General features: G+C 43.2%; 2 protein-coding genes across 3 annotated transcripts in view; one reads left to right on the top strand and one right to left on the bottom strand.

Annotated features, from left to right (window-relative positions):
- Positions 1-20,709, top strand: part of LOC111150513 (phosphate cytidylyltransferase 1, choline, beta) — a 93,731-nt gene extending 73,022 nt beyond the window's left edge. Inside the window, exon 8 of the mRNA XM_022508001.1 lies at positions 19,718-20,709. Within this exon, the coding sequence (XP_022363709.1) occupies positions 19,718-19,930 (213 nt within the window). The 3' untranslated portion in view covers positions 19,931-20,709. The remainder of the gene's footprint in view (positions 1-19,717) is intronic.
- Positions 20,710-40,413: 19,704 nt separating this feature from the next.
- Positions 40,414-108,228, bottom strand: LOC111150441 (pyruvate dehydrogenase kinase 3). Of its 2 annotated transcripts, XM_022507908.1 has the most exons (13): positions 107,953-108,003; positions 105,587-105,722; positions 85,161-85,302; positions 80,908-80,979; positions 76,497-76,681; positions 74,102-74,191; positions 60,907-60,984; positions 52,636-52,712; positions 51,235-51,336; positions 50,736-50,846; positions 47,523-47,636; positions 46,121-46,260; positions 40,414-41,111 (listed from the first exon to the last, which is right to left on the bottom strand). In XM_022507908.1, exons 2-13 carry the CDS (start codon positions 105,612-105,614, stop codon positions 41,081-41,083), a joined length of 1,170 nt encoding a protein of 389 aa, XP_022363616.1. In that variant the 5' UTR covers positions 105,615-105,722; positions 107,953-108,003; the 3' UTR covers positions 40,414-41,080. The 2 variants fall into 2 exon arrangements, with proteins under 2 accessions (XP_022363616.1, XP_022363615.1); XM_022507907.1 differs by lacking the exon at positions 105,587-105,722 and having other exon boundaries at positions 107,953-108,228.
- Positions 108,229-130,970: the final 22,742 nt, after the last annotated feature.

Below are 130,970 nucleotides of genomic sequence, written 5' to 3'. Positions count from 1 at the left end.
ATGGAAGCAGGCTCCCTGCTGAGCAGAGAGCCCGATGTGGGGCTCGATCCCAGGACCCTGAGACCATGACCTGAGCTGAAGGCAGAGGCTTTAACCCACTGAGCCACCCAGGTGCCCCACAACAAAGTATTTTTAAATTAAGATTTCTATATTGTTTTTTTAGACAGCACGTAATTTTAAATTTAATAAACTACGGTATAGTGTAAACATAACTTTTTTATATGTACGAGGAAACCAAAAAATTATTTTGGCTTGCTTCATTGTTCACTTTAGTATGGTGATCTGGAACCAAACCCACAGTATCGCTGAAATACGCCTATATTTGCATATTTTAAATGCTGTGCCTGAGGGTCTGGCTTCCAATCAGCTGAGGCGCTCACTGAGATCCTCCCTTTGGGGACACTGATAGACCTTGCTACACCCTCCAGTACTGGGATCCACTAAAAATAGCATACACTGCTTGGACAATCACAAAGGTTTGAGAGACAACCCAAGAGCTGTGAGAGGGTTGAATGGTAAGTTTCATCTCTGCCGTGAGGTTATTCCTTCTGCACGGGAGGAGGTGGCTGTTGTATCTAATACACAGAAAGCAACACAGAGTATCAAGGAAAATCGGCGAATATGCTCAAAACTGGAAAAGAAAAGAAAACTTTAGAGAAAGTCCTTAATGAGAAAGATATAACTGATTTACTTAATAAAGATACTCACTGAACTTGGGAGAAGAATGGATGAACACAGTAAGAACTTGAACAAAGAGAAAATAAAATCTAGTATCAAATGTCCTGGACAAACTGGACAGCTACATGCAAAAGAATGAAACGGGAGCACCTTGTAATACACCATACATAAAAATGAACGCAAAATGGATGAAAGACTTCAGTGTGAGACTTGAAACCATACAAATCCTTGAAGAGAACATAAGCTGTCATTTCTTTGACATCAGCCATAACATCATGAGACAATATCAAAATTAAAAGCTTTTGCATGGAAAAGGAGACCATCAACAAAACAAAAGGGCAACTTACTGAATTAGATATTTGGAAAGGATATGTAAAAAATGTATACAACTTACTACCAAAACAACCCAATCTAATAAAAAAAAATGAGCAGAGGACCTGAACAGACATTTTTCCAAAGAAAAATACACGTGGCCAACAGACACGTGAAAAAATATTCAACCTCACTCATCATCAAGAAACTGCAAATCAGAGCTACAATGACCTATCATCACCTCACAGCCAGAATGGCAGTTATCAAAACCACAAAAAATAACAAATGTTGACTAGGATGTGGAGAAAAGGAAACACTCGTACACTGTTGCTGGGAATGTAAATGGTAGAGCTACTATGGAAAACAGTGTGGAGGTTCCTCAAAAAATTAAAAACAGCAGTACTACTATACAACCCAATAACTGCACATCTGAGTATTTAACCAAAGAAAACAAATACATTCATGTAATATGTTATGCACTCCTATGTTTATCGCAGCATTATTTATAGTCAAGAAATGGATCCAACCTAAGTGCCCATTGATACACGAATGGATAACTATATGGTGTGTGTAAAGTACACACACACACACACACACACACACACACACACACACACAATGGAATATTACTCAGCCATAAAGAATGGAATTTTGCCTTTTACATCAACATGGATGGACCTAGAGGGTATTACATTAAGTGAAATAAGTCAGACAAATAAAGACAAATACCATATGATTTCCCTTTTATATGGAATCAAAAAATCAAAATTAAAAAAAAAAAACTTGTAAATACAGAGAAGAAACTGGTGGTTCCTGGGAGTGGAGTGGATGAATTATGTGAAGGAGATAAAGAGGTATAAACTTCCAGTTATGAATTAGGTGACAGGGATAAAAAGTACAGTATAGAGAATATAGTCAATAATATTGGAATAACTTTGCATGGTGACAGATGGTGACTATACTTATGATGGTGAGCATTTCCTAATGTATGTAACTGGTGAATCACTGGGTTGTCATGTCAACTAAAGATATTAAGTATAAATATTGTATGTCAACTATATTTAAGAAACTGAAGACAAATAAATGGAAATACTTCTTGCTCATGGATCAGAGGAATATTGCTAAAATGTCCATACTTCCCAAAGCAATCTATAGATTCAGTACAATCCTTATCAAAATTCAATGGCATTTTTTTTTTACAGAAAGAGAACCAATAATCCTAAAACTTGTTTTGAACCACAAAAGAACCCAAATGACCAAAACGATCTTGAGAAAGAAGAACAAGGCAGAAGGCATCATTCTCCCTGACTTCAACTGTATTACGAAGCTATAGTAACCAAAAGAGTATGGCATTGTTATTTAATACAGAAAAAATCAATGGAACAGAGTAAAGAGTCCAGAAATAAACCCACACATACATGGTTAATTCAATTACTACAAAGGAGCCAAGAATATACAATGGGCAATGGGGAAAGTACAGTCTGTTTAATAAATGGTGCTGGGAAAACTGGGTAGCCACATGCAGAAGGAATGAAACTGGACCACTACCTTACTTGAATATAAGACTCAAAACCATAAAACTCTTAGGAGAAAACAAAACTCCAAGGAGCTCCTATAAGTTCCTTGACATCTGTCTTACAGGTTGGATTTTTTAGTTTGACACCTAAAGAAAGGCATCAAATGCAAAAATAAGTGGGACCACATCAAACTACAAAGCTTCCACACATAGGAAACCATTAAGAAAATGAAAAGATATGCTACTGAATGGGAGCAAATATTTGTAAAGCATATGTGATAAGGGGTTAATAAATCAAAATAAGAAGATGTCATACAAAAAAAAAGATGTCATACAACTCAATAGTACAAAAAATACCAATCTGATTTAAAAATGGGCACAGGCTCTGAATAAACATATTTCCAAAGACGACATATAGATGGCTAGCAGGACCTGAAAATCTGTTCAACATCACTAATTATAGGGAAATGCTAATTAAGACCATAAGCAGCTAGCACCTCACACCTGTTAGAATGGCTATCATCAAAGCAACAAATTAGCAAGTGTTGATCAGGATATGGAGAAAAGGGAACACTTGTACATTGCTGGTGGGAATGTAAATTGGTACAGCCACTATGAAGACTCCTCTGAAAGTTAAAAATAGAACTACCATATGGTCCAGCAATTCTACTTCTGGATATTTATCTGAAGGATATGAAAATAATAGTTTGAAAAGATCTATATACCACCATATTTACTGCATTATTTACAATATCCAAACTATGGAGGCAACCTAACTATCCATCAATGTATAAATGTACATATACACCATGGAATATTATTCAGAAAAGAAGGAAATCTTGCCATTTGCAACAAATTTTTGGACCATGAGGGCATTATGCTAATTAGTTACAGAAAGACAAATACTGTGTGATCTCATTTATTTGTGGAATCTAAAACAAGCAAAAAAAAAAATCTTTGCTTGTCAGTACAGAGAACAGATTGGTGGTTGTCAGAGGCAGGGGTTGGGTGCAGGCAAAATGGGTGAAGAGGGTCAAAAGGTACAAACTTGGGTAACCATCTTGGGTCCCCTCTCTGTTTGGGAGCTTTGTATTATCACTCAACAAACCTTTCTTTGCTGCCCACCAAAAAAAAAAAAAAAAAAAGGTACAAACTTATAATTACACAATACAGCATGGGGATGTAATGTGCAGCATGGTGACTATGGTTAATAATCCTCTACTGAGTACTGGAAAGTTGCTAAGGGAGTAGCTCTTAAAAGTTCTCATCACAAGAAAAAAAATGTAACTCTATATGGTGATGGATGCTAACTAGACAAATTGTGGTGATCATCTCACAATATGTACAAATAGTGAATAATCCTGTTGTACCCCTGAAACTAATGTTATATGTCTGTTATACCTCAATAAAAAAATAACTATGAGCATAGACACTCCCTCCCCCCTTATTTACTGCTATATCCTCAGGGCTTAGATTTATGCCTGAACCATAAATAGTGTGCTGTCAGTAAATGTTGAAGGAATGAGTGGTTAACTTTCAGATTCTTCATGCCAAGAAAACCCTCCATAATATTTTTTGATACACAAAGTGGTTTTTTTTTAAACATCCATCTTGGAAATACTCCATCTAAGTTGAAAAAAATCTACATATTGTGTGTATACATAAACATATACATATATACATGTATACACACATATGTGTGTATATATAATTGGATATTATTTATATATACCACATTTTATTGATTCATGCATTAATGAACATTTGGATTGTTCCCATCTTTTTGCTGTTATGAGTAATGCTGCTATGAACATCACTATACAAATATGCTTAATTTCCTGCTTTCATTTCTTTTGGTTATATACCCAGAAGTAGAATTTTTAAATAATATGGTAATTCTTTATTTTTATTAATATATAATGTATTATTTGCCCCACGTCTGTGAATCATCAGTCTTACACATTTCACAGCACTCACCATAGCACATAGCCTCCCCAGTGTCCATAACCCAGCCATCCCATCCCTCCTCCCCACCCCCCAGCAACCCTCAGTTTGTTTCCTGAGATTAAGAGTCTCTTATGGTTTGTCTCCCTCCCGGTCCCATCTTGTTTCATTCCCCCTCCCCAACCCCCATGACCCCCGCCCTGCCTCTCAAATTTTTCATATCAGAGAGATCATATGATAATTGTCTTTCTCTGATTGACTTATTTCACTTAGCATAATATTTTAAATGTTTTTAGAGACTTGCATACTGTTTTCCACACCGACTACACCATTTTATATTCCAGCGCAGTGCACAAGGCTCAAGACTTCTCTACATTCTCCCCAGCGCTTATTACACCATGCATATGTGTGTGTGTAAAGAGAATATTTATATATTATATATATAATCATTCTAATAGCATGCTGATGTTTAAGATTGTTTTGATTTTATAAAACATAAAATTCAGTTTGTGGATCTGAATTTCCTACTTGCAGCTTTTTAACAGTTGGTTCCAAAAATTTGTCTTCCAACAAATGCACAAGTAAATGGGTCAACAGAAAAGCTTCTTACTATTAAAGCAGCTAATTACAGAGAGATGGTCAGGAACAGGGCTCATCTTCTAGCTGGGTGTCTTGGCCAAGTTCCTCTGCCTCAGCTAGCTTGTAGGGTTGTTAGATGGATGAAATTGTCACACTCTAAAGCCCTTTAACAGTACCTGGGCATATGTCGGGCATTGTTTGTTAAGGGTTAGTTTTTGTTGTTTATTGATTTGGCTGAACCACATGCTCTCTTTGAATTCCACAGTGCTTACCAGAAGTCCAAACCAGATATAACTAGGATATTTTTCATTTCTTTTTGTGGCAGTTAAGCTGGAATCTCTCTGAAATCCTGAAGCCTTGGAAAGCATTTGTCAGGACATTTACTGTCTCAGTAGATGTGAAGAACTTCTTAAAAAGGAGAAGTTTGTAGGAAGAGAAATAGAAAATTAGTTTTACTGGGACAAGAGTAAATGGGATTATTTTCTTGGGAGAAAACTTTATAAATGGAAGTATCTTAATACAGTTACAGGTATAATTTAAATACCTTTTCTATATGAAAATGCCATGCCATGGTCTTATTTTTGTATTCCTAAAGTGCTTTTCTTACCAGGAAGCTCATTACAAACTGTCTGCTGACCTGATCCAATTTAACTCCTTTGCAGAAGAATCATGCTTCATAATGCAGCAGAAACAGATCACAGAGCTTCCAAGTTGAGACCTAGAGTTGTTTTGCAGGGATATCACACTATATGAAGTGTGACACCATTGTTTATCATTAAGGATTCAAGTTATTGCATTATCTTAGGCATAATATTCTCAGTTATGAGCTTGAGTCAAACTATGGGAGACAAGCTATAGATTACTTGCAAAGTGAGCTTCTAATGGAAATGCTGACAATCCATTAACAGCAAGAGAACTAGTGGCTGCTACTATAAATATACTTAAAGATTATAGTAATAAAAATACTTATTTTCAAATGACTTCTAGAAGTTCAAGGATTCTTTTATGTTGCTATTAATAATAGGCTACCCTATCCTTTTGGCATTTGATTTTGTCTCGTAAATGGGCTTCCTCTAAGGTAATGATGTTGTATTACTGCACTTTTTTTTCCGTTTGATTTTGAGGGGGTTGGATGTCTTTTGGCAGAATTATCAATGCCTTTAATGGAAGGTGAATAATTGGTAGGTTCTTAGAATTATGGAGTTTTAAATCTACAAATGTTCTTAGTGATCAGCAAGTCATCTCAATTATATTTGCTAGAGAAAATTTGAGATCCTAAAAAGTACTGGGCTAGAGCTTATAAAAGTGGGGGGAGGGACTGATGAAGTGCCTGAGGCTCTACCATTTTGTGTTATTAACTCAGCGCCCCATGGCCTCCTCTCCTTGCCTCAGTCATTGGTCTTCCTTATGGTGATAAAAGTAATGTGTGTTCATTACAGAATTGTTCCGAAGTAAGGAAAACAGGATACCTGGGTGGCTCCGTCAGTTAAGCACTTTGGCTCAAGTCATGATCCCGGGGTCCTGGGACTGAGCCCCATATCAGGCTCCTTGCTCTGCGGGGAGCCTGCTTCTCCCTCTGCCTGCCATTCCCCCCTGCTTGTGCATGCGCTCTCCCTTTCTCTGACAAATAAATAAATCTTTTTTTTAAGATTTTATTTATTTATCTGACATAGATCACAAGTAGGCAGAGAGGCAGGCAGAGAGAGGAGGAAGCAGGCTCCCTGCTGAGCAGAGAGCCCGATGTGGGGCTTGATCCCAGGACCCTGGGATCATGACCTGAGCTGAAGGCAGAGGCCCCAACCCACTGAGCCACCCAGGCGCCCCAATAAATAAATCTTTTAAGGAAAGAAAGAAAAGAAAAAACAACGAGAAGAGACTAAAAATCACCTGCAGTCCAGCTGCGTAGACAGCTGGGATCTGGCCCCATCTTTTCTCCATCTGCATGTGTACGTTTCCTTTTACAAAATGGGATCATGCAGAACATATGGCTCCCAAATCATTTTTACTGTGCAGTAGCTCATGAACATTCTCATGCTAGTAAGTATTCTTTAAGGACTGGATTTTCATCAGCCACCTTCCACTTCAGAGTTGTGCAACATTTCTCTCCCCTATTTCAGGGGTTTGCAGTTTTGTCTGTGATGACCCTGCAATGACCATCCATGTACCCAATAAGTGTTTAATTGCAGCTCAGGTTATCTCCTCAGGAAACAAAAGTTTTTACACCTATTGCCCAGTTACTCCTCAGAAAGACACCAGCAGTAACAGGAGTGTGGTCTTTTTCCTGAGCCCTCACCAGCACTGGCCATTACAAATAAAAAAAAGTCTTGGGAGATTAAGCTTATAAAGATGGTGACATAAGTCATTGCTGACTTTGCTCCCTCTCACAAGAAGAAGGAACAACTATTAGTAGACAAGACACCGCTGAGAGAATCCTAGAACATGGGGGTGAGGCTGTGTGCCGCCCATATTGCCTCTAACCCAGGCCAGCCCAGTGTTACACAAAGTGGTCTCTGCTGAGCCTCCAGTGTTTATAGTGGGAAAAGAGTCCAGTGTGGACATCCAGTTCCTCCAGATCACTGCTTGAGAGCCCCCATTCTGGTCTCATCCTATACGAATTGCAAGGCAATCTGTGGGCATCGGCCACTGAGAATCTGAGGGGGGTGGCTTCCAACAACCAGTGTGGATACTGGCAGACTGAGTTCCTAACTGCAGCGACCTAAGCGGTGGTCGTCCAGGCTAGTGGTTTTGTTTATCTGCAGAGCCAAGACAGTAGCACAATTGGCCCAGGGAACTCAGCAGGGCACAAGTGTACCCGATTCTGGCGCTCAGACAGAGAGTCTTCTGACCCTGGAGCCCGGTCTGCCTCTGTGCAGGAAGGGGCGCTGAGTCGTAGCCCTCCGTCCCCTGCTGCTGAGTGAAGCTGCCAACGCTGCCTGACCGGAGAGGCCGGCAGGAACGCGTGGGAAGCGGCATAGTCCAGCAGCACTTGAGCCAAGAGTATGGCAGGAAGAGCTGACTGCCTCAAAGCCACAGCTAGGCTGTGAGAGTTCACTGACTACCCAGACACTGGTGAGGGTTCACTGACTACCCAGACACCGGAACTAATTGACAGCCTACCCACTACTGAGTGCAGCTTCTGACCCCACCACCCCCAACCCGACCGGAAGGCCTGATCTGGAAAAACTGGGAGCCTATTTGGAGCTGGCCCTCCTGTCCCACCCAGGCAAGGGAGCTGAGTCACAGCCCCATCCACTGCTGAGTGAAGCTCCCAGCACCACCCAGACAGAAAGCTTGCCTGTAAGCCAGGAAAGCTGCAAAGCCCACCAACAGTCAAGCACAGAGTCCAACAGAGAGTCCGCAGAGCAAAGCCAGTGGCTCCATTTGGGCAGGGAACTTATGACCTAGGTCAGCTTGAGTCAACACCATAAAATGAAAGCCTTTCTGGCCTTGGAGCTACTTCTCTTGCTATGCCTGGATACATAAACTAATTCATAGCCCTGCCTACTGAATCCAATTCTCGGCCTGCCTGACCAGGGAACCTAACTAGAACACACAGGAAACTATGTATCCCAACCAACAGACCTACTTAAAGTGTCCCTTGGACAGAGATCACTGCCCATGATGCTCTTTATCTGCAGAACAAAATAAGTTGACCCATTCTAGCCAGGGAATTCAGTACAAGCTTCGCCTGATTTAGGTCCTGAAATGATGAGCCTTGTAGGCTCATTGTCCTGCCCCAAGAAGGCAGAGAAGCTAATTCATAGCTCTACCTGCTGCTAAGTATAGTATAGAGTCCCGCCAGTCCAGTAAGCCTGAACACAAAACCCAGGCAACTTGTTAAGGAACCAAACCAGGAGTCTTACCCAACCATTCTTAGAAAGTGACAACCCTAACCCCAACCTCAGAGTTCAATGAGGGGCCTCACCCAGAAATTGACCCTGATAGCAAAACTCCACCTGCCCAAGGGCATTACCAACTGAAACATCCAGAAACCCTCACTGAGAGGACCAGCAAAGAGCTATCTCTGCCAAAGCAAACCCATAAATTCTGAAAAAGGAGACTGCTTACTCAAATGTACAGAGACCAATGTAAAGAATCAAGGATCATGAAAAAAAATCTAGTAAACATGACACCAAAAAAGGAAACTACCAAAGCTTTAATAACTGACCTTAAAGAAATGGCTATCTATGAACAGTCAGATTTCAGAATAATCCTTTTAAAATTTAGACAACTGCAATAACACATAGAAAACTAAAAATTAGGAAAATGATGTATAAACAAAACAAGAAGTTCAACAGAGATATATAGAAACCATCAAAAAATTTACAGAGCTGAAAAATACAATAATTGAACTAAAAAATTCTACAGAGCTTCAAAATGAGACTCAAGGCTCCTGGCTGGCTTGTCAGTAGAGGGTGCAACTTTTGATCATGGGGTTGTGAGTCTGAGCCCCATGTTGGGTATAGAAATTACTTAGAAATATCTTAAAAGACTCAGCTATGCAGAAAAAAACAGTGACCTAGACAAGAGGACATTTGAAATAATCCAGTTAGAGGAACAAAAAAAAAAAAAGAATTAAAAAAGTGAACAAAAAATACAGGATGTAAAGACACAATAAAGACAAACAATATTTGCATTAAGGAAATTCCAGAAGGAAGAGAGAAGGAGAAGAGAATGGGTACAGAAAGTAAATTTAAAGCAGTAAGGGCTTAAAATATCCCAATCCATGAGGTACAAAGGATCTGAAATAAGGTGAACCCCAAAACGGCTACACTGATACAGACTATAATTGTCAAAAGTCAAAGAAAAAAAATCTGGAAAACAAGAGAGGTAAATTACATATGAGGGAAAAATCATGAGACTATCAGTGAACTTCTCAACAAATCTGGTTTGGGCCAAGAGAGAATGGGATGGCATGTCCAAAATATATAAAGGAAAAAAATGTCAACCAAGAATTCTGTACCTGGAAAAGCTGTCTTTCAGAAATGTAGAAATAAAGACTTCCCCAAAAAACAAAGCTGAATTCACCACCACCGACCTGCCTTCTAAGAAATGCTAAAGGGAGGTCTTTGAGTAAAAGGACACTAATGAACATCATAAAACATAAGGTACCAGTGAAACTTACTGGTAATGTTAAATATATAGTCAAAATTAGAATCTGTAATGTGGTAATGGTGGTGGGTAATTCACTTACAACTCTATTTTAGAAGTTAGAAAACATTGGGGCACTGGGGTGCCTGTCAGTTGAGTGTCTGCCTTCAGCTTAGGTCATGATCCCAGGGTCCTGGGATCAAGCCCCATGTTGGGTTCCCTGTTCTGTGGGGAGACTACTTCTCCCTCTCCCTCTGCAGTTCCCCCTGCTTGTGCTCTGTAAAATAAAATCTTTTAAAAATGTTAGAAAATATTGTAAAAATAACTACAACAACAATAATCTGTTACTGGTTATGCAATATAAAAAGTATGTTAACTGGGGGCACCTGGGTGGCTCAGTGGGTTGAGCCTCTGCCTTAGGCTCAGGTCACGATCTCAGGGTCCTGGGATCAAGCCCCGTATCGGGCTCTCTGCTCAGCAGGGAGCCTGCTTCCTCCTCTCTCTGCCTGCTTCTCTGCCTACTTGTGATCTCTGTCTGCCAAATAAATAAATAGAATCTTAAAAAAAATATGTTAACTATAATATCAATAACCTAAAATGTGAGTGGGGAGGGGGAGATGAAAGCATAAAGTTTAGAAGTTCTGTTGAAGTTGTTACCAGTTTAAAATAAGGCATTGTAATTTTAAAATATTTTATGTAAACCTTGTAACCACAAGGATAAAACCTGTAGCAATTACACAAAAGTACATGATAAAGAAGTCAAACTATATAGATATCGGAAGACATTGAAACACAAAAAAAAGAAAGCAGGACACAGAAGAATAATGGTTCTATTAAAATAGTAATAAAAACAGTTAATACAATTACTAAGTCCTTACCTATTAATGATTACTTTAAATCATATTTAATTGGATTAAATTCTCCAATCAATACACCTAGAATGGCTGAGTGGATAACACTTGAAAAACATCTAATGATATGTGCCCATAGAGACTCACTTTAGTCTTAAAGACACACACAGACTGACAGTGACAGGATGGAAAAAGTTGTTGTAAGCAAATGTATTCCAAAAACCAAACAACCCAAAAAGTGGGGGTAGCTATACTTGTATCATACTACAGAGACTTAAATATAAAAACGGTAAAATGAGGGGAGCCTGGGTGGCTCAGTGGGTTAAGCCGCTGCCTTCGGCTCAGGTCATGATCTCAGGGTCCTGGGATCGAGTCCCACATCGGGCTCTCTGCTCAGCAAGAAGCCTGCTTCCTCCTCTCTCTCTCTCTCTCCGTCTACTTGTGATCTCTCTCTGTCAAATAAATAAATAAAAAAAATCTTAAAAACGGTAAAATGAGTTAAAGAAGGTCTTTTATGATTATGTTGCAGTGGTAAAGAGTTCAACCCACAGAACAAGTCTTAGCAAATTCAAGGAGACTGGAATCATACCAAGTACCTTTTCTGGCCATGATGATCTCAAAGTAGAAATCATTAAAAGAAGGAAAACTGAAAAATTCATGAATACGTGGAAACTAAACAATAGTCTGAGGGCGCCTGGGCGGCTCAGTTGGTTAAGCATCTGCCTTTGTCTCAGGTCATGATCCCAGGGTCATGGGATGGAGCCTTGCATCAGGGTCTCTGCTCAATGGGGAGCCTGCTTCTCCTTCTCCCTCTGCCTACCACTCCCCATTTGTGCTCTCTGTTAAAATAAATAAGTAAAATCTTTAAAAAAATAGTCTCAATAGCCAAGAGTCAAAGAAGAAATTAAAGGGGAAATAAAAATGTATCTTGACACAAACAAAAATGGAAACACAATATACCAAAACTTATGGTATGCCGACAGAACAGTTCTAAAAGGGAAGTTCATAGCAATAAATGCCTGTCTCAGGTAACAAGAAAGATCTCAAACAACTTAATGCTATGCTTTAGGAACTTAAAAAAAAGTGAACCCAAAGTTAGCAGAAGAAAGGAAATAATAGAAATTGGGTCAGAAACAAATAAAATGGAGACGAAGAATAGAAAAGACTAGCTAACATGGTTTACTTGCACAAAACTGATCAGTTTTGAGAGATCTTTAATGCACTTGAAGTGGTTTTGTGGGTGTGAAACAAATGGTGAGAATTTGAATTGGTCCCTCTTATTATAGTATTGAAATTAAGTCTACTTAATTTATCAAGTCATGTTCATGCCCTGATTTTATATACTTGTATCTATCAATAAACATTGTGATACTTGAAAAAAAAAAAAGAAAAGACTAGCTAAACTAAGATGGTTTTTTGAAAAGATAAAATTGACAGATGTTTAGCTAAACCAAGAAAAAAAAATAGAGAGGACCCAAATCAACAAAATCACAAATGAAAATGCAGAAGTAAATATTACAACTGATAGCACAGAGAATCTTAAGAAGCTACTATGAACAGCTATATGCCAACAAACTGGAGAACCTAAAAGAAATGGAAAATTCTTAGAAACATACAGTCTACCAAGAATGAATCAGAATAAAGTAGAAAATGTGGCAGACCAATTATTAGTAAGGAGATTGAATTAGTGATCAAAAATATCCCAAAGAAGAAAGGCCCAGGAACAGATGGTTTCACTGGTGAATTTTACTAAACATTTAAAGAAGAATTAATGTAAATCCTTCTCAGACTCCTCAATGTTTGGGAGAAGGGAACACTCCCAAATGTATTTTGTAAGGCCAGCATTACCAAAGCCAGAAAAGAACACTAAAAGAAAATTACAGGCCACTATCTCTGATGAATATAGAGGAAAAAATTCTCAATAAAATACTAGTAAACAGCGGGTGTCTGGGTGGCTTAGTCTGCTGAGTGTCCAACTCTTGGTTTTGGCTGGGGTCATGATCTCAGGGCTGTGGAATCAAGCCCCACGCAGGGCTTTGTGCTCAGCAGAGTCTGCTTCCCTTCTTCCTCTGCCCCTCCCCCGTCTCTAGAATAAATAAATCTTTTTTTAAAATGCTAGTAAACAGAATTCAGCAGCACATTAAAAAGATCTTTCACCATATCAAATGGTATTTATTTTTGAGATACAAGCATGGTTAAACAGATGTAAATCTATCACTATAATACATCACGTTGATAGAAGAAAAAAATCTTCTGATCATCTCAGTGGACACAGAAAAGTCATTGGGCAAAATGCAATAACCATTCATGATAAAACCTTTTAACAAATTAGGTATAGAACAAACATACCTCACCATAATAAAAGCTGTAGATGACAAACCCACAGCTAACACGGTACTTAATGACAAAAGGTTGAAAGCCTTTCCTTTAAAATCGGGAATAAGACAAGGGTGCCCATTCTCACTCCTCCCATTTAAGATATTACTGAAATCCTAGCCAGAGCAATCAGATAAGAAAATATGAAAGCGTATCAGAATTGGAAAGAAGAAGTAAGATCGTCTATTTGCCGATAACATGATTTTATATACAGGAAATCTGACAGACTCCCACCAAAGACCTGTTATATCTAATCTACAAATTCAGAGAAGTTGCAGGATACAAAATTAACATACCAAATAAGTAGCATCTTTATATACTAACAATGAATTATCTGAAGGAGAAATAAACTGATCCCATGTATAATAGGATTGAAAGCAATAAAATACTTATGAATAAATTTAACCAAGGAGGTGAGAAATCTGTACACTGAAAAGTATAAAATAGTGATGAAAAAAATTTTAGACAGAAATAAATGGAAATAAAAAATCCTAAAATTTATATGGAACCTTAAAAGACCCCAAATACCCAAAGCAATCCTGAGAAAGAACAAAGTGGGAGGCATCACACTTCTGATTTCAAGCTATATTAGAAAAGTATAGTAATCCAAACAGTATAGTACTGGCATTAAAAAAGACATATAGACCAATGGGACAGAACTGAGAGCTCAGAAATAAACCCATGCAAGGGAGCCAGGAATACTCAGTGGAGTAAGGACTGTCTCTTCAACTCATGGTGCTGGGAAAAACTGTATATCCACACATAAAAGAATAAAACTAGATCCCTACATTACACCATTCACCAAAGTTACCTTGAAGAGGATTAAAGATGTCCATGTAAGACCATAAACCATAAAAATCCCAGAAGAAAACATAAGAAAAAAGCTCCTTTACGTAGGTCGTGCCAGAGATTTTTTTGGGTAGGACACCGAAAGCACAAGTCACAAAATCAAAAACAAGTGGGACTACATTAAACTAAAAACGTCTGCACAGCCAAAGGAACCATCAGCAAAAGACAGTCTACAGAATGGGAAATACATGTGCTAACCGTGTATCAGTTAAGTGAATATTCAAAATATATAAAGAACTCCCACAACTCAGTAGCAAAAACCTCAAAATAACCCAATCAAAAAATGGGTGATTACCTGAACAGACATTTTTCCATGGAAGATATACAAAGGACCAACAGGTATATGAGAAGATGTTCAACATCACTAATCAGGAGAAAAATGCAAATCAAAACCACAAGGACTCTCAATTCTATGGTCAACTAATCTTCGACAAAGCAGGAAAGAATGTCCAATGGAAAAAAGACAGCCTCTTCAACAAATGGTGTTGGGAAAATTGGACAGCCACATGCAGAAAAATGAAATTGGACCATTTCCTTACACATGAAAATAGACTCAAAATGGATGAAGGACCTCAATGTGAGAAAGGAACACAGGCAGCAACCTCTTCGACTTCAGCCGCAGCAGCTTCTTCCTAGAAACATCACCAAAGGCAAGGGAAGCAAGGGCAAAAATGAACTATTGGGATTTCATCAAGATCAAAAGCTTTTGCACAGCAAAGGAAACAGTTAACAAAACCAAAAGACAACAGACAGAATGGGAGAAGATATTTGCAAACGACATATCAGATAAAGGGCTAGTATCCAAAATCTATAAGAGCTTAGCAAACTCAACACCCAAAGAACAAATAATCCAATCAAGAGACGGGCAGAGGACATGAACAGACTTTTCTGCAAAGAAGACATCCACATGGCCAACAGGCACATGAAAAAATGCTCCACATCACTCGGCATCAGGGAAATACAAATCAAAACCACAATGAGATACCACCTCACACCAGTCAGAATGGCTAAAATTAACAAGTCAGGAAATGACAGATGCTGGCGAGGATGGGGAGAAAGGGGAACCCTCCTACACTGTTGGTGGGAATGTAAGGTGGTGCAGCCACTCTGGAAAACAGCATGGAGGTTCCTCAAAAAGTTGAAAATAGAGCTACCCTATGACCCAGCAATTGCACTACTGGGTATTTACCCTAAAGATAAAAACGTAGTGATCCGAAGGGGCACGTGCACCTGAATGTTTAGAGCAGCAATATCCACAATAGCCAAACTATGGAAAGAACCTAGATGTCCATCAACAGATGAATGGATAAAGAAGATGTGGTGTATATATACAATGGAATACTATGCAGCCATCAAAAGAAATGAAATCCTGCCATTTGTGATGACGTGGATGGAACTAGAGGGTATCATGCTTAGCAGAATAAGTCAGTCGGAGAACGACAACTATCATATGATCTCCCTGATATGAGGAAGTGGAGATGCAACGTGGGGGGTTTGGGGGTAGGTAAAGAATAAATGAAACAAGATGGGATCAGGAGGGAGACAAAGCATAAGAGACTCTTAATCTCACAAAACAAACTGAGGGCTGCTGGGGGGAGGGGGGGAGGGAGAGGGTGGTGGGGTTATAGACATTGGGGAGGGTATGCGCTATGGTGAGTGCTGTGAAGTGTGTAAACCTGGCGATTCACAGACCTGTACCCCTGGGGCTAATAATACATTATATGTTTATAAAAAAATAAAAAATTTTTTAAAAAAACCACAAGGACTTTTCATCTCACGCCAGTTAGACTGGCTGCCATCAAAAAGACCAGAAATAACAAATCCTGATGAGGACATGGATTAAAAGGAACACTTGTGTGTTGGTGTGACCAAGGTGGAAAACAGTATGGAGGTTCCTCAAAAAAATTTGAAACTGAAACCACCATATATATGATCCAGCAATTTCACTTCAGGGAATACGTCCAAAGGAAACAAAAACACTAGGTCAAAATGCTATCTGCATCTCCACATTCACAGCAGCATTATTTGCAATGGTGAAGACATGGAAGCAACCTAAGTGTCTATCAGAGGATGAATGGATGTGTCAACAACGGAATATTAGTCAACCATTAAAAGGAGGAAATCCTGTCATTTGTGATAACATAGTTGGACCTTGAGGACATTATGCTAAGTGAAACAAGTAAGAGAAAAACAAATACATGAACTCACAGGTCCTTGGGGGCGGGGGGGGGGGGGGGGTCAACAACTCAGGGAAAAAGCAATCAGATTTGTGGTTACCAGGGCAGAGAAAGGAGTGAAAGAGGGAAAATCAGATGCAGGTGGTCAAAAAGTACAAACTTCCATTTATAATATAAATAAGTACCAGGGATATAATGCACAGCATGAAGACATTGTTAACAATGTTAACATTGCTATGTGGTATACATGAAAGTTAAGAGAGTAGATCGCAAGAGTTCTCATCACAAGGGAAAATATAAATTTATTTATGACAGATGTTAATTTACTGTGGTTAATGTCTAAGTAAAATCATTACGCTCTACACCTTCAACTCCGCTGTGTGTCAATTACATCTCAATAAAACTGGAAATCTTTTTTTTTTTAACATGCTGGGAAGATCAAACAAACAAACACAGCCTGTAACAATCTGATATATCAAAAAGGTGTCTCACTTCAGTCATTTTGCGTTTGTTTACTAGTGATGCTGAACATTTTTATAGGTCCTTATTCAGTCTTTTGTGCTTTGTCTTAACAAGTCATATGCTCATTTTTCTATAGAACATTTTTACATTCTTCTTAATTTGTAGGCTCTGTTTATATACTAAGATCCATTATTTATAGTTAAATATTGCAAGAATTTCCCCCTTGTGTTTCCTTTGCCTTTTACCTTATCTCATGGTGGGTTTTTTGGCAGGGGGATACATAAGTTTTGGTTTTTTTTTTAAAGATTTTATTTATTTTTTTGACAGAGAACACAAGCAGGAGGAGCAGCAAGCAGAGGGAGAGAGAGAAGTAGGCTCCCCGCTGAGCAGGGAGCACAATGTGGGGCTCGATCCCAGGATTCTGGGATCATGACCTGAGCCGAAGGCAGCCACTTAACTGACTGAGCCACCCAGGTGCCCCGGGATACCTAAGTTTTACACTTTTGTATAGTTGAACACCAAACTTCTCCTTTATGGTTTCTCTCTTTGCTTTTATGCTCCTACCCAAAGGTAGTTCTAAAACACAAATCTGATCATAGCCCTCCCTTAATTAAAATCTTCCAGGGGCTCTTGGGGAAAAAACAATCCAGCTCCTCCTGGTGCTCCAGCCCCAGCCTATGGGCAGCCCCATAGGCACTCAGCTTACAGTCACGCCAAGAATTGTACGCAGAACTCTCTCCTTAGCGCCCTCTGCTTGGAAAGTCACCCCTCCACTAGCTGCACATGCTCCTTCCCTCCTCACCCCCTCTTCCTGATGCATCACTGAAGCCCCAGCTGGAGTATGAGCATTTCCTGTGTAGCACCTGGTCTTCAGGGGGCTCTGTGTTGCTTTGTAAAGTGAGTAACTCAAATGACACGAAAAGTCTAAAATGGCCAACAAATGGAGAAGTGGTCCCCAGGGCCAGTTTAGGATCACAAGATTGGACTGAGGTGCTGAGGGCGGAGGTTCTGTAACAAGCAAGGGAGAGAACTGAGGGCACAGAGCCCAGGCAGCAGGGGCAGGGTAGGTGAGTAGAACGGGACATGGGCACTGGTAGGGGCTGAGCTGCCGCAGAGAGCAGAAGGGCAGATCAGCGGGCACCACTGCTAGGCCAGGATGGATGTCCCCATAAAGCTGAAGGACGGTGCCAAGGAAGAGCTCAGTTCTGAAAACACAGGGCAGGAGTCACTGGAGATCTCCAGTGGGAAAGCGTGTCTGACAACTGTAATCCCTTTTACCCCCCGAGTCTCCCACCCCAGCACATGACACTGCTGTCTTTCCAGCTTCATAGGCCAGAAACTGGAGTCACTTGTCTCCTCTTCCCCCCACAACCCACATCCCATCTGTCAGCTGTTCCTGTGGGCTCCACCTTCCACATGTAGCCGGACCATGACGTTGCACGATTCCATTTAGAGGACATTCTGGAAAAGGCAAAACTGGAGGGACAGAAAAAGATCTGTTCCCAGAGGCTAGGGGAGGGAGTGACAAAAGATCTCATGGAACTCTCCTAATACTCTGACCATGGTGGCAGTCACACAGCTGCAGGCATTTGTCAAAACTCATGGAACCCAGACTAAAAAGGCTGACTTTCACTTTAAGACCATCACACCTTACTAAAACTATGGGAAAAAACATTGACCAGGCCTCCAGCCATTTTTTTTAATTTATTTATTTGACAGAGAGAGATCACAAGTAGATGGAGAGGCAGGCAGAGAGAGAGAGAGAGAGAGGGAAGCAGGCTCCCTGCTGAGCAGAGAGCCCAATGCGGGACTCGATCCCAGGACCCTGAGATCATGACCTGAGCCGAAGGCAGCGGCTTAACCCACTGAGCCACCCAGGCACCCCCTCCAGCCATTTCGCACCTCATCTCATCCTCATGACAATGGGTGTGGTCCAGGCCAGCACGATTCTAATTACTTGGGTTCTCACTACAGTGGGCTCTTCACCATTACCCCAGCTCCTGCTCTGGCTTCCCTGTGGCCGGGGTGGGTCCTTTTAAAACCAAAGTCAGAATTCCTCAGTCTGGGACCCAGAACTTCAGAGGTAAAGGAACTCTCCCAAGGTTTCTCTTCTCACAGTAAAGCCTGAAGTTCTCACATGGCCACCAAGACCCTATGTGACAGTTTTCTGTCAACCCTCTGGTGACTTCCTCTTAACCCCTTCCCCCATCCCCTCCCCCGCCTGTGACTCCACTCCCGCCACCATGGATGGCCTTCTTGCTCCTCCTCGGACATGCACTGCCTGCTCTCTTTTTGAGGTGCTCTGTCTGGAATGTGTTTGCCCCCGATTTCCATTCACACAGGCCCCTCCCTCATCTTTCAGGTCTTCTTGAGGCCTTCCCTGAGCAGCCACGTTACAACCGCTGTCCAGGTGCCCAGCCACCTCACAGCCCCATTTGCTATTGTTTTGTGTTTATTTTTGCTCACAGATTGTACTTCCTTCTGACATCCACATATTTTGTTCATTTTGTTTGTGTGATTCGTCCTCATGTCGAGGAGGACAGGGATTTCTGTTTTATCTCCCACTGCCCTTCTGTACCTTGCACATGACCGTTTGCCTGAGAGAGAATGGACACTTAAATTTTGTAGCTGTGGGAAAGGCAGGCAAGAAGGCAAGAGTCCTAAGAACCAGCAGAGATGGTCCTCTCCATGGCCACATCTCACTGCCCCCGAATTTCCCTCAGCTGTTCCCCATATATAGTCCTGGACGACATCAACTGTAGGACCAGTCTGTGGGGACCGGTGTTGTGGGGTGGTGGCTCTCCTTCCTGCTTTTCCTTTTTGTTCCCCTGCCACATCAGGTGACTAACTTAACAGATGCCTTCTCTCAAATTTCTCTCTAGAAGCAGATGTTCCAGGAAAGGAGTAGCCGGATGCTGCAGGCCTTGTCCCCGAAGCAGAGCCCTGTGAGCAGCCCTACCAGGAGCCGGTCCCCCTCCCGCTCCCCGTCGCCCACCTTCTCGTGGCTCCCGAACAAAACCTCACCCCCCTCCTCACCCAAAGCAGCCTCAGCCTCCATCAGCAGCATGAGCGAGGGGGATGAGGATGAGAAGTAAAGGCTTCCAGCAGACAGCAAGGGCCGCACCGCACAGGCTGGGGCGAGGTGGGGTCACCAGGTGTGCCTGGGTGGGGTTGGAAGGGTGACGGTTGCAGGAGCTGCAGCTCAGCTAAGCGAAGGCCTGGGGACCAGCTTTCCCTCAGGCTCCACTCAGCATAAGACTTGGGCTCTGCATGGAGGTTTCAAGCCGGACGACCTTTACAAACCTTCTTAGCAGCATCTAGAATCACTACTTCAACCTTGCTACAGAAAGATGCAGAGCACCCCCAGGAGACTTGCACTGAGTCAGGTGTCTTCTGCTTTGGTCCTTACACCCACCCCTAACAAGTCCACCACCCATGGAAGCGGCTGTTCCCTCAATCTGCTACTTCCAGCTCATAAGGGCCCTGCACGTTGCCTCCTACCACCCAAGCTCTGCCAGAATAAAGTTGTTTCCGATAGAGGTGGCAAAGTGCTTCTGAAATAGTCAAGTGAAAGACCAATTCCAGTCTTCTCAGATTAGCTACTGAGATCTAATGTTGCAACACATCGATTCTTTGCAGTTCTGGGAATGTGGTGCATAGACAAAGACATGCTTTAGATCAGATATATAGAAGGTCATCTAGCATGAACCTTAACTTCTTATTCAATGGACAGTTCTGTTGAGGAGAACGCCACAGAAGGCCTAATATGGTCCTGGTTCTACTTTTCATCATTGGTTTGACTTCATGGTTTCCAGAAATTACCTTAACCTGTGGAAAATGCAACAAAGAAAAACACTGTGTGTGTGTGTGTGTGTATGAATGAAGAGGAGCTGCTTTGCTTTGGCTCCAAGTTTAGCAGATGGTAAATGTCTCCTGGAGCTTCTCCTTAAAGGATGCTAACTCTGGAATGGCTTTTCCCATTTCTGACCAGTTAACAATTTCATAGGCCTCAAGTAACAGTTTGATGTACCAAACCACATAGTATACCAATAGGGGGTGCTACCTGCACGTATCTGTTCTCTGTATGCTCCACATATGCTATCCGGGGTGTATACCATATGCAATATGAATGTATGGTGGTAGCCTTCTACCATATATGCTCCTGCTCTCACCTGAATCCCCCGCTGAAATCCTTGGTCTAAAGGACTACCTGGTTCCCTTGTGACTTGGGCACTTTGTCAAAAAATCAACCTGGATTCCTGTAGAAATGTCTTGTCCCAACCAGGAAACGAGTATGTTGTTCTCATGGCCTCCCATTATGTTTTTGGCTGGAGGGAGGCTCTGAAGAGCTTCCCAGAGCACTACGGGAACCTCGGTGTGATCTCAGCATTGAAACGGACTACGTGGTTATACGGTTATCCCCAGCCCTATGTTTGCCAAATGGGACGAAGAGCCTAAGCATTGCTGAGTCGTTTGAAGTTACTGTCCGCTAATGACAGGGAGGAAAGGAGCCGGCAGAGTCAGGGGGTAGAATCGCGCCCCTAGGTAGACGAAACATTGCCTGTCTGTGCCAGCAAAGCCAAAGGGAGAGCTGGGGCCTAACTGAGCAGAGGCCCAAACCAGCAACTTGTGGGCAGAGCTCAGCATCTCCTGTGACAGAAACTTCCCTTTTCAGAGGCCTTGGGAACCAGCCTTTCTGGGAGACATATGGGGCAACCAATGAAGGAAGGTGGCATGTCTTTCCCCTTTTGTCGGGGTTGAACTACCTCCCTGCCCACCTAGAGATAAGTGGTGTTTGCTGGGAAGCAAAACCATGCAGCTGAGCTGGCTTGGAACCCCCTTGTCCTGGTTCGCTCCCCAGGGTTCTGTTGAGCACTCACGTGGGACAAAGAGCTGGCGGGAACGTGGCATGTAAGAAGGAAGCTCTCTGTAGCCAGGACCTAGAGCACTGATCTGCAGAAGGAGTGAGGCCCCGGTTTTCCACCGTGCCTCTCTGCTCATTCCAGCTGGTTGACACGTGGGATAGTGCAAGGATGAGCACAGCCAGGCAGGGCGAGGTGGGGAGAACAAGGGCAGAAAAAGGGAGCAAAGAGGGACCTGGAGAGAGGGAAGGGAATTATAGAAAATCTGTGATCTCAACCCATTTCTGGACCTCACTATGTGGGGGCAACTGTTTTGGGAAGGCCTTTTATGTGCTTATTCTATCACCCAGGGCAGACAGACCCACTCTTACTTGAATTGTGCTCTGAAGCAAATCATGTGGGGCTCCACCAGGCCAACGCGGTGTTTGCAGGCCTTCCACACCATGCTGACAGGTGCCCCTTATGTGACTCAGACTCAGTGCCGTCACAGCTGCCAACGATGGGACATCAGCAACACCTGGCTTATTCCAGAGATGGGCTGAAACCACCCACAAACCTTTCTAAATCTCACCTCATGTCTCCATGCTGTCCTCTAGTAATCCCTCCCCACTGTCCTCAGGCCATGAGGCTGAGAAGGAATGGGGGCGGGGATTCTACAACCCAACCCGTAACACTCCCGGCCGTTCTTCCCAGGAGAAGATGCGGGTGCCGTTCTTTTGGGTCAACGGTCATGGGCCGCAAGTGAGTCAGGGCTGGAGTGAGAGATGTACAAATCATGTGCAGGCTTGAAGAGGCAAGCGGAAATGACAGAAAGCAAGGAAATGTCCCTTCTGCCCTAGAAAGGGAAGGAAGCTTTAGACTGAGGACTGCAGAACTGTACAGAGTGTTGTAGAAGGAGGGAGCAGGTTAGAAGAAGGGTGGGCAAAATCCGGCTGGAAGCGGGGGAGTGGAGGAGCAGGGGCTTTCTGCTCCCTTTCAAAGTGTCACTCACCCCTTAACAGGTGAAGAAGGGAGGCTTCCTTTCACAGACACCCAAGGTTAGTGACTATCCATGCAGGGTGGGGTGCCATGTCCCCGAGATCCCCCGTCCCACCACTTCTCCATTTGCTGCCACATCCTCTTCCCAGGGCCCTGAAATCAAACGTTCACCCTTCCACCAGCTAAAACACACAGGGGAAACTCTAATAGCCTAGCCACACTGAATGGCCCGTTTCTGGCAAGCCAGCTCCCGTGTGCCAGGACCTCAGAAAAGTAAAGGAAACCAACCTCAAGAGGAGCAACCCTGAGACCCAAGACTGCCTTCTGACCTGCTCTGTGGGCTTGCAGTCTTGCTCCAGGCCTCGGGCTGTAGTCACTGTGAGTCCATCCCTTGAGGGGGGACAGGAAGACTGTGCATTTGTTTTCTTTCCATCTTCAGGACTTATTTTAGCACCCAAGCATACCCCAGAGAGAGAGACGGGATGGCGTAACAGACACAGCTGAATCAGATGAGCCGGTTTTGGAGCAGAGATGTTCCTGCTCCTCAGGCATCCATTCAGCACTAGTCTAGGCCACCAGACCTAACCCCCCCCCCACCCCTTTTTAAAGAATCAGCTCATGTGGCATTTGCAGACTTTTTTGTTTTGTCACTGCGATGTGTCCTGGGACAAAGCCATAAGAAGAGCATACATAAGACTCTGCTGTACATACAAGAAGACGAAGACTCGTCTGGGTGCAAGTACGACCTTATGCCCAAGCATTTGCTCTGGTGCTGAATTACGCGAACTACTGGAATCAGGCCTCCACCCCCAGCCCCTCGTCCCTCCCCCACCGCTCCCGCTCCCCAACAGAACACAGCATTCCCACCTTGTTTATAAATAAAGGGACGCATCATTGCACTTGGGCTTGGCGTGCTTCTTAAGCGTGCTACGGTGTTCCCGCTCCCGTACTGTAGCTCGCTGGGAACAGACCCACCGGGAAGGGAGGTCGCACTGGGGAGCCCAGGCGGGACCTGGAGCTGGAGGTTCCACGGCTGACTGGCTCCCTGACCCCGGCCAAACCACTTCACTTCCGTGGCCTCAGGCTCGGCTTTTGTCAAGTGAGGGGGTTCATGGAAATGACCGCCGAGGTCTTTGCCTGGAAAGGCCTCTGAACTTCGGACGCGGCCTGCGCCATCCCTACGCTTCTCCCGCTAGACCGCGCCGCTACGCGACCGTGAGAACGGGCTTACCTCTCACGCGGCGGAAAACTGGGGACGCAGCCCCCCAGGCGCCTGGGACCTCCGCGGCTGCTGGCATCCGCGTCCCCGCCTCAGCCTCCACGGGCGCGTGGGCTCCGCCCCCTCCCTGATGGGTCCACCTGCAGGCAGCTTCGCAGCTGTACCTGAGCGGTGGGGCGGGGCCGTTTCCACCACGTGCCGGTCTTCAAAAGCGCCTTTGATTAGAGGGAAGCAGAGAGATGGGGGTAGAGGCGCTTAATCAGGATCCCAAATGCGGGCAATGAGGGCCGATGTTACGGTGCCAGGAACTGGGAGCGGCCCTCCGCCGGCCGGACTGGGGGGATTTCTATGAACTCCAGCTGGTGAGCTCGAGCCGTGACGCGGCCACAGTTCTAACATCAGCTGGGACCCTAGAAGAAACAGCCAGGCCTGTATCCAGCTAGGGAATCCATTTAAAAAACACAATACCTATTATTCATAGACCATATTAGTCGGCTTTGCCACCCAGATCAGACACGTTCTTGACAGGTCGTAATTACAGTAACAGCCACAGGTTTCTTCTTCACTTCGTGATACCTCAGAAAGGTTCTCAAGGGAAAAATCCGTTCTAAAGCATAATAAAATTCATACTGAAGAACTCTAACAAGTGCCCAGAAAAGAATTAGCTTTTGTTAATAAACAGAACCCCTGGGATAAAAAGGTACACTACCAAAAATGTTTACATACAAACCACACACACACACACACACACACACACACACACACACACACACACACACACTCCTCTGGTACGGAGCCTCATTGGTTACTGGTGGTGAATGTTTAAGTAACTTCCTCAGGTATTCAGCAGGAGCGGTTAGACAGACTCCCACGGAGGTGCCATTCGGATAAAGCATGACGGGTCATCAGCCCCGAAATACATACCCAGTGACGGAATCCTTTAAGAAATCCTCAAGTAAAAACCAATATACCACCAGTAAAATCTGAAAAAACCATTAAGAGCCTAAATACGTGTCAGCGCTAATTATCTTTGTTAGGCCCAGCTGCACTGCCGTGACTTATATTTAAAAAAATACCTTATTAGCTGAATCTCAGCAGCTGCTGACCAAATGTGGGAAACTTGAGAGAGCTTTAGTGCAGGGTCAGCTTGTCTCCTACAAGCAATTCTTGCTCTCCTTACCTTCACGTCTCTCTTGGGGGGCAGGGAAAGGAACTGATGTGCCAGGTTACTGTACTGTATTCACAAAAGCGGAGTTCTGATGGAGGGATTAGACTTAACTAAAATATTTGATATGTAACCTTCCATTTTAAAAGAATTAATGAATCTATACCTGAAAGAGTTGGGATACTTTACCCTTTCCACAGGGACCTTTTCAGCTAATTATACTTGCAAATGAACTTGTCACTCGAAAATTTCCAAGTTGGAAGAAAACCTGTCATCTTCTGCCATGCATGTGGCAGGACATGACTGATTACATAGCTTGAGGAGGGAACCTGTCTTTCTCGCCTGGTCGTCACGTTCCACTGGACAGATGTCGATAAGACGCCATTCACTAGTCTGTCCACAAATCAACACGAACACACCTGAGTCAGTGATTCTTTTTTTTTTTTTCATAACTGGTACCCAGGAATTAACATGAGTAGAAAGAAGTTGGAGAGGTTTATATGAGTTTCCTACTTCTGTCACCAACTCGGTGGCTTAAAACAACACAGGTTTACTATTTTTCAGCTCTGGAGGTCAGAAGTCCAAAGTGGGTCTTACCAGGTTAAATTAAGGTGTCGGCAGGGCTGGATGCTCTAGAGGAGAATGTTTCTTACATTTTCCAACTTCTAGAAGCTGCCTGCTTTCCTCGGCTCATGGCCCCCTTCCATCTTCAAAGCCAACAATGGCCAGTGCCATCTTTCTCACAAAACACGACTTCAACACGACTTCCGCCTTTCTCTTCTACTTAGAAGGGCTCTTGTGTTTATATTTGTCCAATGGGGATAACGCAAGAAAATCTCTCTACCTTAAGTTCATCAACAACTTTAATTCTTCTTGCCATGTAATATAACATATTCCCAAATTCTGGGGATTATGACGTGGACAGCTTTGGGGAGCCATTATGCTCTCTACCACAAGGTGACTGAAGATAATCATCAGAAACCCTTGAACGTTTTCCCAGTTCCTGAGTTGAGAAACTGTAACCCTCATGCAGATATTCTTTTTAACATTCCTGTGTCTACTCATGATGAACCTGCTTAAAATATTTCTCCCAAGTCTTGACGTCTATAAGAGAAGCACAGAATAAGTATAATGGAAGATGTCTGACTCAAATGCACATGCTAATTGGTCCACGAGGAGAGAAGTGTTGGATCCTCAACTCACAAACACAGAGCCATGGCTGGTAGAGAAGGAAGTTTAAGAGTCCCCCTGCTCTGTTCTCTGTACCTATCCTCCAATTTCTACTTGGCTATCTCAAGAAGACAAGAAGCAAAAGGGCAGCTAACCAAAGCCTTTGATCATCAGATACATTCCTGCTGAAACAAGCCCAGGAATACAGTTTTTGACTATCAGGCAGAATCTGTTTCCTGTCTATGCTCTGCCTGGTTTTTGGTTGTTCTGGTCCTTGGATGTTGACCTCAGCCCCTTGAATCTAGAGCTCACTTCCAGCCATCCAGTATCACAGTACCCCATGCTCCTTTCTAGAGTCACTTGTTTTCCTCTTGTAGCCTTTTGTTTTCCTCTTGTACCCTACATTCCTGTCTGGAGCATTCAGTACACGGTCCCGGGAATGCAGGGATTAAAGAGGACACAATCCTGTCCCCCACCGCAATTTCAGCACAGTAGCTTGATTCTCAACCCTGGCCTCTCCTGACTGGCCCTACTTCTGACTTCTCCGAGCTCTTGATAAACAGTCCAAGTTTCGGATTCTGCCAAATAGAGTTCTACATTGATTTTACTAACAAGTGATTTCGCATTATTTTACTCATCTCTTTGGGTGCGGGTGCTCAAACTTTCGCCAAGAGCAAGGACTACCAACTCTTACTCAGAGTAGGGGAAAATAAGGAGATTTTAAGTAGATTTCCAGCTTCTTAGAAACCAGTCTTGGAGGATGCTGAATGAAGGAGGCTGATGACGTCCATCCCTTAGCTAGACCCATCAACAGTAAGGCTCTAGGTGAGCTGCCAAAGTCCCAAGGCATCAGCACACACTTTCCTTCAAGGCCTTCACAACATGTGTGGAGCCTGGGCCAGAACTCTATGTGGGCAGAGCTGTTTGATGAATGACACGACCATCCGAGGTCTCACCCTAAATTCCTTGATTGCTGCGTGATTGACGGGCCTCTCTCACCTGGATAATGGGGCAATATCTGCCCTCATAAACTTGCTATTTTGTTACCAGTCGAAGACCTAGGAAAAGAGCAGCTTTCATATAGGAAGTTCTGTTCCAATTACTGTGCAAGGTGACAATAATTATCTCTAACTTTAGAAATAATTACACTATTATATGAAGCTGTTACTAAGGAACTGTGGAAGCTTCTGCATCCATCACTGTTATTAAAAATCATTAACATGTTTATTTTGTTTGAGGACTGACAAATTCTGTTTGGACAAGAATATCAGAGGACAGTAAGAGTACCATTAGCTTAGAGTTTCTTGTACAGTAAAAAAAAACAGCAAGGCTGTTAAGCTGCCCCAAATTCAAATCAACAAGGCTGATCTCTTCTAAGTATTTTTCAGTTACCTGTGAAACAGGACATCAGTAAAGCTGCAAGGACCCTGGGCCCCACTCTGTGTGAGGGAGACAGGATTTGCTGCTGCCAGCATTCTACTGATCTCAAAGGTGAGTCTGTAGTTAGGACCTCATCGGCGGTTTTCAACCCGATCACATGTTGGAATCTCCTAGGGACTCCCGAGGGAACTCTTAAAAAAGTATTTCCCAGGGGCGCCTGGGTGGCTCAGTGGTTAAAGCCTCTGCCTTCAGCTCAGGTCATGATCTCAGGGTCCTGGGATCGAGTCCCGCATCGGGCTCTCTGCTCAGCGGGGAGCCTGCCTCCTCCTCTCTCTCTGCCTGCCTCTCTGCCTACTCGTCATCTATCTGTCAAATAAATTTAAAAAAAAAAGTATTTCCCAGAGACCATCTGATGGAACGGCTCTGAAGTAGGGTCCAGAACTTACAGATTCCAGTAAGACCAAGTTGAGATCCTCTGGGCTGTACTTAATACTTCAACTCGGGGAACAAAGGGAGTCTCAGAGAGTAACTGGATTTAGAGGTTGATGATCAATGGCTTGTACGACAAAGACGCGAACTGATCCACCATACAGAAATGACAGGAAAAGGTCTAAGTATCATTTGCTTATCCGAAGAGAGACTACTAAGGTGATAAAAGTGTCAGAAATGGGCAATGGGCAAAGGATTCATTTTAAGACCAACATTTAGAAATGCCAAAGGTACTGTTAAGCACCCAGCCCAATGACTGGTGAAAATGGGTGCCCAATGTTAACCCCAAAATTCAACAGCATGTAATGGCTATTTATAGCTGCACTGTCCAACACAGTAGCCACTAGCTACATGTGGCTTTTTAAATTTAGGTTAATACAGGGCGCCTGGGTGGCTCAGTCGGTTGAGCATCTAACACTTGATTTCAGCTCAGGTTCTGATCTCAGGATCCTGGGATCCAGCCCTACCTCGGGCTCTGTGCTCAACGCTGAGTCGGTTAGTTATTCTCTCTCTCCCTCTTCCTCTGCCCCTCCCCCCACTCACACACATGCTCTCTCTGAATAAATAAAATCTTAAAAAAATAAAAATTTAGAACACAATTTAACTTGAAAGTTCAGTTCCTCAGTGGAACCAACCACATTTTTAGTGCTCAGGTGGCTAGTGGCAACCGTATCGAACAGCACAGATAAAGAACAGTCCCATTATCGCAGCGTTCTCATGGTAGACAGTGGTCTACAGGAAACCTTCCCAGAGGCAACCCCTCCTACATGATGCCTTATGATTTATTCATGTTATCAAGAGTCCATTGATGTGTTAGCATGAAGGGAACATCTGAAAATAGCAGATAATCATTTGCAAACATGCATTAAGTCATTGGAAAACCTCAAAGAGAGTGAGAAGGAAGTCAAAACATCCACTGGGGGCAGTGCACTGTAGTGGCTTCCCAGAACCACAGCTATTTCAGTTGGAGAGTCTCTTGGTAAGTCTAATCCATACGGGCCATATGATTTCAAAACAGGGCCAGAGTGGCTATGACAAGAACGCTATTTCCTAGTTGTGAAGGATGTGTTAGTACAGTGGCTGACTTTTGGTAAAATTCAGAGAGATTCTTGAAAAATACAAAAGCTATGGTTACTTTCAAGAGCCACAGCTGTTGTGTGCTTTGGGCAAAATAGATCACAACATGAAAGCCGGTGACCAGTACCTGCTTCCTATTTTAGGTTTTTTGTTTTTTTTTTTTTTAATTTATTTGACAGAGATCACAGAGAGAGAGAGAGGAGGAAGCAGGCTCCCCGCCGAGCAGAGAGCCCGATGCGGGGCTCGATCCCAGGACCCTGGGATCATGACCCGAGCCGAAGGCAGAGGCTCAACCCACTGAGCCACCCAGGTGCCCCCTATTTTAGGTTTTAAAGAGTGCCATAAAACAGCAGACCTGGAAGGAGCTTTGGAACCATAGGGTCCAACTCCCTAATTTTATAGACACAGAAACCAAGCCACAGCAGAGTCAGGGCTGATGTGCTGATTTCCTGAAATTGGCATGCCCCAGGAACCATTCAAACCCAAGCTTCTTTCATCGAATTTTCTAGGTCTGTTTTTTAGCAATAAATACACAAGATAGCAGGTATGTTGCTCTCAAATTTTAAAAAGACCATTCACCATTGAATGTTGCTTAAGAGAATGACGCGCTGGTAAATAACACAAACACCACGCCTCTTAGTTCTTCAGCAAGTCCAGAAGTGCAGTCACGTGTCTTTGTGGAGGCCCTGGGTCCTGGTGTCCGTGCTCCCCCAGTTCCTCAAAAGACACCATGGAACCAACAGCCCTTTAGTTGCAAATTTCAAGTTGTTTATCTTCTGTGTATTCCATATGGCAACCGTTCCCAACTTAGACTTCTTGAAGAATTCTCCCATGGCATTTGTTGAAATATAGATTCTGAAGCCCCCAGCCCAAAGGATCTGAATGGAGTGGAGGGAGAGCCCAGGAATCTGCATTTAACCAGCACTGGTCATTCTGGTGTAGGCAGTCAATGGCTAGTGAGACTCCATTTGCCCAGCACAGCCCTGGTTTACACCTGTTTCCATGCTTCGCAGTATAATTAGTAACAATCCTCTTTTCATGTCAAAACTTCCCGGCGTGGACAATATATGGTCCCCTTCCTCTGATCCATGGATCATATTTTGAAAAATATCATTAAAACTATTTACTGTTAAACGGCGCCTTTGTTTTGCCAACTGGATGTTCCCGGCTACCGAGAATCCAAATAACCTACAACTCCAATGGATCGTAAGATCTTAAGTAATATCCTTGTCCATGCCCAGCAACTTAGAAAGGTGCCTGGTGCTGCTCACTTAATAAATTTCAGGAAGTGAGTAGAAGACGAGGCTCAGAGCGCAGGAAAGGACCACGCGGACACACAGTGAATTGCAACTACCGTTTTATTGTTCGATGATGTTGGTACAGAATTGTCCACGTGCTCCGGAACTAGCGTGGCTATGACACACACCATGCATGGCTCTGCAATTCACGGGGAACATTTGCCGAGCCATATGCTTCTCTGGCTGTGTTTTTCCAACAACCGCAACAACAGAACACGTTTCTCCACAGAATGTGAGGCTGCAAATGACCTCAAACCAAAGGCATCCCTCATTCACAGCAGGGTGTACTAGCCAGGCCACAGAACAGCATAGAACACGAGGGGGCTGGATTTCACTTTATGAATCACAAGGCAGCTCGTGAACACTGGACACACGTGTACATTTACCACTGTGACGAAGGGGGACAGATGCACAAAGTGAACCAGGTCAGATTTGGACTTACAAGTACAAAAACTGTAATGAACTTTTATTTCATTTAATATTCTTCTTTTGTCACATCAGCTATGATTCCCAGCGTAGACACCACTTTTGTGCGTCAAAGAGTTACGATGAAAAACCGGCCAAGCGAGTAACTTTACATTTAAATGCAGCATTAGGTATGTTCATGATGCTATACTGGACCCTGCAATGACTTCTTTTATTTGGTTCAAGCGTATCTTAAGTAGTTGCAACTTGGGTGCTAAATCTGGAAATATTTAGGTTACAAGCACCTGTGTACTTCTGTGCGGACGTGAACTTAGAGCGACAGATGAAGCAGCCGTTACCACCTCAAATGACTTGACCTCCAGGGAACCCAGCAGAGACACCGATGCCGGTTGGCCAGAATGCTCAAGCCGGGGGCTCCGCTCTGTTAAGCGCAGGTCGCGCTGCCAGGGACAGGCTGAAGCGCAAGGCCGGGTCTGGCTCCAAGGGTGGCTTTCGCCTCTAGCGCACGGCAGTATAACAGTATAAGAGACTGATCGCTCTAACGAGGAGCATCACGGAAGCCGAGGGGGCACTAGAAAGCGACGCCCCCAACCCTGAAGTCCACTTCAATTTTTAAAATACTCACTACTTTCTATTTTCTAGGTCGACCTTGCCCTGGCTGTCTACTCAGAGTCAAGACACATTTAGGTTTGGTTTAGGAATCATCTGAAGCATATGCACAATTACTGGGTCACAGTCACATGGTAGCACTAGGAGGAACTTTGAAAAGTGAAAGGCAAGATACCAAGGGACTTGAGGCGATGCTCTCCCCGATAACAGTTCTAGAGATGGCGAGGTAAGAGGGAGCAAATACGCAATCTTGGCCCAGCCCCTTCTATTTTCCGTTGTGTCGTGGCTACGCCAGCCGGGCCAACTCTGGGTCCTGACAGCGCTCAGCGAGCAAGCGGTGAGGCCCCCCCCTTCAGCCCGATCCCTCTTCAGCAGCAGGCTGTCTCCAGCGTTTTCAGATCCCCACGGTTACAGGCTTTAGCTGTAATTATTCTCAAGCATTTCTTCTAATGAAACACATCGGACAGTAACCTCAACAATTTTTGAGATAAAGGCATATACACCAGTTCTTCATATAAATATAGTGCCCTTTAAAATACTGATTGAGGTTTCCCATGGTTTTAACAGTTCAAAGGACAGTAATAAAATGGAATTTAGAAGAAAGGGGGTACCAGGATGTTACTATAAACAATAGTATGAAATCTTCTACTCATCCTACTTGTTTTCACAAACGCTTCTGGGGACACTACGTTAGCACGGCTAAATGGTGAATGCCTTTGACTTCCAATCAGGCTGAACGTTCGTAATTGTCTTTTTAACGTCTGGCATATAGGAAGAGCCAAAAGAGAGTCAGAATTGAATGTTAGGATTCTTTTTCCTTTCTCTCCAAAAGAAACTCAAGGTAAGAGTATCTTAAAACATTAAGTAGTTCTGTCAGTAATAGGCATTCCATGCTCAGCTTGCTATTTTTGACCTGATTGGAAGGCAAAGAGGAACTGGAGAGCTGGGGAAACAGCCCCAAGCAGGAGCTGGATGTTCCTTAATACTTTGCTAACCGTGGGGCAACACACTGCTTGCAGTATATATGCTCCGTGACATTTGTGCGATTTTGGCCCATTCGGAAAAGGTATGCACAGAATTCACATTGGCAGGCCACTTTTAAGCTGGCGAAAGTTAGAAATAGTTAATGGAATGTTCTTTTAAATAATACTTTATTATCTCCAAAGGATTTGATGCCAATAGAAAACAGAATCCAGTAGAAAACTGGAAAGCCAAGAAGCAAACTTAGCAAGCAAAATCAAATTGCAGGGGTTTTCTATGAACACCTCAGATAAGTAGAATGGACACCTCTGTATAGCCACGAACCAAAGGACATTTAGGTGTCATTTACTCTGAAAAGGCCTAAAGCACATAGAATCTGAGAGGTGATAAGGGTGAGGTTCCAGTTTCTAGGGTAATCTTGTGTTCCTGAGATGACAATACTTTTGAAATTCTATTTCTAGAAATTTAGACGAGAACTATCAAATCAGAATACATCGTGATACAGTTTCAGAGATTTGCACGGGGATTCTTATGAAAGGCTATTCCCTGAGACATGCAAGCATAGTGAAAATGTAATTCTCAGAGTACAAAAAAATATAACATTTAAAGTCATTTTGGTTTCTCTACTTCTTCCCTTTAAAGAAATTATTAAAATAAAAAGATTTATCTTAATAGTCTAAGCTCTTTATGTTTTACCTTTCTAAAAAAATTCCTTTTCATTTATTGAAAGGCCAGACACAGCAGGGTGCTTTCACAACCATTCTGTCCCCTCAGACTTCCCTTCAAATATCACTTCTTTAAAGGTACAGAGATAAAAACCACAGTTCTTGCGGCTGAAACAAACTTCGTGGAATACTGAAATCATTAACTGCATTTTAAAGAATGTGGTTCCAATTCTTCCCTTTTGGAAACTCTAACACGAAAAAGTTAGGCAAACATAATGGAAACCTAAAGTGATTAGAACTTTTAAAGAATGCAACTGCAATTCTGTACTTTTGGAAAGTATGAAAAACAAATCCAAAATACCTCTCTATGTAAATTAAAGCTCAAGCCACGGTATTCAAAATCAAAATGATTTACATAATCTACTATACTTTCTGTTTTTGTAGTAATTAACCTTCCTGAGACTGATTTTGTTCTCCTTAGTGTTTGCTTAACTAAAGTACTTAATAAAATTTCTACAGAATATATTACCCTCTCCATAGATGAGTATTATTTTGAACTACAATCTGACAAAAATCTAACTACATTTAATTATGCTTGATTAATCCAAATGTCACTGAGAGATTTATAGAACAGAGAAATATTTTGCAGGTCAAGTTCAAACTCTTCTCACTGTGAGCTTCCTGGACCCAGTGTCACCGCCAATCTACTCCTCGGTTCTCTAACATTTCCCAACACCCCACAAAAACCATGCCCAAGAGTCTAAACTAGGCTACGGGACTCCAGGCACGAAGCTCTGGTGCTCTGGAGAGCTACGCAGGCTCCAGCAAGGGCAGGTGTCACTTGCGGCTGGGAGGCGGGAGGCGCACTGCCCCTTAGAGGTGACAGGAGAGCCAGGGAGTCGCCGCGTGGCATGGGCTTCTGGCTTATAGAGCTGCGAGGACACCCATGCTGCCGTGCGGGCCAGAAATCACAGCAGACATTTGTTGGGTGCTTTTGGCAGTGAGGCCCTAAGCTGCTTTTATTTACATGTAAATAAGACAGTTTAGAGGGTGACAAATTGGCCCTGCCCAGGGGAACAATGAAGTGCACCTCAGTTCCTGCTCCTGTCCCGGTCCCTCGGCTCTACACTCCCTCCACCGTGGGGCCACAGGCCACAGTGGATGCCAACAACTGAAAGTACCCGGTGCGGCTCTGCTGTTCCCTCTCAAACCACAGAGGGCCACTGTGTCATGACACAAAGAGCAGCCCTTGTCCGGGCCACACGGATGCCACACGGACCCCATCATCGGCATCGGGCAATTCGGGTCCCTGTTTTAGAGACCAATGAGAAAGTGGAATAGGTTTCTAAGGTGTCCGTGACCACGATACTGCTGTCATTTTTCTTCTCTGCATTTTTGGGGGTGACCACGGCTAATGCTAACCTGAGGGCTTGAGAGGGAAGCCTTCTTGGGCAATCCCTTCCTCCTCCTCTAAAACCAGTGTCCAAGTGCTAAAGAGGGTCTCTCCTCTTGACAAGTTGCTATTTTAACTCCAGCAGCCTCATCCCCCTGTTGTAAGTGTATCTAAGTAATTATTTCTTAGGTCCTAAAAAGACCCCTGGAACCTGCTGTCCCTGCACTTTGGTTATGAGGCACAGCAGCGCCCACCATTACATGAAAGTGGACAGTGAGATCGGGCTCCTTTCACCTGACCAGGGTCCCCCCCATGAGAGGCAACAGGCCCTGGGGCTCCGCGTACCTAGAGGCGCGCTCGCCCCCCGACCCCCGGCAGGGTCCCCTGCAGAGCCGCGCACAGAGCCAAGTGCACGAGAGGGACTCTCCGATGCCCAGGGGTAAATACAAAAATGGAAAGAACTCCAGAATCGCCAACACTTCCTCATCTAAGAAACACATCTATCCACAACGAAAACAACACTTATGGCCTGGGGCCCCCCAGCTCGCCCCATGTATCCCCTTCCTGGCTTTATTTTCTCCATTGTACTGATCTGCTTCACTTTACTTCTCTCTCCACTGCACCGGAAACATTCGTCTTTTCGTGTCTTGTCAGTTTCCCCTACAAGAACGGGTCGAGAGGCAGGGATTTCCGTTTGCTTGATCCCTGCCACATGCCCAGCATTCCACACAGTTGCTAGTGCACCACAGACACTTGTTATTTAAACGGAGGAACGAGCACAGCTTCCTATTCCATGACTCCTCCGTCTACCGCTTTCATTTCATTCATCCCTGACACGTGGACACGCATGCAGTTCTCCATTTCACACCCTGACTTCTGGGGAAGGAAGGCGCTGCGAGGTGGAGTGTGGTACCTAGAGTGAGGCTGTCACTCATGCTCCCTGATCGTTACGCTGGCCTCTGAAGGTGAGGAAAGTCCGCCTGGTGGAATATGCTGGCTGCTGAGGAAAGGACACTTCAACCCTACAAACGGCCCCACGAAACCCCCACCCCAACGTCCACCTGTAAATGCACTTCGGGAATATTAATTCATGTGCCTCTAGAGTAGGCCCCAGACCTATGCACCATCTCACAGTATATTCGGGAATAACGAAAATAATCCTGATGAGGACTGCATTCCTCTCTTTCTCAATGAACCAAATTTTCAAATGGGCTGAAATGAAAAGACTGGTAAGAAAACCTGCGTCACAGCCAAGTTCTCACCAGGGTCAATGCCCTCCGTAAGACAGCTGGACTAGCAACCTGTTAATTGAAAATAGCTTCTACTTCTGTTGATAACTCTGATTAGGTGCTAGTTTGAAATACTCTATCATATTTAATTAACTAATTAATAATTGTCAGTGGCTGATAACTTCTTAAGTTCATTACCACGTCCTCTATTTTCAAAGCAGAAGGTACTGATACCGCTAATCAATGGAACAGGAACCTGAGTTAAAAGTTATCTTTCCACACAGAACAACAAACAAAAATCCTGTATTGATTAAGTTATTAATGGTTTTTTCCTGCTAGCGACACTGGTTTCTTCTGTTTACTTTCATACAGATTATGACCATGAAGGACATTATCTTCAAAATCAATGTTTATGCACCTGGACCCCGGGGAAAGATGGCAGAATAAATGCATGTTTATATAAGTGCTCCTGCCCCTCAACACACACATCCAAAAACTGAAAAAGAAGCTGTCCATTATGAAACTAATAAAAGCCACCACCCCATACCAAGGACTCCAGGGGGAGTGTCTGACAGATACAACGAAGTGGGAGACTAATCAGAGGAGCATTCTCGCATTTGACCACAGTTGCTGGGCAGTTCAGGAGAGGTTGCCAAAGAACTGGACCAATCATCTGTTAACCTGGAGAAACGAGGACCGGCGGCAGTCCGGAGAAGCCCTGTGCACGCTGTGCGGGCTCATTTCCACAACCACACCTGGGAGGGGAGGGTGAGACATTGGGTGCTGCATCTGTGCGTGCAGGAGATAAAGAGAACCTGGGGGGTGGGGTGGGGGGCAACCACACAAATCCAGATACAAAGCCTCCAGACTCCTGCTAGGGCGACCCCTAGTGGAAGTGGGGGAAAGTCAAGCAGGATATCCACACACACACCCGCCCCCCCCCCCCCCCCCCCCCCGCAGGTAGACCCGGCCTGCCGCCCCAGGGCAGAGAACCCGGCAGCACCCACAGAAGGCACTCGGAAGACAAAATACCCCAAGGAGGCTTTGTTTCACTCCTCATGCCCCTATACCCAGGTACCCAACTGAAACACAACAGCCTTCACCCTTACAACCCAGCAATACCGTTTAAGTCCTAAGGCGACCATTCAAATGCTTCTCACTTGAGAAAAGAGGAGTCGAGGAGTTTCCCTGCACTCTTCTTGGGCAGCTAGGACTGGTTCCATGCAAAGACAAATAATAAGCAGAAAAACCCATCATGATACTTGTACAACAATAGAAGAGCAAAACCACCAAGAGGAAAGGAAGGAAGGAAGCCTAAGACAAACTAAGTAGGCCCTAGAAACAATGATTTCAGAAACCGGAAAAATTGTAGACAACACAGTTCAGCCTTCCAAGAAATGAAACAAAGAGTCAGACAGGACAACATAATGAAAGAAAAAAGCTGGCAGAGCTAAGAAAAGAAAGAGATCAAAAACAAAACTGTAACAGAAGTGAAACTCACACTATGAACAGCTAGGCCTACCATTCACACTTCGGAGCCCTGAGTGAGTGACACGGGAGTGTCAGACCCGATGGAAAAAAATTCACAGCAACAAGAAAGACAAGGGGATGAAAGCAACCAAAGGGAAGAGAATGTGAAGGCCAGGCTGACACAGAACCAAGACAGGGACAAAGTTCTGAAGAAGAGAACAAACTTATAGGACCCGCAGTGAGGCCCGAACGCAATGCGCACCACTCATCGTGGACCAGAAAAAGCCAACAGACAACTGTCAGTCCTGACACAGACTTGAACAAAGTCATGAACTTTGAGGATAAACAAGAGGCCCCAAGTATGCAGTACAAATAAGCAGGTCATCTACGAACGGTGAAGAACAACCTGTCCGGACTGAGGCTTCTCAGGACCACCAGACGCTAGAAGATAATAAAGTGAGGCGTCCACGGGATCGAGGGGAAAAGGATGTGAGACAAGAACCTTGAGAAGCAGCCCAGTTACTGTTCATAAGGAATGGCAAGAGTAGCGTGTTTGTAAATATGGAAGAAAATCCAACCAGAGCTGTAATCCAGGCCACTGAAGGATAAAAGCAAAGACTGAAAGTGGAGTCTTTGTAGGAAAGGGCTGGCAGTGAACATGGAGTTAAATGAAACATAGAATTAAGTCTAAATAACTCTAGTAATTACCTACAGCTATACCCCTCTAAGTTGCCTGTCTTTCTAGGTAAAAGCTGCCAAATCCATTTGATTATCTCCTCTAACTATGCCAAAATGAAAACACACAAAAGAAAACCTCTCCTGAATGCAGTTCTCTTGCCCTATAGACACATTTTGGCTTATATCTTACCCTTGAGGGTTAATATACCCAAGAAATTCCTCAAAAGCAATGATGCTGGTTACCCGCTGCACCACTGAGAGCACAGGTCTAGGAACAAGACGACCCAACTATTCACTTGGGTCCTTCCATTCACCCCAGCAAAGCGAAGAACTGCTTTGGAACGCATGTGAGGGTCAGAGGCCACACTCGCATGGCCCACCTCACAGCACACTGAGGATCAGACAGGAGGCTTTCTGTGAACGCTCTTTGGAACTTCTAAGCGAGGCTGTAAAATCATCTCACTTGACTGGATGGAAAGAACCCAGTGTACTAAAGAACCAAAATCAGATACTCAGAGACCCAAAAGACAAAAACAAAAACAAAACAAAAAAAAAACCAGACGGTTCCTGTGGGTCCATCCTTACTTCTTTCCTTCCCCTTCTCTACATCTTGAAGTCATTTTTCAGCCCTGTTAACAGGAGATTCAGTATTTCCACAGCTCCTGACTTGAAATGTTTCTACTTTGGAAAGAAAAATACTTGAAGAATGTGGAAACATGGCCCCCCGCCCAAGGTAAATGGCAGTTTTCATTTCTTGATTCAACTACTATTTATTAAGCCTCTACTATGTGCCAGGAACTAGTTCAAACAGTTGCTGCAGTCCCCTAATACTAAAAATTGAGTAAATGAGAGGGAAACACAGAGGAAATGGGAGAACTGATTGAATTTAGCTGAAAAAGGGTCGATGTCTATTTACTTTACCAACTCTACGTAGTAATTTGACCATTTGTTTCCACAACCCGAGTAAACAGCCAGAGGGACGCACCTGGGTTCAGAGAAGCACATACAGGCAACAAGAGAAGAAACAAATGCGTGGGCCACTAAGCTGTGAGAACACAAGATGTTCCCGCAACTCTTCTTACGGTTGCTCTGGGAGCAGAGTTCAACTCTTAATGCAGAAAGCAGACAGGAACGCCAAGACTACTGGGGCCAGCTGGGTAGGAGTGAGCCGCAGAGTCCACTAGTGAAAGGACTACTAATGAAGTCATGAAAACACTGAAAGAAGCCTTTACTTTTGAAAAAGACCTGTGAAGGGAAGAATGTGATAGGATTTTCCCACCCCTTCCTTCCTTTCTTCAAGCCTTACACGGAGCTTGGGGTGCGGGGGGTGGCTAACAGGTGCGGGGGGGGGGGCGTAGCAGGAGGGAGCAGGCCTGAATTTGTGACCTCCCTCCCGCTACGCTGTTTCCTACTGAAAGTATAAAGGTGTGTGTTTAGGAATGGAAGCCTAGTAAGATAATGACATACTATCCAACGTTGGTAAGAAAGCCAGCGACTTCAAATGGAAAGGGTCATTACTTTCACATCATTTACACAAGGAATCAATCCTATGAGACAGCCCCATCCCCAAGACACTGACTCAGTCCTCCAGCCCGCAGGCTTCCATGTGGACATCCCGTCCCCTCTCTCTGAGTCCATCTGTCTTTCTCTTCTTTGATGGATTAGATGAGTTCTCTGACGGGATCCTTCTGAGGATGGAAGAGATGGGACCTTTCTAAAGATGAAGGGAATGACCACGAGCTCAGGTAACATAATGAAATGAAACAAAATCAGACTCAGGGGAATGAGGAGAAACAGCTGCCGCTGGCCCATGTGCTGCTGGTCAGAGCACAACTCCTCCCGGGAAGGCCCCCCGCGGGGACCCCAGGTGGGGCGACCGCCCCGACCCGCCAGGCACTGAAGGAGGGGAATACTTTACAAAGCACAACTTTCCCAACAGCGTGCTCCACACTTAAAAAATTGGATGGATGCATTTATATGGGCGTCAAGAGAAGGCAGAAACCAAAGTCGATGATATGAAAAATGACAGTGAAGGGAAACACATCCTGTGGAGCAGTATAAATTGTGCCTTTAATCCAGAGTCTTGGACGGCTTCCGTTGCTGAGGGGTCAACACAACCTCGCTTCTCTTTCCTCACCCCAAGGCCTCTGCCCAGCCTGACTTTCAGCAAAAAAGCAAAGGAGTATGAAAATCAGATCGACAGTTCTAAAACTGGCCAAGAACTCACAAAAATGAAAATTATTTTTCAAAATCGACAAGGAAGACCTTTTCCCTTCAATAGCCGATTTTACGATGACTAACGTGCATCACACAGAGACTTGCAATTCCTCAGAAAACGACAAAGGAACAGAATAAAATAAGTAGACTGGCAACATTTTTACATAGCATAAAAACTCCACGTCCCACTTTCACAAACTCAATAATGACTGGAAGGTAGTTTTTCACTTAAGATCTCTGAAACCAAGTGGTTAAGTGAAAAATCCCAAGACAACTTTTGGAACGCTTTAATTGACAGAATGGAAGTACACAAATGAATTTTAAAATAAAATCAATGTATCAGAGAGTAAGAGCTATGGTGAAAGGAGCCGCACCTCACTCAGATCGGATGGAAGAAGGCAAAAGCTGAAATCACAGAGTGAGAAAGGACGCATATGGGAGAGGAAGGGCCCCAGGACGGAATTACCAAGACACACTCCGCTGGCGTCTTCAGCTTCCAGATCACCCAGGCCTTAGTTGGTGTTTTGGAAAACCATGGTGTTTGGTCACAAAGAGCAACAGCAGAAACTGGCTGTATCTGGAATGAGGAAGAAGCTTAGAATCCTGGGGAGAGTGTAGACATTCGACTCTATGACAAGGAGGAGGAAGGTATGAGGGCACCAGAGCGCTAACGAGGCCCTGAGCTCTCTTACGACAGGCGCCAACCAAACCACAACAATGCACTAGGAAAAATTGTTCAGGTTACTACTTTAGTGCGGATCTGGAGCAGCTACAGGAAGGTTTTTGTGGAAAAGGTCCAGATCATATAGAGAAATTACACATTCAAGCACTGGAGTAACTATAGTGCCTTGCTCAGAGTTGGTGGAGGAAAGGAGTTCTCTCTGGTTGACTTGCAGAAGGTAATCTTTCTTCTCAGAGAGGATATGAGCATTCAGTTCTCTAGAAAGTTCTATTAGTCTTGATCTTGTCCCTAAAAAGAAAACAACAGGAATAGCCAGTGAGTTGGAGTACAACCTTCTCTATTTAACCAAGATTTACTCAGAGCATTTAGTTATAGTGATAGTTCAAAAAGCTTTGCCTTGGGTGCCTGGGTGGCTCAGTGGGTTGAGTCTCTGCCTTTGGCTCAGGTCATGATCCCAGGGTCCTGGGATTGAGCTCCACATTGGGCTCTCTGCTCAGCAGGGAGCTGCTTTCCCCTCTCTCTACCTACTTGTGATCTCTCTCTCTGTCAAATAAATAAATAAAATCTTAAAAAAAAAGCTTTGTCTTCTCAGAATTATTCTCTGTGGTTATTACAGAAAAAGAAATACCATTTATTACTTATATGTACTTTTAAAAAAATTTTTATTTATTTAAGAGAGAGAGACAGCAAGAGAGAGCACAAGTAGGGGGGAGGAGCAGGGGGAGAGGGATGCGGGGCTCGATCCCAGGACACTGGGATCATGATCTGAGCAGAAGGCAGACACTTCACGCTTCACTGACTGAGCCACCCAGGCGCCCCCCTATACATACCTCAAAACAGTTCTTTACTCTCAGTTAAAAACCTGATTAGAAATGAGGAATGAGTGCTAATGGGTACAAGATTTCTTTCTGAGATGGTACAAACGTTCTAAAATTAGACAGTGGTGAGGGTCCCACACTCTGTGAAGACACTAGAAGTGTACATTTTAAGGGGGTGAATTTATGGGGTATGTGAATTATATCTCAATAAAGCTGTTATTAAAAATATCATTAGATTATGATGAGTACCAGGCGATGTGTGGAAGTGCTGAATCACTATGTTGTACTCTTGAAACTAATATCACACAGCACATTAACTAAATGGAATTAAAATAAAAACTTAGGGCGCCTGGGTGGCTCAGTGGGTTAAGCCGCTGCCTTTGGCTCAGGTCATGATCTCAGGGTCCTGGGATCGAGCCCCGCATCGGGCTCTCTGCTCAGCAGGGAGCCTGCTTCCCTTCCTCTCTCTCTGCCTGCCTCTCTGCCTACTTGTGATCTCTGTCTGTCAAATAAATAAATAAAATCTTTAAAAAAAAATAATAAAGTAAAATAAAAACTTAAAAAGCCCCCCAAAAAAGAAAAAGAAAAATCTGATTAGAAAATACATTTTTGTAGCATTTCTCATTCACCTCGTGAGTTTACCATAGCTACACTAAATATTTGCCCAAGATCACCACCAATTACCCTATTTGTATAATTTAACAATTTTAATCATCAGGCTAACCGTTTTCCAATTTTAAATATTGCTTTCTGCTAAAACTTGTCTACCTAATACTATATTAGAAATCAAGACTCGTAATTAGTATACAACCCGCTAAACTATTTAGAGTTTTAAAATGGCATTTAAAACAAGACTCAAGGGCGCCTGGGTGGCTCAGTGTGTTAAGCCTCTGCCTTCGGCTCAGGTCATGATCTCAGGGTCCTGGGATCGAGTCCCGCATCGGGCTCTCTGCTCGGCAGGGAGCCTGCTTCCTCCTCTCTCTCTCTCTCTCTCTGCCTGCCTCTCTGCCTACTTGTGATCTCTGTCAAATGAATAAATAAATTCTTAAAAAAAAATTTTTTTAAATAAAAATAAAAATAAAACAAGACTCAATTAAAGCCAGCTTTTTACAGTCCAAATGAACCATATTATTTATAAAGACTGCTTCTGTACTACCCAAACAACTCCCTCTAGCAGAGCAATAGCCTGCATTCGTCAGTCACAGTGATGCCCAACGTGTCACCTGCCGGATACAGAGACTGAAAATGAAATCAAGGGAAATGGATCCAATTGTTTCAAGCTGGTTTAGCTCAATCTTGGCCAGAGATGGTGTGTGTATGTCTGCATGCACAGCCACGTGTCCGCTTGCACTCACGTGCACAAGCCAAACTCCTCTATGTTTCATGTTTGAGATGAATGACTGCTCCAGCAATACTGTACAGAGGTCCATCCCAATACTTCCATAGAGACAAAAATCAGTAGGGATACCCTTTATGGCATTCATCAGAAAAGACCAATGCTACTATAATGGGGCAAAATCGAAAGCTGTATCAACTGCATTTGCATACAAAACCTTTCTGTTGCGTTATGTTAAGAATCAAGATTAAGAAGAGGTGTGCTCAATTATAATACATTGGGCTGGGATATTGCAATGTTAAAGTCAAATTGAAAATATCAACACAAACTTATGGTTTAAAAATATGCATTGTACAGTTCTGTCCAGAAAAGCGGACTAGACAAGGCATAATGTTCACCGCCAACTTCCAGATTAAGGTCTCTAACACCTGTTAAAGGCAAACAGGACTCCTTGAGGGAAATGGTGGATTCTAGGATGGAGGCAGGGAAGGTAGAAGATGAGACTGTAATATCATCTTGGGCCAGAAAAAGCTTTCAAAGTTTTAGCAAAGGAACACCGAGGATCTGACTCAAAATAGTCACCAGTGGCCAAAGGTGTGCTAATTTAATCATCAGAAAGATAACTGCTACATGCAGTAACACGGATGGACCTCACAGAGATCTGGACACAAAAACGAGTACATGCCACATGTTCCTTTTAAGTTTAACAAGTGATAGAGTCAGTTATAAGAATGGGTGACCGAGTCAGAATAATGGCTACATGGTGGGGATGGTAAAGGGGGAAGTGTCTGATTACAAAGGTGCTAGAAATATAGATGTAAAAATGTGTCAGGCTATAAACTTAAGACTTGAGCACTTTATGTGTGTGTGTGTGTAGTTCTAATTGAAACGTATTGAAGGAAATTCTACACTATCCATAATAATGCTCGAAAAAGTGAAAGCCAAAAACTCATTTGTTACCATTTAAGATGGATTTTACCTCTACTTCTTACCTTCAAAATTGCTAGTTAAAGGGAAAGATTTAAACTCTTATCCTGCTTTGTCAGGGGGAGCTGTACTTCAAAAGGGACCTAAATGGGGGTGCCTGGGTGGCTCAGTCAGTTGAGCATCCAACTCCTGGTTTTGGCTCAGGTCACGATCTCAGGGTCCTGGGATTGAGCCCTACGTTGGGCTCTCCACTCAGCGTGGAGTCGGCCTGGGATTCTGTCTCTCCCTCTGCCCCTCCCTCTGCTTGTACTCTCTCTCTCTCTCTCTCTCTAAAACAAATAAATAAAATCTAAAAAAAAAAAAAAAGGTACTTAAATGGCCTGTGTTGATGAGGAAGAACTTCATGGGAGAATGTCAGCTAATAAACATCAAAGGAATGGTATTAAAAGTAACTCACAAAAATAACTCATAAACATTAATAAAATTATTGATTCAGGCCATAATTACATTTTCCTTTTTAAAAAAAGATTTATTTATTTGAAAGGGAGAGTGTATATGCATGAGCTGGGGGGAGGGGTAGAGGGAGAGGGCGAATCCTCAAGCAGACTGTCCACTGAGTAGGGAGCCCACCGTGGGGTTCAATCCCAGAACCCTGAGACCACGACCTGAACCAAAATCAAGAGTTGGCCGCTTAACTGACTGAGCCACCCAGGAGTCCCCAGATGACTTTCTGGTTGAGAAAGGAAAAAACAACTATACTATGGAGGGATCAGTCAGATATCATGGGTCTCACAGTATAATTCTGAAATAGTGCTTATGAGGTACTCTGAACAACAACAACAAAAAATGCTCCCTTGAATCTTTAGATGAACTTGCAGTTTATAGGAAATACAAAAAATAGGGGAAAGGCTAAATGACACGTCGAAGAAGAAGCCAAAAATATCCAGGTTGGATACTTTTGCAGGACAACTAGGATGGTCTCTCGTCACCAACAAAAATATTGTTCTAGATTTAAAACAACTTGAAATCTACTCAGATTGTTATACAATCTAAGAACTGATCCAGGTTTGGGCAATTCAGGGAAATTCTCAAGATGAAAATTTACTGACCTGGAAAGGTGAAAATGGTTAAATGAAATAAAGCCAGGTTGTAGAAGATTATAAATAATTAGATCTCATTTGGGAGAAAATATATACATATACAATATATATATATATAAATATATATATATATATATATAGCAAAGTATGTGTACATAGCAAATACAGAAAGTCATAAGAGTGGTAATCTCTGGGTTGTGGGAATACGGTGCTTTCTCTTTCCTTTTTTTGCTTACTTACATTTTCTAATTTTTTACAACGCATGTATAGCGCTGTTCTGTTAACAAAAGGTTATTTTAAATAAACAGAGCTGTTACTGTTGCCAGCAGAGCTGGAGCCTAATAACAGTCAGGAGAAAAAAATAATTGGAAATTGAAGGTGGGATTGTTGCCCTTACTACCATAAAGCAGTGAAACCTGTTGTTCTGTGATTAGTTTTCTTTTTTCTGTTTTCCTTTATTTACTGTGGGAAACCACACATAACATTTGCTATCTGGTAAGAGGGTAAAGAATGGCTGTTTTTAAGCGAACAGTTCAGTAGCATTAAGTACATTCAGTGTTGGGCAACCCCCGCCCCCCACCTCCAGAACCTTGTCATCTTCCCAACGGAAACTCTGCACCCATTAAACACTAACGCCTCATTCTCCCTGCTCTCGGCAACCATTCTACCTTCTGTCCCTAAGCATCTAACTTTGCCAGGTACCTCACGTAAGTGGAATCATAGAGTATGTGTCCTTTTCCGTTGCATGGATAAACCACACCTTGTTTATCTGGACTGATCATTTTCACTTCTTTATTTTCAGATTCAACCCACCCACAGACCTTCCCTAAATGCCCTCCTGTCAAATGTCCTTCTGTCATCATAGGTGATGACAAATCCCAAAACTTACTTTGAAAATCCAATCTACAGCAGGATAAACTTGCTCCCTGCTGTTCATACCTCCAGTGGAAGGGCTACTCTGGCTACCCGGTTCTCGCCGTCCTTCCTTCCTTTAGAGATCACTTTGCTCTTCCAGTGAAAAAGCCACAGAGAAGATCTGGCTAAAGGGATCATCTGGCTGGTACATTCTAGGGAATCATCAGATACTTTATAATAGAAAGCAAAGTGGGAAATTACTGTTTCGCCTTGTATTTTGAGGCGTCCCTCGGTTCTCTGCTGGGATTGCTCCAGTCATCAGCTTCGGGAGTGGTCTTGTAATGACGCCACGCGGACTTATTGAAAACAGGAAGTCTCTCAAATGATTCACTGGAAAGTGCCTAAGAGACAAAAACATACACCAGAGGACCACATGTCACTTTTCTCACGTGAAATACTAACCCAAATTTTACTATTAAAACACGAGAAACCTTAATGTAGATTTTTGGAATTATATTGAAATTACATTTTCATAGTTTACTTAGACTGGCTGGGATGAAATTAAAGCTCCTTTAAAGGAATAAAAACTCTCACTCATTCAAAACCAGTAGTAAAGTACACAAAGCAACCAGAAGAAAAAGCATCTTAATTCAGTTAATAATGCTTTGAGATACTCAATCATCTTGACTCTATGGTCTTAGGCCAAGCACTAGTCACTGACCAATCGCTTTCCCTGAGGGCCCATACGGAAGGCCCCTACGTATATAAAGTTTCATACATATGAAGTTTATAAACATACGCCCATAAGGTGGTATCAAATAGCACATCATTTAGATGTACTAAGTAATGGTATAACACGTTACATACAACATGTATCACACTACACGGCTGTTAAAGAGAATGAGCAGCTCTGTATGAATGGATATAGCAAGATTTCCAAGCTATACAGGAAAGCTAAAAAAAAAAAAAGGGAAAAATGCTGAAATAATCATTATATGGGAAAAAAATTATTTTTCCCCATCTGTGTATCAATGCAGAATCAACTCCAAGACGCTCCATGAGAAACTGGTACTGTGGTAGCCTCAGGGAAAGAGAAGCAAGTGGCTTAGAGACAGAGGAGGGAAAGCCTTAAGTTCTCCCCTTTGTAGCTTCTCAATTCTGTACTACGTGCCTGTATTAACTACTTAAAAAATCTTCCAAATATTCCAGAGTTTAGAAATAAACAAAAGTCTGATGCCACCAATGCATGAGAAAACTTGTGTTACAGAAGCTTTCTTATTACATCAGCCTATTTATATCACCATACTATGATTACTGAATTCTAGGAAAGCCAGTGAGTTCTAAAGTAAGACTAAAACACTTCAGTTTATGAAAATCTGTCTCCTTTTAGATTAGCCCTTTCAATGCTTATGCAATTTAAAAGAAATCGCAAGTAAGAATCATGGCTTTAAAAATCAGTATTTTAGCTTTTCCTTCTCCATGTTCCATATTTTACTATATCTGTGCATAAAATCAAGGGCAGGACACACCCCGGTTTTCCCATAAAACTGAAGTATATCTGAAATGAATGTAAGAGATGATGTAGTGTTATTTTCCATTGGTTATTAGAACCTAAAGCTTTCAAAAGTAAAGATGCCTTCATATTACTAATAAAGTGCAGTACCTTTAAATAAATGACAGCGTCAGTGCCAACTCCTTCCATTGAATAGAGTTTTAGATCTCCTTGGAAATATCTAGCATACAGACGAGAAATTGGCAAGCCATAACCAAATCCAGCCTATAGAGAAAAGAAAAATAATACAGTGAGACGTGCACAAATGCTAACATACTTGGTATGAGGACTACTCAGAAGAGTAAAAGAAATTCTCTTTAAAGAATTTATTTATTGGGGCGCCTGGGTGGCTCAGTGGGTTAAAGCCTCTGCCTTCGGCTCAGGTCATGATCCCAGGGTCCTGGGATCGAGCCCCACATCGGGCTCTCTGCTCAGCAGGGAGCCTACTTCCTCCTCTCTCTCTCTGCCTGCCTCTGCCTACTTGTGACCTCTGTCAAATAAATAAATAAAATCTTTAAAAAATATATTTAAAAAAAATTATTTATTTAGGGAATGAGAGCAAGAGAGAGCATGAACAGGAGAGGGGGAGAGAGAATCCTTCAGCAGACTCCCCTGAGTGGGGAGCCTGATACAGGGCCTGATCCCAGGACCCTGAGATCATGACCTGAGCCAAAAATCAAGAGTTGGATGCCCAACTGCCTAAGCCACCCAGGCGCCCCGATTAAAAGAAATTCTTAAGTCAGGTTTAAAGCAAGGAAATTACTGATCCAACCTTTACAATGATGTGTATACTCATTTTATGGCAAACAGTCATTTTCAACCTGCAAAAACACTTCTCTTATGTTTGGAAAATATTAGAAATACTCCAAGTTTTGACTACTTTTTTTTAGCATTTTTAAGTGAACTGTTAGCATTTTGAAAGCAAATTCCAAATCAAGTGGAATTTGAACTGTTAACAAAACTAAACCACATCATCGCAAAGATCCATTATCAGATTTTCTTGTTCTCTGAAGTGAAAATTAAATGAGTAGCACAAGAGTTCCAATCTACTGGTACCCAGGCTAATACACTAAAAAGACAATTTCCTGAGACTCTACTTCCTAAAGTTCTGGGAATGCTGAAATATTTTGCTATACGGTAGGTCCCATGTATCTCGTTTTGAGAAAACAATTCCAGTGCCCTCTTACATTTTCATGTCATAGAACCCTGAATGTAACAGGTTGTTGCAAACAGAAAAGTCTCAGACATTGACAGGAACAATAAGAACAAAGGATACTATCTCAGCAAGTCTAGACTGGAGGGGCAGGTTCAACGCCACAAGCTTTGGCCCTTCTGATGAAATCCCCCGACAAGGAGGCAGTGGGGTAATGCGCTTGTTAGAGCAGAGGTTACATGGGCTTTAGGCTCAGAGAGACATAAGGAGAAATCCACTCTGAGCAGTTTACCTAACCTCTCTGAGATTGCTCTGTCATCTGAAGATGTAATGAAAAGCTTCCCTCGGAGCTGCTCTGAGGATTACATAACCTAACAACTGTCAAGTCTTGACACAGTGCCTGAGACCTAGTAAAAGTAAATAAACGGAAGCTGCCATTATGGCTACCGCAGAGCCACGATTTTACCAGCTTACATGGATTTCTACTGTTTGCGAACATCTTTCCTACATTCCTCCCTCAGGGCAGGGCCTAACTCAAAGGGTTGGGTATGACGGCGCGCACTGTCATTCCAGGGCTTCTGCACTGACAGGATAAGGCTGGTGGTGAGGACAAGATATCCATGACGATGAATGTGGTCACCATAGCAAAGAAACCAGAATATTCCAGGAAGAGGCCAAGGAAATCTGTCTCCTACATTGCAGCAAGGCCCAGAACCTGCCCTCAGGTCTACCAGGGAACAGCCGAGAATGCCTGATTCCAATCCTGTCGTGGGTGTGAGGAGCAGGTAAGCCATGAGAACACAGAAGAGGAGTCTCTAACCTAGACTGAGTGAGGTTCATCCAGGTTTTCTCTGGGTGTCAAAGAATCTGACAGGATTTGGGGATGTATACAGTTGATAACTGGGACAGAAGCTAGTGGAAACCTTTCTTCAAAAGGAGAGGCTGTATGGGACACGGGAAAGAATGCTGACGCAACCAGTGCCAGCTGTGCCCTAATGAGTACAACGACCTTGGGCAAGGCACTAGCCTTATTTTCTCGTCTATAAAATGGGAGGTTGGATACATAATATTTTAAGGTCTCTTACGTCAATTCAGTTCCATTTTTTAAAAAAGATGACAGAACAGCTGTCCTCAAGCTGCTCTCTTGAGACCTGGAATAGAGGATCCATATTCCTTATAAACAATTGGGGATTTGCTTGTAGTGCTTTTTCTTTTGACATTTACTTAAGTAGGTACCTGGTAAAGGCAACCCCTTTCAAAATTGATCTTTCGAGAATTTTCTTGACTCCTGTAAGCATGACTTCCTCTCTGTTTTCAACATGCCAAGTTAACAAACTCTGTCTCGAATAAATGATGCAAAGTGTTGGATTTTATTCATACAATAAAATATAATCTCACATGCTTATCAGTCAGGTAGAACTTGAAAAATGAAACTTAATTTGTACCCTCAACTGTTCTGCAGACTGATAGCTATGTTGCTGTGTTTAATGACAAAGGGTTCAATTGTTGTTTGTCAATTAGAAACACTCAGCAGGGGAACAAAGTGTGGCCCTAGCAGGATCTAAATGCTGCCATGGTAACCTGAGGCTTTTCTCACTGCCTCATAAAGCCTAGACAGAAAGGGCTCCGAAAATGCATACGCCACCTATATGTTTCCTACTTATGCTGTTTACTATACAAAATTTATTGTATTCATACTTGAACATTCTAATTATATAAACAGATTTGGTGGGGGAAGTTAAAGGCCCCGGGTGATTTGGGGCTCCCACAGCACGTGGTGCCCAAGTGAGGTGCCCAGGACCACGCAGCAGCCCTGTGAGGCTCCTTTGCTCCGGGCGGGCGGCTCTTAACCTTCCATTCCCTCTGATAGAGCACCCGGCGGGGAGTGGTGCCCCCGCAGCAGTCCTTAACCAAAGGGAGGTGCCTTTTCTCTACAATAGGAAGTGAGGTACTCAGCTCTGAGTGTTTCTTAGACAAAATTAGAAAAGAAGTCTAAGTCCAAAGGATTGACAAAGAAAGTAGCAGTGGGATAAAATCTCCCTTCCTCCAAATCATGCCGGAAACATTCAGATTCAGAGAGGCTAGGGTAAGGAGCCAGGAGAAAGGCCGCTCTGCTGGAGTCCCTTCTCAGGTTAATGGTCTTCCCCTAAGCAGCACTTTAAGATGCTTACCAGAGGGGCAGCTCTCGTAGGCTCCAGGCTGGGTCTAGGAGCAGTTGAATACATGTAGTTAAAAAGGCGGTCTATTTTTCGAAGTGGGACACCACCACCTAGGTCACTTATCTGTAATGTACAAAATGGTTTTTTAAAAACAGTCAATCTATACTTAGTACGAGGAAGAAGTTCATTACAGTACATACCAGGTAACTAACTCTAAAAGATACGAGGGCTTTGAATCCCCAGGGAAATACAGCTCCACTGCGAACAAACTAGAACAAAGGAGGCAGGGACGGCCGCTAGGATCCCACAGACTTGGGCCGGGGGGGGGTCTGGTACAGCTCCCTGAAAAATGGGCTTCTGCTAAGTTTAAATGAGGCAACAAGCTAAAGATCTAACGTGGTACATAAAAATAAGACATTCAGGGTCCATCTTCTTCTCTTCCCTCAGATTCCTCAGGGTCTGGGTACTATTAAATCAACTGATAACGTGTGCAAACAAAGCAGGTAGTTACCTTAATGGACAAGTCTTCTTTACCCAGAGTAACGAGGGTTTTAACAGAGGGGTAGGCTTCTTTTCTGTCTTCATATAGTTCAACTGTCGCTCTCATTGAGTTCTGAAATAATAAGGCTTTTTTTGTAGCATACCGCTGACTCACAAACCACAATTTAAAAAAAGAAACTAGCACAGGATTACTTATTACACAATAACGCTTTTGTGGAGCAAATATTAGTTGGGTTTATACACCCTTTATTTCCCCCTCTAAAGAACTTAACTAAATGTGTGTTTGGAGCAAGGAAAAATTGCCCGATGCTTTATTTTGATTTCATCGAGTTTTATTTCCATCCATCATACTAAGTATTTTTTTTCTTTCTTTTCTCTTTTTGTTTTTGCCTTAGCGTATTTAAGTCATTCAACTCTTAACCAAGAGGAATGTTTTTTTCACACGTAACGAGGCTGCATTTACTTATCAGTCTGCATTTACAGAGCACCTTTCCTCTAAATAAGGCGGAAAACCTGAAAGTATTCATGCTTCCCACAAAAATTAATCATTTGGCTGAAAAAAAAAAAAAAAGTAGAAGCAACGTCAGTTAAAAAGAAATTCTCAAAAAGCCACAGCTGTTGAAGAGAAAGTTCACAATTGAATGCCCATCTCAACCTTAAAGTGTTACATCAGTAACATTATAATTTTGGGAAGCAAATCAGCATAACTGATTTTTCAGGTGTTCAATTTAGGGTTTTACACATTGGAAGAAATGAAATTTTAGCTTAAATGCCTTGTGCCTATAATACTGCTCTTATAAATGCCATGAGCTGGTGATTAACAAAAGCAACGTAAGCTGTGGAGTCGAAAGAGATTTTTATTCTTTTTCTTCATGGAGCGGCTAAGGGGGGGGCGGCTCCTCTTTTTGGTCCAGCCCCTCCCTATCTTTCCTCTCTGCTTCCGTCAGATCTTCTCAATGGACTCAAATACGTCAAAGAGTTACGGGATCTCTCAGAACTAAAATAACTGCTGAGGCACCAAAGTGCTTAACGTTCAGAAACCTAAACACGCAAAAACATGTATTTATTTTGATCTGGCTACCACCAGTAAAGCCTTCGCCAGGTTGGGAAAGTAAAAAGCATCTCTAATCTCAAAACTGAAGAAAAAACAGTATGGATTTTTACATAAAATCACTGAAGTACAATTAAGCTCCCAAATCAATATGTACTAATATTCACGAAAACTGTACTGTACACAGCAATTTTTCATCTCACAGTGTACAAATTATAAAACCCACAGGGTATCAGAAATAGAATTTTTAAAATGGTTATGCAAAACCTTTTTCTTATGCTAATCTAAAGAATCCATTATGCTCTGAATCAAAGTAATTTAAAATGAAGACTTCTTTCCGTGTTTTTAAATTCCACTTACCTTGAACAACTCAAATAGCATGTGAAACAGGTGTGAGGGCACATAAACTACCTGAATAGGTTTGTCTGGAGCTTTGGCTGAAAAAAGACACAAAAACCATCAATGAATAAGGACAAAAACTATAAGAAAGTCAAGAATGTGGCTGGCGTTCTACCTCCCAAGTACATAAAAAAGAACTCTACACGAAAGGCTAATTTAGGTTTCCACCTTTAAAGTCAGGGCTGAGCAAAAGCATGTGCTTGGAAGTCCAACAAACCCGGGGAGAAATCCGGCTCCTTCACTTACAAGCCATGTGACCTTGGGCGGGTTACTCAATCTCTGTAAACCTTAGCTGAGCAAAACTGGAATATTATTATGTATGTCATAATATTCTAAGCATTACATAAGTCATCTAAATATCGCTCAGTGTTTTTCAAATTCTGGGACACCACCCCCAGTGGTGACCCCAGCGGTCATCATGGGGAATGTGAAGCCACAGAGGAAAAGCGGCACATCTTCTTGCAGATTAGACTAAGGAGCAATGTTAATCTCTGTTCAATTTCCACAAACAAGGCATATTAGAGTAGAATTTAAGGTTCACATAACTTTTCTACTAGTAGCAGGCAGACAACCCCTCCCCCACCCCCAGAGACCCATAGTCCTTTCTCCTTATATCAGGGATCTCCGGAGGAAAACACAAGAAACACTGAATCCCATGTCAGGCACTAAGAACAACGTGGGCTATAGAGAGTAGACCAAGTGGAAAACTTGGTCCTTCCTCCTCGTGGCCCATAATCATGTAAAAGACTGAAAATACGTGAACATTCTCAAGTAGAACACAGATATAGTCACCCATGTTATAATTTCGACTTAACTACTTCCTCTAATATAAGTAACAGGGATATAAAGTAGAGCAAACATTTGTTAGGTTCTTAGAAGGTGATAAGAAGCTTGAGCGTGCACAATCCAAGTGAGCCCTCATGACACTACAGTGGGGTTCACAGGGACGGTGGCATTATTATGGGCGAGGACACGGGCTCTGCGGAGGCTATGTGACTCGCCTACTGAAACAGAAGAGGCCTGAAATTGGACAAATGAACCAAGAGCTTCTGAGTCTGAATCCCGAACTCTCTGATGATCAGTTACTTTTGAAATTATTCAATAAAATAAAATAAATGAAATTTCTAAAAACAAAAAGAAGAAAAGCAAAAATCCTTCTACCGTCTCCCCCCAGTCTGCACCCAGAGGTAGCCACTTGCTACTACTTCTGCTTTAGTCTTTCGGTTGATAATATTTCCATTCTGGTCTGTAATCCTAATGAACTCTTCTGTATTTTGTCTATAGGTTCCTTTTTTAAAAGCTGAAAATTGGAGCACCTGGGTGGCTCGTGGGTTAAAGCCTCTGCCTTCGGCTCTGCTCATGGTCCCAGGATCCTGGGATCCAGTCCCACATCGGGCTCTCTGCTCAGCGGGGAGCCTGCTTCCCCGCCCCCCCGCCTGCCTCTCTGCCCAATTGTGATCTCTCTCTCTCTCTCTCTCTGTCAAATAAATAAATAAATAATCTTAAAAAAAAATAAAAGCTGAAAATTGAGGGGCGCCTGGATGGCTCAGTCGGTTAAGTGTCTGCCTTTGGCTCAGGTCCTGATCTCAGGGTCCTGGGATTGAGTATCAGGATCTGTGCTTAGTGGGGAGTTGGCTTCTCCCTCTGCCATCTCTTCCCCCACTCAAGCTCTTTCTCTCTCAAATAAATATATAAAATCTTTTTTAAAAAAGCTGAAAATTGACAGTGTTGGGAACATCAAACTAGGTAAATACGGATCACTGCAGAGCAGCCACAAGAGTGTAGAAGAACAATATTTCCTTCTCCGTGATTCCAATGACATGTTTCACTGGTCACACGAAGAAGAATGTTCTCAGCCTTAAGGTGAAATGATTGCCTTAATCCTCCACCAATTCCTTAAAATCCCGCTACCCTTTTTTTAGATTACTGAGTACCTGGACTGTGTCCTTCTTACACAGTTTTGTTTCCTGGAGCTTCTGATTACCCTTCTTCTTGGGTAACTGGACAAGAAACATGCTTTCCTCACCACATCACCAAGATCCTCTAGCTTCCTATTCTAGTGCATGGTATCCATTTCATTCTTTAAGATTTTTCAAATTAGAATTGATTGCCTTCCGGGGCGCCTGGGTGGCTCAGTGGGTTGGGCCTCTGCCTTCAGCTCGGGTTGTGATCTCAGGGTCCTGGGATCGAGTTCCGCATCGGGCTCTCTGCTCAGCGGAGAGCCTGCTTCCTCCTCTATCTCTCTCTCTGCCTGCCTCTCTGCCTACTTGTGCCTTCTCTCTGTGAAATAAATAAATAAAATCTTAAAAAAAAAAAGAATTGATTGCCTTCCAAACATGCCGTATAACCATCATCTTCAAAATGTTTTTGATTAAAGTTCTAGTATGTTCTTCACTATTTCTTATGTCCATATGACATAAAGCATCAAGTCAGTCAAGTAGCCTACCTCAGAAAGGTGCCCTTAGGAAATACATTTCTCAGTCTTTACACCTCTGACTCACTGGAAGGTCTGGCTTAGTACAAAATTCTGCATTCAAAATCATTTTCTCTCAGAATTTAGAAGGAGGGGGTAGTCTCCTGGCCATGGTAATGCAGCTGGTAAGTTTAATGCTAGTCAGATTTTCCTCACGCTCCTGGGTGTCGCCTGAGGTGTGATAAACCTTGGCAGTAATATTCTTGTTGAATGAGGAATTAGACAAATCATTTGAGGAAGCTGGTGTTCATTTCCCCTCAACTAAACAAGAAGGCTGACTTGGAGCCCCACGGATCTGGTCAAGACTTCTCAAGTGACTTTAGGGTAGGCAGACAGTAAGCTGGCTTCTGACCGGAGGGTGCCCCAAATTCTCAGTGAAGAGAGCTTTATTTTGGGCCAACAACAGGTACATGAACAGCCCCACTTTTTCCAAGGTTATTCTTGAAAAAAGTACTCTGATTTTAATTTCTGCCCTAGGAAGAATGCTTGTGACTGACTGTAGGCAGAGCACAGCCCAAGACCAGTGTTCCCTATCACCCCTCCGTGCTCTGCCTTAGACCAGCTTTCAACTGACCCCTCCTTTTGACTTCACTTTCCAATGCTTTGCCCCTACTGGCTCTGCTCCCAGGGTCCCTCCATCTTTGCTGTAACCTCTTCTTTGTGACTGGTCCCACTGATGACGGGCCCCCTGATTTCTTTGCTGTTTTTCTTTGTATTCCTTTATTGTCGTTTTAATGGATCCCCAGGAACAAGCTGAACACTCAGGCTATCTTGTACCAAAAGGCATGATTAGTCATATAAACAGCCTTCTGAATTCAACCTTTTCACTCCAGATCTTTTTCCAAATCTAATCTCTGATATATTTTTTTCTTTTCACTTGAACAAACATTCTCTAGGAGTCATCTGTAGGCTTGCTCAATTACTTATATTTTCTTGCAGAACATTATAGGTTAGATGTCTTTCCTTCCTTTTTTAAAATCAAGTCCAATGCTTTTGTCCATAACTTTTAACCTAATCCTGGGTCCAATGGCTTTTATGTAGTAGGCCCTTAATAGATATTTATTAACTTTCTAAAACAGAACATAAATGCAATATGAATTTTCCATCTAAAGTATATTTTTTAAAGTAAATGGAAAAAAATGGCCCAGATTTCTCATGCTCAAGACTCAAGAAATAATCAAGTCTCTCTTTTACAGAGTCATTGCTCCAAAAACCATTAGTTGAAACAACATGTAATAAATACCAACAGAACTCCACATGGGATACAGAGAATTTTATTTTCAGACAGCTCTCCTATAAGAATGAAAAAAGTAGAGGCTAAGCAGAAAAGAAATGCATTTAAGAGAAAAGGGCACTTAGAGATGATTGATTAAGTCCCAAAGTCAATGGACGAGACTATTAGAAACAGTGTAGTTCAAAGTTATCCTGGGATTAATCCTGATTCTGGAATTTAACAGTCACATTAATAGGTATTTAAAACATCTGGGCCTCAGTGTGCCATATCTGAAATGGGCACAGTACGTACCTCACTGGGTTACTATAAGGATTAAATGGGTTAACAGGGATAAACTAGCTTACAAAGAGCCTGCCGCAATGTAAAGAGTCAATAAATGCTGGCTAGTATCACTACTAAAAAGTTAACTTTATGGTCTTAACAGGGCTACCAGCAATGGCTTTTCAACTATTGTATAGAACCCCCTGACCAAAAATAACCACGAAAGTATCCAATATAGGGAAGCTGGAAATCAAAGATCCCAGGATAGATACACACCTTTTTCCTGGGAACCTTCTTTTTCAAAAAAGATTTTATATATTTATTTATTTGAGAGAGAGACAGAAAGAGAGTGCAAGTGGGGGCGAGAGTAGACGGAGGGAGACAAGCAGACTCTTCGCTGAGCACGGACCTGGACAAAGGACACAGTGGACCCAGGTCGATCCCAGGACCCTGAGATCATGACCTGAGCTGAAATCCGGTGTCAGCCACTTAACTGACTCAGCCACCCCGGCACCCCTTGGGAACCCTCTTATAACAACGTATATATAGTATGACTTGAAATTTTCTTTTTAACTTTTAAAGATTTTATTTACTCATTTGACACAGAGAGAGAGAGAGAGAGAGCACGAGCAAGGGGAATGGCAGGCAGAGGGAGAGAGAGAAGCAGCCTCCTGCTGAGCAGGGAACCCAATGTGGGGCTCGATCCCAGGACCCCAGGATGATAACCTGAGCTGAAGGCAGACACTTAACCGACTGAGCCACCCAGGCGCCCCTGACTTGAAGTTTTCATGTTGCCCATGAAACGCAGAGGTATGAACGAACCTCTCGACAGGAAAGACTACTCTAGAAATGGTGAAGAAATGCAAGTAGTAACCATAAGTTTTATCTTTCCCAAGTCAACTCTGACTTCCAGTAGCCACCCTTTTATTAAAAAAAAAAAAAAAAAAACCCAGTTTGTGTCTGGTGCTGTATTTAAGGCCCTAGAAACAGTATCCTTTTATCACCAGGCAAGGTGATCTTACAGACAAGGAAGTTGTTCCATGTGTCCCCTCCCACCACCTGGAGAGCTACAAAGCTCACGTCATTCCTCTGAGCCGTGCTGCCTCACCACAAGGATCCAAAACAGGTAAGAAAAGAGGTGTGTTTGCTTAACGTTTTGGCAAGTGATTTCTCAGGAGAATAAGAAAGCTAAAATGAGAACACGTGTGACAAAATGGATGCTTGTCTGGAGAAACCAACATGGGTTGCCACCGGGGGCAAGTCAGAAAAATCTGAAACCTGATAGAAGATAAACATCTGTTATTTTTTTAAGATTTTATTTATTTATTCGACAGAGACAGAGAGAGCACAAGCAAGGGGAGCAGCAGGCTTGCCCGGAGTAGAGAGCCCGATGTAGGGCTGGATCCCAGGACCCAGGGATCATGACCTGAGCCAAAGGCAGACACTTAACAACTGAGCCACCCAGGCACTCCAACACATCTGTTATTTTTAATGCTCCTGTTAAGTGTTATCAGATGGAGAAAAAAGAAAGTTTATTTTAGCTGGCTCCCAATATCCAGAATTCTAGGGATGACTGGTAAATAGTGACAGTGTTCACAAAGTATGTTCTCCGTAGTCCTATTCACTACTTCCCTCAGGGGTCTACGATGGCAAAGAAAAAAAGCCCAGAGATTCAGAACAAAAGATGATATGTCAAACTAATGGAACGATTCTCGGGAAGCAACAGAGGTTCCTTCGGGTCAGCAGTGGCCACACTGCTGTCAAGCACACAGCGGAGGGCAGTGCTATTTCTCACTACTGTTCGAGGCGCCTGTGGGGTAATGGAAGCAACGAGAAAGAAGCAGACTCTGAAACTGAATCTGTGGGAATCTGGATCTGATGGATTTTTCCTTTCAGGAAAACTGAGATAGGCAACATGCTGTGGGAAACATCCACTCTTTACAAAGTGACGCCTACTTAAGGTGTTCAGGACTGACCTCTGACCTGCATCTCTACCACAGAACTTGTTAGCGCGAAGGCACCGCCCTGAGCCACATCCACAAAGAGCTCTGACATTCAGAAAATCGTAAAGAGAAATCATAAACACATTACCCAGAGCCACAGGGAACTAGAGGTCGCCTATAACCAGCAGCACTCATTTATCTTAGTGATGGGAAAGGGGACTTGAAAAATCATGCACGAGACAGTGCCAAATATAGTTGTTAATCTCTTCTCCTGGTGAGGCGCGCTGCCCAGCGTGACAGTTTCACTGAGAAGAAATGTGTGACACAGCTGGCTCCTGGGACTCAGCAAGAGCGGGCTAGCTGCTCTGGCCTTTACAGTGAGTCAGACTGCCACTCATGCAAAAGAGCAATCGGTTATCAACTGCGATTTTAAGTTCTGCGTTTGACAAAGAGAAACGTGCACAGTGAGGTCAGGCCTCACCTCGCCGGTATGAAAAAGTAGAGAGAAGACTTAGATGTTTCTACTTGGGAATACTCAAGTGAAGTCCTTTTGGTTCTGGCAGTGTATTGATCCAAAATATGGGCACAACTCTTCTCAGAGAACCCAACAGACTTGGAAAGCAGCTTGGATACCTTCTGGCAGAATGTAGGGGCAACTATCCTACAACAACGGCCTAACATCTTTTCACATGTTGATCTCATTATAAGCAAAATACATTTTTAACATATTTTTGAGAGGGAATTTGGTTTAACTGTAAACATCCACACCCTAAGATTCAGTCATTCCACTTCTAGGGATCCAACCTACAGAAATGCTTCCACGTGTTCACAAATTTTCCCACCCTGCAGACACAGACACACCCTTCACTGTTCGTTATAAAGAAATATGGGAAAATTAGAAATCCTAAATGTCCACTGAATGGTAAATGACTCCATAATGGCAATCTACACTGTGGATAATCTCTAAATGACATTAATACATGCAAAGATCTTCAAGGCAAAGTGAAGAATGCCGGTTATAGAACATGCATAGTTTCAACCCCATTTATGTCAAAAACAAAGCTCTGCCCGGTCCTCAGAGAACAAGGGAACTTTCAGTTCTTACTCTACATTCTGTATTGTTTCTATTTTCCCAACAAGCATGTCTCTCTTGTAACTTACAAATAAAGGTAACATGCAAATACATATAGAATCATATGACTAAGGTAACAATCAGCTACACACCTATAGCCCAGAAAGCTGTTGTTTTGGTGCTATAAATCCTTCAAAATATTTCCCATTGAACTCGTGACACTAATGAACTTTTATAGCCTGTGTTTAAAAAACTCAACTTTTTCAATACATTCAGTATTCTTTTAAAGCGTTATTTTGTTTTTTTGTTTTTTTAAAGATTTTATTTATTTATTTGACAGACAGACATCACAAGTAGGCAGAGAGGCAGGCAGAGAGAGAGGAGGAAGCAGGCTCCCCGCTGAGCAGAGAGCCCGACATGGGGCTTGATCCCAGGACCCTGGGATCATGACCTGAGCCGAAGGCAGAGGCTTTAACCCACTGAGCCACCCAGGCACCCCTTAAAGCGTTATTTTGAATGGCTGCTTAGTATTCTATCTTATGGATGTACCACAACTTAATTAAATATCTTCTATCGTGGACAACTGGGGTTGTTTTCTAATTTTTCTGTTTAAGAAAACCACTGTGGTTGTTATTCTTGTACATACATCTGTGCACACCTTTACGTTCACATAATAAACTTTCTGAAGTTTAATTTACGGGACCAAAGAATATGACCATTACTGAATTTTAATTTCCTGGGCCAACAAGAAAGACATTGCTAGCATTTTTTGAGAAAGGCTGTACTAATTTAAACTTATACCAGAAATGTGTAAGTGTTGTCAAGAGTATTTTTCTGGGCACCAATTCAAAGTATTACAACATTATAATCACTGCCATTTTAAAAGACAAAAATGGCATTTCTCCATTTTTGTTTGTACTTCTCTGATTAGTCTAGTAACACATATTTCCATATGTTTACTGACTGCCTAGCATTTGTTGTTTTGAGAACTGCCTATTCATCTGTTTGTGCAATTTCTACCTTGATGACTTCTGTTCCAAGAACTCTGAGTTCGAGAAGATTACAAACTCGTACGAAAACTCCTTACCATAATATGCCTAGGAGACCGAAGAGATAGAAAAGCTTGAAAAAGAAAAGAAAGATGAGAAAGCAGTGTAATGTGAGGAAATCTCACTGAAATATAGCTCAGGTATCATCAGATTTTTAGTCACCTTCCTTGTATGTACAGTAAAAATGATTTTTCTTTTACCATTGAATTCTTCCACTTCCAGCTCTGGAGCGACCAGGTAATACTGCTCACACAGCATCTTGGCGGTTTCATAGGCATCTGCAAAGCAATAAAGAAGTTTAGCTTTAGATAAAAGCATATGGGCAGACAGGCATATAGACAGATAAAATAAACAAAACTAGGACAGCTACTAAACTGATGGATTCAGAATTAATTACTGCTTTTGAAAAACAAGTCTTTTTTGGCTATAATAGAATTATTGGGACTGAACCAGAATTTCTCCTCCTTTAAAATTGTAATGATGACAACAATATCAAAATGTCGCACTAACAACAACATGGCTAGTTCTATACTAGGCGTACATTTGTTTAGCTTTTACATGTTCCTAAAAGGCATTTTCCATGAAAATCTATGAACTCAAGACTACTTTTGAACACCACGGAAGCTGACTAAATTGCAGCAAAAGGTATCTGTTGTTACAATATTATTGACTATATTCTGTATGCTGTACCTCTCTGACTTAATTATCTTATAAATGGAAAGCTGTATCTTATAATCCCTTTCACCAAGTTCAGCTCTCCCCCACCCGCCCCTCTAGCAGCCACCAGTTTGTTCCCTATATTTATGAGTCTGTTTGTTTTTCACATTTCATATGTAAGTGAAATCATATAGTATTTGTCTTTCTCTGACTTATCTCACTTAGTATAACACCCTCTAGGACCATCCATGTTGCCATCAATGGCAAAACTTCATTCTTTTTTATGGCTGAGTAATATTCCATTGTATGTATACACCGCTCCTTTATCCCTTCATCTATGGATGGATGCTTAGGCTGCCTCTACATCTTGACTAATGCAAATAATGCTGCAGTAAAAGCAGGGGTGCATATATCTGCAAATCAGTGTCTTTGTTTTCCTGGGGTAAATACCCAGAAGTGGAATTACTGGATCATATGGTATTTCTATTTTTAGTTTTTTGAGGACCTTCCATACTCTTTTCCATAGTATCTGGACCAAATACACTCCCCCAAAGAGTGCACGAGGGTTCCCTTTTCTCCACATCTGCACCAACCTTTGTTATTTCTTGTCATTTGATATTAGCTGTTCTGACTGCTGTCAAGTGCTATTTCTTTACGGTTATGATTTGCATGGCGACAGATGGTGACTACCCTTATTATGGTGAACACAGAGTAATGTACAGAACTGTTGAATTACTATGTTGTACAACTGACAGTAACATTGTAGGCCAACTATATACTTCAATAATAAAAAAAACTTTTTAAGTTAAAAACTATAGGACATTCTAGAAAAGGCAAAACCATAAAGACAGTAAAATGATCAGGGGTTCAGGGGGAGGTAGGAGGGGCAGGGGTGAATAGGTAGAGCATGGGGCATTCTGAGGGCAGTGAACCCACTCTGTAGGGTGCTGCGACGGTGGGTACACATCATTATGCACTTGTTAAAGCAAGGAGAACTGGACAACGCAAAGAGTGAACCTTGATGTAATCCAGAGATTTTAGTTAATAAAATATACCAATGTTGGGGTGCCAAGGCAGCACAGTTGGTTAACTCTTGGTTTCAGCTCGGGTCATGATCTCAGGGTCATGAGACCAAGCTCTGAGTCGGGCTCTGCACTCAGCAAGGAATCTGCTTCCAATTCTCTCTCCCTCTCCCTCTGTACCTCCTGCTTGTGCTCTCTCGCTAAAACAAACAAATAAATCTTTTTTAAAAAGGTAACATATCAATGTTTGTTCATCAGTTGAAATAAAAAGAATTTAAAAATCTTCTTAGGGACGCCTGGGTGGCTCAGTTGGTTAAGCGGCTGCCTTCGGCTCAGGTCATGATCCCAGTGTCCTGGGATCGAGTCCCGCATCGGGCTCCTTGCTCTGTGGGAAGTCTGCTTCTCCCTCTGCCTCTGCCTGCCGCTCTGTCTGCCTGTGCTCGCGCGCACTCTCTCTCTCGCTCGCTAACAAATAAATAAATAAAATCTTTAAAAAAATCTTTTTTAAAAATAATAATGCCAAAAGTTTTAAGATTTGCCAATTACTTGTAATGAAATATCAGTATTTGCTGAACGAATGGGTTTCCGTGAACCACACACTCTAAGTTACTGGGAACACTGCCGTAGCTTAAAAATGTCCTTTAAGTTAGCTAAAGCTCATAGGATTGGGCTGATATTTATCAAAGTCTGAGTAGCAACAGTTTGCTTTTGAAAGGAAAAAAAAAAAAAGACATAGGGTAAGAAGATCAGGGCTATTAAAGAAACAGCTGGAAGAGAATTCAGGCGATTACGTCCAGAAAGACAGGAAACATTCAGAAAGCAAAAGTGCATTCTTATAGACTGCACGGGTGCCTCTTTTGAACTGGAAGCAGTTTGTCTTACTGGGTTTGTCTTACACTGAGTTTGTAACTCCTACAGAACTTAGTATATACCAATTAGATGGTCAGTACATAGTCCTTCCTGGGATAAATGTTAAGCCTCTTGATAGTTTATTTTTAAACCAGGCTTACTGAGATTGAATTCTCATATCCCTGCAAGTCACCCATTTAAAGTGTACACACAACTCAGTGGTCTTTAGCACAGGTGCACAGCCATGCCCCCATCACCACCATCAACGTCACGTCATCCCCGGGAAAGAGACTCCGTGACCACTGCCGTGGCTTCCCCCCACCCAGCCCTAGGCAACCATGGGTCTCCTTTCTCTCTCTAGGTTTGCTTTCTAGACACAGTGGAATCACACAATATGTGGCCTTTTGTGTCTGGCTGCGTTCACTTAGCAGAGTGTCTCCAAGGGTCACCCGTGTCTCAACGTGGGTCAGTACTTCATTCCTCCTCATGGCTGAATGGTACCATGCTGCACACGTGCCATGTTTTGTTTATCCGTTCATCTGGTGAGGGCCAAATGGGTTGTTTCCACTTTGTGGCTATTATGAATAATGCTGCTATGAACATTCTTGTCCCAGGTTTTTTGGTGAACATATGTTTTCATTTCCCTTGAATGTATACCTAGGAGAGGAAAATTGCTGGATCATAAGGTATCACAGTGTTTAAACATTTGAGGAACAGCCAGAATCTTTTCCAAAGTGAGATTGTTTTTTAAAGTTCCACCTTCACAGTTTCTAAAGATCAGATATTCAGATTACTTTAAAATCCTCTGTAGGTGTGTTTGCAATGTTCTCAACTGGACACCAGCTCTTCGGAAACAGGTTTGTACTTTTTTAAAATCCCCCACATCAATAGTGTGCATAGACACTTAAGATTCAAGAGGAACAGAAGAAAGAAAGAGGGAAAAAGTGACCCCTACTGAATTTAAATATATAAAAATTAGGCCCTGGCAGCCTAAACTAATATAAAAATAAGATTCAGGTATGTTCAGACTACAAATTTTGGTTCATTTACCTCATACTGCTGCCAAATTAAAATTTTATATAATATTTGACCCCAGAATAAAAATTCTAGTTATATTACTAGACTTTTAGAATTAAACCACTATAAACAGTCACAGGGACATTAGAATAACGATGACAAGATGAAACAACGAGGGATAGACAAAGGACACGTTATTAAGAGGAAACAATATTTTTTAAAACAGAGCTGATCGGTGTGAAAACAGACATTAAAGCAGGATTGATTTTAAACTCTAATAAAAAAAAAATTCAGAATCATACCAAATTTACAAGTTTTTCCCTAGAGTAGAAGAAACCTCATCAAATATGTGCAAAGCAGTCTTGTAAAGAGACAAGAACTCAAGCCTCACTCTTCGCTTTGGCTACACCACTGAACAGCGCTACATCTCCACCTAGTGACACGATAGCACAAAGCCGACTGAGAACCTCCAAGGCCACTTTCCTTCAACAAATACTGAAATCTGAACATGATGCTTCGTTAACCACATACAAAGCCAGCACACCTCCACAAAACAACGCCCCCAAGTATGTGACACCTTTAAGGACGTTTAAACATCATTCTTCCATTCACTATAAAAGGAAAAGAACCTAGTCCCGCTAAATGTACTGGTTCCTCATGGCACTGGCTTGGCCAGGAGCACGAGATTTTAACAGCATCGTGCAGGAAAAAGTGTTACATAAATATAACATGGGCAAGATGACCGAGTCCAGAAAGCAGGCAACTTGAAACACAAAGACACAGTACGGTTCCTAAAACCACATGTGAATAAGAATTTTTAAACCATACTCCTAATTATAGTGTATCAATGCTGTAATTAAGAACTGCATTATGGGGGCACCTGGCTGCTCAGTCGGTAGAGCCTGGCTGGCTGGAGCCCATGCTAGAGCGCTGTCACATGGAACAATCCTTCTTTTTCTTAATTTTTTTTTAGCTTTATTTTTTCAGTGTTCCAAGATTCATTGTTTATGCACCACATCCAGTGCTCTATGCAGTCTGTGCCCTCCATAATACCCACGACCAGGCTCACTCAGCCCCTCACCCGCCTCCCCTCCAAAACCCTCGGTTTCTCAAAGTCCGCAGTCTCTCATGGTTCACCTCCACTTCCAATTTCCCCCAACTCCCTTCTCCTCTCTAACTCCCCCTGTCCTCCATGTTATTTGTTATGCTCCACAAATAAGTGAAACCATATGATAATTGACTCTTTCCGCTTGACTTATTTCACTCAGCATAATCTCCTCCAGTCCCATCCACGTCGATACAAAAGTTGGGTATTCATCCTTTCTGATGGAGAGGTAATATGGAACAATCCTGCTATCCATGATAAGGTTATCAAGGTGCAGTCAGTTATACGGATGACAGATACTCTTTTTGGTCAGACTGGGAACTAAGGCCTAGAGTGATTTCCAAAACTGGCTGTATGTAAAATTCATTACCAAGTTAAAAAAAAAAACCTGGACAGATTCTTAAATGAACTCCTGGAGAGTATGATGTGGTCAGTCTATATTGAGGCCTAGGAATCCATATTTTAAAGAACTAAGGGGCACCTGGGTGGCTCCGTTGGTTAGGCGTCCAACTCCTGCTTTTGGCTCAGGTTTTGATCTCAGGGCTGTGAGACTGAGCCCTGCGTTCCATGCTCAGTGCAGACTCTGCTTAACATACTCTCCCTCCCTCTCTCCCTCTGCCCTTCCCTTTGCTTGCACACTCTCTCTCTAAAATGAATAAATAAATCTTAAAAAAAAAAAACACTTAGGGACGCCTGGGTGGCTCAGTTGGTTGAGCGGCTGCCTTCGGCTCGGGTCATGATCCCAGCGTCCTGGGATCGAGTCCCACATCGGGCTCCTTGCTTGGCAGGGAGCCTGCTTCTCCCTCTGCCTCTGCCTGCCACTCTGTCTGCCTGTGCTCGCTCTTGCTTCTCTCTCTATGTCAAATAAATAAATAAAATATTAAAAAAAAAAAAAAAACACTTAGCAAGTAATTCTGAAGAGAAGCTAGATTTGGGGCCCACTTGCCTAGAAAGCCAAGGCCAGGTCATGCTAATTCTGTCACTGTCTCTCCCAGGACATGAATGGTCATGGGGCACCAGGGTGTACGACATACACATGAAAAACTTTAAAACAATATACCCAAAATTCAACTACTGGCTTATTAATTCATTTCCTTTATTCTAGAGTAAAATGCAAGTTCTACTTACAATAAACATTCTAATAACACTTCTACTTTTTAATTAGAAGCCAAAATTGTAAAATATGATAATTTACTGAGTTATTTTTGTCTGCAATATATTTGGGCCAGTATTTACCACCAACCTTTAAAAGCAAGTATCAGGAAAGGACTATTATTGTCACTGAATATAAATGCTATTATTTTAAAAATCTGTTTTCAAGGAAAATAATGATCATAAAGTAACAAAACTGTGGGTATGGCACATATGTACTTCCCCAGGCTACTCAAACTGTAAACACACAAGACAAAATATATTTTATTTAAGGGTAGGGTGAAGGTTCACACAGCAAGTAGCCCAAAAGATTCAACTTAGCCAGGAATTAGGGGTTTTAAGATTTATTTTTTATTTATTTACCTGAGAGACAGAGAGAGAAAAAGAGCGAGGTGGGGAGGGGCAGAGGGAGAGGGAGAGAATCTCAAGCAGGCTCCCCACTGAGCACGGAGCCCAACGCAGGACTCAATCCTGGGACCCTGAGATCATGACCTGAGCTGAAATCAAGAGTCAGCCGCTCAATCGACTGAGCCACTCAGGTGCCCCAGGAATTGTTTTTTTTTTTTTTTAAGTGCATAGGAATGTTTACTAGATTATGGAAATTATTTTATTAGACTTTTCTATTAGAAGATCTTCCTGGGGCGCCTGGGTGGCTCAGTGGGTTAAGCCTCTGCCTTCAGCTCAGGTCATGGTCCCAGGGTCCTGGGATCAAGCCTCGCATAGGGCTCTCTGCTCAGCACGGAGCCTGCTTCCCCCCCCTCTCTGCCTGCCTCTCTGCCTACTTGTGATCTCTTTCTCTGTCAAATAAATAAATAAAATCTTAAAAAAAAGATCTTCCTATTCAAAACTCACCACAGAATTCTGCTATCAAATATTAGCCCCTAGCATGAAGACACGTAATCATTTGTTTACAAATGTCTTATAAGAGGCTAGGCAAGGATAAATTTGAGTATTGAAAAAACAAACATGAAGGTGCCAAGGTCCCTAACTTGTATCTAACAGGATATAAAAAACTGTCAAGCTCAAGTTTTAAAAGCCACTGTCAGAAGAGGTGACATGAACAACCATAAAGCATCACAAAGTCAGAGATACGCTGCTTTAGAACCCTTTTAAGCTACAAAGCAATTCTGGTAAGGTATGTTTATCATCCTACCCAGAACCCATTCCGAGTAGGAACCAGAGTTTTTTTTTAGGCACTGGACCTTCTCCTACTCTCCAAACCCCAGCCAACCAGATGAGTGAGGGTAGAACGTCTAATGCAGGTAAACCAATCTACAGTTTGACCAGAATCCTAAAACCTGGGGTCGGGGCAAAAAGACGGGCTGAGCCAACCAAATTCATTTGTTGAGAATTTAGGTTCGAGACACTCAGCCAGGGCAGAAGAGAAAAAGGACCCACTGGGAGTTATAATCTAGAGGGCATGGAGTGCCCACCATTGCCCTAAACAAGTCCGTCAGCCTACAAGAGAAAGATGGAGGGACTGCGACTCAGCAACCCCAGTTGCAAAGAAACACAGAAAACCACCTTGTTCTCTGTTTCCCAGTTCCAATATCTATAGCTCCAACAGTGAGGTGCTTCTTGCCTTTGGATTACCATGGAACCTACTAGATTCTTTAATAAGTTTATTTCTTGGGCTAACACAAGTTGATCTCTGTACCTTACAACCTGAAGAGCCCTAAGTAAGAGCAGAAGACATTATTTCTGAGCCAGAGTAACGACAGGCTCTCAGGATAGCATTTGGATGCTGTCATGTAACAGCATGGAGGAACAACACGGCCAAGCTAGCATCACTGTGAGAGCTGACTCCTGGGCCAAGCATCTAAGTCTGTACCTTTAAAACGATCTTACCACAGGATTTTCCATTTCCCGGTTTCTTACAAAGACAGGAGGGAAAAGGGTCACAATGGAAGGATATCTCAAAGGATAATAGGAACAGCTTTACAACACTAATTCTAGCATTCGCTACTGTGAGTCTATAATTTGCAGATGTATAAAGGTAGATATTATGTGCTAAGTAAGCAGCAAGAGGGCACGCTTCAGTGTTCTGCACATTTAATTAGTGTTATGCAAGATGCACCCCATTTTTACACGTTTATACAACTGTCTAGTCCAAAATAAAAATATTGTCCCTACCCTTCCACATAAAAGTGTTCTGTAGTCTGTCTCAAGAGATCTAAGTATGGCATCGTTGTGCGTTCGAGAAGGTTCTGTATGGCTGCAAGACACATAGATGTGCATACGTAGGCATGTGTGCGTGACGCAGGGCGTGTGGGCTGGAGATGTGACTGTGCTTAACGCACGCAGGATCGCCACAGCTGCGAAAATCAACAGTAGAGCTGTCAGCGAAAGCCGGAACCCCTACTCCCTCCACATCAAGCTTCTGAAAATCAAATGAAAGGAAAACAGTGTCTAAGATAGAGATACACCAAGAAAATAATGGGGAAATCTAGTAGGATATGAGAAGACAAAAAGTCAACAAAAAAAAAATACCAACTGCTTGAAAAACAGGAAGGGAGCAGTAAGCCTTCACCAAGAGTCAAAAGACACCAACACGCATTTCTTCCTCTTCTTGCCAGCACTTGGGAATACTGGGGATAACTGTGAGGTATGGGCCCTTTGAGACCTTTGGATTGTTGCTCCTGGGGCCTCTGGGGGTAATAGACTCAGTGTCTTTTTGCTCTGAGACAGGGATGAATTTGCAGGCCTTTTGACCACTGGTGCTCTCCGCTTTGTTCCTTCTCTCGGTCTTATCTTGAAACAGAAACAGCATCTGCGCAGGTATCCTGACACGCAGAGAATTAGGAGTGGGCCCAGAGGCAATGAAACAGAGAGGACTGTTAAAATGTGCTTTAGTCTACAGGGAGAAGAGATCTTCTGGTTTCCTGCTAGGTTGCCCGGCCCATTTTGCCAGGGTAGGAAAGGGACCTGATTTAAGGCCAGTACTCTGCTGAAGAATAAAGATTATACACACGCAGCTGGAAAACCTATTCACATACAGAGATTATGAGTATAGCAGATGAGACACAGGAAGGACTCCAACTATAATGATAGAGAGGACGGAAAATGGGCCACACTGTCAGGTGCTGAATTCATCCAGGAAGGTCATGTGTGATGGGCATCAGTGCTGGAGAAGGGGAAACAAATACTATGGATTTTGTAGAGACAAGGATTACTCACATTATTTGCTGTTGCATAATCATCCGTCGATATGGTATGAACTCAAATGTATAAAACAACATTCTCACTTAGTTATGAAAACAGGTGTTTTTATTCTTTTCTTTTTCTCTGCATTTTCTAAACTTTCTTCAGTGAGCATTTTTTAGTGTTTTGGTGCTATGGCATTAGTCCTCTCAATGGACCCAACTGGGGACAGGGTTGGGTGACTGACAAAAATGCTGGATAAAGTAGGAAGCCCCAAAGTATGACTATTATTGTAAACACTAACTTCAAAATGCACATTTGAATACACAATTATCTTCTGTCAACCTTTTCTGATATGGCCAAAGCCTTTTCCTTCAATACAGATTGGTTTGGAGTTCTAGGTCATCTTTCTTAGATTAACAATGCTACATGTATCTGTGAATTCTGATCCTTATTCCTTTCAAGAGTAATAAACTTCAAGACACTTGTGAAGCAACGTGAGCTCAGGTTCATTCTGAGAGTTTTACTCAGTGCTGCCCCTGTTCACTGTCATTTCTTACATTTTTAAGAGACTGTTCTTTATCAAGTCTTTCCAAAGCATTCAACTTGATTTTAATGGAGGTAAGTCTCTTTTCCGTACTCGCATTTCTTCAGTTTACATAATACTGAAATAAATCATGGAGTCACAACAGGTGGAAAACTTATACCAATGGTTTGAGGACAAGTAAGTGGCCCTTAGTAAGCATCCACCTCACCAGGTGGAAGAAGCAAAAGAGCATTCTAGAAAGTATCCACAAGCATACTGAGTGTGCTGTGCGTTATCAGTAGGGACGATTTGTGAAGGGGGTGAAGGGTGGCCGAAGAGCTGATTGTGTGAACGTGGCTTAATGTGTTTATGCACTTTCCGAAACTGAAACCACCCTCCGCTGCTCAGCTCCTTATGGGAACGGGATGTCGAGAAATGAACAACCTGGTTTGAAAAACGCGGTGAGGAACAGGGAACATACAAGCCCCTCCTCTTTACCAGAGGACCGTGGGGCAAGAGTGTGTGTGTGCAAGAGTGGATGTCAGGGGAAGTGGTGATCTAAGTGGCCAAAGAGCACAGGGGGTGACTGTCACAGGCCCCGGCATCGCCAGAAATCCAGGCTCTACGTTATATGCCACAAGTGGCAGGAATGATTACATGAGGACACACCCGAAGCTTCATTCATAGTTACAACTGTAGTACCCCTGGGTAGAAAGCTGAAACTGGCTGGAGAAAGAGTGGAGTCAGAGCTGTAAGTACAGGAGGAGGGAGGGGGGTAAGGGCACGAATCAAACCGCTTTACCCATCACCTTCAGCTAGTTTTCACCACAAAACTGGCGTCCCGAGGAAAGATGCAGAAGTGGTAAGAGCAATTCCGGCCCTTGAGAAATCTACAGCGCAGGCACAGAGACCACCGGAAGTACAAGTAAGGCCACGACCGGAAGTGCAGAACAAAGCCCGGAAGAGCAGCACAGACAGGAAGTGCCACAAAACGGCAGATTCTTTGCACCTGAAGAGTCAAGGGCAGCTGGCTCCTCCTCCTTGTCTCCCCCCGACCTGACTTCCTGACTCCCCACCTGACTTCCTGACCCACGTGAGCGCCTCTTCATCTCTCTGAGCCACGGAAGTGCTACCAGGTGCTTAGAACTCTCTTATTTATCTAGCTGCAGATTCATGGTTTAAATCTCTCTGAAAAGGAATGAAAGACTGTGAAGAAACGATGAGATGATAAACACGGGTCTGTTTTTACAGAGTGATTACGAGTAATTGCAAGCATATGCAAAGGTACAGAGTGCAGTGTAAGGACGCCTCACGTACCCATTACCAACCTCAACAGTTTTCAACACAAGCCCACTCTTTTCTGTTATGTGTCATTTTGAGGCAAAACCCACATGTCATTCTATATCATGCCTAACATTAAAAAAATAGCTTTCTAGAAGCTAGGACTCCTTCAAAAAAACCTAATCACAATATCGGTATCACATCTAAAAAATTAACATTTCTTAAATGTCAAACATCCAATTGTCTTATAAATGTCCTGAATGACTTTTAAAAATATTTCATAGTTTACGCCAGAAACAAAGCAATGTCATAAATGAGAAGCCAAATGACTTCTGTGACGCCCAAGGACCACAGCTAGTAAACCTGCCTGCAGTCCTTACTGGGTGCGAGCCCTGCTTCAGGAGCTCTATTAACTCATTTAACCCTATGATAAAGATGACTTACCAAAAGCACCATTTTACAGGTGAAGAAACTGAGGCCCAAAGAAGTTAACATAACATGTTCAAGGTTGCCCAGCTAACCCAATGTCCACCGGCTGATGAATCAACAAAATGCAATATATCCATACAAAGGAATGTTACTCAGTGGTGGGGAATGAAGTACTAACCCACATTGCAATGCAGATGACCTTGAAGACACTCTGGTAAGTGAAAGCCAGACACAGAAGGCCACGTATTGTGTGATTCCACTTACAGTAAAGTGTCCAGAATAGCAAATCTAGAGAAAGGAAGGAGACCTGCGGTTGCCTAGGGCTGGGTGGGGGGAAAACATGGCGAGTGGTCAGAGTCTCTTTCCCTGGGGATGACGGTGTGACACTGACGGTGGTGATGAGGGCACGGCTGTGCACCTGTGCTAAAAACCACTGAGTTGTGTGTACGCTTGTGTGTGACTTGCAGGGATATGAGAATTTGATCTCAGTAAGGCTGATTTAAAAAATTATCAAAAGGCATGGGGCGCCTGGGTGGCTCAGTGGGTTAAAGCCTCTGCCTTCGGCTCAGGTCATGATCCTAGGGTCTTGGGATTGAGCCCCACGTCGGGCTCTCTGCTCAGCAGGGACCCTGCTTCTCTCCCTCTCACTCTCTGCCTACTTGTGATCTCTGTCAAATAAATAAATAAAATCTTTAAAAAAATTATCAAAAGGCTTAACATTTATCAAACCAAGGAACATTTACTGACCATCTTAAAGGCATATACTACATTTTATATGCATTATAAAAACAAATGTAAAACATAAAAGCTGACCTCAAATTGCTTATAGTTCAAAAGAAAAGGCATAAAGGCAGGACATAATAATGCCCTTTTGCTTTCTGAATTTGTGCCTTTTTCTCTAAGGGCAGTCAACTACCTGAACCAGGCTTTCTGATTCATAAAATCTACTGGGCTAGGGTCTGATGAACACACGCTAGGACAAGACTGATCCTACTCCCCTTTACCCTGGGGCCTGCAGAGGTCATAATCAACCACTGGGTTACCTTGTGAGTGAGCAACCTATAGGATTCTTAGGGAGCTGAGGCTAGGCCTAGTCACCTTAAAATTGAGATAATTTGAGTAGATGTATCCTACCTAAACCGAGGCCGAACAGCTCAACGATCCTTGGGTGAGCTAAGGCCACCATGCCTGGGTCCTTCTCCCTGGGTTTAGCAATGCCCAGAGTAAACAAACAGTACAGGTTTTCTTTACCAATAGCCGCTGAAGGTCTGGTCTATTCCTCCTCTGGGGAGGCTGCATCTAACTAGGCCACCTCCCTTGGCCCTCTGAGTTCAAACAGCAAAGGTCACTCTGCTTGAACTGAGCTTGAGAGATTCACCAAGAAGACAAGGCCCTCGTCTGCTTCCTACTGAACTTCCTACTGAGTTCAGAAAAAGTAGGAACAACTAAGATCTGTGATGAAAACCAGGATAGCTGTGGTCATGAAAACTTGTGTGTGTTCAGAGGAGAGAGGGGAGGGCCATAGTAGGAGAGCCAATCTTGGGAAGGGGTAGTTTGGGAATCTGAAGCTGCACAGAGTAACTAGCACCAGGAAAAAAGTAAAAACCTGAAAAGGTCCAGGCACCTGGTAGGTCACTTATAATTAGGGAGGCTTTCTGGAGGTGACACTTACCTTAAATGAATAATGAGGAAACTGCTGTTCAAATTCGAAGTGCCTGGGTACCAGGGACGTATGGCTGTGGGGCTCTGTTCTACCCTAAGGTTACTAGAACAGTGTCCATCCAGCCCGATGGCCAGTGAACTGGTAAAGCTCACTTACCACATAGATCCCCAGACCTGGGGTGCACAGCAGAAAAATGCTGGGATTTTACAACCATGTGAATTTTAGCCAAACTTTAGAACCTGGACTTACATTTTCTGGAAGTTTCAGATCATGGGAGCAATCAAAACTTAGAATGTTCCTGAAGCTAACAACCAGTTAGTGTTCAAGACAAAACTAGCCAATGAGGTAGAAACTCCCATGTCGAATGCTGCTAATTATGCATCTTTTCCTGAACTGCCTTGAAAGAACATCTATTTGGCACAAGTGGCTTGGGCCCAGAGAGACCTGATGAATCAGCAAAGAAGTCAGCGTCATAACCCTATGGCCAAGTTGCCTCGATTAAACCACAGTCCTATCTGGACTACGATCACTAACACTGTAGTGGCCTCCTTACCTTTCACGACATCAGCCACATTGCAGGTGGGGTCAATACTTCCGATGTGTTTAGGATGAGCCGGGTTAGTGTCACCACCAAACAGAAGTGCTAAACAAACACAAAAGGGAAGCAAGAGATTAAAAACAAAGCAGGCAATGTAGCCTACCAGGTTTTGAAATGACTGTCTTATTTGTAAGAATCATTTTAGCATCCAGAGGGACTTAAAGCTAGAGAACACATACACTGAGGGGTGATCAGCTCTACTGGATAGCAAAGGAGGAAGGACATGTTCTAAGGTCTTCTGGTTGCGTTAGCAGGTCAGAAAGCAATAACCAATGCCAGGGGTCTAGCCCTTTTCTCTCTGACCCCATGTGACTTGGATGAAAAAGTTATTCTCATCCTCAGCCAAGTTTACTCACCTTCTCAGTATTACTCCAGACATTGATTCCAACATTCACCACTTACTTAGAAAATGCAGTCTGTACTGTTAGTGCAGGCTTGTGAAGTGAATTTACCATGAACATTTCAAATGCCTCCATCACGGGGAGTACTTTTCAATGTAGTATACACAAATAATATGTGTTCAGATATTTCTTTTTGTTCAAGTATCTTTAAAACTACATTCAAATACTTCCACGCTATACAAGATTTACAAAATATTACTTCTGAATAAAAGCCAAAAGGAGCCTCAAAGAAAAAAGTAATCTGAATCCCAATTTTTATAGATGTGCTTATTTTCAAATCAAACAAAAATTGGGGAGAGCTTAGATTCCACAAAAGGAGAATTTAAGTTAGGGGATAAAATAGGGAAGATCTGGGCGCCTGGGTGGCTCAGTGGGTTAAAGCCTCTGCCTTCGGCTCAGGTCATGATCCCAGGGTCCTGGGATCGAGCCTCACATCGGGCTCTCTGCTCAGCAGGGAGCCTGCTTCCTCCTCTCTCTGCCTGCCTCTCTGCCTACTTGTGATCTCTGTCTGTCCAATAAATAAATAAAATCTTTAAAAAAAAAATAGGGAAGATCTGAGGGGCTCCTGGGTGGCTCAGTGGGTTAAAGCCTCTGCCTTCGGCTCAGGTCATGATCCCAGGGTCCTGGGATCAAGCCCCACATCAGGCTCTGTGCTCAGCAGGGAGCCTGCTTCCCCCTCTCTCTCTGCCTGCCTCTCTGCCTACTTGTGATCTCCATCAAATAAATAAATAAAATCTTAAAAAAAAATAGGGAAGATCTGTCACGCTGCGGTGGCTCAGTTGGTTGGGTGTCTGCCTTCGCCTCAGGTCATGAGCCTAGGTCCTGGGATCGAGTTCCCTGTCGGGCTCCTTGCTCCAACAGGGAGCCTGCTTTTCCCTCTGCCTACCACTCCTCATGCTTGTGCGCACTCTCTCTCCCTCTCTCTCTCTCTGTCTTTCTGACAAATAAATAAATAAGATCTTTGAAAAACAATAGGGGATATTTTAAATTATGAAAAATGACAAATAAGGGCATTAGGCCAATACATACACTTCCAAATGATTAAGTGGAAGAAAAACAGAGGTGTACAAGCTTAATCAGTGATCTAAAAACATGTACATATATATGTAGACAGACACATTTAGGTCAAAAAAAAAAACCCTGTAGTTATGTAAGTAGTTTAATTGAATAGTAATTAGGTTCTTTTTTCATTTAAATTTCCTATAAACTGTCAGACACTTCTATTTTTAAGATATACATTTGGGACCAACCCACATGTAATAATCATATGACACTCACTAATCCAAATAAATCAAGTTAGCAGAGATGCTCTGCCCATTTTTTGCTTCAGCAAAGAGGACGATTTAGGCTATAGACATGTAGGTGCTTTTTCTTAAGAATTATGAAATCAGGCAAAGAGACAATACTGAAAATGAGCCAAAAAGTTTTTTTGTGGCCAGAATTTTAGTTGTTTTTTCCTATCTGCTTATCATCCTGGTGAGTGGTCTAAAACTCTCCAAAGGAGACTACGGTTTGACAGTTTGCTTAATCTGATTTCCGTGATCACGGTGAAATTAAAGATCAATCGCTCGGATTGTCAAAACGCCAATTCAATATTCCCAGTATTGATGTTTTTAAAACCAAAAAGGAAAACACATAACCCCTGAATAAAGACTAGACCACACTCTCAGAGACACATCAAAGTACTATCACGCCCTCACCAGGAACGTAAAGGTAGAGGCTTAAAAGGCAGGCAGAGTTCCTACCTCTAATGTGAACATCAACATTTCAAGGATTTCCATTAAGAATACTAATGAAGAGCTTTTTAATGGATAGGATTTACTTAGGAAAAATTAAACTAGAAATGAAATTTCTACAGACCAAACTTCAGATCAGTGAAGCAACAGGAAAACATCTGGAAGAAATCACTCTGGGTGCCCTTTCACAAGTGGACCAAAACCCCAACTTACTGTGCTGGTTGATAAGCATGCGGAAAGAGATGCGGTTGGTATAGAACCGATCCAGAAAATATTGGATGTTACTGCTAATGAATGGATCAAACCCAAATTTCTCCTTGTATTCAATCACTCCTTGTGCCATTGTAGGAACCACGTCATTGTGTCTGTTTCGCACTTTGATCAGAACTTGCAGAAAGCTGTGTGGGAAGGAAACAAAAAGTGGTCAGTCTTTTGATCTCACGCACTGATGCATAAACTTCCCAGCTCTATCTCTGGACTATTTACGTGCTGGTATTTTTATTTTTTAAGGTTATTTATCTATTTATTTATTTTGACAGATCACAAGTAGGCAGAGAGGCAGGAAGAGAGAAAGAAAGGGAAGCGGGCTCCCCACTGAGCAGAGAGCCCGATGTGGGGCTCGATCCCAGGACCCTGGGATCATGACCTGAGCCTAAGGCAGAGGCTTTAACCCACTGAGCCACCCAGGCGCCCCGTAAGCAGAGATATCATCATTATGGGCTACAAGGAGAAACTGAAGTATTACCCAAGGTTTTGCTTGAAACTTTCTATCGAAATTCTTTCAGAGACACAAAAAGTAAAAGGTTCTAGTAAAGAAAAAATGCTTAAACACCTTAGGAATCCATGGACTTTATGGAAAAGTGATCACATAGAATACTGGTTCCATAAATGTTTGCTGAATAATTGCAGAACACACTAATATTTCTTCTGACAACACGAGGGCACTCCCCCCCCCAAATCTCCAGGGATTTATTAGAAAGTCTCAAAGCAACAGCTTTCATGAATAAATAATGTGAAACTTTTTAAGAGTCAAATTTTGAAATGAATTTCACATAGCAGTAAAATAGAGTGATGAAATGTAGACAGAGCAAAGGCAATTAAAACAAACCAAGTTAAGAATTATGGTATGTTATAACAATGCATCATAAAACTTTTAGAAGGAAAGGAGGATGTCTTGTGGACCACCTGTGTGTGTGTGTGTGTGTGTGTGTGTGTGTGGCAGTTTTAAGTTGTTAGTTTTTAAAATCAGTACTTTTTTTTAAAAGATTTTATTTATTTATTTGACAGAGATCACAAGTGGGCAGAGAGGCAGGCAGAGAGAGAGGGGGAAGCAGGCTCCCTGCTGAGCAGAGAGCCCAATGCGGGGCTTGATCCCAGGACCCTGGGATCATGACCTGAGCTGAAGGCAGAGGCTTTAACCCACTGAGCCACCCAGGCGCCCCTAAAATCAGTACTTTTTAATGGAAACAACTTGACCAAAAATCTGTCACAGAATTTTAAGACCCATTAAAACAAAAGCTTAATCAGAAAAAAAAAAAGAATTATGGTATATTACTATAAAGATACAGAGGAAAAAATATACTAAGAATGGCAACTAAGAACAGAGAGCCTCGTCAATGGAACCAAATAAAAAGCCTGGAAGAAGGACCAAGGGCAAGTTAAGTAAGCATAAAAATTTAGCACATTGATAAAGTGGCATTCCGAGTCAGTAGGGAAACGACCAAATTAGTTGGGACAGGTGGCTACCAGTTAAAGTCACATCCCAGTTTCAAGCCTTAAGCCAATAACTTAGTTAAAAGATTTAAACGTAAAAGAATGAAATCACAGAAAAAAATAAAAGAAAATCAGGTAAATAAGGATGTAGTATAGTATGCCTTGGGGTAAGGAAGGCTGTTCTAAGCTTAATACTACAGGTAGAAGCCTGAAGAAACCAACAAAAGGACTATGCAGAATTTGGGCAATTCTATAGGGATACAGGTTATAAAGTAAAAAAAAAAAACAAAGTGGAAACTGGGAAAAAGATGTTTGCCAGAGCTACTATCTTTTATAAAGGAAAAGATGAGCACCCTAACAGAAAATGAGGCAAGGGATTTGGCATGAATAGGAAATTTACCAGAGAGGCAATGCAAATACCAATAACTTAACCTTCAAAAATAGTAACAGAAAAGTAAAACAACGCAGTACCATTCTCCACTCATCACACTGGTAAAGAAAAAACCAGTGTCCTCTAGAGTGTGGAAGCAAGACTGATCCATTTCTAGGGGCAATTTAGCAACATGTATCAAAAGACCACAGAGTCTCATTCCACTCCCAGGAATTGATCCTAAGAAAATAACAAGACGGAGCTATTCTTAAGAGCCCTGTTTAGAGTAGCAAGAAAAATACAAACCATTCTACAACTCAATGACAGGAGGTCAAATCACATGACTTACCTGTAGATGGACCATTTGGAAACCATTAGTAATGGTATAGAGATCTATAATGTCCACAGTTATTTTTGTAAAACATATTGTGTACAAAAACATATGGATGCCTAGGAAAAAGTATGGAATGGAAGGAAAATGTTAACAGTAGTTGTCCCCTGGTAATGGAAATTTGGAGTGACTTTCTTTTCACTTATCTGAACAGTCTTAATATTTCTCAGTGATGACAATCTCCTGGAACACATACACACACATAAAGACAGCAGAATTGAATAAATCAACTCCGAAACTGGAAGGTCATAATTATTCACGAGAAATTTGATAATGGACAATCTGTCCTCTACATAATGTTCTTTCTAATGTACTTATAAATCCACTATCACTAAAATGAAAGATTTCATTACAGTAGAGAAGCACCTCAACTTATCAGAAGCAAGGAGACTTGCCTCAAGGGCTCAATTCTCAGAAAGCTTCCCCAGTCTTCTGGGGTCTTCTTAATTTTATCATCAAGAGAAACAAGCCTGTTCTCTAAGCTGCTTTCTCACTTAAATGATCTCCCTGCCCAGGACTCCTGTACAGCCTCTCCCGGACTGGAAAAAGCTACTACTACGAGTACAGCGATTAGCTCACGTTCCTTTCCTTCCTTCGCCAGGGGCAGTGGGCTTCTGAAACCCCAGCTATACTATACCAACTAGCTGTGTGAACCTGGGCAAGTCACCAAAACTCACTGAGGGGGAGCAATTATCATTATGATCTCATATGCACTGGATCCAGCACTTGGCAGTTTCCAAAGTGGGCTCCCGTCCATAAATTGCATCTGACCAATAACCTGTTCCAGAAACTGAGACGGGATTCTGGGAAACATACAGTAGCAATTTAATATTATTTACTTCCACAAAACTATACCCTAAAATTTGAAGCTAGAGACATCAGTCCTAATTTCTAGGATGTCAGCAAAACAAACTGTTACTAGCTAATGACTTTTGAGAAAACAAAGCTTTCGGATTCAAGTCCTTTAATTTCGATATGCTAAGTGAGAGCAATGGCCTATAGCAAGGAGAACACTGCATCTGGGCCTCTACTGCAATGCCTCCCTTTCACAAGTAACAAATCCATTTCCGAAACACCTAGCAAAGACGACAGGTGTATACAACCTTATATTTTAATTTACAACTAAGCTGGAGCGAGCTACTCGAGGCTCACACAGTCAGTTCTGGCAGGTGGTACATTGTGTAGAACGATGCCCGAAGGAAACGGAACAAGGATTTACAGATCCCCTCTGCTACCAATGAATGTTACAACTTTAGACAAGTCATTCCCCCTTCTTTGACCTCAATTTCCTTATCTGTGACCGGAAAGGGTTGGGTTGATTTATGATTGCTTTTGTAACACAGTGTTTCTTTGTTCTTTTTCTGGAATGTCTGTGTGTAAGGCGTTTGGTGTAACAATTACGTGGACCAGGCTTCTCTGTAGAAAGAAAATTCTTCAGCACAACAGGCCTGCCATGGGCAGTCCCTCGTGTGTATGAGAAATGGGAGGAGAGTAATGTGAAGGGGATACTTAATTTCTCTTGGGGTTAAAAAAAAAGCGCGCACACACACACACACACACACATATACTCGGAGCTAGGGTGAGTGTTTTCCAGTTAAACGAAGATGGAAAAACAGCACCATTTTCCATCAGCATGAGAAGTTAGCAGTCTTCGTGCCAAACAGCAGCAGAGAACTCAGGTTGTTATATTAAAAGCACACTCTTGTATGCTGCTCCAAAACAAAAGCATTACAGGTTTTCTGAGCTCAACTGTTACACTGCCTTGAAAAGTTTTAAAAAATTGAACAAAAAATCGTGAAGGACTAAGTAGATAAATCAGGTCTATCCAGAGGCCACTGCATTCTTAAAACGACCACTAGGTGGTACACTCACCGCAATATTTACGGCGAGTGGCCAGCACCAGTTCCCCAGGAGGGAAAATATAAAGACCTAGATCATGAAACATAATTTGAAGGGTCATTATTCCTTTTGTGCTATGTTAAATTACCTAAAATTATTTAGAAATGTGATACTGAGTTGTTACCCATTAACAAACGTAATGCTTTCATCCAAATTACACTTCTTGGTTCTTAATGACATGAGTTCCATTTACCAACACATTTTTTAGCCCGGATGTTTCTACTGTCAGGTAAGTTTGGTACCATACTTACTTATCCAAGACCTGTGGATCTTCAGGGCTCTTATTCTCATATTCCAAAAGTTCCAGAAAGCTCTGCATATACCTAAAAAAGAGGAGTTACTCTGTTAATTGCCTACCCAGCTTCCATTCCTCCTTTCCTTCTTCCTAAGAGTAGCCTAAAACTTCACTCAGGTATTCACCTAACCCCCCGGTGAACCCCCCCGCACTGCAGCCCAAGGGCTGCAGGGGAAGCAGACGCCATGCAAAGCTCCTGGGTGGCCTGACTTTTCTCCGGGTAATGGTATTTTTTTTGTCACTGACTACTAACTAGCCCAACAGTCGAGGCCTAGGCCTGGCATTGCATTGCATTGCATTCCCCTGAACAAAGAGACTGGCTCAGGAATGGGCACACCGCCCCAATTCAAGCCAGTAAAATAAGAGGAAGCCTCAGTGGGGGTCTTTGGAAGAGAAAGAAATTAACTTGCTCTGCTTCTTGCACAGTGGGCTACGTGGACTTTGTAAACCCTGGAAATGTTGCGGCCATTCTGCCGCCGGGAGCAAACACAGCCTGAAAATAAAGCCGACACCATGGAAAGCAGGGTCTCCGTAATCTCATGAATCTCTAAATCGAACCAACACGAAAAGTTCATCCTATGGCAACACGAGCCAATGTATGGTTTCGTTGGATTGTCTGCTACTCACAAACATACTCTAGCCCATACACCAAATCCATAGTTGGATTAGCCAAGACAAGCATATGAATTGTAAGGAACACGTGTGTGACGCTAACATGCATGCTAAGAACTCAGAAACTACAAATAAATGTTCCTTCTCAAAGTTAAACTAATCTTATCAACACTGCAAAGGAGGAGAAGGAATGCCTCTCAGGTCCTCAGAAACCGCTTCTAGATTAAAAATAGCTACGTATCAATCAGAGCCTGTATAGGAAATAATGAGTCCAAAATAACTCTCTGGAGAACACAGAAAAATGGGATCGAGAGAGGCACACTACTGACGCAGCTCCACGGCAGGTAGAACCTGCCGGGTCTGGAGGGGACTCAGAGATACCCGTTACTCAGGGGTGCGTCATCTCTGCTTTGGATCTGAACATGCCCGGAAAGAATTAGTCCTTAACAGAATTATTTCTAACAATTAATTATGACTAATCCTACTAGCCAGGCTTTGGAGGGAAGATGAGGGTACTCCAGTAACAAAAAATGACTGTGAAGCATATAAATGCATAAGCAGGAATGATGTTTTAGTCGTCAGCCTCACTTGGGCTTTGTAACGATGCGTGACAATAAAGTATGTTCATCTCTGGGTATACTGTTTAAAAGCCTCCGGGCAAATCAGGCTATGGATTGGGCACTGCTGAAATCATCAGGTCAGACCTCCCACAGAGGGCAAAGTCAGCCAGAGGCAACAAGGCCCTCTAAACTGTCACACACCAGCAGAATGCTGGGAAGGTGACCCCTCCTTTCCAAAAGGGGTAGTTCACTTAAAGACCTAAGTCATGAGTGGAGAGGAGCCAAGGACGCTGCCCAGCTTCCCAGCCTGAAAGTCCAGTGAACAAGGAGAACATACTCTAGCTGAGGTGGGCTTCACGGCCTGTTATGAGTAAGAGTCACTTTTTAAGATTTTATTTATTTATTTGACAGAGAGAAATCACAAGTAGGCGGCGGGGGGGGGGAGCAGGCTCCCCGATGAGCAGAGAGCCCAATGCGTGACTCGATCCCAGGACCCCGAGATCATGACCTGAGCTGAACGCAGAGGCTTTAACCCACTGAGCCACCCAGGCGCCCCGTAAGAGTCACTTTCAAGAGGAAAAGGAAATGACAGCTAAGTACAATGTGTGACCCTAACTGGACTCCTACATTGGGGAGGCAGGGATTGCTGGGGAAAAAAAAAAGAGCACTACTGGGGTGCCTGGGTGGCTCAGCAGGTTAAGCATCTGCCTTTGGCTCAGGTCACGATCCCAGGGTCCTGGGATCAAGCCCCACATCCAGCTCCCCACTCAGCAGGGAGTCTGCCTCTCCCTCTCCCCACTGCCCCACCTCGTGCTCTCTCTCAAATAAATAAATAAAATCTCCTTAAAAAAAAAAGAGCACTGGGGCACCTGGGTGGCTCAGTGGGTTAAAGCCTCTGCCTTCAGCTCAGATCATGATCTCAGGGTCCTGGGATTGAGCCCCGCATTGGGCTCTCTGCTCAGCGGGGAGCCTGCTTCCCCTTCTCTCTCTGCCTTCCTCTCTGCCTACTTGTGATCTCTGTCTGTCAAATAAATAAAATCTTTTAAAAAAAGAGCACTATTAGGACAATTAATGAAATGAGAAAAAGTTCTCCCACATTAGAAAATATTACTGGATAAATGTTAAATTTCCAAATTTGATAATCATACTGTATTTTTCTAAGAGCTGTTCTAAGGAGATACATACCAAAGTCGTTAGGGGTACAGGGGCATGTCCACCATTAACCCAAATGGTTTAGGAAAAAAAATGTGTATCATATATGTATGTGAGTACCACATGTTTGATATACCCTAAGCGTACACACACCCAGAGAGAGAGAATATGAATGAGAACAACAGGACAAATGTTAGCTGAATGTTAACAGGTAGTGAATTTGAGTGAAGGCATATGGCAATTCTCACTACTAGTCTCGCACATCTTTCTGTTATATAGGAAATTATTTCAAAATTGAATTTAAAAAAAAAAGGAAGAAGTGACAGGCATATGTTTAAGTAGGCTACAGACGAGAAATGTGAGACAAAAAAGAGCTGACCCCATCATCTGAGTCTATGTTTTGCCAGCAAATTCACTTCGAAGCTTCAAAGTAACTTTTACGTAAGCAACAGATATAGGACTATCAGTCACTGCCACCAGGTCAGTCAACCTCCAAGCCCCACCACAATGACCCCAAGAGTGAGTATACACTTTCTGCTGGAAAATTTCTGATGATGCTCTTGAAGCAATAAAGAAATCTCACGTAAACAAGCACTTGCTGCTCCTGCTGGAACAAAGTATGCATGGGGGTGGACAGCAAGGGATGGTGACAGCGGAGTACCAAAGTCCCAACCCCTCCACCCAGGAGGGGGGGGTGGGCAGCCGCTCTCTGACCTCCCTCCCCTGGACCCCCAGGCCCCTAAGCCTGCCACAGGGAGGAGTTGCGGCTTATCTGGGACTGGGTGCCTGATCGCCCAGGCCAGCCCATCTACTGTTTCTCAGACAATTCATGCTTCACCCTAAGCACGGATTCAATTACTATTACTGAGGAATAACTGTTGAATGTCCATTCCCTTTGGACAGCCCAGCTGCCATTAACCCTTTAAAAAGCCAACTAATTAAAGCTCCATTCTCCTTCAATCTGTCCACATCGTTCCCTTCCCCTAAAATGTTCTCCCTGTTCCTATCCACTCCATCCATACGGCCAGGGACAGCGCAAAGCCCAAAGCCGCGGGGGCCCTTTCTCCCCGCTCGGCTGCATGCCCACAGCACTTCCTCTCTGCACTGGCTCGGGGGTGCTGTTTGCCTCTGGCCTCTCAAACTCCTCCAGCTTTCTCCACCGTGACTTCTGCTTGCTTCTATAATACACAGGAGACAAGCAAGTGTTTCTCGAGTATGCACTCACCGACCTCACCCTACTTACCTAGGGGGTAGTCTGGTCACAAATTCGACTTCCTCAATTAAATAACACACGCTTGCACCATCAGAGCTGTACCTGATCGAACTTTATGTCATTCTCTGTTGAGATTTTTTTTTAAATTTTTCATTAAGGCAAATGAAGCACATTAGGCACTGGTATTTTTACAATCGGAGGTTCCCCTTTAAATGACATAATTTTCTCTAACAGAAATACAGCTGCCAAGAAACTCCTTCAACAGGAAAACAGAAGGAGCAAGGCTGACACTCGATCAAAAGTAGCAACATCCCCTTATCCAACGGACTGCAGACCGGTTTGCGTGGGGCACTGTGTTCCTATTCCTTTACATTTTTCTCTACTTTCTAATTTTTGTTTCAGTGAGCAATTACATTTATAACCAGAAAAATAAATAAAATCTGCAAAGTCAAGAAAGCTGTCTCACACAGTTTAGAAGTCTTTTCATTAAGACAATTTGAAATTGTCAGTTTAAAAAAAAAAAACAAACTTTCAATTGCTTGGAAAATTGCAGCTATCCCAAATGACTCATCCCCACACATGCGGTTCACGTACTTTTAGGGAAAACGGGCTCCATGCCAGGTGCTCAGAGCATTATGGGAAGACCCATGTAAAGCCACATTATTTACTTACCAACTCTGAACCAACCCCACCGAAGGGCGGTTAAGCAAGTTATCCGGCAGAAGATTAACTTCTCTCATCGTGTTGGCCAGTCTTACGGGAAGCTCCTTCCGTAGAAACATATATGAAGTTTTCTCACAAGCATTATCTCTCCCTATTAAGAGACAATAAATGTTCCATGATTTTATAATCTAACAGATGTAATAATAAAGTGCTCTCATGATAGCATGGTTACTGGTTAGGAGGGGAAAAAAAAGGAACAATCCTGCAGTCTCTAAATTTTTATCCTCTGAAATTGCAAGTTTAAGAAAATAATTTAATTAGAATAGAAAAAAGAACATTTTTTTTTCTAAGAGGCAACCTTGAAAGCAGTTTGGTTTTTCTTTTTCTTAACACAAATATATTTCTACTGTTGCCGGTGGTGATATAAAAATGACCTGGAATATAATCTGAATTTGTTTTCAAATAAACACTGTAGGAAAACTGCCAAGTACAAAAAGTAGGAGAACATGCAAATCCACTCCTGTTCACAGGGGTTTCCAGAAGGCAACAGGCCCATTCATTCCACATATATTCACCTCCTGTGCATCAACTGTTTCCTAAGGCGTTCTTCAAATGTGTTTCTCCAGGAATCAGAGCTTTGTCACTCTGGGAAGCAGCCACTGACCTGCTCTGATTGACTCAAGATGTGCCAGAGAAACCCATTCACAGGTGCACTCAGAAGCCGAGTGATCTACTCTGACATGTCCAAAAAGGTAAGACCCAGCGTTGACCATAAAGACAGAGGTCACGGAGTTGACTGGTTGCCCTGAGCTGGTTGTGTCTAAAACTTCTGTAAGTAGGACAGAGGGAGAGAAAAGGGACATAGCCACCTGAAGGAGGAAACCCAAGCCCCTTCCCCAGCTGCTTTGACCAGAGTAGCATGACCTTAGAGTCCTGCTGTAAACCTGATGATGGCTGGGGGATGGGGGACATGAGAGAAAAGCATGGGTTTTGGGGACAGAAATGTGCTTCAGCCCCAACTCCTCCAATTTGGGGGTAAGAAACCTTTGGTAAGCTTCTTAACTGCTCTAAATTGCAACTGCCTTAACCTAAAAAAAAGGGGATGAAATTTCAGTTTTTGTAAAAACTAAGTGGGATAACATGTGCGGAGCCTGGCACGAAGCAGGCAGTCAATAAACATCCATGGGTCCGCCCCAACTCCCTCAGACGCCACAGGCCTTCCTTTTTTTTTTTTTTTTTAAAGATTTTATTTGTTTATTTGACAGAGAGAGATCACAAGTAGGCAGAGAGGCAGATAGAGAGAGAGGAGGAAGCAGGTTCCCCGCTGAGCAGAGAGCCCAATGCGGGGCTCGATCCCAGGACCCTGAGATCATGACCTGAGCCGAAGGCAGCGGCTTAACCCACTGAGCCACCCAGGCGCCCCCGCCACAGGCCTTCCTGATGCTCTGTGCTGCCAGGAAGCTGTTTGGAGATGGGCAACCTTGGGGCCAGGCCCCGAGACAAACAAGCAAGGCTCAGGGAACACTTTCTCCTCCAAACTCTCCTCAGTCTTCCAAATGTGATATAGGCCACAAACCAGAGATCCAGAAGTAAATCTAATTTGCCAACACTTGCAGCCAAGTTCTGGTTTATTCCTTTCCTCTCCCCCACTGAATAAGACTAGAAATAAAAGAACCCACTCATGAAAGTCATCTGCAGAACCTTTCTTTCCCCCACTGACTCCTGATCCCTCCGTTTAAAAAAAAAAAAAAAAGCTAGAGGGGCGCTTGGGTGGCTCAGTGGGTTAAGCATCTGCCTTTGGGTCAGGTCATGATCTTAGGGTCCTGGGATCGAGCCCCACTTCAGGCTCTCTGCTCAGCAGGGAGCCTGCTTCCCCCTCTGTCTGCCTGCTGCTCTGCCTACTTGTGATACCTCTCTGTCAAATAGATAAATAAAATCCTAAAAAAAAAAGCTAGAATAAAAGATCAGTCTTCAACAATCTAGCCGTTACTTCCCTCATTCTAGATGAATATACTTAAGGCCTTCAGGGAGTCTTTAACTCATCAAAGATTCTGTTCTCTACTTTTCCCCTGAGTGAGGAGGAAGGGGTATGATATCCCAGCAATGACCTTCCATCATCTATTCTGAACACATTTATTTGGCTTCAGATGATTAACATTTAAAAGGGCTCTGGCTACTTTGCTTTAGATAATATGTATTATTCCTAAAATGTTCTGTATGATTCCCAGAGACGTATCATCTTAAATGCACTAAAAGTGCTGACAATTAAACCACAGTGAATCGTAGCACAAAACGAAGGACCTGTTATTATCTAAAGTAAAATGTACATCTAACTGTTCACATACCGGGACAAATGCTTCGCATCCTGGTTAAATAGAAAGGGCCCCTTGCTTTCTAAACATAGAAGTGTCACCATTCTCCTTGCAGGAGAAGGAAGTGAGGGAATGCGGGAAGAAAGGAAGGGGCCCGTGGGGGCTGGACTGGAACCACGAGTAGCGGTACGAACTCAGGAGTTGAAAAAAACTGAGTTTTTTGGACATTAAAGTTTACACATTTCAACTGCCATATCCACAGGGTAGTAGGAGCGGCAAACTGGAAGCCTAGTGTTGGGGGGAAGGGGAGGATGGGAAGAAGTAGGAGTTGGCTGGCAGGTGGCACGGGGCCATCAGGGCATGTCCGTGGTGAAAACGCACGGGGTTCGAGGGTTTCAGAATGTCAAGGTTTTCCGACTTTCAGAAGGTAAAAGGAGTATGTACATCTACTGTCTATTACACAGACATGACAGAGCCGCGGTGAAATCTGGGAACATTTACAGCAAGCAGAAAAGAGACCATGGGTTGAAGTAAGTTCGGGTCGTGTTTTGCCACCAAAGGTATGAAAAAAAACCACTGCAAGTTTTAGAGCTTCGTGAACTTCAGAATTCGGATAAAAGACAGGAGACCTCCGGACCAATATTATTAGGCCAAGATCACGTGCCAGAGTTAGACTTGGGTTTAGAATCCGGACTTGAACCTCCCAAGCGTCATGGACACAGCAAGTGTCCTTATACTTGTAAGCCGTGGTGTAACCCTCTGCAGGACCGGTGCCTACCTCGCAGAGGTGTGGTAAGGCTTAGAAAGCGCTTCAGAGTTAACACTGACAACTTCTTAAAATTTAGAAGAGGGAGCTCATTAAAGAGGCAGCACTAATGATCTCAAACGATGATAAAGCAGAACAGCCAGAGGCCGTGGGGCACCAGATCCAAGAACCTGACGCTTGCTGGGCCCCAGAGCTCTGGTACATTCTGGTCGAGTGCGGTTGCCTCTGCTCCTTTGAGGATTCCACATAATTAAAAAGGGATTAAAAAAGATTAAAGTATGTTGTGTCCCTATCATCCACTTTTATTTATTTTTAAAATAAAAGGCCTTGATGCATACATTGGTCACAATTGCACTAACTAGAAAATTCAACGACTAGGGATGGTCTAAGCTCACCAAATACCAGGAGGCATTGATGCTGGCCGTCTCCGATTATCGGCTTGTTAGGAACGAGCTGACAAAGAACCTTGTTTTGTCTCTGGATCCCTCATAGCACCAATGAGAGTACCCGACCTATGGTAATTTCTCAGTGATTTACTGGGAAGATAGAGAACACTTCCAGAAGTTTTTTTTAAAAAGAGTATCTGAAAAATCTCAGGTTTTGCCTCCTACATTCTCACTTAGCTTTAGAGCTGAATTTGTTGTACTCAGATACCTTAATTACACCTCAGTTTAAACAAGGGGGTAAGCCTTTTTGAGTTAATTAGCGAACCTAAAAATAAATATGAAAGACCCAAGTTTTTTTTAAACCTTTCTGTGGTTTTCATGGAAATTGAAAGTATTTTATCCTATATACTAATGCTGGATACTCAGTTTAAATCAAGGGGTTCCAACAATCTTCTTTGGGATTTTGTTTACTCAACTTTTAAAAAAAAAGCCTTTTGGTTTTAATTGAATGTCCTCTAAAAGGCTTCAGGTTTTATAAGTCTTCTGGCAGACTGAGTATTTTCCAGTGATTCTTTCCAGTTATTCATCTTCATTTTTTCCCCACTTACTTGGCTTCTCTACATTCCTTAATTTTAATTTTCTGTTTTTATTCTGCATTTCTCTGTATGCTTCACCTTATTCAGTTTTACCAGTTACATTTTTCCCCAGCATCAGTTCAGAGGATGGTGAAGGAGGGGGTGAAGGGCAGGGAACATTTTGACTTGGTGAATGCAAAGAAGTCACTGGTTTAACGACATTCGTTCATATTTCTTCAGGTTTTCATGCTCATGTGATGACCCTTCAATTCTCTTCTGTTCTCTGTTTTTCTTTTTTTTTTTTAAGATGTATTTATTTATCTCAGTGGGGGCAGAGCTAGAGGTACTGAAACTCTGAAGCCGACTCCATGCCCAGCACAGAGTCAGACACAAGGCTCGATTCTAGAACCCTGGGATCATGACCTGAGCCGAAACCAAGAGTCAGACACTCAACTGACTGTGCCACCCAGGCGCCCCATTCTGTCCTCGGTTTCTCATACTTTGCCCTTTCACTGAGAAGCTGGAGACAATTACTACATTTGCAAAAGGTATGATCTGCTTTGTGTAGAGAAGTTCCAAATGACTTTCCATTCACCCAGACATAGGATGAGTAGACAGAGAAACACAAACGACTTTCAAGCAAATGCAGGGAGCCGTCTCAGTGACAGTTATGGTCAGAAAGGAACGTCTGACCAGCCTTCTGAGAGCAAGAGTTCAGACTTACTCTATATACCTGGTTTCCCTAGTGGCCTGTATGTCTGGTAAATTTTTAATCCTCTTTCTGATTCCTTTACAGGATGCAGAATATTTCTGCAGTTGATCAAATGACCTGATAATATATCTTAAAATTAAAGCAGAGGGTTGAGTACATGCCCCCCAAAATGGAGAGTCCCCTGTCTGAATTACTCGAGGGCTCTTTCTGTCCACATTTTTCAGTTTTAACACTTGGTGGAGGATGGTTTGGAAGAGGCAGTAAGGGAACCAGGGAGTGAAAAAAGGAGAGCAAGGAAAGAAAAAAAACTTACAGCAAGACCTCAAAGACCAACAGAATGATCAGCTCATTCTAGTTATGCTGGGTTTTTTTCCCTAAATACTGACAACTAAATATTTGCATCTGCAATGTATTTCGACTATTAACCATGCTAAAACGGGTAAAATATAAGTGAGAAAATACTTTAGGGACAACTCTGACTTTTCTCCAGTTACATCTTTTATAAGATTGCGATCTTTTGAAAACACTGAATTTTAGGATCCTAGGTAATTAATTTTTGGACTTACCAGGGCTAAGCAAAGATTAATTGAATTGTCTTTCAAAAGAGCTTTGCATACTTTAAAAGTGTTTACTCTGTGTCTAGTAATACTACTTCACTGCTTGAGAAGTTTCAGTTTTTCTTTATTGGGAAAAACTTATTCCTGAATATAAATAGAGATCAACAGAGGTAACTTGGGGTTCTACCAAACTTGAGGCTGCCTCCACTCTAGGCCAGACTGTTTTGGTTATTATTTCTAATGGTGAGCCAGAAACTTCAGAACCAAAGAGCCAAAGACCGCAGATTTCACACACACTTCATCCCCTATCAAATTCAATACCCCAACAACATCCAGGCATCACACTACTTCTTTCAGTCCAATGTCTATTTTGCTAACATAACCGACACTGTGGGTTAGAAATTCAGACAGGACACAGGAGGGATGGCTTGTCTGGGACCTCACCTGGAAAACACTAAGGCTAGGCCTGGAGGGGGGGTGGGCAGTGACTAGACAGTCCGGAACTGGAAGCTTCAGAAGGCTTCTCATTCACAAGCCTGAACCTCGGGCCAGTTACCTGCCAGCCAGGCTCGCCTACCAGAGCACTAACTGGCGGCCTCTCCATAAGCTTCCACACAGCATGGCCGCCTTGGGTTAGCCGGACTCTTGCCTGGGTTTGGTTAACAAGGTGACTCTGCATGGCCTTTTACGACTCGGGCTCAGTAAGTCACACAGCTAGACACAAAAGCCTGTCCAGACTCCAGGGGACAGACTCCCCCTCCTCTTGAGCAAGGGCTGGCAAGGGCACATGGTAGAAAAGCATCATCGTGGCCAACTTTACAAAGTGCGACCTGCCCTAAGATGTTCGGGAGGAGGTGGAGATGATTTATTTCTTGAGTTACATTTTAAAGCACTCTTTCATTGCCTGAACTTGTTTCTTCTGGGGTCACGTGGGGGGGCATTTATTTATCTTACTCTCTCTTCCTCACTGTGGGCTTCCCTCAGACATCTGGTGGTCTACACTTGTTCAGTAATGCTTCAGTGAAGCAGCCTTCAAAGACCAACTAAGTGAGGACCCCAAATATCTGGTTACTTAGGGCTTTTTGGTGGGGTCCCACCACCACAGCAGGATCCCTAATCCTCCTTGAGTAGTTCACTTAGTGTCAGTAGAGAAGAGCCTCCTTTTGCCCTTTACTTGACCTACAGATAACAGCCTGCCTACTCATGTTCCTATGGCGAGGGTGCAGGGTAACCCTACGGTTTGCAGACTTCTGGGGCATTCTGTGGTTTTCAGCCAGCCAGCCGTACCTGTCACCCCCACCTCTATCTGTGGGACCCTCCTGGGCTCTGCTGCATCTAGCTCAGCAGCCTGCTCGGCCACAGTATCTTTGGAGTATGTTCTAGACCTGAGCTGTCCAATACTGAAGGCAAGAGCCATGAGGGGAGATTTGAATGTTCAGATATCAATGAGAAATTCCCCAAGTGTGGTAAGCATATCATGGTGATAAGCAGTCATCAGCAGAATACTCTTACACTTGGGATATGCATACTTACTATCTAGGTGTCGCGGTGACACCTACAGCTTACTCTCCAGTGGTTCAGCCAGAAAAGTGCGTGTAGAGAAAGGGGGAGGAAAGGAGACAGGAAGAGGGATGGATGGGGAGGGGAGAGATAAAAAGCAAATATGGCAAAGTAACTGCTGGATTTAGGTGCCAGACGTGGGTGCTGACTTTCTTATTCTTACAACTTTTCCTAAGGTCTAAAATTTTTTCAAATAAAGATATGGGAGGGACACTGTAAACAACCTAAATCTCATGACCCTGAGATCATGACCGAAGCCAAAACCAAGAGTCAGACGCTCAATGGACTGAGTCACCCAGGGGCCCCTTAAAAATTGTCTTTAAAAAAAAAAAAAAAAGGTCTTCCAATAACTAGAGCCATTTCATTTTTCTACAAAGAATATCAAAATCTCATACAGAATGTGCTACCATATGTAGTGGAGGTGGGAAGCTCATGGTCATGTAATGAATTCTGCTGTTCTTTTCTTTTTAAGGATTTTATTTATTCATTCAACAGAACAAGAGAGGGCGCCTGGCTGGCTCAGTCGGTTAAGCGTCTGCCTTCAGCTCAGGTCATGATCCCGGGGCTCCTGGGATCGAGCCGCGCATCAGGCTCCCTGCTCAGCGGATAGAGTCTGTTTCTCCCTCTTCCTCTATTGCTCCCCCTGTTTGGACTCTCTCTCAGTCAAATAAATAAATAAAATCTTACAAAAAAAGAACAACAACAACAAGAGAGAGCAAGCACGCAGGCGCAAGAGCACAAACGGGGCGGGGAAGGGGGTGGTAGAGAGGGAGAAGCAGGATCCCAGGGACATCAGGCTCCATCCCAGGACCCTGAGATCATGACCTAAGCTGAAGGCACATGCTTCTTAGCTGACTGAACCACACAGGTGCCCTGATTTTTGTTGTTCTTGTAGGAAAAAGGGACACAGGGTGATCATGATGGGGTTCTTAATTAAGGCAAGTGAGGGTTACTGGACCCTCCCCGTGGGGCCTCTACCTCTGTACTGAGGGAAAGTGAGTGAGTAACACCCACTGGTGCCCTGATCTTCTCTCTTTAGAATCCCATTTACTCTTTGAAGGTAGGTATGTGTCCATGAAGAGATTAGTGAGAAACCTGCCCTTCTGCATGCCCGGTGTGAACAGATTTCACTGTGAGGCCACAGTCTGTGTCCTCTGCCTGGGCAACCCCTCTGCCTCGCCCCCCACCCACTGAGTTCTATGTCCTGTGGGTCCCAGAATGCCTCAGACACTGCAGAGTCTACTAGCACAATATGCAACACACCGTAGGTATTTAATACATATTTCCTGATTAGAACTGAAAATCAAAATACTAAGTTTCCATATAAACTTACCGTAGCAAATACAATTCAGGGATGCAAGGTCGTATTGCTGGTAATGGTAAATTCCTCTTATAGATAGCCAGCTCTGTCCTGTATGTTTGGTCAAAGGTATCAAATCCTTCAAGTTAAGGGAGGAGGAGCCAAGGTAGGAAGGAAGGTGGTAACGAAGTGGTAGTAACTGTCAGTATAGTCTGTCAGGCCAGAGAGTCGGGGCGGGGGGCCGAGGGGAGGCGTGGGTGTGTTCAGAACTGACTATCACAAACACAGCTTCGACTTGCTAGAGTGTGTGAGTAACAACTGTAGCCAAAGCCAGCACAGAGACTCCTATCAGCCCAATTCCAGAAGGGGCTTTAGGATCTAGTCCTAACGGTGGACTGGTAAGTTACAGGATGCCTTGTTGTCTCGGAAGCAGGAACATTTAAGTAAAGGTCACCGTGTACTCATTTTCGAGGTGAACCAAAGCAAAATGTTAAGCTGACCGTTACAGCGAATGAAGAGGATCCGAGCGCCAGGAGCGCTCAAAAGCACTAATGAACTGAAAGCGCTGCATTTCTTGGAAAATGATCAGTTTTTAGAGCTGGGACCTTCAGCCAACAAACTTTAAGGTAATTAACGTTCAAGGTTAAGAGCTCCCTATGCAGCTTTTATTCTTAGCAGGAAGCTGACTTCATCCAGGAAATGCTGTGTCACTGGCTTCCCATAATAAAAGCAGAGCCAACATCTACCGAGCACTGACCATGTGCCACACACTGTGCTACACGTTCTCCATCTCACCGGGACGGCAAGCCTGGGATTAGACACTATCGCTTCCATTCTGTAGCTAAAGACACTGGGAGGGGGGGGGGTTGGGGGATTTGCCCGCCACGGGCTAGGGGGGGGGGGGGTGCGCACCAGAAATTAAGATTGGAGTACAAGTCCACACAGACTGCTGCTCGTATTCCCAGAGACGATAAGCAGGTGAACAAGGTGGGGTGGCCCTCAGAATAAGAACCATTTCAGTTTCAGTGCAAGTAAATGAAGCAGGTAACAGCCTGAGAGTTTGGTAAGACTAGAGGAGCGGTAGAGTACGCGACTTCCGGATCATCTAGCAGAACAAATTTAGACAAAACCTTCGCATTACTAAAAGAGACTATGCTCGCTGGAAATAAGTGCACTGGGGTAGTGGCATATTATGTTAAACGAAATGGTATACTTTGTTGAACTGAAAAAAGCGCAGGCTTAAAAGCTCCATCCCCTTGAGGGGCACCTGGGTGGCCCAGTCAGTTCTGCGCCTGACTCTTGATTTCAGCTCAGGTTGTGATCTCAGGGTTGTGAGATCGAGCCCCATGTCCAGCCCCATGCTAGGTGTGGAGTCTGCTAGAGATTTCTCTTTCTCCCTGTCCCTCTTCCCCTACGGCTCCCCCTCCCTTTCTAAAGAAAAAGAAAGAAAGAAAAACTCCATCTACTTGAATTTTAAGTGTGGTCTTGCCCCTAACTTTGCTTAGGCAGGATATTTAAATCATCTAAGCTTCGGCATCTCCATCCAGGAAATGCAAGTATCTACTGCACCTGGATGTGGGGAGAATTACAGCCACATCTGCCTGCTGTTGTGCTTGGCAGGGAATGGTACACAAATGTAAGTTCCCTTTGCCTCCTAGAGAGAATAATTTCTGGGTTACCCTGGAAAAGGTGGCAAAGGTGTCAAGTCAACAACCAGCCAATGATTCAGATAGGCTCTTCCCTACCTGGGACTTTGACTTTGCCACATACAAAACTGGGGAGGTTGGAGAGATGATCTCTAAACTCAAGCTCCCACTGGGTGAACCTGCGAGGGTTAGATTTTGGTATGTATCTCTATATAGTTATTTATCCTACACCAACCTTGCCTAATAATGTCAATTCTGGAACAAGTCTGGAGAGAGCACTGCTACAAGTAGGCAGCCAAGGGAAGGAGCCAAAAATCAAGAAAAATAGTACACACTTTTCTCTGTGTTCTTCTAATTGTGTTCTCCACCCAAAAAGCCTCCAAGGGCACTTTGGATGCAGGACAAGAGGGTAAACGTCACACATTCCCAGAAACCACCCCTATTACACAAACCTTCGAGGGAGAGGGAGAGACAGCAGGAAAGCATGCCACAAAGCCACAGGGTTCATAAATTTTGGCTAGCACATATAAATCTATGTATTTCCCCCTGCTTCTCATTTACCCATAAGTTTCCCAAAGGTAGTGACTATGCCTTGACAATTTCCCAAAGCTTCTCAATTTCCACTTCACCCCAAATCCAGCTATACAAGTAATGCTGATGGACTCCTAAACTACTTAAGGGTCAACCTTTAGCATCTCACACATGCCCTTCCCTGGTTCACAGCCCTTAGGCTTAAGGCAGAGTCTACTGGACCTAATGCAGTCGTTCTTTTTTTTTTTTTTTAAGATTTTATTTATTTATTTGACACACAGAGATCACAAGTAGGCAGAGAGGCAGGCAGAGAGAGGAAGAAGCAGGCTCCCCGCCGAGCAGAGAGCCCGATGCGGGGCTCGATCCCAGGACACTGGGATCATGACCTGAGCCGAAGGCAGAGGCCCTAACCCACTGAGCCACTCAGGCGCCCCAAGGCAGTCGTTCTTAACACATGACAATCACCTGGGTACCTCCAGCGTACCAACACTGCAGCCCCTGCCTCCAGAGAATGATTTAATGGGCCTCAATGGGGGCAGGTGTCACTAGTTTTAGGCATGCGTATGCGCATGAGTGTGCATGGTATGTGCACGGTGAGTGTGCACGCATGTGCACATACGCGCACGCATACACACACCCACCACCACCAAACGCCGCTCTAAATTATTCTCACCAGCAGCAGGACTAAAGACCACTGACTAATGTGATTCACAAAAAAATCCAACCAGCGAAAACAAATCAAAACCTCCTTTAGGCGGGGCGCCTGGGTGGCTCAGTGGGTTAAAGCCTCTGCCTTCAGCTCTGGTCATGATCTCAGGGTCCTGAGATCAAGCCCCGCATCGGGCTCTCAGCTCAGCGGGGAGCCTGCTTCCCCCCTCTCTCTGCCTGCCTCTCTGCCTACTTGTGATCTGTCAAATAAATAAATAAAATCTTAAAAAAAAAAAGCCTCTGCCTTTGGCTCAGGTCGTGATCCCGGAGTCCTAGGATCGAGCCCCACCTTGGACTCTCTGCTCCGCGGGTCGTCCTCTCTCTGCCTGCCTCTCCTCTCTGCCTACTTGTGATCTCTGTCAAATAAATAAATAAAATCTTTAAAACAAAAACAAAAAACCTCCTTAGGCTCTGACAGGGGATATCTACCCATCTATTTTTAGTCTCTATTTTCATGTTTGAGATTTGTTTCAGCCTCTTAGGAAACTGACCAAGAACGTCCTCAAAGTCTTAAGAGACTTTTCAGCATTACCAGCTCTCCTGTTTCTCCTTCTCTAGATGATCCTACATGGGAAAGATCAAGACTGCTGAACACATTCACGAAGTGGCTGCCCTTCAGGATGCCGTGACCCTTGACATGGGGCGACAGGGCACTTGGCGCTCCTTCCCCTGGGGTGTGTTTTGTTCCCACACTGCGCCCGATCCTTAGCTATTTCCTCACTACAGAGGGGGCAGTTAGATGAGCATGTCCTGGGTCCCCTGGCTCTACTGTACGTGTGGGTACTTTTCTTGCCTGCCCTGAACCTCGGTCTCCCCATTTGTATCACACACACTGGCGTGAGAAGTCTACGATACTGTATTTTACACCAGTGTTGGTAAGTACTCCGAAAATGCTAGCTGAATCTACTCGTTGTTTTTCAGTTTCCAAAGAGTCCATTTTAATTTCCTCCTTGAACAGCTTTACTGAAGTCAAGCCGAGGTTATAGAAGCAGGAATAGGAGAATGTAGGCCTGAGAGGCCATGGCAGAGAATCTGGGAAAAAGGCTAACCAAAGAAGTGGTCTTTCTCTATATAAAAGGCAGTTTCTAGAGATAGGGACACTCACTGTGATCAGGTAGCTGAAGGAATGATCAGAAAAAAAGTGCTCACTTGAGCTCATTACCTGACCAGTATAGAAAGAACACAATGCTGATTACCATTTTGCTTTCTATTTAACATGGGAAGCAGAGGAATTAACCAAATTTATACATGGAATTTCTGCTACCAAGTTTAAGGAAACATTGTACTTCACTAGAACAGAGCCAAGGAAAGGTTCAGATAAAACCTGGAATATGCTCTGGTCTGTGAAAACCTAACAATTTGTTGGGAAAAGATAGGTATGTTACCAATCTCAAAGGACCCTACTGTCTTCTGGCCAAGGAGACACTGGGGAATATTTAGCTTTCTGCTCCAGGAAAATGTTAGAGATACTTAGTAATTTATTCCCAACAGTGAAACTATTACATACTGACCTCCATGCCCTAATAAGAAAGCAAGCTCAACTGGTACAACTCAAATGATCCAGTGGAATCACATACCAAGTCTCAGAATGAAAATAAAATCACGACAGCTTGCGTGATGCTTCAGGAAATAATCTACAATTTGGTTAGAACCCCAACTATTCAATGAGAGGGAGTATAAATATAGACCTTTGTAAATGTAATAGTTTGCTGTGATTTTTGTGCCATTCATTATGACAGAAAGTATCATCTCTGCGAAGATGAGACACTGACCAGAACTAGGTTTCTCCTTGAGGGATATGAAGGATACCACCAGGGGTCTCCACCAAACCCAGCTCTGTCCCCAGGGGAAGTATGGAGGTAAACTGACTGGCCCACCCCCACAGAAGTGAAATGGGCTAGCTGAATGCTTCCGGGTTAGTTTCTATTAATGCGGGGCAAACCACCCACAGACCCCTTAGCACACTTTCCTGTAAGTTCACTAATTTACCAAGAATAGGTGGGCAAGAACAGCTAGAATTTCTAAAAATTTATGGTAATAAATAAGGAACTATTGTCACCAAATTTCAAGACAAATTATAAGGCAAAAGTTAACATATATTTAGTGAAAATCACTAAAGTTGTCTCACTGACTAGAATTCGCAAATAGAACTACTCTGTGAACTTAGCATGTGATAAAACAGAAACAACAAAGAAAGATTTGAGGTCTTAATAACTGTTGCTATGCAACTAGATAACAGAACAGAGCAAAAGTCAGTTAGCTACGAGAGTCCCATCAGAAAGGGCAAGGAATTCCAGAGGGGTTTAGGAACAATCTGCAAAATGCTACAGGTGCTAAATGTGACCATGATAAAAGCACTGTAAATGGCCGAGTACATAAAAACTCAGGCTGTGCTCTAAATAAGAAGGAAACCAACATTCAGCATGAACATACATAAACAAATGGGCAAAAGCTCCAAGGCTATCACAAAAAAAATGGATGGAAGAATTAATGGTGATATTCCTTCCAAATGCCTTTAATTGTATACTTGGATAATTCCTTTACCAAAAAAGAGAACACAGTTGCAAACGATATTTTGCACAGCACAACAGGTTACTATGCCAAAGTACTTGGCACTGTTAACAAGTGTCACACACTGGTGCAGGATGCTGGTGGTGAGGAAGGCTGTATTTGGGCAGGGGCTGTATGTGGGAGCTAGCTCCCTGTACTTCCTGCTCAATTTTGTGGTGAACCTAGAACTATTCAAAATAAAGTCTACCAATTAAAAAAACAGAACAAAACAGGGGCTGGCTCTCGAGCTACAGAGTTGGACTACTTATCTTCCACTATGGTATTCCTAAAACAAAAGTATGTGCCCAACTCTGACTTCAGTTTATCATGGAAGTCAAGTGCTTAAATGCCCATGTGACAGAAAGGAAAAGGAAAAGCAAAAGCAGTGATATTTTCTGATTCCATCCAGTAATAAATCCAAGGTTTCTCAAATCGTGCCAAGAGCCTAGCGAATTTCCTAAGCTCAGGTGGGAGGACACCACCCATCCGGAGGTCAGCAAGTGTGGCCAAGTCTCCCCTTCAAGACTACAGAACCCCACACAAAACTGCAAGATAGGCAAGCCAGAGCCACAGCTGAAGCACCCTGAGCCTGATGAACCAGATTACGTTGAAATCCAACCCTATCTGATCATGAAGGCCCCAAAGGGCCAATTCTGACTTTAAGCTTAAATACTGATCAAGATGCATGAAGTCAAGTTAGACATCTTTACCCTAACTGAAATCACTCTCTGGCCCTTTAATTCTCAATAGCAGGCTTCTGTCTCTCAATAGGTTAGTCTAATTCTTGCCAACTCCTCCCAGTAGAAAAACTCTCCTGCTTAGAGAAATGGTGTATCGTGTAAATATCTGTTAAGGTACAAGGTAAACATACTCGGGAACAAAATGCAATTGTTTTTCCTCTTTCCTAACATGATAATTAAAAAAAAATCTTTTCATCTCCTCTGGAAACAGAATCACTCTTCTCCCCAGTGGTAATCAGGCTTGGCGGAGAAAAATGACCTTAAAAATCAAGACTTTTCGGGGCGCCTGGGTGGCTCAGTGGGTTAAGCCGCTGCCTTCGGCTCGGGTCATGATCCCAGGTCCTGGGTTCGAGCCCCACATCGGGCTTTCTGCTCGGCAGGGAGCCTGCTTCCTCCTCTCTCTCTGCCTACTTGTGATTTCTCTCTGTCAAATAAATAAATAAAATCTTTAAAAAAAAAAAATCAAGACTTTTCGAAGAGCAGTCATTCGAAACCAAAGTCAACTTTTCAGTGGGTATTTCTATCTTAAAATACTTTCTAAAGGAAAATAGAAGGTGGCTGGGCCCTTAAACCTCAAGAACAGCAAAAATAAGGAAACTGTTGCCTTCTGATGGCTAAAGGCTCCTGGGTTCACAAGGAGTGTGATGGTGGTAGAAATCTTTTCTGTGAAAAAAGGGCAGAGTTGTCAGACAACCTGCCTTCTGGTGGTTTAATCTGGGAGATGCTATATTTAAATGCATGGACATTATGGAAATTTAAACTTATATAACAACTAAGGTGTGTAGCGTTTAATGACCTTTACAGGGAGCCAGGAATCACCCGTCACGGAGCGCCCACTCTGCAGACAGCAAACAGCTGAAGAAGCTGGGAGAGGTTCCAAAGCAGGGGCGAGCGCTGCCCTCTGGGAAGAGACAGTTTTGAATAAAATAAAATAAAGGGAGGGCGGGCGCAAACACCTTTAAAACCAGTGCAGCTGTGCAAAAGACAAGAGCAAAGGAACTGGGAAATAGAACAAATGGGAAGTAAGTGTGCAGGGAGGGAATCAAAGTGATGAGAGAAGGAATCAGAAGTGGCCAGAGACTGAAAGATAAAGAGCAGCTCCAAATGAAAATGTGAATCATTTCCTATCAAGTCATTCAAGATTCAGCAGGTTCTGACTTTAATTTACATCTCAACAGTCCAAGTTCTCCTTCCCTTATACCAAGAGAAGTTTTCATTCAACAACTACTTAATGGAAAGACAGAACTCAGATTTTTGCAAATATAACAAGGAGCTACCATTTCTTTTCCATTGACAACACAAACAATGACAATTTTATTTGCTCACCCATTCATGGTTGATAATTGTCTCTGTCTCTGGTCTATTGTTGGTAGTTTGACACACAAAAACAAACAGCTGAGTAAAGTCATTATTTCTTTAGGATTTCTTCCCTGTGTATTCATTTCCTTTCAAAACAATCCTGTGTTTTGGATTTGAGGAAGCCCATACACTTGAGCAGGATAAAGAGAAATAATCTGAGAAGAAATAAACTAAGAAATTTCAAGACAGAGCTTTTTACTTGTCTCCGTTTGTGCTGGTAGGATAGTTCCCTTGAGACAAAGTTTACGAAGAGCCACCATTAGCATGAACTGCCCTTTAATGAACAAAAATTAGTACAAAAATCCTGAGAGTGACAGGTTCACAAGGAAAAGACCATAAAAGTTATATTGAAAAATGAAGTAAATGTTTATTCTGTACATGGAAATGTGATACTTCTCTTACTCCTAGTAAGGAATTTATATATACTATCTGAAGCCTCGGTCCAATAGAAAAATAATGTGGGACACATGTAATTTGAAACTGCCTAGCAGCCACATTAACTCAAGAAGAAACAGGTGAAAGTTTTGACATTTCATTGAATCTAACATATCCAAAATATTATCATGTCTACAAAGAATCAATATAAAAATAGATTTCTCATATTAAGTCCTTGAAAGCCACTGTGCACAACTCAATTCAAAACCTAAATTTCTATCAGAAGTAACTGACCTATAATTAGATTTCATCAAATTTACAGTTAAGGGAGAGTCACATATCCAAACTGCTCTAAACACAGAAGTTTGCCGATCAATTGAATCAAGTATCAGCTTTAAATTTAAATCTAAATCAGTTCAGTTTCTCAGTCACACTAGCCACATTTCAAGGGCTAAAGAAGGTCAAGCGGCTAGTGGTGACCTTACTGGACAAAGAAGGCCTAAGATAATCACAGGAACCAAAAATTCAAACCTAATTGTTAAAAAAAAAACTATAATAAAACAAAGCAAATGAGATATGGAATACAGTAGAAAAATAAAGGCATTAAAAATAGAAAGCAAAAAAAAAAAAAAATAGAAAGCAAGAGAGGGGCGCCTGGGTGGCTCAGTAGGTTAAGCCTTTGCCTTCAGCTCAGGTCTCAGAGTCCTGGGACTGAGCCCCTTGTTGGGCTCTCTGCTTGGCAGGGAGCCTGCTTCCCCGCCCCTCCCCCCTGCCCCTCCTGCCTCTATGCCTACTTGTGATCTCTCTGTCAAATAAATAAAGATCTTTAAAAAAAATAGAAAGCAAGAGAAAATTATAGATGTCTATCACTATAGATGACAGATCTTTCATATCAACAAATACATGTATTGGTTAAACTTAGCCACACGAAAGAGAAAGTTTGATTCACAAAGCAAAACCGAACTTTACACTACATTTCAAGATGATAATTAAGGCAAAGTAATTCAGAAAGACTGAGGAAAAAAAAAACACAAAATAAAACAGCAATGCTCCACCAGAAAATCTAAACAAGAGGAAAATAAAGATGTAGATCTCAATGTCAAATAAGGTTGAATCCAGGCTAAAAAGCAATAATCCACCAAGAGGGCAGCACTCTGTATCGCTAAAGGGTACATCTCACAGTGAGGACATGACAGTTAAGAAAGTTTCAGCAGCCAACAGGTATGAAGGAAATACCGTCAGAGAGATACAGAGAAAGAGAATCCTATTAGGAGACTTGAACTTCTCTCAGGTCATGATGGGTCAAGTAGATTAAAAATAAAAGTAAAGGTGAAATAAAGCTTTGCTTGACCTTTAAAAAAAAATAAATAAATAAAAGTAAAGGTATAGGAAACAAATAGCATAATTAATATGGTGTATCTGGTATATCAAATTCTGTAACCTGAGACGAAAACATCATCTTCTTTTTGCTGCCCAAGGAACAGTCACAGGAAATGACCATTATATTGCGCTACAAAGTAAACATCTGCAAGTTAAAGAAATAGTCATCCAGATAACATTCTGGGATCACAATGCAACAAAACTAGACATAAAGAAAATTAAAATGCAGGATGTGCCTGCCCTGAAAATGTAAAAACTCCAACAACTCCTAGTTCACCGAAGAACTGAAGTCTGAAGATGCAGGAGAGCTGGGAGGAGCAAGGATCAGATGCTGACAGGTCAGCGGCTAAAGCCGTGAGGGGTAACTGTAACCTTGTGTACTCAAAGAGCACAGAGAAAAGAAACCAAGTGTCCGACTCAGAAGGAAAAGAATAACAAACGTGAGGAGACTGGGGAGGTCAGAGGGAATTAACAAAGTCAAAGTGGACATTGATGAACTAGAAAACAAAACTCATAAAACGAATAAAGGAATCCAATCATAAACTGCCGTATAATCTAATCAAGAGAGGGGAGGAGAGAACGAATACAAAAAAGAGGAAAAGCCACAGAGAAAATGAGGAGATTACTAACTCAGCTCTGCAAGTTGACTTAAAACCTCAATGACTAGGATAATTTTCTAAAGAAATATAACAAAATATACTCCAGAAGAAACAGAAAATCTATACAGCTCAATACCACAGAATACAGAAAGTTGTCAAACAGCAACAGTCCCCAAACACACCAGGTTTCAAAGGTACAGGGGGAGTCTACCAAATCTTTTTTGTAAAGACTTTATTATTTATTTATTTAAAATTTGTAAGGGGGAGGAGAGGGAGGGAGAAAATCTTAAGCAGGTTCCATGCCCAGGGCCACAGCCTGAGGTGGGGATCGATCTCAGGACCCTGGGACTGTGACTTGAGCCAAAAGCAAGAATCCGACTGTCAACCAACTGAGCCACCCAGGCACCCCACTACCAGACCTCTAAAGAACACAGTATTTGAAAGATAAACTGGTGGTAATACAGAAAAAAAGAAGTCTTCTGAAACAAGCAATGGCACCTGACAAGAAAATCTGAGAGACTGCACACAGACAAACAGCATGTGGACATCCAGACAATGAACCCAAGCGTTCAACACCTGATTCTTGCTAGTTCTTTAAGGGTCAAAAGTTTCCATAATAAAAAACCAAAATAGAAACTCATTTACTCAAGGAGAAAAAATTCTAACTAGGTAACACTTTTTACTTATCAGAAGTTTGCCAACAATTTGGTAAAAGCACAGGAAAACAGGCACTCTCGGAAACTTCTAGGGAGAGGATAAACAGGCAGCCTCTAGGGAAAGCAATCTGACAATGTTTATGAAAGTTTCAAATGCACATACCTCTGAGGGAGTAATCCCACATTCAGGAAAATGTCCGGTATATACAGTCATACAGACACAGAATGAGGCACATATGGGACAATTCATGCTAACACTGGTTGGCACGGCATAGACGAGAAACAACCTACTAGCTTTGGCTAATGAGTTATAGAACAGTCATATAAACAAACTCTCAGAAGCCCTAAACGAGGAAAAGGAAGTACTGTAAAGATATAGAAATCTCCCTAAGGTATAAATTTTTAAAAGCAAGGTATGGACAGAACTATAACAAGCTGCCATTTATACAAAAAAATGGGGAGGCTAGTGGACAAACATAGGAAGGTGACATTTCTATGTCCTTTGGCACTTTTTGAATTTGAAACCATGTAACTCCCATCTCAAACCAAAAAGAAAATCTCATTTTAAAAAAACCCCACCCTTTAGAATGAACTCCTAATCCAGTAGGAACACTTGTTACTCCTGCTACACTTGCTAACTGGGTGGAAGGCCTTACTTCAAGCAAAGATCGAGTTCAAGAAATTCTTATTATCTTAAAGGGCACAGTAAAATATGGCAAACATAGGTACTCTAGAGCAGAAGATCATCTAATTAGTGGTTTTCAATGCTGGTTATGCTTAAGAATAACCTGGGAATCTTCTAAAAATACCAGTGCCCTGCACCCCACCCCCAGACCATCTACATAAGTTTGGGGGATGGGACCCAGGCATGAAAACCACGGATATAAATGCTTTACAGCAGTGGTCTTCCACAAAGCCTGGTTTCCCCCCCCACCTCCCCCAGAGGACATGGGGCTGTCTGGGGACACTGGGTTGTCCCAGCTGGTGCCGTCTCGTAGGTACTGGCATCTAGTGGGTTGAGGCCGGTGATGCTGCCTTAGTAAACCTCCAACTGTGCTCAGAACACACCCCCAACCATGACCTGTCCCCAGATATCAAGAGTGTTGAGAATGAGAAACCCTTCTTTAAAATAAAATCACTGGGGCACCTGGGTGGCTCAGTGGGTTAAAGCCTCTGCCTTCCGTTCAGGTCATGATCCCAGGGTCCTGGGATCGAGCCCCGAGTCGGGCTCTCTGCTCAGCGGGGAGCCTGCTTCCCTTCCTCTCTCTGCCTACTTGTGTCTACTACTACTGTCTGTCCAATGGATAAATAAAATCTTTAAAAAATAATAATAAATAATAAAATCACTGCTTCTGAAGTAACAACCAGTTTTCATCCTCACTTAAATAGGAAGATAATCTCCTTATTTTACTAGTGTGGATAGATTAGTATAATAAAGCTATTTCAGTGGCCATAGAAACTACAATTTATTTGTTAACATTCTTATAAAGAATACCGAGACACCGAATTCCATGTACATGCTTTCTTTGGTCCCTGTCCAAAATATGGTCAGTCAAAAATTTATGTCCTGTTTGTAAGACAGTGAGGGAGAAAATCTGAAAGGTCACCAAGTGGCAGCCTAGAGGTCAATATGGTCCACATGTCCACTTTGTTTGAGCCTCAGGTCTTTTCAAATACACTGAATTGTAGCCGCTCACCTGCCCCTTCTGGAGCCAGCACATACCTTCTGCAGTCTGCCACGGTCCACACATAGCTGGCTTCACGTGGTCATCTGCTGCTCCCCAGCTGGTCCTTTAAGCATTGGAGGTGGCCTTCATCTGCCATTTTCAACAACCACGAAGGGGCATAATGCCTCTCACCTTAAAAATATCCCAACATCCATTCTAAATTCTCAAACTCCTACACTGCCTTCCACAAAAAAACTATCAAGAGCTAGAAGAACTAAAAGAAAGGTAGAAGTCGAGATGTGTGACAACACTCTTCTTCCAGTTGTTGTCATTAAACACAGGCTGCCCGCCACCTGTCTCTGGATATTACAAACTAGGCTTGTAGTTTCTAGCAAATTCCACTACAATTATATATAGCTCTTCTGTGTGCTTCCTTATAAGGGAAAAACTTCAATTATTAGGCTTCTTCCATTATCCTAGATTAGTATATCCCTCCACCTCTCCCAAAATAGGTCAGAAGCCTTTTATGGGAAATACCTATCAGGAGATTTGGTAATTTTTTTTTTCAGAAGTTCATCCCTTTTCCTTTGAAACTACAATCACACAGTTCAGGAGTTGTGTTTTAGAGATTACCTGATACAATCCACACGTTTTTTTTAATGAGGAAAATGAACCCCAGTGAGGTTCACTCAGCCAAGGCCACACTCTTGAGTTAGTGGCAGAGCAAAAATTAGAACACATTTCCAGATACTGGTCCCATGGGTTTTCCATGATAACACTATCTCCCACTGTGGTTTTCCCACTCAAGTAACATTCTTGCCAAGACACCTATTAACATGGGTAGATACTAGCTTGCTGTAGACCTAAATCAACTGAAATTTCGCCAAGCTAGCAGAGCTATTATGTCAATTTTGAGGGTGGAAGAAATTAGGAATTTCTGGATTCCTTTTGCTCCTTTTACTGTGAATTAACCTAAGTTGTTTAGGTCATGAAGCTGATACCTTCAGAGTCTTCTCTAAACCATAAACTGGAGATGGAAAACATGCTATTTACAGCAACGGTGACATTTTCTTTCTAAACCCTGAAGTCAGGAGTTGCTTCAAACCTCTAAAATGTCAAAAGTGGCCAGAGATGGTTAACTACTGAAAAGCTTCCAGGAGTGCAGTTTCAGATGCAAAGATCAACATCTCATTGAATTTTGACTCTCTTCATCAATCCCCAACAAAGCGGGTTCTTAAAATTTAATTTGGTCTCCACTGTAACCTAGTCCTCTCTTCCTATCCCCACTTTGTCAGTATAGGCAACATCACATTTTGCATCTCTGATCTTCCTGGAGTGTCCTACCTCCTCTGCATTTTTAGTTTTTATTCCTATCCGGATACCGTCCCTTTACATTTACATAAAATTCATTACAGGAAGGGACTCCCATTATGTTCCCTTGAGAGCTTAGAACATCTCTGCTGCTCCATTCGATTCCCCTTCAAGGATGCTCAACTCCACTCAGATATCTGGGTGCGCACTTGGCTTTCGTTGTCAGGTGGTTCACAACCAGCTCCCTCGCCTTCAGCAACTCTAAGTATTCGCTCCGTGGCTGAAAGGCGCCGCTCTGGGGAAACAGGATCCCGTGAGCAGAAGGTGGTGGAATCTATTTCCATGTCAGCTAGGCCTCTCCGGGAAGGGGAGGGCCGGGTCTTCCGCGCTCCCACCTCAATCCGGGTCAGCTGCCCATCAGCCCACTGGACCGGGAAGAAGGTGGTGGGACACAAAAGGGGAGGCGCGACTAAAGGTGCTGGCCCCGAGATCGCGGGTGTATGAGACCCTGCTCTGACGCTAGGAGCCCACGCGTCCTCTCCTCCCCAGCATCTAAAGCGTTTGTACTCCAGGCCTCTAACTGCTTTAACATTACACGAAAAGGACAACAGTTCGAGTCCTTCCGCTCCAGGCACACGGGAGCACCTTACGGCAAAAAAGGAACAAAATGCCACTGCGTAATTTATTCGACCTCAAGGTGTTTCTAAACAGCTCTTACCCAACAACAAAAGAATCTACAAATAAAAACATTAAAAAGCTACACCCACATTCCGCTACTAAGTTTTAAGGACGGTGAGGTCTGTGTCAAGTAGATTTGAAGCTACCGAAGCAGGTCTGGGGAGTCCCGCCCGGATGAGGGTCCTCGGACGCGGTTTCCGTGTTTCCAGGTAAAGCCCAGGCCGGTGTGCGGGTGCCAGGCCCTGCCCGCTCCGCTCCCCGAAATTCGAGTCCCCGGGAGAGTCCCCGGGCATCCTGGAGCCCCGCCTGCGGTTCCCACGGACTTTGCCCCGAGCTACGGAGACCCGCGGCGGCGGCCCCGGAAGGCAGCGGCCCCGCGTCCCGGGGCTGTGGGGACCGTACCGACCGCAGGGGCCCGCGGCCCCGCACTCACCGAAGTCTAGGAACTGCTTGATGGAGAGTGGCGATGGCGAGAAACGCGAGTAGCGTTCGATCTGCTTAGGCACCGGCTGCTTCAGCAGCCACCGGAAAAGCCGCATCCTCGTCGAGGCCGCGCACAGACCAGCCGAGACGCTCAGGCAGCCGCACGAGACGTTGCAGCCGAGCCACGCGGATCCCGCACGTCAGCCGAGCTCGCACCTCGGCCTCCGCCTCGGCCTTGGCGCCGCGGGTGCAGCCGCCGCAACAGCAGCAGCAGCTCCCGGGCCGCGGCCGGCCGCCCGCGGCTTCCCCAGGCCCCGCCTACGGGGGCGGAGCCGGTCGCCGCACGTACGCGGCGCACGGAGGGCGCGGGGGATACGGGGGGCGCGCGGGCGCACGCGCCGGCCGCTGATTCGCCGCCGCCGCTCTCGCTTTCTTTTGCTTGAGTTCGCCCAGATGCCGGCGCCTCCCTCCTCTGCTCCTGGGCCTGAGCCCCTCCCCGTAACTGCCGCAGCCCTGCGTACCGCTTCCCCACGCTAAGTCCTTCTCGGCCCGAAGGTAGCGAAGGTGCCGTCGGACCGCGAGGAGGTCCGAAGTGCACGCCCGGAATCCAGCCCTACGCCTTGTTTAAGGCGCCGCTCAACGGAGGCACCTCTTCCGGGAGGCCTTCCCTGGATGGGCTGGCTACGGCCCTTCACGATCTCATTACATCTTGATACTTTGGTTTTCACGTCCCTTTTACCACTTAACTATAGTGGCCGTTTCATGCGTGCCACCACACGACCACCTTGGGCAGAATCAAATGTGGTTATGTTTCACGCCTGCCTCCCACCCGCTGGACAGGCTTAATTGTCACGTCACTGTTGACTCTGTTACGTGGCCCACGGTACCGCCTCCACCCCCAGCCCACCTCCACCTTAAGCCCTCACCCTTTTGAACACCTTTGGGCAGGAATGTTAGGCCACTCGCTCTGTTTCGCAGCCCCACCATCTTCCCACCTGAGGCCACCATCTTTGGACAAGATTAAGTCATTGCCTCTGTTTCATGCCACCACAACCACCGTTGGACAGTATCAATTCTAACATCACTGACACTGGGTTTCAGGCCCCCTACCCCCATATTCCCTCTCACACCAAATGGCTGTTTCATACCACCACTACCATCGGAAAGGATCAGATTAAAGGTCATTGGCATTATCTTTCATATCCCCTCACTCACCATCACACCACCACCACCACCATAGGACAGCTCCCTGACTCTTTAATGCTTCACCAACCTCCAGCACCACAACATTTGGATAGGAGTCTATGCTTGCACTAGGTGTTGAGTATTTTTTTCTCTGCATACCAGTGACCTTGAACTCAGGGCTCAGTATATGAAATCATGATTTCCTAATGGGGGTGGATGAAGTACTGCTGACTTCAACCATTTTCACGAAAACTTGCTTTATTTTTGGCAACATATAAACATCAAGTAAAAGGAAAAGTGGAATGTTCTCTAAGGAAAGGTAAAAATGTAACTGGAGACCAATCTTGTGATCTGATTAGGCTGGTTTTCTCACTGAATAAAATTATCAGTGTGTAGCTATTGAACTTTTGTGCCTTTATTGGGTATTTGTGCACCCAATTCTTTGCTTACTAGTTGTATCTTTATTCTGAATTTAAAGAGAAGTAATACATACACTCAAATGCATCCAGGGGCGTGCCTACACTTCTAGATTTTCAAATACATCTTGGTCATCGTGGTGGTGGTATGATACATTACCACGTCCTCTCCATTCAAACCAAAACCTAAAAGAGATGTACTGACAACCTCTTTAGCTGGGTATTTTGCCAGCAGAGCTAAGCAATCCTGTTAGTGCAGATGGGCAGACAAAAAGAAGACCTGTAGCCTGTGATTCTTCCAGTGACTTTTGCAGGTGCGACTCGGATGTTAGAGTGTACTTGGTGACAGTGGTGGTAGTCAGGAAAAAGGAAGGTTCCCCCAACCTAAGCTGCTGGTCTGTCTGAGCCAGCACATCACTTGTTTCATTCCTTTCTCTGCCAGTGAACACAATCTGTGTATTCTATTGATTTGATCACGTCACCTGTCATGTGATTAGTTCTACTGATGCTTCTCCAAAAGGTGGCAAAGTCCTAGAAGTGGGACACAATACGAGAGAGTCTGGTGTGATGTAAATTGCACTGGTCCAGGGCTCAAAAGGCCCAGTCCTAAGCTCTGTTCTATCATTAACTGGCTGTGTGGTCTTAGACAAGTCACTTAGACTTTCTCTGTCCCAGTTACTTCGTATGTCGGATGGAGATACCTGATCACTCTCCCTGGCATCTGTGACAATCAAATGAAATCAATCCCATCTAATATAGACTTAAAATATTGTTCTACCTCTTTCATACAGCAATACACATTTTTAAGCTAATAGTCTCATGCAAACTGGCAAAATCCAGAGTTAAACCAGTGAGTTGATTTCAGTACTGCTTATAGCTGTAAGAGAAGGATCTTGAAAGAAATAGATCTTGATGAACTTTTTTCAATTCCTTGCACACACCAAAGTTTCCCCGGGCCCCCTCCCAGAGACTCTCAAAGCAAGATCCCTGGACCACCAGCAGGAACATCACCTGGGAACTTGCTAGAAATACAAACTCCGGGATTCCACCCCAGACCTACTGAATGAAAACCTGCGGGGGTGGGTCCCGGCCATCTGTGGTTTAACAAGCTTTGAGGGTTTTTAAAGACCTGGCCACAAATTCTTTGATATTCCTTCCTCCAAGAGATGGAGTTTAATTCTTCTTCCTTTGAGTGTGGGCTTGATTTAGTCCTCACTTCCAACAGAGGATGACCAGAAGTGGTAAGATCTCACTTCAAAGATTAGGTTATAAAACAACTTCACTCTTACAAATACCTGACCAGTACTCCTCAAACTATCAAGGCCATTAAAAACAAGAAACATCTGGGGTGCCTGGGTGGCTCAGTGGGTTAAAGCCTCTGCCTTCAGCTCAGGTCATGATCTCAGACTCCTGGGATCGAGCCCCACATCGGGCTCTCTGCTCAGCAAGCAGCCTGCTTCCTCCTCTCTCTCTGCCTGCCTCTCTGCCTACTTGTAATCTCTGTCTGTCAAATAAATAAATAAAATCTTAAAAAAAAAAACTTTAAAAACAAGGAACATCTGAGAAACCATGACAATCAAGAGGAGCCTATGGAGGCGTGACAACGTGCTATCCTGGATGGGATTCTGGAACCGATAAAAGGACACTAAATTAAAACTACAGAATTGGTTTTTTTTTAAGATTTTATTTATTTATGTGACACACAGGGAGAGTACAAGCAGGGGGAGCGGCACGCAGAGGCAGAGGGAGAGGGAGAAGCAGGCTTCCCGCTGAGCAGGGAGCCCGACGTGAGTTTCAATCCTGGGACCACAGATTCATGACCTGAACCAAAGGCAGCCGACTTAACCGACTGAGCCACCGAGGCACCCCAAAACTACAGGATTCTTAATAAAAGATAAACTTTGGACCAAATGTGTTTAATGATAATATATCAATGTTCACAAATTTAATAAATCTATCATATAAGGCAAGATATTAATAGTAGGGGAAATGGAGCATAGGGCATATGGGAACATTGTGTACTATCTTCTCAGTTTTGCTGTAAATCTGAAACTGTTGAAAAAAATAAAGCCAATTATAACACATAGTATTACCTATGGTCATCATGTTGTACATTATATCCCCAGAACTTATTTTAACTTATAAGTAGGATTTCTGAAAGTTGTTAAGAGTTGTTAAAAGTTTTTATTGAAAGGGGGAAGAATTGTAACTATGTGAGTTGATGGGTGTGAACTAAATATATTGTGGTAATCATCTGGCAATATATACATATACCAAAATCATTATGTTGTACACCTTAAACTTATACGATGTTATATGTCAATTATTTCTCAATAAAACAGGGGAGAAAGCAGTACCTTTTGGTTACAAGATGTAAAATGTAAAATTCAAAGATAACATATAAGATATTAAATAAAAATACTTTATAACCCTAGAATAACTCCTGAACATTTAAAGAACATGCATTATTAAAAAAATAATAATGTGAACATTAAAAAAACGACTTCCCTCTTGGGGTTTTTCTCTCTCTTCTTTCTTCTCTGCTGCAAGGCAGCCCTGTGGAAGCCCACGGGAGCGAGCCTGAAAGCAGATTCCTCCTCAGGCACCTGGACTGTAACCTTGTGACAGGCTCTGAGCCACTACCAGTCAGCTACGTGGCTCCTGGACTTCTGACCCACAGAAACTCTCATGGTTTGGTATAATAAATGTTCATTGTTTCCAGCTATTCTGTTTTTGGATACTTTGTCATGCAGTAATAGTCGACTCCTCCGCATGCTTCAAGGGTGACTCTGACTCACATTCAAGTGCGAGAACTGCCGTCCTACCCTGTGCACTCTCACCCAGCTCCCTGTTCCAGAAGATCTCCACAGCCACATCACTTCGAAAACAAGGGAGGCCTTCCCTGACCAGGAAGGCAATTTGTTCCCCTTGCTATATACTGTTTCTTGATTCTGTGAACTTCTCGCTGTAACACTCAAAACTGTTCGAATTTCGTAAAGGTCTCTCTTCCGCCCTAGACACAATACCTGTGATGGCTGAGCCCAAGTCTAGCCTCTCTGCTGCTCCGCTGCCCTGTCCGGCATCAGTACCACTCACTAGGTCCACAACAGATAATCTTTATAGAAAAGAAAACCAGGAATAGGAACAATAAAACTACCCCAAATCACATTCCTTCCTGTCAGCTCCCAGTGAGGAACAAAGGCAAGGGTAGTATTCTGAGTAATTTGAGCAATAATGGGCATTTTATTGAATCATAATTTGATAAAGCCTAAAGCCCAAGTGAAGTAGAATAGATGAGGGGAAAAAATAAACCCTGATTGTCTCATCAATCACTAGCAGGTGGGTCTTGTTAGAAAACACCTCCACCGGCATTTGACTTGGCTATGAATTCCTGGTCTCCTTGTGTTTCCCTCCTCCTTTCTTTACTTCAACTGACATATTTTTAGAAGCGCCCACCATGTGCTCTGGAAAAGGACCTATGTTTGTCTATTCACGTAAATCTGATGGAGGAATCATATCCTCATTTTACAGGTAAGTAAACTAAGACGGAGACAGGTTAAAATAATTTTAAGATAACACAGCTTGTACAGGGCAGTCCAAATTTGAATCCGGGTCTCCTGACTCTCAATTCTACGTTCCTTGATACCAGTCTGCATTTTTTAAATAGACTTTATTTTTAATTTTTTAAAATATTTTTAAAATATTTATTTTAGAGAGAGAGTACACACTTGCATGAGTGGGGGAGGGGCAGAAGGAAAGGGAGAAGAAGAGAATCTCAAACAGACGTGAGGCTTGATCCCACGACCCTGAGATCATCACCTGAGCCAAAACCAAGAGTCAGATCCTTAACCGACTGAGCCACCCAGGTGCCCCAAAGCAGACTTTGCTTTTTAAAGCATTTTTTAGGCTCACAGCAAAATGGAGTAGAAACTACAGGGAGTTCCCACACACCAGCTCTCCCCCCACCCCCACGGAGCTTCCCCCACCATTATCATCCTGCAGTGGACTGGCATATTTGCTAATATCAGTGAACCTACATCAACACATCATCATGAACCATTATGAACCCAAACCCACATTTTACTGTTCACTCCTGATGTCATACGTTCTGTAGCTTTGGACAAATGTACTGCCCTAAAAATTCTCTGTACTCTGCCTACACATCCCTCCATGCTAACCCCTGGCAAGCATTGATCTTTTTACTATCTCCATAATTCTACCTTTCCCAGAATATCGTACGGTTGGAATCATACAGCCTTTTCACATGGGTTTCTTTCACTTAGTAATATGCATTTAAGGTTCAATTATGTCTCTTCGTGACTTGATAGCTCATTTCTTTTTAGGTGCGAATAATATTCCATTGTTTGGAGGGAGCACAATTTATTTGCCCATTAACCTATTGAAGGAAATTTTGACTCTGTCCAACCCTCACCAGCTCACCCTTTGATTTGAAGAGTGGGAAGTTAAGAGTGTGAAGATGAGTGTGATTTGAAGCAGTAGCTCTATTTTTCCAAGTGCCCAGATTCATGATTTTTTCGACAAACTACTTTGGCTGGTACAACTCCTCTTCAAGTCCATTTACCCTGGTCCTTCTACTACTGGTAGTCTTTCTCTTCCCCCAAAAAGACATCAGAAACGATTTTAAGCACAAGGAACGGTGTGGCAGGATAATTTATGAAGAAATTAAACCTGTGTTTTGTTCTTGTGCCTCGTGGAGAGGTAGCTGATCTTCCCCGGCCTGAAAGACAATGGAGACTTTAGGTCTGGGCTTTGGGCTGCTGTGCTGAGTTTGTATGGCAGGACTGAAAACACACGTTGGAAGATTTGAGACATTTTGGTAATCTCTATAAATTCATGCCCTCCTCTCTTGGTAACTACCCCACTTTTGTTTATTGTCCATGCAGTGAATTTGTGCTGGGGGCAGGGGAAGAGGGTAGAGCCTCCTTTGTTTGTAGTAATTTTTCAAAGATTTTATTTTTTGACAGAGAGAGAGAGAGAGAGCACAAACAGGGGGAGAGGCAGAGGGAGAAGCAGGTTCTCCGCTGAGCAGGCAGCAGGGCTTGATTCTAGGACCCCGGGATCATAACCTGAGCCAAAGGCAGACACTTAACCGACTGAGCCACCCAGGTGCCCCTGTAGTAATGAAATATATGGCTCAATCTAAAAATTAATGAGCTTGATTCTGACCACTGGCCATAAGCTCGTCGTTCAGGGATGGGCACATGACCCAATTTAGGCCAATGAGAAAGGAGGAGAAGTTTCCTGGAGGCTTCTGTGAAAGAAACTTGCTTGCTATGGGAAGGAAGCTTCTGGAAGAAACTCTCTTATCTTTCTATCTTCTCCCCATCTCTGAGTGAATGCAAGTAAGCATGTAGCATCAGCTGACAACCGTCTTGTGACCAGAGCAAAGCTGATTTTGTAGAGTGCAGAGTGGAAATGAAAGGAAAGAGGGTCGTTGATAATGTCGTCAGGTGCCTAAATCAAACCAACCCTGAAGCTTCCTCTGAATGCCAGTCATACAGGCCAGTACCTCTCATTTACGGTTTAGGCTGGGTTAGGTAGACTTGTGTTGCTTAGGGTCAAGAGTATCAGAGCCATCCCACTCCAGATACCCTGCATATACACATGGGACTAGCTCCCCATTGATGGCTGCTGTCGGGTGTCTTGCCAGGCCCGTACATGGGAATTCAAACCCAGATTTAATCTTATTTAAAAAAATAAAGACAGGTACTTTTTCATGTGTGCAAGTTATGGAACAAAATTACATCTTCTAATATCCAGAAGGAAAAGACAATAATGGAAAATGGTTAAGTAAATCATGGCACAAGCACTCAGTGGACCACTGAATTGATTGAACACATTGAAACACACTGAAAAAAAAGTGTGTTGTGTGAAGTCTATATGAGAACATGGAAAATGCACATATTATCAGTGGGTAAAAGCAAGATACAAAATGATGTATTAAATTGGAGCTCAGCTACGAAGAGATCACCAAAACTTCAAGGAAACAGAGCAAAATGCCAATAATACAAGAACAACCAAAGACTGTTTTGAGTGATACCATGCTTAGGTTGACATTTAGGAAATCCTTGGAGTCTCTGGGTGGGAACACAATCCAAAAATATGAACCCAGAATAGGTAACATGAGTGGCCTTATTCAGTTCTCTTTACCCTAAAAGATGAAAGTTAATTATACAGCAACTTGTCAGAATCTACCGCTCTTTCGTTCCTATACAAATCATGATCTTATCAGTTTCTATTAATATTTACTTAGTGCCCATAATTAACTGAGCATGAACCATTATTTGCAGTGGACTCTGACATCTAGAGTGCCACCTATTATCTGGAAAACTTGGCATTTCTCCTATCAGCAAGTTGAGCACAACCCTCGTCCATCCAAGCTGCTGACCGAGGTGCAGCTTCCCCCAACCCCAAACATCACGACCACCGAATGTGAACCCGGCAGCAAACCTGAGTCAGTTCCAAAGTTACTAAGATTTCCTTCCATCAAGGAGGCTTGTGTAGCCTTGTGTAGTCCAGAAAGGACTCTTCGCCAGGGAGCTAGAGTTTTCCTGTCAGCCCCAACTCTTTTCACCTTGCCCTCCCTCCAATTATCCTAATTTTCCGGAGGTTTGAAAGCTTTGAGGAAAAGAAAAACAGTCATTTCTCCCATGGAGATTGGGGACCCCTGCTCTAAGATAACCTGACCCACATCCCCATCTATGAGGCAACCATAAATTAGGATATTAAAGGAAAAGGAAAGGGGTCAATCACCCCCCACTGTTGGAAATGTGCACTAGAATAGAATTGAAGAGGCCAGATTTCAAAATCTAAAGAGATTCAATGTCCTTAGAAATGCTAAAGTTGTGGTACCCAATACAACCGCCGCTAGTCGCTAGTCGCTAGTCGCTAGTCGCTAGTCGCTAGTCGCTAGTCGCTAGTCGCTAGTCGCTAGTCGAGTGGGGCTCTTGGGTCCATGAAACGTGCTGATCCGAATTGAGACGTGTTGTAAGTGTAAAATTCACACGGGATTTCAAAGGCTGAGTATGGCAAAAAAAAAAAAAAAAGAATACATATTATCTCATCAATAATTTGTATACTGACTACATGCTGAAATGTTAACATGTTAGATACATCAGTTAAATTGGTTAAATCTGATATATTATTAAAATTAATTTCATTTGTTTTTTGTTCATTTTTAAGTGTGGCTTCTAGAAAATGTAAAATTACAGCTGTACCTCGCATTTGGGGATCGCACTAAATTTCGATGAGATAAGTGCTGTGCCAGGAATATTCCAGGGTGTCCCTTACACTCCTGTTTCTATAGAAAAGGGAACTAACATTTGCTGCTGGGCTCCTCTGTTCCGTAGCTGGTTGGGAGCAGTCCCCTCTTTGAATCCTTACAGCAGCCCCACAAGGGACACGTGAATTTACCCACTTACAGAAACCTGAGGCTCAGACAAGTTCAGGAATTTGCCTACGGCCATCCACTCAAGTGTGGCAGAGCCAGGAAATCCAACACTGGATTATCAGGGTGTGATTCGGTTGCCAAGGCTTTTGTCTCTGCCATGACTTGAAGACCTATACGAGAAGAGGAAGCAATGACAAACACATGGAAGCAGAGGACTTCTCTAAAACTCAAATCGTGGGGTGCCTGGGGGGCTCAGTGGGTTAAGCCTCTGCCTTTGGCTCAGGTCATGATCTCAGGGTCCTGGGATCGAGCCCTGCATCAGGCTCTCTGCTCAGCGGGGAGCCTGCTTCCCCCTCTCTCTCTGCCTGCCTCTCTGCCTGCTTGTGATCTCTCGCTCTCTCTGTCAAGTAAATAAATAAAATATCTTTAAAAAAATAAAATACAGGGGCACCTGGGTGGCTCAGTGGGTTAAGCCTCTGCCTTCGGCTCGGGTCATGATCCCAGGGTTCTGGGATCGAGCCCCGCATCGGGCTCTCTGCTCAGCGGGGAGCCTGCTTCCCTCTCTCTCTGCCTGCCTCTCTGCCTACTTGTGATCTCTGTCTGTCAAATAAATAAATAAATAAATAAATCTTTAAAAAAAATAAATAAAATAAAATACAACTCAAATTGCTTTTATTGGGACAAGCTTCAATAAAAAATAGGACCACACCTCCCTAGGTGGCAATTCAACAGACACATGACCGGTGACAAGTGAGACAGTATTGCCTTCCTTTTCGCCTAACCGTAACTTGAAAAGGGGTTGTGAGCGGGTGCTGTTGAAGAGCTAGACTTTCCCCACTCAAAAAAGAAAGATTCCTGTATTTGTCAATACTTTTCGATATAATGGGAAGAAAAATTTGCTACTTAGCCCCATGATTGACAAATAAACAGTGCTGTAGTGAATGTGATTTTTCGGATGGATTTACAGATTCCATGAGAATGTCTAATATTACAAAATAATGCAAATTTATTAAACTGATTTATACTCCTAGGGATGAATAAGAGGTTTGGTCCATCCATATCCTCCTCCTCAAAACTTGGTATCGTCGGACAGCTTCAGTGACTGCTCTGGTTTTTGGTTTGGATGTTGGATTCACAAGTGTTCACATTTGTTTATGTATTTATTTAAAGAGAGAGCAGAGCCATGCATGAACCTGTGTATCTTGAGCCCAGGATTACAATTAATTCAGTTCCAGGTAACGATGGACCCCCTTTGAAATCAGTACAGTCACAGCATACCGATCAGGTTCTAGAAATGTGTGCTATTGAATTCCATAAATGCCTCAGCCCAGGTAGGGACTCAAAGATCCAGCCTCATTCCAGATAACCTTCTCTGCTCTGCAGAGAACCCTTCCCCTCACCCTGTCTCCACTTCACAAGTATCATCCCACTCAGCCCAAAAAGTTCCCCTTTGCTCCACATAGTTTCGCTCCCCAAGAAAACACAATTCTTCAGCATCCCATTCCCTCAAGACTTCTCTTTCCTAGCAGGGACTGCAAGTTCAAACTTTCGGCAGCATAGCCAAGGAGCTGGATCAATAATTTTGGTTGTGTGGGCCTTTGGGCCTTCCTTGTGACACCAGGCAGGCCATCACCTGTCCCCATAGAGGTGGAGCATCAGCCCTAGATACCAGTAATCCCTACTTGGTCATCCCGCAAGATTAGGCAGTTCTACTACAGACTGACAGTGTTGTCTTAGGTGAGTTAGCGAACCTCTCTGAGCTTTGGTTTTCTCACCTGGGAATGGGAGTGATAAAGCCTCCGTTATTAAAGATTTGTTGGGAGAGGTAGAGATGGTACCCTCCTGGCCCAGGGAAGCTTTCAATTACAGGCACTGTGGCGGGTTTGATACATTTGAGCAGGACAGCATAGCCTCATAGACACGGGACCCCGAAGTCCCAGGGCTACATCTGCCGGTAAGTAGCTCTGTGGGTTTGGGAAAATTGCTTCATCTTTCCATGCCCAGTTCCTCATATGTAAAGTGAGAGGGTTGGACTTCAGCTGGTCTCTAGAAAAAAAGATCATGAGTTTCTAAGAAGAACTCTAACTACAGTGCTCAATTATTTATCAATGCCGATGTAGTCACCTGCTGCTATCTTTCATGAGCTACTAACTTATTCAACAGATCCTGAGGGAATAGCAGCACAAGCACTTTCCCAGAAGACAAGAGAAAAATGATGATGTTTTATCGGAGGGAATAATTTCCTAACCTGAAGGGCGAAGGAAATAGCGAAGAGGGGGAATAACTACCCCCGATTGCACAAGTAAAAGCTATGTTCGTGGTCAAAGCCAGTTCAGAACTCTGATATTATTCTCCAATTATTTTTTTCACCACTCAAGCCTATTGCGTGAGTCAGAGCTGTATTTTGTTTCTCCTTGTATAACCCTTTTCTTCTTTTATTCCTTTCCCGCAAAATGGCTTCATTCTTTCACTGTGTGGGTGTATGCGCCTTCCTTCTCAGGATTCCTGTTGTTGCTGTGCTTTCAGTGAGAAAAGTCACTTTGGTCTTGAGTAAGTTTTATTTGGCAGCATAACCTGAGGAACACCTGTTCCCATTCTTATGCTCGGTCACCTCATAAAAGTAGAGGAAGTTGGACTCTTAGAAGAACCACAAGTCAAGGTCAGGGAATTCCATCTGAATTATACATAAGCTGGATTTTAGCAGACAATTAAAAATAGAGGAACATTTTGTCTTCCCATTATTTGAACCTTCAACCCAGAGCAACTCTTCAGCTCTTCCAATAGCCTTCCTGGCTTCTCACAAGGGAGGAGACTTGTATGCTCCCCTCACACTTCTCCATGAAGTCACTCACCTAATATGCTATTTTTGTTTGTCTGCTCCCAGGACTGGCCGTGTTCCACAAAGAACCACTGCACAGACACTGGATAAGGAATAATTGCTCTGAAATGTCAATTCACTCAGACGCCCTGGAGACACAAAATCTCTCCACTACCAGGAGAACAAAAAAGAGAATGAGAGGGTGAGTTCATGGGTCCAGCCTCAGAATAACCAAGAATGGAGACAGAGATGGCTGCTAGCAAGGACCAGAGGGCTAAGAGAAAGAAGGAGTGATGGAGTGATTCTGGCTAAAGTTGGCAAGTGAACAAGGAGATACGGTTAGGGCCCGGGCAGTCTGGAGTCCTGTCCACCACCTACAGCTGTCTTTCCGGGAGGGCAAAGTACTGGTGCGCATGCGCAGTGGTGGTGGCGGCGGCGGGGCATGTAATTCAACCGCTGGGACTTCTCGCTAGTTCCTAGCTTTTCCTGAAAACCCTGCTCTGACTAGCGTCTGCCAGAAACACTTAGACGAGATGACCATTCCTAGGTTCCGTCCCCTTACCTCCACCACACCAAATTCATGCTGAGGTCACCAATGATCTTCATGTCCAAGGACTACTTTTTAGTCCTTATTTTTCTTGACCTGATGGCTACTCCCTCCTTTTTGAGAAACTCTCTTTTCCTTTCAGTTCGGTGGCTCCACACCCTCCTTGTTTTCTAGTCACTCCCAGTCATTTCTCTGCCCTCTACTTTCTTTGAGATTCCTAGGCCCTCCTCTTACCAGCTTCTCCCTCCCCAGGCAACCTCCACTATCCCCAGGCCTTCACTTACCATTGACATTCTGACTCCCAAGTTTAAATCTCCTGCTCCTGAGTACACAAATGCCTACTTGACATTCAGGGACCCCTTCAAGGTATACATGCCTGAAGTTGTACTCCCTCTTCCCACCCAAATTCTTCTCTTCCAGCATTGTTCCCTTCCTTAGAAAATCAAAGTTCTGCTGACCGGGTTGCTTCGTCTATGAACCTAGCTGTCATCCTTAACACCTCCCTCTCTGTCACCTCTCACACTCCATTGATCATCAAATCTTTTGATTCTCTGTCCTATATATCTATCCATTGAACCCTTCTGCTTCTCTCCACCCCGACCACCACCACTCTGGCCAAGGCTACCTTACTTCTCACCTGGGCTGTTGCTGTGTCCTTATAACTGGTCTCTTGGTGTCTTCTCTTGCCCCTCAATCCATTCTTTCATCCACTATAGCCTAAGTGATCTTTAAAAATATAAATATGGACATACCACTGTCCTTCGGTGGCCTAGAAGGCCCTGTCTAGCCTAGCCCCTAGTCACCCCTCCATCTCTTCTTGCACAGCACTAGCCCTTATTCTGTTGGCTCCAACAATACTGGACTTAGTTTAACTTCTTAAAACACAACACTTGGACTGCCTACAGCTTTTGGAAAAGCTCTTCCGTCTTTCTGCAGGGTTACTTCCAGCCCCGCTGACCTGAGGCATCTAACCCCTGCTCGTTCTTAGAGTCTGCCTTAAACATCACATCCTCAGGGAAAACTTCTCTGACCATCCAGAAGGAGTAGATCTCCTTTTAGGCATTCTCAGAGAGCCATGAAGTACTTCAGAGCACACTGCATACCTGAGTTAATTAATAGCCATCTTTGGTTAATGCCAGACTTCCTCTTGTGGTTCTAAGTTCCATATTGGCAGAGCCCATGTCTGTTTGTCCACCACTGAGGTCTCAGTTCCCAGCTGACAGCAGGATCCCCAGAAAACCCTGTATAGTAACTGAGTCTCTGAATATTCCCAGCCGCCATTACCCCAACACTCTCACCAAAGCACTCTCGCTGAATTGAAAACACCCTGTTGAGTCCTCCTCCATTAGTTCCCTACTGCTTCTGTGACAAATGGCCACAAACTCTGTGGCTTAAAACAGCACAAATTTATTCTCTTACAGTTCTAGAGGTCAGAAGTACTAAAATCAAGGAATCAGGAGGGCCGCATTCTTTCTGAAAGCTCTGAAGGAGAATCTACATGCCTTTTCTGCTTTCGAGAAGCTTCCCTTCTGTAAGAACCTTTGTAATGACACTGGGCCCATCCAGATAATCCAGAATCATCTCCGTCTCAAGACCCTTAGCTTAATCATACCTGCAAAGTCCCTTTAGCCATGTGAAATAACACAGTCACAGGTTCTGGGGATAAACAGGTGGACATCTTGGGCGGGGGGCGTTCTTCAGCCTACCCACACGTCCTATGCCTCAGAGGGTAAAATTTTTGCCAAGTTTTCTGGAACAAATCCTGAACTTTGCTATGAAAGTTCACGCACCATACACACTTTGTATGTGTCACGATACTGACCACATCACAACTCTCTTTCTCCTAGACCCCTGTGTAAGTGAGCTTTGATTAGTCAGTCCTTGAGTCTGCACATATACTCCATAGTGTCCACATAGACACAGTCCTCAGGGGCGCTTAGAATATCTTTCCAGGTTTCTGTCCCCTTGGAGAGGAAAGCAGAGTCATGGCGAAGGGAAGGAAAGAAGCTGGCAAAGCAGTTGAAGTGACCTACCTTTGTTTGATGCCCGAGTCTGCCCTCCCGGCTGCAACTTTCCCTTCCAAGCTGTCGCTTTCTTGAGAAGCTGGCTGATGGGATGATCCAGGCTGTGTCGTGTGGAAGAGTCTTAGCAGGAAGCTGTGGCCGGACATTTTTAGATATGTTTCTAATTTGTACAACGATGTTCAGAAAGTGCACAAATATTTGGCAATGGGCGTGGAAGCAAAGAGAGTTTCATGATCCAAATAATTTGCATCTTAAACACTTGACTTAATGAGTATGAACATTCTGGAGATGAGAGAGCCCGATCGTCAAGGTGTCACGTACAGACCGTTCACCGCAGAGCTGGGGTGGGTGGGAACACTCGGTGGCCCGGGCACAGTCTCTCGTCTTGTGTCACAGTTGCCATGCTGTTCCCGACTGTTATGGGAATCAAACAGCAGATATTGCTTCTGGAAGTACTCGATGTCCTAGTAAGGAGTGACTCTCTCGTTCCTAGCAGGCACAATCTGGTTTTTTGAGGAAGCAAAGACGGGTGTGTTTTTCTCTCGTGGCATCTATTCCCCCGTAGTAACTGTGTCTCAGTTCTTCGATTCTTGGTCTCTTCTAGACATTATCGCTTTATGGGTGTTCTGGTTTTCCCCCCAAGTTCTGATTCTTTACCCATGAAAGATTTCCGAGGGGACAAGAAGTAACTGAAAACACTTTGTCTATACTCTTACCTTTATTCTTTAAAATAGCAAATATCCCTATCAAGGAAAGCTCTAGGTAAGTTGTGCTAAGTTACTGATTCCTGAGATGGACACACCTTTTAGTGTGATCTAGTCATGATGTTTTAGAGCTTGGAGGCTAGAGATCATCTGGTCCACCCCCTCATTTTACAAATTAGGAAGTTAAGGCATAGACACCTAAGGAAACTGTCCAAGGACATACAGGTCAGGGTTACTGACAGCTTCATAAAGCCATAAAAAGTATCAACCAAGATTCTACATAACCAGTTGATAACAGTCATGAATAGAGCTTCCACATAATAAATCCAGTCTTCATTGTTTTAAAGATTTGTGATAATTTGACCTGAGTGAGGCCAAAGTTTACTTCAAACATTCTACGAAAGAAAAGCTTACTAAGCGATTAATGGTGTAAGAAGATCATAGAACATATAGTTTACCTACGTCTATCAGCAAACTGTTGAAAGGACATTCGCCTTTAATTCATGCAACTCTACTTCTGATGTAAAAACAAATCATTAAAAAGGGCCTTGCAAAACTTCAGCCTAGAGTCATCTTGTTATTTAATCCTTATTGTGTACTTGCAATTTAAAAAAATTATTTCTTCTCAACAATGAGCCTGAGAACTTCCATTGATCAAGCCTGATTATACCTATTGACTCAGAAGAAGGGTTTAACTGCAGGGCTTCAAAGTGAATCAGAAATTGTGTGACAAGGCCAACTCTTCCAGAACAAATGCCTTCCTTCACCTTGAATGAATCTTGGATGCTTTTGCTTTGATGAATAGGGAAGGCGGAGTGTTCAGGAATTTGTTTTTCCCCCCAATAATGATGCAGTAGTTTTTTTTTTTAAGGATTTTATTTATTTATTTGACAGAGAGACAGCAAGAGAGGGAACACAAACAGGGGGAGTGGGAGAGGGAGAAGCAGGCTTCCTGCCAAGCAGGGAGCCCGACACAGGACTCAATCCCAGGACCCTGGGATCATGACTGGAGTGAAGGCGGACACTTAACAACTGAGCCACCCAGGTGCCCCCTGATGCAGCACTTTTAATGGCCACCCCTATTTATATGCATCAAAATCTGTTCAGATGAAAACTGACAAGATAAGTCATGACCAGGCACTGGGTCTTTGGAGGGAGTCCCTTGCCCTTCTTGCCTGCAGCCCCACACACCAGAGTCCTAGGCTATCCTGTTCTGTCACTCAGCCTTCTGGGAAGTAGCCAATGTGACAAGATTTGCATTAAACTCTGGACCCCCAAACAAGACATTCAAGAAAAGTCTAAATTTTTCTTCTTTACAAAATCAAACCAATTCCTAGTGGAAAATTCCTTCCCTCATTTAGGACAGGGAATATTATCCAGTGCTAGGTACTTGTCAGAGAATCTAGCTTTGAGGTGGTTCCCTGCATATTTTTTGTGTTCCCTCTGATTTTATCTCCCTCTTCCTTCCCTTGCAGTTACGATTGCCAGGTAAAATACAGGGCGCCCAGTAGAAGTTGAATTTCAGTAAACAACAAATGGGTTTTTAGTACAAGTATGTCCTATGCACTATTCAGAACATATTTCTACTTTAAAAACCTATTTGTATATACATCTAAATGTGTTACAGTTACCAATCGTTATGTAAAAAGTTAGCATAAATTAACAATTCTACCAAATCTGTGATCTCCCTACAACTGCATGAATCTTGGTTATTATCAGAGTTCTGAAAGATTTGTCATGCTTGAGCACTAACGCATAGAATTCTTGAATCATTATAATGTACACCTGTAACTAATATAACACTGTATAGTAACTATACTGGAATTAAACTTTAAAAAAAAGTAATAAAAATTGAACACAGGGCGCCTGGGTGGCTCAGTTGGTTAAGCAACTGCCTTCGGCTCAGGTCATGGTCCCAGAGCCCTGGGATCGAGTCCCACATTGGGCTCCCAGCTCCATGGGGAGTCTGCTTCTCCCTCTGACCTCCCCTCTCATGCTCTCTCTCACTGTCTCTCTCTCTCTCTATCTCTCAAAATAAAAAAATAAAAAATATTTTTAAAAAAATTGAACACAGGTTTTAAAAAAACAAAAATAAAAACCTACTTGTTGATTATCTGAAATTCAAGTTTCACTGGGTGTCCTGTATTGATGGTTTGTCTGTTTGGCTTTTTGTTTTTCTAAATGTGGCAACCTTACTGACTGTCCTCTTCTAACGGTTTTGTTCTTTTTCCTAAAATTTTCTTTCAGTGGGCTTTCTTCCCAATGTCATTCACCTCTTTAAGGACAGTTTTTCTCCCCTTTACCTTCTGTTCTTGTTTGGTCAGGATATTAATTTGTCAGGGTATTAATTTTTAGTGATTTTGGATTGTGATGGGCAGTATCAGGTCTGTATAAAAGGGCTCAGAGCCATACATCAGGTAAACTTGAATAGGGCCTGAGTGAAGCCATCTGTTCTTTTTTTTAAAGATTTTATTTATTTATTTGAGAGAAAGAGAGAGAAGGAGCATGAGCAGGAGTGGGGGAAGGCGGCAGGGGCAGAGGGAGAAGCAGACTTCCCACTGAGTGGGGAGACCGATGTGGGGACTCGACCCCAGGACTCTGGGATCATGACCTGAGCAGAAGGCTGCCACTTCACAGACTGAGCCACCCAGGCACCCCAAGCCATCTCTTCTGAAGTTTTGCCCTCAGCAAGTACCCCTTGAGTTGAGCACTGCCTTCTCTAACTGGTACTTCTAAAACACCTCTGGGAAACATTAACACAAGTCACTAAGAGCTTAGTAGAAATGGTAGTAATGATTTTTAAATTTTATCTCCACCTGATTTTTAAAGTCAAGTCCTTTTTGGAAGTAGAACATGCATATACAAGTATGTCCAGTTAATAAAAGCGCAGCTGGATGAATTTCCCCAAATTGAACGTCCTCAGGGAACCAGCACCCAGATTAAGAAATAGAAAATTAGGAGGGAAATCCTGTCACATGCCACAATATGGATGAACATCATAACTGTGTGAAATAAACCAGTCACCAAAGGGTAAATGCTGTACGATTCCACCTGTATAAGGTATCTAGAAAAGTCAAATTTATAGAAATAGAAAGTAGAAAGGTGGTTACCAGGGGCTGGAGGTAGGAAAATGAGGAAAAGTGAGTTATGGTTTAATAGGTACAGAGTTTCAGTTTTACAAGATGAAAAAGTTCTGGAGACCTACTTCGCAACAATGGGAATACATACACTTAACACTACTGAACTGGACACTTAGAAACAATTAAGGTGGTAGATTTTATGATATGTATTCCTTACCACAATTTAAAAAAAGAAACACATAATATTACCAGCTCCCCAGAAACCCTCATGCCCCCTCCCAGTCAATTCTGCCTGTCCAGGATAACCACTATTCTGATCGCCAGAAAGAGCCGGTCTTCTCTTAAAAAAATCCTAGAGTTAGTAGGAAAAAAGTTTATCTTCCCCCTTTCCTTCTGACAGGGAGAGTCCTTCAAATCAGACAAGGATTTGATCGTGCCTACCACACTGCCTAGCATACAGCAGAAGTAGCTCAAGGGGCACCTGGGTGGCTCAGTGGGTTAAGTGTCTGCTTCAGGCTCAGGTCATGATCTCAGGGTCTTGGGATCGAGCCCCGCGTTGGGATCGAGCCCCACGTCAGGCTCAGCAGGAAGACTGCTTCCCCCTCTGCTTCTGCTTGCTGCTCCCCGCTTATGCACACGCACGTGCGCACGCACATGCGCACGCGCGCACACACACACACAAATAAATAAAATCTCCAAAAAAAATTACCTCAAAAACACTTGCTGATTCCACGTGGACTGAGAGCCTCAGGCTTGACGGCGCCAGAGGTGCGAGGGAAAGGCAAGGGCATCTGAGAAAGGAGATACAAGTGCTGGAAACAAAAGACAGCTGCTCCGCAATCTTGCCAAAGGTGAGCCCCGCGTACTCATTACAGGTTTGTTCACTGATGGTGCCTTTTTTTTTCCCCTCTTCACTGTGTTGACAACATGACCTGTAGGTTCATATTTGAATCCAGCTCAAAGTATATATTTATTTTTTGTTACTGTGTGCACAGCACTAAGTGTTTATTTTCTTACCGGGGTGTTTAGTGCCACTGTGTAGGGCAAGAGACAAACGGATGTGCTTGCTGAGGCCTGCCTCCACAATTCTCAGGGGCGACTTCGAAACTCAAGGAAACGGAGGTTCGCCTCATTTGACAACTGCCGTAATATTTGATCCACTGACTTTCCGAGAACATCCTTTTCCAAGAGGGCAGTGGAATGACAATACTGTAAACACTGACTAAGAAAATGGATACAATCCAGCAAATGATGACTTTTTCTCATGATGGGCTGCAGACACCACTGTGCGCAGCGGTGGTAACACCAACGGCTCAGCTGATGCCAGGAAGGAAAAAAGGAGGATAAAACTGTTCTTTTGGCCACAGATGGCAGTGACTGGGGGAGAGTTCAACAGTCTGTGGGCAGGTATGCTGGGGACCTCGGAAACAAATGGTATTGTCCTATTATCCTAAGGATTAGTTATTTAGATTATTATTGGGTCTCAGACCCAGTGATTCCTTTAGTAACCCTCCTGTACTAACCCGAAATGAAACCCAGAGGGGACACTACATACCGCTATGCATAATTATAAAAAGTATTAACAATGGGCGCCTGGGTGGCTCAGTGGGTTAAGCCTCTGCCTTCAGCTCAGGTCATGACCTCAGGGTCCTGGGATCAAGCCCCACATCGGGCTCTCTGCTCAGCAGGGAGCCTGCTTCCCACCCCCCGCCACCTACTTGTGATCTCTCTCTGTGTCAAATAAATAAATAAATAAAATCTTTAAATAATAATAATAATAATACCCTGGCAGAAACGACAAGTAGAAAGAAAGTTATGTATAATAAAATAACATGCACCTCAAAAGAGAAACTCACAGGCATGGCAATCCTAGAAGACAAAATAAAGTAGCCAAATGCTTACACTATCATAATATCACTGTGAGTGACGGCTCAAGGCCAAGACTGACACGGGTGGGCCTTAGCAGCAACTCAAATGACGACATCAGTACCGCCCACGGTGCTATGACTCCCCAACATGGTGAACAACTTTGGGAAAATTCTAAGGAAAACTAAAGGCAAGCAACCTTCACTTTATACTGTGCTTGCTGTCTTGGAAAATTAGGTCTTTATTTTGACCTACATGACAGGTCCACAGCAGAGCTAAAGGTCATTTAGAACGTGGGACGATTTCCGGTTCTAGCTTCTCTGGCCCCGCCCTTTAAATGTCAACTGTGCTCCCCAATCATTGTGACAACAACAACAAAAATGCCACCATCGATTTCTTTTTTTTTAATGATTTTATTTATTTATTTGACAGACAGAGATCACAAGTAGGCAGAGAGGCAGGCAGAGAGAGCGAGAGGAGGAAGCAGGCTCCCTGCTAAGCAGAGAACCCGATGCGGGGCTCGATTCCAGGACCCTGGGATCATGACCTGAGCTGAAGGCAGAGGCTTTAACCCACTGAGCCACCCAGGTGCCCCACCACCATCGATTTCTTAAATCTACCCCTACCCCAGGACAACACCACCCCCCATTTAGTATCTCTGATTTAGAGTAAAACCTTTTATCTGCAGAAGCATTTTTTAAATCTTAAAATACATCACTCATAAAATGACCCATAGCCTCAGCAATTCCCCCAACCGTGACTGCCATTCCCTCACATTTAAAAAAAAAATGATGTTGAATTTTACAATCCCACCAAAAAGGAGTTTCCCAATATCTGAGCCAGGTAGATCATCAAGAGAGACAATACATAAAATTACACGGCACTTTTGGGGAGGAATACTTACTTAGTATTTTAGTCATTAAAATAACAGGTTGACCAAAGGACAAAAGAAGAGCAAAACCCTGCAGGTTGTCTCATCAAGGAAAGTAATTTAATGAGAAGATGCATACGGATGTAGGATAATGATAGATACTGTAATTATTATTTTGTTCCACTCCTGCAGTTTTTCTGTTTAGTTGTTTTTCAAAAATACTCAGTAATTGTGGAAAGTCTTTATTAGCTACATAAATATAAATGAAAAATCCCACGTGTACACTCAGTTCCAGTCTACAGAGCACTGCCCTCGGGGTGGGTTTCATGTGTCCTGGGGCCAGCAGTGGGCCCACAGCATCTTGGTTTGAGCTCAGAAGAGCACCCTGCACTCACCTCTTCCCAACTGTGCATTCAGTGATGATAAGTTGCTAGTCTGAAATCGGCAGTGATGGGTGACGGAAATATTTGCATGGAAATTGGCCACCATCACCCACACAGACTTGTTTCCAGAAAGTCTGTTGTTAAACATTCACCAGACACGACGGCGTGGGGCTGGCTCCCAGGAAAGGACAACCTGTCAGAGAAGTACAAAACAAGACTTTGTTACAAACTCTTGGAAAAGAACAGTCCCAACTGGGCTCTTTAATGTTTCATCAAATCCTAGTTAAGTACCAAATGATGGCTCACAAATGATCAAGGAAACAAAACTAAACGGAAACATTATTCCCTAGTATCCAAATATTTATCTCATACCAACTATGTACCAAAGAGTCTACTTAAATTCTTTCTGCAACAAGACACAAATTCAATAAGTATGTAATGTTCAATGGACCGATGTGTATGCTGCCAATTTAAAAGAGATCATTAAACAATGACACTAGTATTTTTCACCTTTATCAAGGGGAATACTAACATTTAATAGGCATTGTGCCAGGCATTAAACAAATATTGTCTTGTTGGATCCTCACAACCACCCTGTAAGATAATCATTAGGTTGAGCCACATGAAATTGCTGACAGTTGACCAATTTTGACCTCCACAAAAGGCAATTTCCACCTAAATTATTTTCTTTGTCTTACAGACAAGGAAGCCAAGATCCCAATATACCAACTTGTCAAATGTCAAACAGCCAGTAAGTGACAAAGCCAGGATTCCTTGCAGACCAGAACGGCTCCAAAGGCCCCGGGCTTCCTGCCACACACAGTTCCCAAATGAAAGAATTGTTAAGCACATTTGATGTGTTATACACATTCAAAGAAATCTTACAATTAAACCATTTTGAAATAACTTGGGGTAAAAGAAATTAAATTAAGGACATGCATTTTGCCACATAACTAAACACTGGCTTCCTGGGTTTCTTAATCATAAATGATTAGAAATAATCATAACTGTTGATACATTTTAGAGACTGAAAAACATCTTAATAGAGATTGCAACCATTGTTTAACTTGCTCTTAAAAACTCAAATTAATGTTTATACTTAAGGAATTCCATTAATGTTCAATTTATACTTGAGAAATTAATGTTTAATTTGTACTTAACAAATGACTTTTTAAAAATGCTATGCTATTACTAGTCCAAACCACCAAAGGTCTTACATTCACAGTCTGTGATTCTCAATCTACTAGAACAATGAGTGCTTCAGAAAAGAATTACAGTCATGCATGTTTGAACCACAGGGTATGGTATAGGAGTGTCTCAATTTTTAAAAACTGAAACACAGTAGAATCATGACATAAAACACACATGTGTACATGCATGTATGTCTGCGTGTATATATATATGTACACACATATATTGTTGAAATATATGTATATATGATATATATATGTACAACTATATATTATTGAAGCAAAAGTTTCATGAAAATTTTGGTATGTGCTATATTCTCTGATAGTTTCTTTTTTCTTTTTTTTTTTTAAATTTATTTATTTGACAGACAGAGATCACAAGTAGGCAGAGAGGCAGGCAGAGAGAGAGGAGGAAGCAGGCTCCCTGCTGAGCAGAGAGCCCGATGCGGGGCTCGATCCCGGGACCCCGGGACCACGACCTGAGCCGAAGGCAGAGGCTTTAACCCACTGAGCCACCCAGGCACCCCTGATAG

The sequence above is a fragment of the Enhydra lutris genome, unplaced genomic scaffold, assembly GCF_002288905.1.
Source record: "Enhydra lutris kenyoni isolate GAN:26980312 unplaced genomic scaffold, ASM228890v2 scaffoldscaffold23, whole genome shotgun sequence".
In the NCBI taxonomy this organism is placed as follows: domain Eukaryota; kingdom Metazoa; phylum Chordata; class Mammalia; order Carnivora; family Mustelidae; genus Enhydra; species Enhydra lutris.
This window is presented reverse-complemented; position numbering and strand designations above follow the sequence as displayed.

Coding starts and splice junctions, on each gene's coding strand:
- LOC111150441 (XM_022507907.1), bottom strand. CDS start 108,058: ATGCGGCTTTTCCGGTGGCTGCTGAAGCAGCCGGTGCCTAAGCAGATC. Junction 52,713..60,906: donor GGAAGTGGAAGAATTCAATG/GTAAAAGAAAAA, acceptor GTCTTTTTTCAG/CCAAAGCTCCAGACAAACCT. Junction 51,337..52,635: donor TGCTATTTGAGTTGTTCAAG/GTAAGTGGAATT, acceptor TTATTATTTCAG/AACTCAATGAGAGCGACAGT.